This window comes from Mangifera indica, chromosome 18 (genome assembly GCF_011075055.1).
Source record: "Mangifera indica cultivar Alphonso chromosome 18, CATAS_Mindica_2.1, whole genome shotgun sequence".
NCBI lineage: Eukaryota > Viridiplantae > Streptophyta > Magnoliopsida > Sapindales > Anacardiaceae > Mangifera > Mangifera indica.
In genome coordinates this window covers 12009589-12151527 of record NC_058154.1, presented here as the reverse complement: position 1 = coordinate 12151527, position 141939 = coordinate 12009589, and the positions used below count along the sequence as shown (strand labels likewise).

The following is a 141939-nucleotide window of genomic DNA, read 5'->3' as shown; positions in this document are numbered from 1 at the left end:
ATTTTTTACTTGAGTAACTAATGGTTTTATTTGTGGGAATTAATAAAATAGAAATATCGACACTTAAATTAGATTTGGAAGTCGAATTAAAACAAAAATGGTTGTCATAAATGAGAATGACATCAAAGATTTGATTGACTCAAATAGAGAAGAAAGTGAGAAAAAAAAGAAAAAAAATTAATTAAGTTTTTACATTTATAAAATTTTTTTATTTTGTTAAATTGAGATTATACATTAAATCTTATGAGGGAAAATGTTATTCCACAGCACCTAGTATAGTATTACTCAAGAATAGAGATTAGGCCAAATGACTATTTCTCATCTATGGTTTGGTGTAAACTTAATTTTTCATCTAATAATTATTAAAGATTTAAATATCTATCATTCTATTAAATTTTATTGTTATTATTAGAGATAAAATTGTTATTTAATTAAAATATTTAAAAAAATTATAAATACATTGCATTTTACCCCCACAAGGTTTAAAACTAACATTTTACCCCATCAGATTTAAAAACTAACAATTTTACCTTACCTTCCCCATTTAAGATTTAAAAAATCAAAATTTCCTCCTAGGATTTTTGTAGTAGCTACCCAAGGCCAGAGACGACTATGGCTCAATTCTCCCTCCCTTCCAACTTCTCTCTCAATCACCGTCCATTTTCGATTATCATCGACCATTCTCTCCCTTTACTGGCTAACGAATGAAGAGACCTAAATCTTGGTCTCTTTGTCACACCAAAAAGTGGCAAAGAGACCAAGATCTCTTCGTGGTGCGACGAAGAGACCAAAATCTCTTCATTGCACAACAAAGGGACCTATATTTGAGTCTTTTCGTGCATTGACCAATGAGAGGAGAAAACGACTGATGATAGTCAGAAATGAATCCTCGCTTAGAGAGAAGCCAAAAGGGAGAGAAAGCGTTGTCGTTGTCTCTGACCATTGATAACTACTCAAAAACTCTAATAGGAAAATGTAAATTTTTCAAACTTCAGATATGAAAAAATGAGATAAATTATTATTTTTAAGCCTGGAGAATAAAATATGATGTATTTATTATTTTTTAAAATATTTTTATTAACAATTTTACCCCTAACATTAATAATATAATTTAACAGGAAAATAAATATTTAAATTTTTGTAATTATCGGATAGAAAATTAAGTTTGCACCAAATTGGGTGGGAAATATTCGTTTGGCCTAAAGATTAATATTACATTTTCAAATCATACGTCTCAGTTTGTATCAAGTTTTAAAATTGTCATATCACGAGAATTCTAAACTAATGTTACAGCTCAATATTTAATTAATATATTTTTTTAATTTTTAATTAATTTTTATTATTTTTAAAAGACCAACACACATGCCTTACCCCAAAGCGTCCAGCATGGCCTGTCCCTTGACAAGTCTATGTTCACATGATGCAGTACAGTTATCGGGGCAGGATTTTGGTCCTGGGCCACGCTGACTGGCAGCAGGACAAATTTCCAAATCCAGAACAGGCCTTGAAGGCAGCAAGAATAGATTAGAGTTGAACTACAGCCTATTAGTTTACTGCTTGAACTAAAATGGGAACTGGGGAAATATTTCTAAGCTAGAGCTGTTGGTCGCTCATAAGTTCACTCTAATTAGGAGTTTGGAAGGGCAGCAATGCACTCAATTTCAATCCTGGCATCCAAGGGGAGTGCCGCTACTTGATATGTTGAACGAGCCGGTGCAGGCGCTGGAAAGTCTGCAGCAACAAGAAAAACACTTGGTCAGCTTGAACAGAATTCTTCACCGTTGATCTTATAAATCCATTATATATGCCAAATTGATTAATCAATCAATGAACATAAAACTTACATTTAGCATAGATCTCATTTACTTTCTTGAAGTCCTTCAAGTCAGCCAACCTGCAGACAGAAGCAATTAAAAAGGCTCATCTTTGCCTAATTGTAGACCCCAAAGAATCAAGATTGCAGAGCAAAGAGACAGAAGATCATACATAATAGTAGTCTTGACCACAGAAGAATAGTCAGCACCACTAGCTTTCAGTATTTCTCCCATATTTTTTAGAACCTGCAAAATTTTCGTAAGCCCAAATCTATCAGAGCTGTAAAGAAAGTGGAAACTATCTTTGTTAAATTTATTCAAGCTATGTGCCAATCAATCGAACAATAAAATACGTGAGATTTTGATTCTTATAAAAAAAAAAAAATCTGGTACAAGCAATAGCATTTCCTAAATATGAATAAGTTGTATGAACATCTACTGGCCATAATACTCCCTCACCTCTCTAATAAAGTGGCTAATGAAACAAACGATAAATGCCAAACAAGAATGAAATGTTGCTACCATTTAGCATTTACAGTCATGCAGAAGTATTTAATTCATATAATACTCAGAATGTGAAAATGAAAAATTAAGAATGAGATAGCTAGCTCACAGGTAACTAATTTACCTGCTCAGTTTGCTCCTCTACACTCTCTGAGACAAATTTCCCAGTCTGGACGAGTACCAGGAAAATACAGTCAGCATAGTGGCACATGAAAATCAATTCAACTAGCATGAGTTGACATATATTTGTATGCAATATTGAAAGAACATTCAACTATTTCATAATGACTCATCACGTTAGAATAATGCAGGTCCATTGATAAATAAAATTTAATATCCAAGTGAATCCCTCAATAAAAGAATCACAAACCTCAGGTATAAGACCAAGAACACCAGAGACAAAAACAAGGTTATTGGCTTTGATAGCCTGAGAATAAGGTCCCAAAGCTGCCGGTGCCCTGTTAGTCACAACAGCCTCCTTCAAACCTACATTTGCGACATAGTCAGCAATGTTATGTGAAATGAATACATAACAAGAAAAAATAGAAGACAAAGAAACCTCTCACAATCTCAAAATAAAATCACTAAATGAGTTATATCTCTTTAGTTCATTGTGTATTTTCTAGCTGCATAATGCAATTCAAAAGTTCCACCATTCAGCTAATAATCATCTGTAAATCCAAAACCATGACTGATATAACACAACTAGAGTCAACACTTCAAATTCAATTCATTCACCAGTCCAAATCCCAAACTTCAATAAAAGTCTCAAAATATCCACAAAATAAGAACCAAGACCCGAACCAAAGTTCCAAAATCTAAATTTACTTGCCACACATTTCATGCTAACAAAATTGCAACCAATTAACCTCATTTCAAACTCAAGACAACAAAAACTCACAACCTTTCATCACGATCAACTTTCAAACCAACTACAATAATCTTCACCACTCATTTATATAATTAATCATAATGGGTACGAAGCAAATCAATTAAAAATGAAAAATTCAGAACAGAACAACATTTTTTTTTTCCTTAGAATAAAAGAGTATATCGACTTTTACTGGGAATAGCTGATGTTGATAAGCAAGCAAAGGGACTGGTTTGCGCTCTGGAAGAAGAACGGCACAGGGTGGAACCAGCGATGGAAGCGCAGCCAAAGCCGACGGCAGCCAAAGGGGAGCGGGTACGAAGTACGCCCATGTCGATGGTGGGGACATTGAACGACTTTAATGCCATTAGTCTCTGTCTCTCAGAGTTGCTGTCTCGGTTTCACTTCACCTGTCTTTGTGTGTTAGGGGTGACCCTAAAAGTTGTGGCTTCTCTTGTCCTGTTTGCTTTTATATTTATATTTATATATATATATATAGAGAGAGAGAGAGAGAGAGATTTGGGTTGAGCTTCGTAAAACCAATACAGGGCCTATGAGCTTAGATTTGGGCTATTTGCGCTAGGATGGGGCTCAATCCAAGCTGCTCAAGATGGAATCACAACTTAGACCAAAATAATCGTGTTTAAATCAAAGATTAAATTCATTTTTATAAAAGAGTTAAAAATTAAGATCAAATAAAAAATTATATTTTTTAAAATGAGTTCAAACTTCGATCTCAAATTGACTCTTTTATATTCGAACTCAAACTATATCTTATTCGAACTCATCATAAATCAAATCCAACTTTAATGATATTACCTAATAACATAAAGATTGTTTCATAATTAGTTTAACCATTATAATTTAGGAGTTGTTTACCATCACTTTGCATTTCTATAAATGATATACCATATTTACTTCAACATATTAGTGTATAAGATTATCTTCTAAATAATCATTTGTGGGATCATGACCTCTTGTGATGAGATGTGTATTATTGAGGTATTTCAATCATGAAAATGGATCTATGATGGGATCGACCTAATGTAATGCGGGCATGATTTATTGTGAAAATGTGACCAACGAATATACATATCAAGTATCTATCGATTAGGGTTTTCACATAAAAGTTATATTAAAGTGTATGTAAAGTGAGATTATATGTCCCCAAGATTAAGAACTTGGAAGGAGAAAAAAAATTAGTTCTTCATATTGTAATCTTATTGTGAAAATGCGGCCAACAAGTATACATGTAAAGTGTTTGTCTATAGTTTTTTCGTGTTGAATTTGTCACATAAATACTTATATTCTTATGTTAAGTATTTATATTTTTTGCTATTTTCTTCTTTAGTTTTCACGACACTTTTTACTTAATATATTTTATAATAAACTTGAGATTCATATACTTACATGGAGTCTTAAAGTAAATTTGTACAACTTAATTAAGAAGTTTATCCGTTGAGGTATGAAAAAAAAAATTTACACTTAAACATTTAGATTCAATTGATTTGATGAGTGATTTCACTTTTCTACAACTACAAATGTGCCATATCCTTACAAAAAACTTTCTCTACAGACAGGGCAACTCCCATTTCTAGTTAGCCATTTATCTATGTACTTCAAATGAAAACAGTGTCCACAATTAGGAAGTCTTCTTGCAGAATCCCCCTCCAAGAAATCCTGAAAAAGAAAACCAGTCAATTTCAACAACCCACCACTCTAAACTCTTATATAATATGCTATGTGTACCTAGTTTTTAGTATCTAATTAGTATTTAAATGATATATCATCATGTGATTGTATATTATTTTATCTTTAATTTAAAATTGGATATTTAATCATATGATAATGCATCATTAGAACATCCAATTGACTATTCAAAACTAGGTGCAATAGTTTTATTTTGTGTGTGTGTGTGTGTGTGTATTCACCTGTAAGCAAATTGAACAACACTCCTGGCAAATTTGGACCAGCAGTTTAGCATCAACTGTAAATCCAGGAAGCCTTTGAATTGAATCTTTTGATAATCCCCTAACTCCATTGACATCATATACATCAGAAATCTCTCTGTATGTAGTTTCCAATGTGCTAATCTGAGATTAACCAAGTTCATTTCTCTTCACACTTCACATTATCTGACTAAACTTTACACTAAAAGCTTCATAAAAATAGAGGTGAAAGTGATAAATAAGCCATTACTTACTTGCCACTGATAAGCTTTGAGATTGCAGGACTTACCCATCCTATGAAGACCTTGCCATTCATTAGGCTAGTTAAGATTGCTAGCTGTAAAAATAAATTATGTTAATTATCTCCCTCTGCTTGTTGATTTGAAAACTGCTCCCACCTGATGGAGAAAGTGTGTTATAACTAGTAGTAGAGAAAGTTTTAGTCATTTTACCTTCGACAATGACTCTCCATCAGCTGCTGATTCTAGTAATTGCAGAGCTGTAATGGCACCTGCCACTGCACCTATTCCAGCCCCATGAAGGAACCCAGTTTCAGTTGTTTGGCCTTGCATGGCTCCTACAATTGTTCCAACTATGGCCCCTCCTGGAAAACCAAAAGATATAAGCCCTTGAGTCACAAGTTTTAACCACAGATGATATGGGCAAACTCCAAATGTTGAAGGAAAATTAAGCTCGGAAAGCATGAATGCAAGTTTGACTTGAACAGACCTATTCAATTGATTCTTCATTGTACAAAAAACTGAGACCAAATATATATCAAGTGTATTTAAAATAGATAAATACATACCTAGTGCAAAAATGCAGGTGAATGAAGCATAGAGACCTCTCTTCAAGGCTCTAATCAAAACCCCATTTCCGGAAGTACCATACATGGCAAAAAAACACAAACAGACTACCACTTTTGACTTAAACAACAGGTTTATTAGGCCAGAAACCCACTCTTTCAACATGGAGAAACTACTAAAAGAGGGAGAAAGAAGGGATAAATGTGAAAACCAATTGCTAGCTTGGATAGTGTGCTGATATTTATGAAGAAGAAGAAGCATTAGATTAGAGTTTTCTTTGGGAATGCGCATATGAAACTCCAGCACTTTATAGAGAAGAACAGCAGCATTTATGTGGTGTTGAAGGCTAAGAAGTAAGAGTCGGAGCTACAAGACAAATGCAGCTACATGCAACATGAAATGGGAAATGAGCATTAATGCTTCTAATCAGACTATAGGAAAAATGGCAACACAATATAATATAAAATGTCACTGATTTGTGTGCCCATCCATTGCTGTTTCTATCAGAAGAAAACTCCCACTTGGAGCTTTCTATGACAGATATAGTAAAAAATGTGCTAAATAATTAAGAAAAATTTGTTAGTAACTGTTTAAAGGCTTAACCTTAAATCAAGAATGGAATGTTTAGTCAAATCCAATCTGCAATTTATCAGGCTGAAGCAAAGTGACAAAATCTCCTCTCTATTGGGTCTACTTCTAGATCCCAATCTCATTTATTATTATTGCTATTAATATATATATTGACAGATAGCATGAGTAAGATATAAAGCATTTTCAAGGACACATATATACACTAACAGTACAACACATGCATCATTTAAATCTAAAGTTGAGAACAAAACACAGATATAATCCATTTTTGTAAGTGATTCAAGAGTTGGACCAATTGGGCATTGTTCCCAGAGTAGGTGGAGCCGGACCTGTTGTTCGAATACAAAATGTCTTGGAACAGTCATCACTGGCTACCCCCAAAGCCATCTCTAGCCATTAGAATGCTATTTTGCATCATGTAATAAAGATTAACTTTTTGGATTTGTGGTGGGGTTCTGGAGCATAATAGGTCCTCTTACTATAAACAAACAATGGAGGAGACTGTGAGATAAATTTGTAATAAAGCTTGATTGGTCAAATTACCCGAAAGTTTACACCTTCCCAAATCCAATATCTCCAATTTATTTGTCACACATCCAGAAAACATGTCTAAGATTTCATATATGTCTTGACCCATGTTAACATAACTCAAAGAAATGTAAGTCAAGTTGCAAAGATTTCCAAATGATCTCGGAATTCTCCCTTCAAGTCTGTAATTGAGTGATCAAATGGAAGTCATGTTTCCAAGATCATTTGGAATCCCACCTTGCAAGTTATTAGACTTAGGGGCCGTTTGGTTCCAGTTTAGATATATTACTTTAGTAATATATTTTTTATTCATTTGTTTAGTTTGTCAATAATAAAATATTACCAATATTAACGTAACAGGTAATATAGGTGGTAATCTGATTACCATATTCATCTTAAGTATTTAAAGATTACCAAAATAATCTTGATTTTATTATAATTATATTATTATTTATTAGTTTTTTAAGACAAAATAAATTTATTTTTAATTAATATGATAAATAAAATAAAAAAATATTTAAAAATAATTATATTCAGGATATTTAAGTAAAATAATTTATTAGTAATCTTTTATTATCTTTAACCAAATATAATAATTATTTATACCTATCAAATTTTATCAAACATAGTAATCATTTATACCTAATAATCTTTTAAGTAACCTATTTTCAAGTAATCTATCTTCAAGGTAATATTTATATTTTGGTAATAAAATATTACCTAAACCAAAAAGATTAAGGTACTCAAGATTGTTAAGTCCGTATGACCAACTATTGGATAATGAACCATTGAAGGAGTTATCAGATAAATCAAGATGCCTTAGGGAAGTCAGATTTTGAAGTCCGTCTGGAGTTTGGCCTGAGAAACTAGTATGACGTAGATCAAGTACAACTAAATCACAAAGACTGAAAATCCAACTAGGAATAAAAGAGTTATTAAAATAGTCTGCGGAAAGATCGAGGCTAACAAGAAATGAAAAATTTAGGTTTGGTAGCAGATCAGGAAGGTAAGTGAGTTTACAACTTGATAATCCTAACAATAGGAAACAGGCAAGTGTGTTTATAATGGAAAACATGTTATTGGGATTTTGAATATATAAACCACTCAAATCAAGATGTTGGAGTGAAGAAAGACTAGATACCCAGTTCAAATTCTCAGCTTGTATAAGATTGTCGCCAAGATCAAGATGCTGTAGATTAGAGAGATTTCCAATTTGATGAGGAACCATCCCCACGAATCTAGAGCCAGACAGATCAAGGTATCTTAAATTCTTCATTGAACCAAGAAAATTCGGAATCTGAACTCCCTCAAATTTATAATCGCTTAAGTCCAAGAAAATCAAACGCTTTAAATCAAGAAAGACAAATTTATCTTACCACTAAACTTTCTCCTCTCATCATCAGCGTTGTTAGAATCTCCAAGGTTGAGCTCAATTACTTGACCGGTGAAGTTGTCGCAGATAACACAAGTCCATGTGCAGCAATATCCATCGGCAGCAGTCCAAGAGGCGAGGCGGTTGGAAGAATCAATGAGATCCTGCTTTAACCTTAAAAGTGCTTGTCTTTCACTTTCAATGCAATCCATGTGAGTGCTTCCATTGCAGAAGCCATGATTGATGGTCACCATAGCAAGGAAATAAAGGGCAGTGAGAACACTCAGGGTTAATTTCATTTTTGTGTGTAGAAGTTACAATGTAGGTGAGATTGAGAACATAATGAAATGGGTTGGTATCTATAGGTGCAATGACCTCATTTTTTCTGCATGTAAATTGCTGGAAATTTCCTTGATATCATTAAGATTTCAAAAGTTTTATTTGATATTAAATTTTTTAAGACTTAATTTGAGTTTCCGGCTTCATCTCTTTCCAACCATTCATACCCCTTCTAACAAAGATCTATAATAAAGTTGGTAATTTGCGGTAAAAAGTTGCCAGTCTTCTCAGAGTAAATGGTAAGTTCTAAATGACTGATTTTAGTCTTGGCATGCCTGTCGGTTTCAGAAGGTTATTTTATACGTCTAAAGTCTTTGTTAAACAGTTTCCTGCTTGACTTGCAAATCACATTGGAAGTAAAGGCATTGATTTCCAGTAAGAAGGCTTCTGGTATTAATTTATGAAACGGGTTAGAAAGAATTCTTAGGTTATCCTTTCAAAGTCCAACGGAGAGGAATATGAGACAAGAGTAGCCTAAGCCGTCCTGGTAGCATAGAAGTGCGATTAAGCACTGTAGATAGGAATAAGCGCTGTCCATGTTAAGGAGGATCCTCAAAAAGAAGAAACATAATTAGGAGTGCCACTCCGGCATAGAGAAACTGGAGTCACCATGATGCCGCGCCTAGAATTTTTAAGGTGTTAATCAGGTTGTGCAGTAGCCAAGGGGAGATCTTGCATTACAAGACTGAAATTCTTTGATGCGTCACCAAGAGACACTAGAATTATAATTTAAATTACATTATTAAAACAAGTGTTTTAAAACTCAAACCAACCGATTTGATTAGGAATCCGTTACAAATATGATTCAAGTTATGACTAAAACCCATTTTAATTATTAAACCAGATTAACTTAGAGTTGAATTAAATGAATTGTGTTGGACAATGGTTCAATCATTGGGTTAGAATAGTTTGATTGACATGATGATTAGAATTGATAATTTTCAACACAATCCGTTAATCCAACATAACATAACATGAAAAAAATTTGATTGCAATTGAGTTTCTTTTACATAAAATTTAATTTGGATCAACCCGATCTCAACAAAGATCATCACATGTCCTATGCCGACCTTGATAGAGATCACCGCTTCACAACCATATGCCAACAAGGAGCGATTTTCTCCCGTGTCTGTTCGAGCACTGGTTCGATATCGTATGCCCAAACTCCTTTTAACTCATCAAGCTTTGTCTTCAAGTTGTGCTTGATGATATTGTGGACTACTTCAACCTATCCATTGGTCTATGGTCTGAAACCGTAGAAAGTTTCTTGTGGATATTGAAGTGAACATAGAATTTTTGAAATTCATTATTGTCAAATTGTTTTTCATTAACTGAGATGATCGCATACGATATTTCAAAGTGGCAAATCATAGATTTAAAGAAAAAAATCCTTCAACCTTTTCTTTTTATTAGTTGTAGAGGCTAAAGAAGATCATGTTTGTTTGTTGAAGTCCTTGCATAAAAAAAGTTTTCATCTTTTCAAGTTTGTTTGTAAGTTTGATAGTTTTAAGAATTCTTAGGATTGAGATCATCAAAGACAAACTTAAGTAGAAAGTTATTTCTTTCACAGAAGGTTTTTGCTAAAGAAAGTATTTGAGTAGGTTTAGCACATGAAAAACGCCCATTGTCACCTCCTCTAGCAGCTCATTTCAGACTTTCGGCAAACTTGCATGTATTCTACGACAAAAATAAGCCACATGTCACGAATAACGTATGTTAATATACTCGACAGCGTTATGCATTTGATGATATGTACCAAACCTTATATTGCACAAGCTATCAGTATTGTGAGTAAGTATTTAGCAAATCCAGACAAACAACATTGAGAAGCAATTAAGTGGATCCTAAAGCAACCATATATATAAAACAAGCCAAAACAATAAGGAGAAGAGTTTTGGCTGGACAGGCACACAACAACAACTTTGCTTTGCCTCTCTCTGTTCATTCTTCTAGACTTAAGTTTTAATTTGCTCTCTAATGGAGATGACATTATTTTTCATTATTCATTTTGCTCACAAAGATCGAATTAATGGTATCATATACTTCTTTTGTTGTCTTAGAGACTGAAACTAAGGCAACCATATATATAAAACCTTAATGTATAAATGGGAAAAGAAAGGAACAGAAGATGGCTTAATTTTTATCTTTGTACATAAATAAGCAGACTATATCAGATTCAAACTTCCCCAGGTAGACTTTTTCAGGCTTACAAATTCCATTTCTTTCGAGTTCATCGACAGCGGATTGGACAAAATTGAATTGTGGAGTATTATATGGATGTTTCCAGTTCGTTGAGCCATTCAATCTAACCACATATTTCCCCGTTTGTGGACGGTCATTGTCTTTAGTGGTTGGAAAGTTGTTGAATGGCAAATTAATGGAAAGCCGCCCGAAGTGGTGCTTTTAAGTGGCAAGTTTGTGGGCATTTAAGTAGGAGTATCGATATTGTGGGTAGAGGTTTTATGTATTTAAAGTGACAATTCAATTCAAATAAATTTTTTTATTTACAAAAAATAATAATAATAATAATGAAGAAGAAAAGTTAAGCCAGCGTAAATCCTGTTGCTTTTATATTATATTTTTTTAAATATTTAAAATTAGATTCATATAATTATATAAAATGGTATATATTATATCATCACCCTATTATCCGATGACATATAGCAAAATTGATAATGGGAGAATTCGGATGAAATTAATGAAGTATATACAGGAAACCAGAGATGGAGAAAGGGAAACTTGGACAAAATTTACTCGTTTTACTCTACAATAGGACCCGGGTGTCATATCATATGTACCAACCAAATTACCTGCAGAGTCCCTCTTAACTCCAGTTTTTATTGTAAAATCCCCCCAATCAATTTCATAACCAGCCTCTCTCCGCTGGGAAAATAGAGCTGGAAAAAAGTTTATCATCATCAGTGATCAGTAATTCATTCACTGTGTAAAATTAATCAACGGAGAACTGATCTTCCTCCTGTCAATTCACTTCCGGAATGCTCTGAAGAGCCGGCCGCCATGAGCGATGATGTGTCTCGTAACTGTGGCTGACATTTATTAACTGGGCTAAAACTTGTTGCACTGACAACTCCTTTACGTCCATCTTTCCCAGCAGCTCCTCCAGCTGCTTCTTTGTAATCTTGATCTTCACCTCCGTCGTTCCCGACATTGAAGACGATGTAAAATCTGAAGAATTATGAATTGGGTTATGAATTGAATAAATATTGTTGACAAAATAATGTAAAATCTATACAACAAATCAAAATCATAATCAATCAGAATCAGACTGGAAATAGATTTTATTAACAAAACCAAGGTTGTTTGTAATTATTCCCACCTCCACCACCACCTCTGAGAAGGCTCTTTTCCTCCATTTTCAATGCCTTCTCACTCCTCTCATCAGTCGCCAATGAAGCCCAGTCGTCCCCCGCCCATTGCATAGATGAGGATTTATGCCGTAAACAATTCCCCATTTAGAGTTTGTTCTTGATTTTTTATTTCTCTTTTGTGTTGTTTTTGCGAGGATTTTGAGACGGAGATGGGGGAAGTTATTTATATAAAGAAAGAGACAGATAGTGGAGGATAAAGATGAAAGAGTCGGACCTAATACAATGCCTCGTAGGATTATGCATCTTTGATATGGCAGGTGACGAGAGTTGACCTCATCAACAACTTCAACTCAGTCCATTGTGATCAGCTTCTTCAGCCGTCCGTGGCTACAAGCATGGCTTCGTCATCATCCTCAACCATGTTGTATTGCCCACCAATTGGCTTAAGTCGTGGAATCCCAAGTTTATAGCTAAAGCATACGGCATTAATTACACATTTTTCGCAAATAGACTTGGCATGTACATTAGCGTTCCAGTATTCTCATATCAAAATAAGAGGGATTAATCCTCTTTAGTAAATATATTTATTATTTATCTTTTTATATTATTTGTATATTAAGTATGTTTAAAATAGTTTTTGAATTAAAAATATATTAAATACATATTCTACACCTTTTTCATATTAAACGTAAATTATATGTTATATTTGATGTATACCAAAGTTTTGAATTTTTGGTTAGGTTTAAAATACAAAATTATCCGATTCATTTTTAATTATTTACGAAAATATCAGTGTCATTTAAAAAAATCTAACAATGCTAATTATATTAGGTTTAATAGTTAATTAAATATTTTACATTTGAATTGTTGTATTGATTTTCAATAAAAAATTCGTAAAAAATACTAAAAATATTTTGATATTGTAGTATTTTTAGAAACATATTATTGACAATATGTCGTATTAAACCTTATATATACACGTAATATACTTTTTTTATAAACAAATTTTAAGGGTGTTTTTTTACAAATATATTTTTTATTATTCATCATATTATACTTATATAATTCATATACTTTTTTTTTTTGTTCTTATATTTACTAATTAGGGTCTTAATAATAGATTGTTAGATTAGTTTTTCTAAGATTTATAAATTTAATTGTCGAACTCTATACAGAGGAATGAGCTAGTATTGAAGTGAAAAATTCTAATAACAAATTAAAAGACTTGAACTCTCCTAAAAGTTGCTGACTAGTGATCCAACTGTGCCATTAAAATTCAAGTCTCTATTCTAATACGGATTGTCATATATATATTTCAACTAAATTTAATTGATGGAATTTGTGAAATAATGTAGAGATTTTTTTTAATTAAAGTATATCTATTATTATCTTTTCTTCTTATTTTTCCTTTTTTGTTGGAAATAAGTTATCATTCAAATAAGGGGAGCGATCTAGTAATCTATTGAACTTTATAAAGATGACTTTTCATTAGTCTTAAAGTACCAAGTACCATTCACTTAATTCAAAACTCCTAATATTATTTATATTCTTCACATGTCTTTTATTTTTAATCCATTATCAGAAATTTATATCTAAAATTATTTAAAATATTTATCAGGTGACATTGGAGGTTTGACCCTAGCTTGATGAGATTGTTTTGACAAATAACGATAAAGTTTCAATTCAATTTGATAATTTTGTCTGATTTTATAATTATTTTAAAAAATATTTATTAAAAAAATAAATTATTCTCACCTTAAAATACTGTATACATTTTTGCATTTTTACCAATAAAATCGTGTATTTGGTAACCCAAGTAATAATTTATAATAAATTGATCATCTCCTAAGCACAATTAAAAAACCTTAAAAATTACTTATTCAAAAAGCACTTCCCTGTTTCAAACGAGTCGCACGAGTCAAGGCAGGTGTACGGTGGAGCCAACCGAGCCATGAAATGATCAAAATTCTTCGAGCCAAGCCGGTAAAATTAAAGCCCGCGAACTGGAGGGCTCGGCTCTCACATGTGAAAAGGGTTGGAGATGGAATCTTTACACTTTCGAGCAGGTGTGAACGCAGATAGTTGAAAGGAATCTTTCATTCAGATGCCATTTCTCTTCCACGCGCCTCCTTTTACGATGATTTAATATGTAATTATAATTAATTAAGCACTTTAATTCATCATCATTACGCTAATTATGGTTTAGTCTTCTCTTGGAGTTGGGAACTGATATTCTTTTTTAAAAGAAATTAGGAAAAAAAAATATTAATTTGTAAGGGATTCGACAATTTTAAACGAGAAAAAAAATATTTTTTTTCATATTATTTAATTCAATACGTGAATTAAAATCAAAATATATTTAATACATTATATTTAAAATAATGTAATAAGCCTGCTTCATTGGGTCGTTTACACGTGGCACTCAAATTCAACGGTGGAAATTGCTCTTCTTCCACCTACCATGCTTGTCGTTATGGCACCTTCCACATACACAAGGAGAAACAACATAAATCGTCACCAACAAATTTGATTTTGAATTAAACAATGCTACTTATGTATATAAAATAATTGAAAGTCTAAATTGTTTAATGTATAAATTTAAAAAAAAAATTATGCTATGGCCAAACATCTTATTAAAATATATGCAATAGTTACTCAAAAAACGATTTCAAAAATTAGTTTGAATAGTGAAAGCAAAAACCTTTTATTTGAAAAGTCAATTTTCAAATAGCATAAATGAAGGGAGACACTCTCGTAAAAAAAAAATTTTAACTGATTAATTTAAAATCAAATAGCTATTATATAAAACGAATTCTTAACAGACCTGATGCGATAGTAATAGATCGTATCACTGTATTACTGTGTCTCGATAACTTCTAAACATTAATTAGTTATTTTCATGATTCTCACAATGTGACAATCCCATTCTAACCCTATCTTTTATCTAGATGTACGCATACATTTGTACGTAATTACACTAATATCCTTTCTTCTTGTCCTATTAAAATGGCAAAAGGAGGGCAATTTTGTAACTTACGTAGATACTTTGTCAAAAATTCTCCAAAATATAAGTAATATAACAAGCTTAATTGTAGATTGAGACTTCTTTAACGAAATATCAATTTTGATTCGAGCATTAAATATTTGAAAATCACTAACAAAAAATATCATATAAATTAAATTGTTTATTATATTTTAATCTAAATTTACTTTTTCAGTCACCTTATCTCAAGTCAATTAATATGGATTAATACTCTTAATTCATACTTACCTAGTTATAAATGAAGTGACATTTATAATGAAAATTCAATTTCAAAGAGTCATTGAATAATTCAAAATTTAGCACTAAAAATAGTCATAAATTGAAGGTTAAAGGACTTATTCCCAACTAAAATTTACTCTTTTGCCAATTTTCATCTATATATTTTAAAAACTTAAATATTCACCCATTAATTAAGGATAAAATGGTTATTAATATTAAAAAAACTTAAAATTTTATCATTTTTTACCTTAAAAACTAAAAAGTAATATAATTATCTTTAATTGTTGATAAATGGGTATTTAAATTTTTAAAAAATACTAAATAAAAATTCAAGGAAAGAGTAAAATTTTGGACGAGAATAAGGCCTTTGGCCTAAATTGAATAAGGTAAACTTTGGATTTTTATTTTGGTAGGTAGGGAATAACATGTAGAGGCGGCAGGAACTGTGCTTATATTCCTTTTCAAGTGTGAAATATTTTCCAATTATTTTTCCACGCTATTTTGTTGATAAGTTGTTGAAGGGAATGCCTGGAGTTATTCGATTATCTATTAAACTTAGAATTAGCAATCAAATTAAGACAACTCAGTCATGTTAAGTGTTTGACTAAATATATGGATTCAATTTTGGTGATTTGCTAAAAGCTACCTACCAAAAAATTAGGAGGGGTTTAAGCTTTGTCAAAACAAAAGTTAGTTAGTTCAAATCTATAACTATCAACTGGAATAAGTTTGGTTTACTTGACTGATGAACAATATTATTAGAGAAGAAGAAAAGAATTAATAAAAAAAAAAACTCATCAAATGATAAAATAAAAAGGAAGAATTGTCAATAAGATGAACTCTGATATGATAATATTAATGAGGCATCAATGTGAAACCAATATGAGTTTGATCTAGCCTGAATCACATTCACCCCTGTTGACAAAACTCAAAAAAATATTATGTGTGTGTTTGTATGCATTTGATTGCTTGATTTTTCATCTATTACTTTGGTGATTTATGGGCAAAATACGAACACGCGAAGTAAAACTCACATTTGACCCTTACATTGAGATACCCAACAGGAGAGACATTATCAAATTAGTCTTGGGAACACATAAAGTATTAAGAGAGATTCTTCTAGCTATCAGCTTAAGTTTTTAATTGTGATAGTATTTCGGTGAGAGACGTTAACGTACATTAAGATAACTAACAAAAGAAACTTTTTTATAAATACTAAGGAGGTGTTTGATTTAAGAAATATTTTATTATCAAAATTGAAAGATTATCCTAATGATAGATTATCTTGAAGATTACTGTGTATAAATTATTATTATGTTTGATAAAAATAAGTAGGTATAAATAATTATTGTGTTTGATTAAAAATAATAAAAAAATATTAGTATATTATTTTACTTAAATGCCCCTAGATTTAATTATTATAAAATATTTGTATATTATTTGTTGTATTAATTAAAAATAGGATTATTTTTATCCTAAAAAATTAATAAATAATAATATAGTTATAATAAAATCAAGATTACTTTGATAATCTGTTAATACATAAGATAAAAATAATAATCAAATTATATTTTATATTACTTATCATATATTATTGATAATAAAAAATTATCAAACTCTTTTATTATTTATAAATTAAATAAAATAATATAAATAATAAAAAATAAATTATTAAAAAAATTTCCTGCCTCTTAAACCAAACACTCCGTACAAAGTCTACGAAATTACACAAGAGCTGAATATGTAAAACTTAGTCCGTCGATTGAACATGAAAAATCTTTATGATAAGTTCCACGTCGCTAGGGCAATGATAAAGAGTAGAAAATCGACCACCAAAATCGTCACCAACCTCTTCTTTATTAATTTTATTTTTCTAATAATGAGTCAAAGGTCCAATATAGAATTTCCAAGAAAATTGAACGTACGAAATGTTAGGTTGAACAGAAGGCTGGTTCTTGGAGCAATCAACCTAATTGAATTGGCGTATGAGTTTCTGAAGAGACGTGATGTTCAAAGTTTGAGTGTGTATTATAATTGAGATTTGTTACAAATATTATTATATATTTTTATAGTCATCTGATTTTATCATGTACCATACATTTGTTATGATATAATATAAATTATAAATAATATATATTATAAAAAATATTAAATTAATAAATATAATAGATATATTATGTGATATGATATATACTCATGATACAAATTGATTATCATTTTAGAAAAATGATGACATGGTAGGGATACAGATAAGAAATTTTAAGTGTTAATAAAACTATATGCACAATTTTACGTATAAATAATGATGTATTATCATGTGATTAAATATTGTTTTATCTTTAATTTTTAACTATTTAATTACATGATAACACGTCATTATTTGTGCATAAAGTTATGCATATAACACTTTTTTTAAGTTTTTAGGGAGTGTTTATAATATTGTTAAGATGATGATATGACTACGACTATGACAATTTTTTTATTATATTTTATTATCCTATTTTTAAAAAAGATGTATCCTAGGGTATGATATATAATGTAAAAAATTAGATTTCTGATACACGATATAATGTATGATTCAACTACCATATATATTTCTTATAACATGACTGTTTAATTCTTATCATATGATTATATGTTATACTTTACTACAAAAATAAAGTTTTATTTTTCTCTTTCACGTGGATAAAGTTTATTTGACTTGGTTTAGTTTTTTTATTACGACGCAAATTAAATTAACAAGTCCAGATCAAATCGATTTGAATATTTAAATTCGAACTAACTCATATCAAATCCAATATTTAATATTTTTTAGTCAATTTTAAGTCTTATTTTGTCAATCTTAAGCCGATTTTGATGTAACTCCTTTAAAGTTAAATTAATCTCAAATTGAGATTTATTTGAGTTCAATTTGAATCGAATTTACCCTTAATTATGAGCTTTCTTTTTTCTTGGAGGGCAGGCCCATATATTAGATAATGAGACAGAGAAGATCACTATACCCAGCCCAATTTGTAGTGGAAGTATAAAAGGACAAGTGATAAGAATTGGTCAAACATAAAATAATGGGTGGGCACCAAATGGGTTTTGATCTTATTGAAAGGTCCAAGAAGTAGATCATGAAGTATGCTCTTTCAATGTCTCCATTAAAGGAACACTTAATATAGAGAGCATCATCTATTAATTAATAAATGTTCTCGACTGTCCTAAGTTGGTGGAATTGGATCTCTTTAAACTATTTTTTTATGAACGTCATAAGGGTAATTATCGATTAATTTTGAATATTCACAATCAATTCATCATAATCTTTATTTCCCACTAGCGTATTAAAACCCGTATAGGAGTATCAAACTGAATTGATCTGGAATTAAAATAAATGAGTTATATCAAATTATAGTTTAGTTGTTAAATCAGACTGGTTTCAACTATGATGCTAATATCATCATGACATTATGCTAATGTCAACATGACTACATAAGGGTAAATTTAATCTGAGCTAATTTTAATGTATTTGCTATTTGACTTGAACAAGTTTGAAACGAGTTTGAGCTTGAGAGATTTATATTTTTAAGCTTGAGTTTTGGGTGTTTAACTTGCTAAAGGTGTGAACTTGAGAAAGTTTAATTCAAATTGTACAAGATTACAGTACTGTTTTAAAACTTGTACAAGAGTATCAAATTGAATTGATATGAAATTAAAATGAATAAATCATATTAGATTGCAGTTCAATTGTATAATTAGACTAGTTTCAGCCATGATGTAATTGTCATCATGATATTACGCTATGTCAACATGACTAAGTAAGGGTAAGTTCAATCTGAGCTAACTTGAGCTTGTTTGCTATCCTAACTAGAACGAGTTTAAAACAAGTTCAAGCACGAGCTTAAGAGTTTTATATTTTCAAACTTGAGTTTGAATGTATTTAACTTATTGAGCTCGTGAATTTGAGAACGCTAAATTTGAATTGACTAAAATAATATTATTTTAACTAATAAGCCTCAAAGTGATGTCATTTTGATCGATTTTAGTTTAACTACAGTACTAAGCTGAACTCAACTTATGTTATATTCAAACTTACGCTTAACTCCTCTCAAACCAAATCGAGCTTGAATTTGTTTAGAGAGAGTTTGTCGAACTCAAATCTAAATTCGAGTTTAGCTTTTTTACATGAATTTTAACTTGAACTGGTTCAAATTCGAATTCAAATCTATTCTTATAACTGAACAATTTTAAAATTTTAATAATATCAATATGCTCTGCCAATCAAATCAATGAATTACCTGTAAGCAATGACTTAAATGGTAAAAAAGTGTGATTTTAAGATAAAATATTTAAATTCAAATCTCTTTAGTAACATATCAAAATAATACTCTTTAACTAATATAATCTAATAATTGAGAGAAAGAAGCGGCCGTACTCAAATAAGACTGTTGATTCAATGTACATATTTACAAAATCAATGGATTCAATAGCTGGGTCAAGGCCTAGGGTAAAAAAGCATCTGTCCCCACACAAAATTTACCAACAATAATTCAACTCTTTTACAATCAATTGATTCTGTCCTCCCTCCGACACACTACTTGAAAAGTAAGCCATCAACATTAGGATTTTCTGAGGCCCCACACTTAAATTTCCAAGGACCCACGAACTTTTGGGCCCACTGGCACGGGGACTAGAAAAAAAAATTACCAAAAAAAAAGAAAGCCCATTACAATCAGTGCATTGACCCTCTTTATGCCTAACTGGAGGGAGGCCAAAATCTAATTAGATAACTAATTGAATTTTAATTAAGATTAATAGCCGCAAAAGAAAGAGATTATATTAGAAAGGCTATAATAATTAATTAATTAATTAATTAAAATATTAAAAGCTTCGCAAACTTCAAGTTAAAAGGGCAAGTAGAAATGCCACGCCCATGTGGGTAGACTTCGTCTGCTGCAAAACGGAGGATACAACTGAGATGAAGAGTGGCTGATCAGGTGCCACGTGGAATCTCCCTTGGATGCCTTTCATTATGGAGTAAATAATGCAGTGTGGATCTCACACAATGATCGGTCGTGAAGTTGAACTAAATTAAATTGAATGCATGAGAATCTATTGAGATGGGGCTTCTGTTTTACATGTTACCTACCATCGATACTGGAATCTCCCATGAGGAAAATTAATAGAAAAAAAATACAAATAATATTAATAATTCATTTTAAGTATTTCGAATTTTCGTATTTTAAAATACATATAAAAAATTTAAAAATTTATCTTTTTATTAAAATTTTTAGTTATAATTAGAAGAAAAACCATTAAAATTTTATCTTATTTTTTTTAATTTAAAAGTATAATAATTTTTTAAATTTAAAATTTGAAAAATGATAATTCTCTCTTAAAGGGTTTTTTTTTTAACTGTTAATCAGTTTTTATATATATTTTTCTCTTTTTCGATCGATTCTCTCATTTCGCAACTTTATCGGAGATGTCAAAACTTGGTTTATTATTTGACACTTAAAAGTACATTAACTTTTGAAGTTGAAAAATCTATGATTTCGTTTACTTTGATTGCAAAAATAGTTGTGTGTCACATTAACTTCAAACCCTGATTCACTAAAGTTAAAAATTCTCCCATTTGCTTATAAGGTTAAATCACATATATAAGACCTTTGAAGTGACTACACGACACCGTTTCAGGTTGACCATACGTGTATACATACATATACACACATAAATACGCAAGCTTATACACTCAAAGAAATACACGTGAAAATTTTTCTTTTGGGTGTCTCCTTTTTCCTTTTCTCTGTATCCGACAGGCAGAAGCGCTGGCTCATTCTTTGGCCACATTCAGACACAACACAACACGCAGCACAAAAAAAGAAGACTCAGGCTCAGACTGGAACTATCTTGTTCTTGTTCCTGTTTGGTGTTTTTTCAATGGCTGAATCCAGGTTTCAACTATGAAGATTATTGAAGGCCCGCATTATCCGGCGACTAAAGCCCTGAGGCAAGCTTCATCTTCAGATCTTAAGCCCACGCGAAAGAAGACCCGGAACCCGAGTCTGACCCGGGTGAGGAAGCCCGGCGCTCCGGGTCGACGGAGCAGACCGGAGACCCCGCTATTGAAGTGGAAGGTTGAAGATAAGGAGAGGAATCGGAAGGTTGTGGTTGACGAAGAGGAGGGTAAAGAGGGTGGCCGGAGAAGTCGCGGGAAACATCGAAAGGGAGCGGTCGTTGTGTCTGCGAGGAAGCTTGCTGCTGGACTTTGGCGGTTGCAGGGGCTGGAGAATGGCGGCGGTGGTCGCGGAGAGTGTTTGGATCGGTTGGGGTTTCAGGTGAGGTTTGAGGGTCGAAACTTTCTTCTGCTTTTGTTTGCTTGAGATCTGTGTTTGTGTTCACTTTGAGGCATTTAAATGATAAATTATTGAAATTTTCTGTAATAATTTGATTGAAGGATTTTGTTGCTTTGTTTTGAAGTTTCATAGTTTGAGGAGTGAGACTGATACTGATCTTTACGGCTCTGTCATTATCATTTTTTCATGTTTTTGATTACGCTTGTTGCTTAATTTTGAAGGGTTTAGTGTGTTTGTGCTGCAAGTTTTATACTTTCTCAGTTTGATCATGATTTTGTGTTAGCAGTGTTCTTTAGCTTGGTTTTACTATTTCTGAAGTGTGTATGAAAGCATTTATTCGCATGTGTCGCATTGAATTGGTTCTATATTGGGACGTCTATTCTGTGTTAAATACTTCCGGAGATTCATGATGTTTACTCCATTTTTGGGTTTATTGTGCTTTTTAATGTGGATTTGTGCTTACTAAGGTTCAGAATACATTTAAATAATTATTTGCATCTTTGATTGCTTGATTCTGTCTGCGGATGTGTGTACACATGTTTAAATGGCTTCCAAGAAATCGTATTGTTTACCGCATTTTTGTCAGCTTGTTATTTACATCGATCTCTCTGTTTGACTTGGTAAGTATATTCTTTCCATTTTATAGATTATGAGTTGTGTTATTCTTTCCTGTAGCCTGGTGCTGGACATGTGGATGTTCCATTTCATGTTCGTCGCAGTGGCAAAGCATATGGTTCTGAACCAAAGGATCCTTTACAGAGCCCTAGCTCATCTGTCACTGGTATAAAGAATGGATTCTTGTGTGAGGTAATGTTGCTTAAGTTTCCTACTGAACATAAACTGTTAATGATTTGTTGGATTCGAAGAATATTGTGTGAGGTAATGAGTTTTTTCTGCATTATATTATCAAAGGATTTGTTGCCAATTGGCTGGGAGGGGGAATTTTTGATATGAAAATATATGAAATAGTGAGAGGGTAATAGAAACTTATATTGAGCAAAATGAAGGCTTTATAGTTGGGTTTTGCTTCTGGAAGTAAAACTTGATATAGCAGAAACAGCTTTGGTACCTGGACTTGAGTTTTGCTACATCTTACTTGATATAAGAATGAGACTAGTGGAGCTACATTTTCATCTCAGTGAAGAAATTTTGAATTGTGCTTTAATTGAAAGAACAGTACCTTACATTTTGCCCTCTTCCCTAATCAATTTGGTATTTTACTTTTCTAATTGATAGCATGTTTCTGCTTGTGTAGCTCGAGCCTTCTTTTAAGTTCTCCAATTCTGCAATGGAGGGGGCAACAAAGTGGAATCCTGTCTGCTTGAAAACATCAGATGAGGCACAGCAGATATATAGCAACATCAAGCTTCTTGACCAACAGGTAAGTGCTGTATCAGTGGTTGCTGCTCTTGAAGCTGAACTAGAGCAGCTTCGCACTCGCGTGCAGGAGCTTGAGACTGAGCGCCGGTCTTCAAAAAAGAAACTTGAGCACTTCTTGAGGAAAGTCAATGAAGAAAAAGCTGCATGGCGGAGCAGGGAGCATGAGAAAATTCGCGCATTTATTGATGACCTCAAAGCTGAGTTAAATCGAGAGAGGAAAAATCGCCAAAGAATAGAAATTGTCAATTCCAAATTAGTAAATGAGCTGGCAGAAGCAAAGTTAACAGCAAAGAGGTGTATGCAGGACTATGAAAAGGAAAGAAAGGCGAGAGAATTAATTGAGGAAGTGTGTGATGAGCTTGCTAAGGAAATTGGAGAAGATAAGGCTGAAGTTGAAGCATTAAAAAGGGATTCTATGAAACTCCGAGAGGAAGCAGAAGATGAAAGGAAAATGTTGCAGATGGCGGAGGTCTGGCGTGAAGAACGAGTTCAAATGAAGCTGGTTGATGCAAAGGTAGCACTTGAAGAGAAGTATTCTCAGATGAACAAACTTGTAGCAGAACTGGAGGCCTTTCTGAGGTCTAGAAGTGCAACCCCGGATGTTAAAGAATTGAAAGAAGCTGAAATGCTTCGACAGGCAGCTGCCTCAGTGAATATTCAGGACATCAAGGAATTTACATATGAGCTGCCCAACCCAGATGATATTTTCTCCGTTTTTGAAGATGTTAATTTTGGTGAACCAAAAGAGAGGGAGATTGAACAATGTGGTGCTTACAGTCCCGTCAGCCATTCCTCAAAAATTCACAGAGTCAGTCCTGAGGTCAACGTGGTTAACAGGGATAGCATTCATAAGCATTCTGGTGCATATGTTGAGCAGAATATTGAAATAGAAGAAGATGATAGTGGATGGGAAACTGTGAGCCATCTTGACGATCAAGGTTCAAGTTGTTCGCCTGAAGGGAGTGCATCATCTATCAAGAATCATCAATGTAGTAATGTCTCAAGGAGTGGAATGGAATGGGATGATAATGGATATGAAGGAGCCCCAATTACAGAAATCAGTGAAGTATGCTCGGGCCAAACAAAGAAGAAGGTGTCATCTATAGCAAGGCTCTGGAGATCTGCCCCGAATAATGGAGAAAAATATAAGATAATCACGGTTGAGGGAATAAAGAGTAGGCTTTCAAATGGAAGATTATCTAATGGGAGTATTGCATCACTAGATCGGGCGTCTGGTAAAGGTGGGCTCAGCCCTCCAGATTTGACAGGCCAGTGGAGTTCACCGGACTCAGGAAATCCTCACATAACTCGAGGAATGAAAGGTTGTATTGAGTGGCCTCGAGGTGCACAGAAGAATAGTTTGAAGGCGAAGCTTTTAGAGGCTAGGATTGAAAGTCAGAAGCTTCAGCTGCGACAGGTTCTTAAACAGAAGATTTAAGAGTAGCTGGTGAATTCAGATGCCCAAGCTTGCTGAAGGTTACTGGAAACAGACAGTGGCAATAATGATCTACCTTTCAACCATCCAAACAAACCGTTTCTTCTGCAAGACGAAGCTGCCTGCTGAAGAGGTTCCTGAAGAACTCGCGAGTAAATACCCAAGATAGGTCTCATAAACTTGCTCGTATCCCGGCTCCGGCTTTTCTCCTGTACCACATGCAAGAGTTTTGCTTCATATTATCCGTCTAATATTGGAAATAACTTTCCTTGGTTCAAATGTTGGACTTGGGTCCTCCCTTGTAATGAGTTGCTATAGTTTCAGTCTAGTAGTATAGCAAATTTCTTTTCCAGTGATCCAGGGAGCAATTAGTGCTATTTGTATTATGTCTTTGAATATCTGAGGACACCATCAATTAAAGTAAATTTGAGACCACAAGATGATATTCTCCTCTTCTCTTGAGTGCTTTATGTTTATGTAGCTGTATCATAGTATGAAAATTTACAGAATAAATCTTATACACATTTGACAAAATTTATGAAGCAAACTATTAGAGACTGATCAGCAATCAATTCTATATTCTGTTCCTCTAAAAGTTTCTCCGTGCATAAGACTCTCAACAGTCCACCAGCAACAACCATTCACAGTTACTCGCCCATCCTGAAAGTGACTGTTTTCATGCATTGCCATTCTTCCTAGTCCATATTGGTTGGCTGCTTTCCTCTCAATGCCTTGTACACCCTTTTTACATTAACAGATCTCAAACTGTTAACTATCATAATGTGAAATTTCTTTTGCCGTTTGAACTTTCTGTGTGCACTCAATCCACTCATTTTTTTCTAGCGATGATATCAACTTATAGTGATATTTTTTACCCTCAAAGAGATTTTGAATTGAATGACAATTTAAATAGAAAAAACTATAATATAAATCAATTACAAAACCACACACAAAATTTACGGGTTTAACATTGTGTTTACGTCCACCAATTAGTCATAAATATTATTAAACCGAAGAAAATCTCTTTGAACTGTATATAATATAAACTACCGTCTCTCAAATATAATAATGACCGTGTAACCCAAATATTACAATTGTCACCCAACTAGACATCTTCGGATCCTGAAACTTTTAAGCGAACAAGTCTTCAAATATGAATTACACTTTAACATAAGACCACTAGGTTTGACGTTATTTGATCATTGCTGTAGTGTTTCCTTGAGTGATGTGACAGAGATTGTCACATCGAAATCAAAATTTTTTTAATATTTATGAAGAGAATCAGGCTACGATATCAGGAGCCAATTTAGCAATGGAGAAGCCTCTAAACACAAAGGAGCTCAGAAAACTAAAAATGATAAAAGCTCAATCAGGGGAAGAAAAAGATCAGAAAAACCGAATACTGAGGATTTGCATGCTTCTGAAGGCTGGGTAGACCCAAAAAGCAGTGCAATACCAAAGGATGCTGACAAAAGAAGAGTTCATGCAAATGGTCAATCTGCTGGCCATTGGTATACTTCACCAGAGGGAAGGTAAGTTTAATCATTGTTTTTTAACGATTTCTTTACTCACCTGATTGAATCATATTCATGATGTAGAAGTTCTATTGCTCGATTCCCTTTGTATGGTTATTAATGACCCATATCACCGACTGAAATTATCTGAAGTATTATGTTATCAGCCCTAACAAAAGAAAGGAGCATGAGGAACATATCCAGAGCCATGTCTGGTGATAGCCATAATTATAATATATCCTGGGATAGGATGATGTCTGGTAATAGCAAGACATGTCTGTAGCTGTCAACAAGTGGTAAAAGGCATAGAAAGCGCATTAGTAGCTTTTTGTGGCAAAACTTTAGGTGCTGCAAGTTTTTGTATTGCTTCGCCTGTTCCTTTCTACTTGGCCTGCAATGTGTTCACAGTTTTGTACCATTTAGACTGCATATATTTCATTAGCACCTAATCGTTTACATCCTTATATAATTCTCTGCAGGTTTATATTTCCAGAAATGGGCAGGAGTTGACAGGTCAATCTGCTAATCGACAATACAGAAAAGTACATACCAGAAAACATTGTTATGTTGGCATTCTGGTTCTCTGTTAACTCTTGAGTCATACATATGGTTGTTGTGGGAGAGCGGCACAGGGATTAAGAAGGCGAAAAAGAAAACCAGTAGCAAGAATAAGAAGGCCAAGAGTTGACATCTGCAAATATTTTTGTAATTGATTTTGTTAATCTGCATTCAGGTTGTACAGTTGTTTTGAATCATTGATGAAGTAATAATATTGCCCTTCTTTCACTTCTTTTAATCCTTTGAGTTTGTAAGAAATAACAGATCCTTGGTGTTTTGCAGTTCTCTGTGAGAAGCTGCTGATGTTGGGATCCAAATCCATTTTTCAGTTCTTATGTTCTCTAACAGAGCAAAATCCCATAACAATTGACTATCCCAGATTGAAATCATTCAATATTTTGTAATTTGCTACTATATGACAACCAAAAACTGCACTTTTGGTTAGGTCATTGAAGCTGAGGTTAATTATCCCTCGGCCAAACATCAGTATAGATCCTTCAAAAAAATTCTGAGTAGAAAAATTATATTTCTGTTCTTCCACCACCAAGTGTTGTTTGGTTTGCACTAAGGTATCATTCAAATTGAATTTAAGTTTGAATTCAGTTTAAATAAACTTGAAATGGGCTCAATCTAAGTGAGTTCGAGTTTGAAAATTTAATATTTTAGAGTTTAAGTAAAAACTTTAAGAGTGTTCGACTCCTTATACTTGTGAGTATAAAAAATTTGATATAAAATAATATTATTTTAATTAATATGCATTAAAAATGATATTGTTTTAGTAACGAACCAAACTAAAAACTCGATTTGAATCCAACCAGGCTCGAAATTAGCTCTCCCGAATCCAACTCTAGTTTGCACTAATAAAAGATACATTATCTTGATTAACTTGTCAAGTAATTAAAGAAAGTTAATATTTTATTATAATGGGCAATTACAAGATAAACTTGATTTGAAAAACAAGTAATACAAATAATATTTTAAAATAATTATATTTAAAAATATTTAAACAAAATGAATATTTTAATAATTTTTATTAATAAAACTTTTCTGAAGCACGATAATAATTTATAATCAATAATTTTGAAAATAATTTAATTTTGTAATGATTTTTTACTTTTGCTATAAAAAATTAGTTGAAGCAATCGCACGCTAATTTTTCTAATAAATTATCGTTTGGTAGAAATATATTTTAAGAATTCAATGTGAGTCGATATGATCCTTTTAAACCTCAAATAAAAATAGTAATTTACTTATTGTTATTATAAAGTATGACAAGTCTACCATACTGTTTATAAAATATTATTTTTTAATCCATAAAAGTATGTGAATATTTTTTTATATATAATTATTATTTTTATATTAAATATTAATTTATTTTAAATTTTTAATTATTTAATTAATCACAAATCATTATTTATATGTGACATTATGTAACCCAATTCACCTTGCAAAATCAGCAATTCAATGGCAGTTCTGCAAATCAAGCTCACCTCAAATGTCTTAATCAGTTATTTAGATAAACTATAATTAACCGCCACATTTTTTCTCTCTTTGCTAATTTTCTTTGTCTAGTAAGTTTGCTGTCTTTCCTACAGCTTCACAACTTCAAACACATATTTTGCTAAGACTCCCTGAACTTTCTCTGTTAAATTCTTGGGGACAAGGTAAATTTTTAATTAATTTAGTCTTTTTTGGTGAAAAGGCTATTCGAGTATTTGTCAAAGTGGTATAAAAAAGATTATACTTTTTGTAGTTGGTTGTTTGAGTTTTGTTTGGTGACCAAGAAAACTACAAAAGAGTAAGTTTATGGATGGCCATTTATTTTTGTTTGGTGGCTTTCTTTTCTTCTGTTGATATTGGAGGACAGAACTTAAGGTTTTGCTTCTACTTTTTTCGGTTTGTATTGTTTTCTTTTGCTTCTATCTATTTTTGTCGGCTACCAAACAATTTTTAGACTTTTCTCTTATCTGCCCAGTTTTTCTCATACTTGGTTGTTATCTTTTATCGAGTAATCTTTATTTTTTATTCGAATATTCGTTATTGTTTGATGTAGTATTAGAGTTTATGATTTCCCTTCACTTTCTTAGCAGCCAATAAAGATAGCTTTTTTCTTCAAGCTATTGATTGAATTCTGTTCTTTAACAATCTGTTGCTGTTCTTGTTTTATTCAGGGCAATATTTTGATTATTGGCTTATGGAAAGTGCTGGAAGTGTTTCATTTCTAAGGAACAGAAGGTTTGATAGTTTCTTCAACACAAGTTCTGAGCCTAATGTGAAAGAACCACCAAAAATTCCAGTGAAACAAGTTGATTACAAGCCATTGCGATTGAATAAGGAATGTGTTGATGCTGATGATGATGATGGATGGTTTTGTGTATTGATATCTTGGGTAAGAATTGTCACTTGCTTTGTGACAATGATGGTCACAACATTCATTTGGGCACTGATTATGCTTCTGCTGTTACCTTGGCCTTCTGAGAGGATTAGGCAAGGCAATGTTTATGGACATGTTACTGGTAGATTAATGGTAAGTTAAAGCTTCATTTTGTTGTGAGTTATTGTATGGTGCCATCAGTTTACTAGATTTGCTTATGCTTTCCTTGTTTCCTGCATTTTCTCAGCAGCCATATAGGGCCTTGCAAACTTGCTGTATTTCTGCTCATCTAATTGGCTACTTTTTCTCCTTTGCTTTATTTTGACCACAGAAAAGAATTCCCTTTGATAGGTTGGTGTGTCTATATATCTAAAAGGTTTACCTCAAATCTAAGGCTAATCCTTTTTCCAGAATTTAATTGTTGTCCTGTAGAATTTATGTGAAGTTTTATCACAAGAGTTTATAGTAAATGAGCTCACGGATGGCCGGGAGCAGTAGCTTTTTTCTTGAAAGTTGGTACCACTTTACGTGTGAGCATGTATTCTTGCATATCATGCTAACTTACCAAAGATTGGGAAGAGTTGCAGCATATGATTTCAAGTACATTTATGAAAAATAAAGTAAAATCCTCAGGTGGGTTATTAGGAAACAGGTTACCGGAAAATATAATAAGGTACAGCAAATTCACTGTAGGGGGAAATTTTCATGGTGATTGTGCTTCAACCTGAATTGAATAACGTAAGACAGTCCTTTAGTAGTTAGGGTGGTACAATCACCTGGATAATAAGTTGGCAAATGAAATTTATCTTGGAGTTGACATCAGAGATTGCAGCATGAATGTATTTTATAGCATTTCAGCTAGTGAGATAAACTTTCCAAATTCTGATTGAAGATAATGGCAATGCGAGTATTTGCCGACACTTTTGATATGATTGTGTTTACTGTTCATGCGTGTTATAGATTCCTTGCATTTAAATTGAGGTTGATGCACTTTCTCATGGGGTGATTAAACTTCTCAGCATATTGATTGCAGATGTGGATCTTGGGGAATCCAATAAAGATTGAAGGTACAGAATTCTCTAGCGAAAGCGCAATATACATCAGTAATCATGCATCTCCGATAGACATCTTCCTTATAATGTGGTTGACTCCCACTGGGACTGTTGGCATTGCAAAGAAAGAGGTATTTTTCTTTATGCATATGTGAGTTTATGTGCTAAATTAACATTTCGAAGTCTCCTTGTATTCATAGATAAAGTTTAACTTTGCACAGATTATATGGTACCCTCTTTTTGGACAACTTTATGTTTTGGCCAAACATATCCGTATAGATCGCTCCAACCCAACCGCAGCCATTCAGACTATGAAAGAGGTATCTTTTTTCTCCCTGGCAGCATTTGTCAACCATTTTATTTTTACGTATATTTCTAACTTGTGTTTATTCTGATGTTCAGGCAGTTCGTGCAGTTGTCGAAAACAAACTCTCATTGATCATTTTTCCTGAGGGAACCAGGTCGAAAAAAGGACGACTTCTTCCCTTCAAAAAGGTAATACTATTAATTCTGTATATACATTGATAGGTATTTATAATGTTTATCAGAATGATGAAATCTCTTACTTGTTTATGCATTTTACTAGAGGCATTACCATTAAATTTGTTTAGCTGAACTCAATTTCAGGGTTTTGTTCATTTGGCGCTGCAATCCCGTCTCCCGATAGTTCCAATTGTCCTAACCGGTACCCATCAAGCATGGAGGAAGGGCAGTTTACACATTCGACCAGCACCTATTACTGTAAGGTTTCTTCCTCCAATAAGTCCCACAGATTGGACAGCTGACAAGATTGATGACTACATAACAATGCTGCATAACATATACATCGAAAACCTTCCAGAGCCTCAAAAGCCTCTTGTATAGAAGGCACCAAAACTGTTTCCAATTCATAGCTCAGGTATCCTTATTGTAAATTTTTTTTCTCTCCTGGGATAATGCTTCATGTTAAAAGCAATTATAATCATATTTGAATAGATTAGCAGCATGACTGATGTATCATACTGCCGATGCTCGTGCTGAAGAGTCTTTTTGATCAATATAAAGTATTCATATTTCCTCATCAATGAAGAAGGGTCAGTTTCAGGGTTCAATTTCTTTCATGTGAAGACAGGTCAAGCAGAAGAACAACAATAAACTTGGAAACCATTATAGGTTTTTGAGAGTTTATTTATTTATTTATTAAATTTTAGATTATTATTGTCCTCTTTAATGATACTATGAATTGTAAAATCAGGGAGTTTGGTATTTGGTGTCCTTGTCAACTAGAAATCTGCTTTCCAGAAGGGTTTAAATTAAATAAGTTTGAACAGAGGATAATGCTTAAGAATTCATTGATCAAAGTCCAATTTTACTTTCTAATTGACTTAATTGTTCTCTCTGACTTTCTTTCTACTTATTATTGTGTTTTCATCAGCCTACCTTCAAGCAATGCTTTCAGACGCTGGATCAGGCCTCGACCCGTCGAGGGCTCCCTATGGGTTTTCTATGGTTTGACCGATCGCTCCAGGATATTATGAATATATTTGCAATATATACAGTGGTACAGAGCATTCCCTCACAACTGTTGAGACTTGAATTATAAAAAAATAAAAAAAATGTATAACCAAATAAAAAAACAGTATAAATAAAAAATAATTATAAAAAAAAGAAGATTTCTAACAATTGCAAAAATAAATATATAAATAAATAAATAAAATCAAAATTCATATTGCCAATGGATTCAATGGACTTGGACATAAAAGTGGATATGAATTAAGTTGAGATCGGATAACTTTTAGTTTGACTTTGATCGAGTTTGACTAGAATTCATAATAGAAATATTATTTTTCAAAACTTAAGTGTAGGAATTTGCCATTGTTGATAAACCTGGTTGAGAAATAGTCTTTTGGTCCCAGGTTTATTCAATTTTTATTGTAGGTGGTGCTTGTTTTTTATTCCCAACAACTTCAAAGCTTAACTCATCTTCTTACTGAAGAATGCAAACAGATCTCCCTACTGCTAGTTCAAACTCTTTGCCTTTCTAAGAAATTTACCTGAAAAGAACATACCGTTCCCATCTTGCAGTAGAAGATCCCACAAACAAAACAGCTTATAATTAGGGCAATTTGCCTGCCAATCTGCCATCTTGTCCTATTTCGAATTTGAAGATACCGGTAGGGTCCACAAAGTCAAGTCTTTTTTCCCATTCTATCAATTCAACTATTCGTCCACGTGTCCACGCATGATATTCATTGTCAACACGTGGCAATCTCTCCTTTGCCAGTTTTTCAAGTTGTGTAACAGTTATACATCAGCTTCAGACTCTTGTGCAGACCACCTCGGACTCTTCGCCAGAGAAGCCGAGACAACAAATCTAGTAAAATCCCAAAAACAAAAGTCAAGACAAAAATTTTTTTTTTTGGCAATAACAAAATATCCATTGTTGTCAAAAAGCTTTTTCCATAAAACAAAAGAATTTTACATTTCCCTCTCCATGTCAACTCACCACTGAGAAAACAAACCACTACCTGGAAGCTGTAAGGAAACTCTGTTTCAAAACCCTAACTTTATCATTCTTTAAGCTTCTTTTCTTTCTGGGTTTGTGTTGTGAAAGATCATGTTACTGATTGTGAGTGGAAAATTACAAACTTTCTTGTAAAGCTTGAATTTTTAAGTCTTTTGTCTTGTGTTTCAGGTGCTTGGTTTGTTAAAATTGCTGCTTTAATGGTGTAGAAAGGTGAAGTGAAGTGCTTACTCTTCTCTTAGTTGGATGCAATTGCTTGGCTTTGTTGTAAAGTTTGGCTTTTTAGTCACTCTTTCGCTTTTTATAACTGCTTTGAGTCTTGATTTTTGTGTGTTTTATGTTATCTTTTTGGTAAAATTTGGCTGTAACTTGTATGAATTACTCTGCATGGTATGATTTTTGTGATTAGAAGTCAAAATTTTGCAATAATTAGGAATTTTAGTTTGTGAATTTTTTTTATATGGGTTATAGCTTTTGTAGCTTGGCTTTTCTTTACAAGATCTCTGTAGATGTTATCTGATAAGCATGGCTGCCAAAGGGGAATATTTGGAGGCAGAAACTTGCCTAGTGTAGTAACAAGAGCAAATGAGTTTCCTTTTGATTGAGTTGCTTATTTTTTGGTTTCACATTTGGTAGAATTTATGCACTATGTTTCAGAACTCTCTGTCTAATATTGTCTGAGAATACAGTTCACAAGATTTTCTCTATATTTTGTTTGCTTGCTTATAGTTAGCTAATTTTGATGTTTGCTAATACTTCTGGCCCAATTTGTGGCGATGGGTGCATGTTAGATGTCGAATTAAATTATTGAATTGAAAGATGTAGGAGTAAAGTTCTTACTGATCTATCAAAATTACCTTTAACTATTTAAAGTCTAATACACTAAATGCAAATCAAGGCAGGACAAACAATTCGGAATAGAGGGAGTACTTATTATTTTTTTTAGGGGGCATTAGATCATTAATTATTTTGAGCAATGCTATATGCGCCCAATTTTAGAGTACCTAATTAGGTATCTAGATTAAGTGTTATCATGTGATTGAACGTTACTTTATTTTTAATTTAAAATCACCCAATCACATGATAACACATCATTTGAATACTTAATTAGGTATTTAAAACTAGGTGTACATAGTATGATTAAATATTTTTTTTTTTTTAGGTTCAGTCTTGAAATTACTTTTGAGATCTGGACTAAATGATGTGAGGCATCCAACTTAATTTCAGAATGCTGAGTTGTGTTTTCATTAGGATGGCTCTCCCTCAGGTTCCTGCCTGAAGCTTGTAATTTAGGTTTACCGACTTTTAATTCTCATTCATCCTGCCATAGGAAAAAACTTCTATCCACTTTCTCTATTAGGAGCCAAAATCTTGTTGCTTGGCACAGCTCACAGTCTCCTTGTAATCACTTGTGTAATTCCTTTGTTATAGTTTTCTTCTAGCATTGATGCTTATTCTTTGGATCATAATGCTTTGCAAAATGTGCCCATATTTTTAATAAATGAGTTATGCGAGGATGCAAATCATGAAGTTTCCTGGGAAAAGAGGGATTCAAGATCAATAAGCAAGCTTGGTAAATTTTTTCTTTAGTCACATTTTCCAGAAGGCATTATGTTTCCTTTACACTTGAACTGTCTCTGCCGCCTGCAATCTTCTTAGAGAGTTTTAGATAGCTGTAGAACCCCCAGGAGGCATAAAGTACGGTCTTTGTTGATATTGGAGGTCGCTCCTATATCTTATCTGTGGCTGATATTAATTTGCTTTTGATAGTCCTTGACACATAACAGCATTTGTTGAATTGCAATATTGCTTTATCTCATATTGGGGTAGTTTCATCTACGTTGTTTACGCGCCCATGCACATGCACGTGGTTGTAGCCGTATAGCAGTACAGTAATTACACATAATGGTGTTTATGATTTATTTTCTTTGATGGACAAAATTAATCATTTACTTTGCTGCAGGAAGGAAACCATAGAAGATCCTGAGAAAAGGCAAGATACTATTGCTTTATTTACTGAAAATGGACCAAGATAATCGAGCAGCTAACCCTGACCCTTCAGCAAACTTTCCCATAAAGCGTAAACGTGGCCGTCCAAGAAAGTTTCCAAGACTTTATAACGGAGATAATGCTTTTAGAAGGGATCGGAATGTAAATCGGAGGGATAATGCCCATAAACCTCCTAGGTTTGAAAGTGTGAATGGTAATCATTCCCGTCAAGTAGATTCAAATAATGATATGAATGATGCCATGGTAGGTCAAGCAGTTCGTGGTGTCATTGATGCAGCTTTTGATGCTGGATATCTGCTCACTGTTAAGGTTGGCAACACTGAAACCACTTTGAGGGGCGTTGTTTTTAAGCCTGGACACTATGTTCCCGTTTCAGCAGACAATGATGTGGCTCCTGATGTACAAATGGTCCAAAGAAATCAAATTCCCTTCCCAGCAGATAGTCACAATCATGCCCATGGCGATAACCGGCAATCTAGGGAGAGGAGGGAGCTGCATGTCAATTCTTATAGAATTGGAACTACCAATTTGGGTACCTCAAAAAGCAAACAGACAACTTCAGCAGCAGGTCAAACTTCTCGATCAGTGATCCCAATGGATAAAATAGTACCTGTTGTCCTCCAGCCTGTTAATTTGTCAAATGGGGGAGGGGCTGGCCTGCCAACTTCAGTTGCAACCCAAGCTCCCTGTTCAGAAGTCTCTAAAGGCAAACAGGTGATGGAAACTGTGCATCCGTCAAATGGATTAACACCTTCCAACCAGGTGCAAACAGCTGGAAATCAGCCTGTTCAAGCTCAAAATAACAACCAGGTGCTAAATCAGCCTCTTGTAGAAGTTCTGCATGAGGTAGAAACCAAATTGATGAAAATGCCTGGCATGCCTTTTGAAAAACTGGTAGAAGTCATTCAGCAAATTCAAGCACCTTCACTGTCAGTGGAGACTCAAACTCGGAATGAGACAGATGAAACTGGTAACACAGATCAGGCTCTCTCTATTGAACCCCTACAAGCTGTACAGCCTAATCCTAATGCTCATTCAGCATTTCTATCTAAACCTTTTGAGAACTTCAGAACTGGCAAAATGACTGAGCTGTTGTGGGTAAATTATGGCTTAAAACTCGAAATCATCTACTCTTTAGTTTATCTTTATGTCAGCCTGTAAATTTAAAGCAGGTAATCATAAAACTGATATCCAACTTTCAGGCTGTGCAGGAAAACATGATGGAGAACCAAGTGCATCAAGCTGAAGAGCCTACAGCAGGTTCTGAACTGAATTTTGATAATCACAAGAGCCCTGAAGCTTAAATTGGAGAGAGAAAAATGTTCTTCCAAGAAAGATTCAGGGTCTCCAAGTGACTGATTTAGCCTGTCTTGCCTGAAGCCCTCAACTAACAACCTTGTACTGGCATTTTCTGTTTTACCTTACATATAGTTTTAGACCATGTAATCTGCTGATTCTGTATAAGATTTGCGCATCTTAAAATAGGCAGGGAATTCTCTGTAGAAAGTTTTGATTTCAGATGGTCGAAGACCTGCAGAGGTTCCATCTTTGGTTGAGCCTAACGACTATACTTTTCAGTTCATGATCTTAAGAGAAATTTTAACCTTGTGTAAAACTTTGCCCTTAATAACAAAGGGTTGTGTTTTGAATTTCAGCTTCTAGTTGTTTTAGTGCTCACCTGCCTTCCTCGCATATCACAGGTCGGTCACCATGGAAGCAAATTTAATTTTTGCCAGCTCTTATAATCTAATGGAGTCATCTCATATGTGAATATGATTAAGGATAACATGAATTTATAGCAGTTTCTACTAGGCCATACACACAGCTAGAAGATGATAAAAGAAATCAGATTACATTGTCAGCCAAAATATTTCAGCCATCTTCATTTCAAAATTGTATATGCTACTATTCTCTGTAGCCACAGTTGTTCAAGAGACAATATGTCTTTCTAGAGAAGCAATCTCAAACTTTCCCTACCAAAAAAGAAAAATGGAAAATAAAATAAAAGAGCAAGCTCCACTCCTTTGCCTCAATCAAAATCTTCAGTACAAAATAAATTAGCCACCCTTCTACATAAAGAATATGAGTAAAAATTTTTCCTATTTTGAACCCTCTTCAAACAAAGACTATAACCCAAAATTCTTATTGCCAAAAAAGGAAAAAAGAAAAAAAAAAACTGCGATAACAGAAAAAGAAAAAAGACAGTATTTTTCATGGAAACTTGGTGCTGTAGAGACCATTTGATCCTGGTACCGAAATGGGGCGGTTAGTGGGGATTGGCGGTTGCAAAACTGGAATGTGGGTGTGGGTTGGCACTGCAAAAGGTTGCGGGCCACCGGCCATAAGAGGAAAGGGAACACACAGTTGCACCGCTTGGCCTGCTGCAGTTCCTGCAATCATAAAAAAACCGCTTTAGCCTAAAGTGCACAATTCTGAACCAAGGTCATTGGAGATGTCTAATTGACTTGCTTTTATGAGTAACAGAAATATTCATCATTTTATACTTGTTTATACCCTGGTGCTTCGGAAATTGGACCTGATGCGGTGTCATCAACGCAGGTCGAGCAGGTACTTGTGAGATGGCTGCCATACCCTGAACATAATCCTTCAATACAAAATAAAAATGGTTAGCCAGTCACAGAAATTCATGGTGATATAATCATACAAAACTCAGGGAAGGACTTCTCGAAAAGAATTCAGAGATTAAAATGCGATAAATGGTTAAACAATCCACCAGCGAAAAAAGGAGACAAGAACTAAAAGAAAGCAAATCAAGTATACCGCTTCATGCAAGCTTTAGAAAAACCAAAAGGTGAAGACAAAGGAATATTATTGGAAGTTTGGAACCCCCATACTGAGAGCATCCAAATGTAATCAACGTAATTGGTACTCTCAAAGATCTGAAAAAAAAAACCATGCAGTCCTACTATTTTGCTGGCACTGTATCTTACATTGGAAACTGGCTGTACATAGAGAAGCTGTCCCCCTACTCTTCCAACCATAACCTAAAGAGAGTGAGAGAGAGAGAGGTATCAGTAAGCAGATAATATCTAAATGCCCCCCTATATGATGACAGAAACTCAAAAGTTCTAGAAATGAACTGCAACAAAGATGGCAGATGAAATTCTCCCAAATACTTACAGTTTGTGAATTTGGATGAACATATGCAGGTCCGGCCTGAACAGGAAAGTGACCTGCATACCTAACTGGTTGTGCCCAGCTTCCAACATGCCCAGCAAGCTATAGGCAGAAAGGAACTCCATTAATAAATTGCATAATCTATACATGCACATAAATATGCAAACACTGCCACCCTTGGACAGATGACATAACATATGAAGTATGATGCTGCAAGCGAATTCCATATAGATGTGCTTATGTCACTAGTTCAAATTAAGAGTCTAAGACAAAATGAAACTCTGAAGTGAAAACCAATTTGATCCATGAACAAATTTCTAGTATAGGCAAAGTAAGATAACCATTCTAAGTAAAGCACGTCCATTTCATAACCTCAATTGTAGTATGCAATAGTACTGTGTACAGTTATCATTACATTGGTTGATTACAAGAAAAATATTGAAAAAATGAGAAGATATGAGTGATTTGAGCTCCTAGAAGCAGAGATTGCATTAGTCTCACAATAAAACCTCAAGAATGTAAACACAAGTACATAACAAAGTCTGATATTACACACAGGTTGGGAAAATTGAGCAGCACTGCCACCGTTTCCAACTGCCAAGTTACCATACGGTACAAACTTAGCAGGCACAGAAGAATGAGGCACATAAGGGTTCATTCCAACTTCTGACTGCGCAGCAGTAACAGGTACAACAGGAGAGTTGCTTGGTATGTATGGTGTACTTGCAACCACTGGTACTGCAGGAGTAGAAGCTGATAATGGATTTGCAAATGATGGTGAGAAGATCTTTGCTTCTGGATTCAGCTTAAATTCCTAAAACAGAGACTTATTCAGAAAAATCAGCAAATTAAGAATCTGAAAACTGACATAACACTAATGGGTTGTCCTAAATATAAAACCTACCTTGGAGACTTTATTGGACCCTGAACTTTCTGGAGGGACCATTTCAGTTGAAGCTGCTGATGTAACATCAATAACTGGATTTGATGAAGTTGAATCATATGAACAAGCAACATCTGAAGAAGTATCAGATGAAGTTGGCCTTTCAGAACATTGATTAACTTGTTTTTCATGTACAGAAGCAGGGCCATGAGATACACCATTAAGCTGTTTGAGTATCATCTTTGAATCGTCAGCCTCAGCAGGTATGACTTGAGCATGAGCGGGATCCACTGCCCATAAAGCATAAAACAATTATCATAAAATCACTCATAAATCAGATGATGGCAAGTGCTATCTAAAATCCCATTACACAATGGTTACTTGGTCGAAGAACTTAAAAATAACGAAGTTCTTGAATGAATTCTGTAAAAGAAGCTAATATTATGTTGGTCAGAACCCTAGTACCAATGAAACACTATGGAACTTCTACTTAAAAATAATTTTGGATCATGCTAAGATAATCAACGATGTCAAACTCACAGTTTGAACTTGATCCTTGAACTTCATCAACCTGCAGAAACCAATCATAATGAACTGGTGAATATAGCATCAAATGCTATGGGACCAAACAATTTCCACTAATCTAAACCAACAAAAGGAATCAGCTGGAATTGACATACATTCTCCTCGTGAAGCTCAAGCACCTGTTTGGGAGAATCTTGAGCCTGTCTGTCAGCAAAACAAAAGACATGATACTATGGATGAGAAAGATATATAAATATAGAAATAAGGGGAAGATATATTCTAAATAATACAGCAACAATGCAGAAGCTCAGTCACAAGGGATTTAATGAGATACGGCATGATGGCCACCAATTTGTCTATTTCCAACAAAGATATGGCTACTTATTGTGTAGAATAATTGTGGAGAGAACTTGAACCATGCTGAAGACAGATATTTTAATCAAAGCTAAGACCCAAAACTGTTCAGGGAAACAAATACAGAATCCCAAGGCATTGAATTAAAATAGGCAGAAAGTTGATAAATCATACCTCCCATTAACTGTGTCACAAGAAGCTTCTTCAATCTGCATTGAAGGGGACAATAAAGAAATGAACAAGACATTAAAAGAGAAACATAATTCCCTTTCTCATTTTCCACTTTTATTTTAAAATTATAACAACTTGGTTGTGGTAAGCCACCTAGATCATAGTCTTTATAATTGGATGCTTATGATAGGATGCATAGCTTACTGTTGAAGGACTATCATGCTTGATTTACATTTGCGTATATATGTAAGGTAGGTAAGTTATTAACTCCTCTTCCAATACTAGACCCAGAAATAGTTTACCACATATCTGTTTGTGGACCTAAAAGTTTGTGCAAAATATACAGATGTTTAGCAGTTACCTTTGCCGCATTTATCCCATCTTTGATTGCCCTATCAACCTGTATGGTATTCCTTACATGATTCAATGGCAATCCTGTTCCTCCATTATCCACCTCAGCTTTTGTTGGCACATCATCAGCATGGAGAAAACCATTCTCATAGCGACCTGAGTTCCTGCTTCCATTGTAAAACATATTAGAACACAATACCTCTGAACTTCATGAATTTGATAGGCACAACCAGCTTCCTAAAATACATCAAATAACTCTATTTAGCAATTCTAACCATTGCCCTCAACTAACCATCAATTGCAGGCAATTATGCTAAAGAGCATTTGATCTCACTAGTCTAGCAGGCATGAAACAGAAGCAAAGGTTTTACTTTTTGTGATTATGCCGTTTATTCATGCCAGACCTATAAGCTTTTTTTGCCTCACTTATTTGACCCTCAGAAGAGGACACAGTGCCCGCAACAGCTTCTAGATTCTCACCAGCGAAACTACCAGCAACACCATGAGGAGGAAGCTGAACTCCCTGTGGACAAAAACCCAAATGTATGCAAGGCAGATTGTTCAAAATTTAAAAAAAAAAAAAAATGAAACATATAAAAAGAGCTCTAAATACATCTGAAAAAAGAAAGGAAGAAGAGGAAAGCGATATACCTTTGCAACAACCTGAACAAGATCACATGAGAGAATTACAAGTGTTTCTACTACAGCCCCATTTGCAACATTTGCATTACTTTTTCCCCTTCTGGTCATTCTTGCTTTCTTCAAAACAATGCCTTAACCAACCACAAACTAATTCAGTAAAACTGACTCCATATTTGACATAAGAAACAAATTAAACGCCATGAGAAAAGATTACTCCAAATTTCAAAACATTTATCTATTCTAATAATTTTTGCTTCCAAAAAAAGTAAAAAACTCAGCTGGACCATGTCATATATCATCAGGATAATTGCATATACATTCTATCTTCCCAGTTACTATTGAACGGTAAATGTTCATAATAAAAATGAAAATCAACTATTAGACGGAAATACAAATTTAAAAGACAATCATAAATACTACCGAAATAAATCAATATCAAATGAAAAAAAAAAAAATCTGATCCTCACCATTTATATAAGGATCACCCCCATAACACAACAGAACCAAAACCTGGATACAGTTTCCCACAAAAAACAAATCCCAGATATAATTTAACAAAACAAAATACTCCCAGAAAGTATTTCCAAAAACTCATTAAATAGCACAAAACTGACAAAGATACTTAAAATTTGATAAACAAGAATAAAAAAATAAAAAAACACACCGTAGTCCTTTTCAACAGAAGCAGTATAGAAGATTCCCGAGTAAACAGAACCGTCTTTGACGTGAACATCAACGGGGAGGCCAATGATACACATGGTAGCAAAAAGCAAGGCTTCACTCGACGAAGAAGAGTTATTAATTTCAAGTTCTGTTCTGTTCTTGTAACCCATTCCTGTTTTTATTTATTTATTATGTCTTCTCCCTTTGCTTTATTAGAGATTCAATACAAGAGTTTGTGTTGTTTCTGAAGCTTTTGGTTAAAAAACGTGTTGGTTTTTTCAGAAACGTTAGAGTTGTGTCGAAGGAGAGAGATCTGAGAAGGGGAGACGATACGAGGAAAAAGGAGGTACGTCCTAATACCTTTATTCAAAGCTTAGTTTCCAAGGTATTTTCCCTTGTGCCCAAATTCTTTTAAAATAACGTTACACCCATTTCTATTTTATCTTTGAGTTAAATCATTTTAGTCCCAAAGGTTTAGTATATTTCATTAGGTCTAATAGTGTTTGAAAGTAACAATTAAGTTGTTCTCATTAAGACCTGTGTCTTTGGATTGTATGGGTTGTATTTGTGTCACGTCATTTCGAGTTTCATATTACAAGAGTCTTAACTTGAGTCTGACTCGAATTTCAATTGGGTAAAAAACACTCAACCTAAACATAATATGTATTGACTTGATCAAGAAACGAGTTATATTGTATCATATCAAAAAACAATCTACTTCATCTTTTAAATCTATTTTAACTCAAAACATTTTTTTTATTTATTTATGACTCGATCTGACTTATTTTCGATACGAAATGAACACAACATGATATGACCCAAACATAACTCAACATTTATATATGAGTCATATTCAGATTATGAAAGATCAATCCTAATAAGATTTGATTTAAAAATATGATAATTTAAACATAATCTAAATTAGATTTCGTATAAAAAAGTACTTAATCTAAATATGATTTTTATATGTTACATTAGGTTAATAATCAGTGTAAAAATTTTCTAGCCCTATTTACATTTACTTTTTTTTTTGGGTTTTTATTTTTCAGAGGTTTGATGCTATATTAGAAATTAGCATAATTAAAAAGAAAAAAAAAAAAAAAGCAGATTAGTGATATTTTAGACATTTACAAAATTATTAATGGAATCAGCAAGGGCCTAGGTGATGTTTTCTGATTATTCTGGACCCTATAGATGGAAGCCAAAGAAAGAGAGGAGATTTTCTTTTAAGTCCTTAAGGTTTCGGACATCCTTTTTGTCTCCCTATTAACAGAAACTTGTAATAAATTATGAGCAATACTATGTGTACCTATTTTAGATACACAAATATATACATATTCATATGTGTCATTATATGATTGGTTATTGTTTTATTCTTAATTCAAAATCATCTAATCACATGATGATACATATAAATGTGTATACATTTGTGTACCCAAAATAGATACATATAGTTTTATTGATAAATTAAATGTTAATTAATTTCAAATTACTTGAAACCTAAAATTTAGATACAATATGCAAATTATTTCTTATTTTATGATCAGACTAACTTTCAGATGAAAACTAAGTATTATTATATTTTTATTATTTTTTAATTTATATAAAATATTTTACATACATAGATACAACTAATAAGAGTTACATAAGAAAAAAACCTCTCTGAAATCACTTTTATTGTATCATTATTCCTCTGAATAGATTTATATATATAATATTTATTATATTATATGATATAATTATCATATTAATAAATTTTAATATATTTAAAAATATATTTTTTTTTCATTTGTATTGAATTATAAATATTGGAATTGTAGGATGAATAACAAATATTTTGGGCCAAACTTGACCCGGTCCAGTGGTTCGGCCCATTAGCAACCTGTAACCCGAACCACCCAAACCAAAGACAAGCGACTCACCCTATCCCAAACCCAAGCTATAAGTTTCCTCCACGTGTCCCTGACTTTCACCTATATATAAGAGGACGGACCCCTAATCTTTTCTCTTTCACACTTAACCCTTGCTTCTAGGGTTCTCGCGTCTGCGGATCTCAAACTGAATTATATTTTAGTTTAATTCCTTTTTTTCCTCAACGATGATGCAACAACCTTCTCCAGTACCGCCGCAGATGGTGCCGCCGCCGACTGCTGATCAGAGCGGCCAGTACCAGCAGCAGTGGATGACTTATCAGCAGCCGCCACCGCAACAACCGCCGGTTCCGCCTCCTGCTGGATGGACGCCGCAGCCTGTCCCGCCGCCTACTCAGCAGACGCAGTACGCCATCGCGCCTGATACCGCCACCGATGGGATACGGTCGTTGTGGATCGGAGACTTGCAGCAATGGATGGATGAAAATTATCTCATCGGCATCTTCGCTCATACCGGAGAGGTATCTAAGTTTACGCTTACGTTTATATGTTTTAGAATTTCTATTTTATTTTTTTGTCTTGTCTCGTAAAGTAGAAAAACGTATATTTGAAGTTGTTAAATTGGTAAGGGAATATAATTGGTGGACCATAGATTAATGAAGTTGTTGAATTGATAACAAATTTTAATGCAAGAATAATAATTTATATGCTAGGCCGATTTAAAAATTAAATTAGTATTCGGTCGTGGCCCTGTCTGGGAGCCTTTTGTATATTATGATTCATGTTTGCTTTTTTCTTATAGGTGATTTCAGCAAAGGTTATCCGCAACAAGCAAACAAACTTTCCTGAGGGCTATGGATTTATTGAATTTGTGAGTCATGCTGCCGCAGAGAGGGTTTTGCAGTCTTATAATGGCGCACAAATGCCAAACACAGAGCAAAATTTCAGGCTAAATTGGGCAACTTATGGCGCTGGTGAGAGGCGGCCAGATGAGGGTCCTGATTATACCATTTTTGTTGGGGATTTGGCTGCTGATGTCACTGACTACATGTTACAAGAAACATTTAGAGCTGTCTATCCATCTGTGAAGGGTGCTAAGGTTGTCACCGATAGGTTGACTGGACGTACTAAGGGCTATGGGTTTGTCAGGTTTGGTGATGAAAGTGAACAGCTGCGTTCCATGACTGAAATGAATGGAGTGCTCTGTTCTACTAGGCCCATGCGGATTGGGCCAGCTGCTACCAAGAAACCAGTCAGTGGACAGCAATATCAGAAAGGTATGTGTTGCAGTTGATATTATAAATGATGATATGCTATAGTTGCTGCGAGAAATCTGTTTGACTTTTGCTATGATTTGCTTATCTGTTTGCTCTATCATCTTGTACAAATGAATTGGTAAGTTCAATGTTTGTTGGTTGTGTGTAAACTTTTTCAAGGTGAACTTGTTGAACAGTGTTCTAGATTCACGTTCTTTCAGTTAAGCACTTGAAGGTGTGCGGAATTTACCAAGTCATTTCCTTCCAATAATTGCCTCTGTAAACTTGGGCTCATTTAATTCAATTGAAACATGCAAAAACTTATATAAAACTCATGTTGTCTTAAAGCAGGACACCAAGAGGCTCCATTATGGGGGGCCTGGAACTGATTTCAGATGAAATGATTCCACTTTAATGCGTGGCCTCATTTTAGGTCAGTTATTTTGATTACGTCATAAGCTTCTTCAGTTTCTCGTGGCATTTTGTGCTACATTCGTAGTTACTTTTTCCAGTTCCTCTTACCAGTTATGTTCCTTTTCCGAAGTCAATATTGTTCTTTTTCTTAGTTTTTTTATTTATACCGAAGAACTGTTGTTTATTTCTCACGGAACAATTTCCTTTACAGTTACATTTTCTTTTCATTTTTAGTCCATTTGTAAAATATGCTTTATGTTATAGAAAGGACGTGAGTTTATTTTTGGGCTTTGATAGTTGACATGAAACTAGCTGGAAGACACATGGAGCAGCCGTGGATAGCGCTGCTTGCATGTTAATTTATGTTGCTCTATATTCTGTCATAGAAAGTTTTTGTATCATTTCCGGTTTAATTGTGCCTCCTGTTTCTTCTTTTATTCTCCTTTGCTAATTGGGTTGCTTCTGAGAACATTTCCAGCTACAGCTAACTACTTGGCTGCATATTTATTTCCTTAGCTTATGTATAGTTGTTTGTTTTATATCTACAAATTTAGGTTGATCTGACGTTAAGTATTAAATCACTGTTCATCCGAATCTTACTTGTGTTTCTGTAAGTTGTTTCAGTTTTTTATTTTATTTTGTTATTTTAAAGCCCTGTGCTCGTTGAAGCAGCTAAATTCTAGTTGTTTAATATTACCATGTTCTTTTGATCTTATTTCTTTTTGAAGGTATTTTACGTTGTTTATAGACTTTATGATGTACAACTTGTGTAGCACATTTTATAGACTGTATATAGAAGCCTTAATCCTAATTATTGAAGTGCATGTTGGGAAATGATCCCCCCACTTTTGTAAATTGTTTGGATTGTTTACTCATATTTCTTCATTCTCCTTATTTATGTTATTTTCTATTTGTGATTGACTTGTGCTTATGAAAACATTATGGCGTTGTTAATTTGGTCATTGGTGCGGGAGTGTAATTGTCCTTGAGTTTTCTCCACTAAATGCCATTTAAAATATTTCCATGTTTGATTGCTTTCAATGTGACAGACCAGTTATATGCCTAGGTGTGCAGGCCTGTGGGACAGAAATCTGTATGAACTTTGATCGTTTTATTGTCCTAACATGTATTTGTGATTTGCAGCTACCTATCAGAATAATCAAGGAAACCAGGGCGAGAGTGATCCAAATAATACAACAGTGCGTAGTTTGTCTTCATGTCGATAGTAATTTTTTTTTTTGGTTGATACTCAGACTGATTTGTCAACTTCTTGAATTCAGATATTTGTTGGAGGCTTGGATCCTAGTGTTTCAGATGACATTTTGAAATCAGTTTTTGGTCAATATGGGGAGTTAGTTCATGTGAAAATTCCAGCTGGAAAACGTTGTGGTTTTGTACAGTTTGCTAACAGGTAAATAGTGAACTATTTGTAATTTTGATTTCTTTCCCATTTTAGATATAGTCATCTTGATTTTGGTTTTTCATATGATGTTTTTAAGAGCTTGTGCGGAGCAAGCCTTGTCAATGTTGAATGGAACCCAATTAGGAGGACAAAACATTCGACTTTCATGGGGACGTAGTCCTTCTAACAAACAGGTTTCATATCTATCATCATGCCATTTATCACTTGTTTCTTTAGTGCATGTTGTTTCCCTATGTTTGAAAATTAATAGTGTTAATCGATACATTAACTTAGGATCAGCCCGATCAAGCTCAATGGAATGGTGGATACTATGGATATGCACAAGGATATGAGGCATATGGATATGCACCTCCACCCCAAGACCCGAACATGTATTATGGGGGTTATCCGGGATATGGAAATTACCAGCAGCCAGGGGCATACCAACAACCACAGCAGGTGTGTTTTGTCTGGCATAGCTAAGATTGCCTATTCATTGTTGAATTGTTTAGTACATTTCTTGGGAAATATTATTTTGATTTACTGATTATGCTTGTGCATTGTGCAGTGATCAGTCTATGTTGAGATGTTGAAGTTGGTGTTGCTATGATCAGTTGAATTTTAGGATTCGGATGGTTTTTTAATGTTGCTGTGTTTGGAGTTAGTGTATGATTTTCTTTTCTCTTTTTAGTTTTATATATTTGTTTGTAAGGTTGGTTGTGTGTTGAAGCACTATAGGTGGGGTTTTAACACATGAGCATAGAGGCTTTCATTTGATAAGTGGGTGTAGCTGCTGCTTTACTCTTTGATGTTATTTGTGTACAATTTGCCATTTTAATTATCTTATGTGATGTGCTTTTAACTTTTGTTATTGTGCTTTATCATTAGATCTTGCGTTTACATTTGTTTTCCCAATCTTGTTGATAACATGTTTGGTGTGTCAAATTTACCTTCACCATTCAGTCAAGCAATCTTCATTTATGCATATCAATATGGTATGCATAAATGAACCAAAAGCTGTGTAAATGTTTCAATGGAGATAGAAAATTGCGGTTCTCGGTATGAACAAAGTAATGACTAGAAACAAAGAGCGAAATCAAATGAGGGCTTTATTGAGTCACTTGGCGCCGTTCAATCTTCCTCGTCCTCTTAACTGCCTATGGCCTTTTAATAACTTTACAGGGAAGGGTTTCACAAGACTTGTGATTAGGGTTGAATTTGAAGCGATTTTATTTGAGTATGAAGCATGCTTTGTTCAAACAAGGCCAACTATGAACATGAGCCAAATAAACGTGAACCTGAATACAACTTGTAGTAAGGAAGACGAATTTGAGTTGATTAGAGGTTATGTTCAACTCATATTATTAAAAAAACATTAAAAGGAATGATGTCGTTTAGAAGAGTCAAACCTAACATCTTTTGTAAATCAAACATGAATTCTTAAATCACAAAGCAAACATGAATTCTTAAATCACAAAGCAAATGAAATGCAAAGATCAAATTTTGATATAATGTAAGAGACATATAGGGAAACCTCTTAAAAAATTTTCTAATAAAAATGAATGCAATTTCTTTTTCAAAATATTCAACCAAATTAGAATATTTAAGGTTATTTTTCAATGTGGCAAACATTAAGAATTTGTGTTCAGTATGAAATGTGAAATTTTAAGCATATAAATAGTTGAACATGAAAGGGTACACCCGCTCCATCCGATGCCATGTTAGAGAAGTGAACAAGCCACATGAAATTTTATTTGTGATATGATTAAGCTAGGATCTATAGAGAGACATAAAATATTATTTGGTTGATCCTATAATTCAATCTTCGTAATAAATTATATGATTTAACTATTTCCCCAAAAAACATTCATTGAGAAAATTCATTTTTAAAAAATTTAAAATTTTTACAAAATTACAACAAATTATCCATCCTTGTCCCTCTCTCTTCTGCTTTTTATTTTTAAATTTTATTTTAAATAATAATAAATACTTATTTAGCAAAAATAAAATTAAAAAAATAGAAAAAAATGTGGCCGTTATTTGATTTAAAAAAAAAGACCGTTGGAATAATATATTATTCTTATGAAAAAAAAAACACTGTTAAAAAAATATAATAATAAATTAATTATTATATTCCCTCTCCTGCTTCCACTTGGACTTAACAAAGCTTGCACTGGAAGCGTCTAGGCATCCCTCCCCACAAGCCGCCAGGTTTCATCTTCTTCTTTTCTTCAACCACCTCTTCTCTTTTTTATTTTTAAATTTTATTTTAAATAATAAATAATTACTAAGCAAACGAAGAAAATGTGGCCGTTATATTATTTGAAAAAAAAAAAAAAAAGGCCGTTGGTCACTATGATTTGCCCCTTTATATGTTTGATTACCGTTTCATTCTTTCTCTCTATCTCTTTTTACAATTTTTTTATTTTCAAAATTTAAGCTTTTTACAATTTCTCTCCACTCACATTGGAGTTCTAATAGTCAACCTGACTTTTATAAGTAAGGAAATCATTGTGTGCTGATTCTGACTACATCTTTTCTTATTCATGTCAGCTTGCAGTTTTGTGTGCAACGAAAATTTTGCTATTTTTTCGATAGATTTATAATGATTTGGAGAGAATCTACAGGGGGAAAATCATCGTAAAGTAGGAATTCGGGCATGCGGCTTTATTTTTTTGACAAACAACTATGGAAAGTAAAAGGATAATATCTACTCCTTCAGGGTATGCAACTTTAGTGATGATGGTGGGAGAATGCGATCTTTGCATGGGTAATTTTTTAAAAGCATCAAGTATTATTATATTTTTTTAGTCTCGACTATTATTGCATTGTGTAGTTGTTTTTTTAGACCTCTTATAACATTCTTCAGTTCAGGTTTAAGTTTTAAGCAAGTTTATTTTGGGCTTGGTTTACTCCTTTAGCTAAAGGACATGACTACTATACACATTTGGCATTTTAATCCTGACAAGTACACTAATCAGTAAGTTCTTATTATTGTAATCCTGACATTATATTAACTCTTTTATAGGAGGACTAGCGGCCCTACAAGGGGTTCCACAAAAGGTCTATGGACAGAAGAGGTGAATGTTTACTTTCTATCTATGGTTTTTTTGCCTTTCTTTAGGTTTTCAGTGTGTCCCTCCATCTTCCCTGAGATTCAAAATTGTTAATTTATGTGATTTTATGATGATATAAAATATTGGCTTTGTGTCATGTTGCCTTTTGTAACACACAATGACTATTCAATATGATGCCATCCTGAGAGATGACATAATGGCTAGCATTACGCAGAAGGTTTTGTAGCGTTCACATTAACTTTATTTTTGAGGTGTTTCATCGTGTAATTGCTAATGATATTTTTAACTTAAAGGGCTATTATATTTACCCATGTATGCAATTATTCAATTCAATTTTATTTTATCTTTTGTTAACAAGATAGTTTTTGATTACATGTTCAAGATGAGATATTGCAGAAGGCTGTTCAACGATTCAAGGGAAAGAATTGGAAGGAAATTGGTATGAATATGGAAGTTTGTGTGTTTTGCCATCTTTTGATTCTTTGATATTTTTATATATATGTACACTTGGTCTAAATGTACTTTGTGGGTTTTTCAGCGGAATGTTTCAAGGATTGGATGGATGTACAGTGCTTACATAGGTGGCAAAAAGTCTTGAATCCATAACTTGTTAAACGTCCATGGTCTAAGGAGGTAATTTTTTCTAGTTGTTTTGTTATTTCTTCATCAATTGCTTCCTTGTGGTGTTATGTGAACTTTTGAATTTGCTTGTTGGTCCCATAGTCTAGGGGGGTTATCTAAGACTTGGTGCTTTATTTTTCATGATTGGTTACACTCTTTCCATGGTTCAGCACCCTTCAAATCACCTTGTAGAAAATATTAATGATAGAAATAATTTATCTATTTGTTGTAGGTTAATGTCAAGGATGTAAATATATTGTAGAAGACATACAAAGGAAATGATATTAGAGATTGTGACTTTTGATAATTTAAGTTAGCTCCAAAGATAGAAGGGGGAAAATCTTGTAGAAACTTTAAGCATAAAATACAAGTGTGGGGAGGACACGCATAGGAAATGATGATGTGAAACGAGATTAGCTTTAAGATTGGAGAGGGACACAAACATATAGAGCCAATACGAGTTTATGGAGGCTTTTAGGACTCGAAGTATGAAAGCTTCACTAGTATCAAACAAAGATTTAAGTGCAAGGACAAGGGCGACACGAATCCAAACTGAGGTTGAGAACGTTGAATTGCCTATTAGGATTTTATAACAATGTAATGTGTATGGAAGGTGAAGGAGGATATCAAGCCTGGATAACGAGACTATATTAGCTCTAATGATGGAAAAGGAAAATCTTGCATGATTTGTAAGATGAATACAAATGTGAGGAGTACACACATATGAAGCCAAGATAAGGATGCGACATTGGCTTTAAGGTTACAAAGAGAAAAGTTCATTTAGGTCTTTAGGACTTAAAGTATGAGACTGTTAAGGACACGAAGATCGTATGTGGTGAAGATTGATAACTTAAAGTATGGAAAGGGAAAATCTTTAAGGATGGAAAGGGAAATCTTACATGATTGGTAAATAGAAATACAAGTGTGAGGAGAACACACATATACGTAGCTAAGATGAGGATGTGACATTAGCAGTAAAGTTGTGAGGAAAAGAGTTCATGGAGGCTTTTCGGAATATGAAACCTTCACTGGTATCAAAGAAAGATTTAAGTATGAGGACAAGGGCGTTGTGAATCCAAACTGAGGATGAAATTGTTGAATTGACTCGATGGTTATCGAAAGAAAAATAACCTATTAAAATATTATAATAATATAAGGAGGTGAATATCAAATTTAAGGACTAGGATAAGCAAGACAAGATGAGGAGGCTGTATGAGCTCTAATGATGGAAAAGGAATGTCTTGTATGATTGGTAAGAAGAGTACAAGTGTGAGGAGGACACACATACGAAACTGGAATGAGGATGCGACATTAGCTTTGAGGTTCTGAGAGGAGTTCGTTTAGGCTTTCAGGACTCGGAGTTTTTCTGTTCATCTGAATCTTGTTTTTCTGTAAGATATTTCAGTTTATTATTTGATTTTGTTATTTTAAAGCCTTGTGGTTGTTGAAGCAGCTGAATTCTAGTTGTTAAATATGCTTCTACCACGTTCCTTCGATCTTAGTTCTTTTTGAAAATGTTTTACATTGTTATGATGTGCAACTTGTGTGGCACAGTTTATAAGTTGTGGTTGGAAGCCTTAATCCTAATTATTGAAGTGCATAGTGTGTAATAATCCCCCCACTTTTGTAAATTGTTTTGGACTAGTTACTCACGTTTCTTCATTTTCTTTATTTATGTTATTTTCTATTTTTAATTGACTTGTGCTGTATCAATCAGTTTTTGCTTTTATGCTTGTTATGAAAACATTATGGCGTTGTCAATTTGGTCATTGGTGTGGAAATGTAATTTTCCTTGAGTTTTCTCCACTAAATATCATTAAAAGAATTTTTATGTTTGATTGTTTTCAATGTGGCAAACCAGTTTATGCCTAGGTGTGCAGGCCTGTGGGACAGAAATGCATGTAAACTTTGATCTTTTTATTGTCCTGACATATTTTTGTCATTTGCAGCTATGTATCAGAATAATCAAGGAAACCAGGGCTAGAATGATCCAAATAATACAACAGTGCATAGTTTGTCTTCATGTTGATACTAATTTTTTTTGTTGATACTCAGACTGACTTGTCAACTTCTTGAATTCAGATATTTGTTGGAGGCTTGGATCCTAGTGTTTCAGATGGCATTTTGAAATCAGTTTTTGGTCAATACGGCGAGTTAGTTCATGTGAAAATTCCAGCAGGAAAACGTTGTGGTTTTGCACAGTTTGCTGACAGGTAAATAGTGAACTATTTGTAATTTTGATTTCTTTCCCATTTTAGATATTTGTAATGAACAGCTGCATTCCATGACTGAAATAAATGGTGTCCTTTGTTCAACTAGGCCCTTATGGATTGGGCCAGCTGCTACTAGGAAACCGGTTAGTGGATAGCAATATCAGAAAGTTATGTGTTGTTGTTGATATTATAAATGATGATATGTTGTAGTTGTTGCATGAAATCTGTTTGACTTTTGCTATGATTTGCTTATCTGTCTGCCCTATCATCTTGTACATATGAATTGGTAGGTTCAATGTTTGTTGGTTGGATCCTAGTGCTTCAGATGACATTTTGAAATCAGTTTTTGGTCAATATGTTGAGTTTGTTCATGTGAAAATTCCAACGGGAAAACGTTGTGGTTTTGTATAGTTTGCCAACATGTAAATAGTGAACTATTTGTAATTTTGATTTCTTTCCCATTGTAGATATTGTTGTCTTGATTTTGGTGTTTTGTATGATGTTTTTAAGAGCTTGTGCGGAGCAAGCCTTTGTCAATGTTGAATGGGAGGACAAAACATTCTGACTTTCATGGGGATGTAGCCTAACAAACAGGCTTCATATCTATAATCATGCCTTTTATCATTTGTTTCTTTAGTGTATGTTGCTCCCCTATGTTTGGAAATTAATAGCGTTAATCGATAGATTAACTTAGGATCAACCTGATCAAGCTCAATGGAATGGCGGATACTGTGGATATGCACAAGGATAGGAGGCATATGGATATGTGCCTCCACCCCCAAGACCTGAACATGTATTATGGGGGTTATCCTGGATATGGAAATTACCAGCAGCCAGGGGCATACCAACAACCACAGCAGGTGAGTTTTGCCTGGCATGGCTAAGATTGCCTGGTACATTTCTGGGGAAATAGTATTTTGATTTACTTATTATGCTTTGTGCATTGTGCAGTGATCAGTCTATGTTGAGATGTTGAAGTTGGTGTTGCTATGATCAGTTGAATTTTAGGATTCGGATGGTTTTTGAATGTTTCTGTGTTTGGAGTTAGAGTATAATTTTAGAGTAGCTGCTGTGATACTCTCTGATGTTTTTTCTTAACTTTTGGCAAGCAAAGTATATTGAATAAAAAAGAAAGGCCAAACCGGCCAAAACAACCTAATCTCATCTTGTCTTACTATCTCTGCATTTGCAAGATAGTGGACAAGATAGAAGTAGCACCACTACATATAACAACTACACAAGCAGCAAAGTTGAGCATAACAACCAAAGACATACAAGGGCATAGCATAACCCCAAAAACATCTCTGAAATCAACCACAACAGCAACTCTCAACAGGCCTAGTAGAGAGCAAACATCCTGCAAGCAAGGTCTGGAATTCGAAACAGCAGCAGAAAGTTTGCTGATGACAGTGCAGAGAGCTGGACATTCTGCAGCAGAAACAACAAGGCAGCAAGTTTGGAGCCACATCCAGCTGGGAGGATTAATCCGAGAGCACCAGTTCTGGAAGATTTTTGCAGCCAGTTGTGACAGTTATACAGCAGGCTGAACACAGATTTTTCTGGCACAAGAATACAAGACTTTTTGGGCAGAATGTGTCCAGACTGGGCAGAGCAGCAGTTACCTAAGAACTGGGCAGCAGGAGCAGCATAAAAGGATGTCCATGGTCTAAGGAGGTAATTTATTCTAGTTGTTTTGTTATTTCTTCATCAATTGCTATCTTGTGGTGTTTTGTGAACTTTTGAATTTGCTTGTTGGTCCCATGGTCTAAGGAGGTAATCCAGAGAACTTGGTGCTTTATTTTTTGTTATTGGTTACACTCTTTCCATGGTTCAACAAGCTCACCCTTCAAATCATCTTGTAGAAATATTTGTGAAAGAAATAATTTATCTAGTTGTTGTAGGTTAATGTTAAAAAGTGTAAATATATGGTAGAAAACATATAAAGCAAATAATATTAGAGATTGTGACTTCTGATAATTTACATTAGCTGTAAAGTTACAGGGGGAAAATCTTGCACAAACTTTAAGCAAAAAATACAAGTGCAAGGAGGACATGCATACAAAATGAAGATGTGAAATGACATTAGCTCTAGGGTTGGAGAGAGAAGAGTTAATGGAGTTTGCAGGAGTCATATTAAGGGTCACATTTTACTTCATATTCAAATATAAAAATACGAGACCTTTTTTTGCAAACAAATTATGTTTCTTCAACATCACATTTTGCTCATTGCTAATTGATTCACACTATTGGGTTTATGAGGGAGAACAACTATTTTTATTTCAAAGTATGTAAGGACACAAACTATGTTAGATATCACTCTCCTACCTTAAGAAAATTGGATTCAGGGGATCTGAAGTGTGTGTTTATTGGGTACTCAGGTTCACACTGCTAGGTTATTAGTTTTCATCACATTCTGCATTTCTCCTTTAGCATTTTTGTCAAGTTAGGTAAAGGTTCGCACTATGTGGGTTATGATATATTTATAAGGGAGAACAACTATTTTATTCCGAACTATGTACGGCCACGAACATTAAGTATGTGGAGAAGGTTGATAACAAGCCGAAAAATTTTACAAGGCTGGTAAGTAGAAATACAAGTGTTAAGGAGGGACACACACATATGGAGCCAAGATGAGGATGTGATATTAAAGAGAAGAGTTTATGGAGGCTTTTAGGACTTGAAGTATGAAACCTTCACTGGTATTGAACAAAGATTTAAGTATAAGGACAAGGGTGACATGAATCCAAATTGAGGATGAGAACTTTGAATTGCCTGTTATGATTTTATAACAATGTAAAGTATATGGAAGGGGAAGGAGGATATCAAACTAGGATGAGGAGGCCATATTAGCTCTAATGATGGAAAAGGAAAATCTTGCTTGATTGGTATGAAGAATACAAATGTAGGGAGGACACACATTCGAAGCCAAGATAAGGATGTGACATTAGTTCTAAGGTTGCAGAGAGAAAAGTTCGTTTAGGTTTTTAGGACTTGAAGTATGAGACCGTTAAGGACGCGAACATCGTATGTGCGGAAGGTTGATAACTTTAAGGATGGAAAGGGAAAATCTTACATGATTGTTAAGTAGAAATACAAGTGTGAGGAGAACACACACATACGTAGTCAAGATGAGGATGCGACATTAGCTCTAAGGTTGTGAGGAAAAGAGTTCATGGAGGCATTTAGGACTCTTATGAACCTTCACTAGTATTAAAAAGAGATTCAAGTATGACGACAAGGGTGACATGAACCCAAACTAAGGATGAAAATGTTGAATTAACTCAATGGTTATTGAAAGAAAAATAACGTATAACGATATAGCTTTGAGGTTGTAAAAAGAAAAATTCATTTAGGTTTTTAGGACTTGAAGTATGAGATTGTTAAGGATGCGAATATCGCATGTGGAGAAGGTTGATAACAAGCCATCTTTAAGGATGGAAAGGGAAAATCTTACACAACTTGTAAGTGGAAATACAAGTGTGAGGAGAACAAACGCATACGTAACCAAGATGAGGATGCAATATTAGCTCTAAGGTTGTGGAGAAAAGAGTTCATGGAGGTTTTTAGGACTCAAAGTCTGAAATCTTCACTGGTGTCAAACAAAGATTCAAGTATAAGGACAAGGGCGACATGAATCTAAACTGAGGATGAGGACTTTGAATTAACTGAATGGTTATCGAAAGAAAAATAGCCTATTAAGATTTTATAATAATATAAGGAGGTGAACGTCAAATATAAGGACTAGGATAAACAAGCCAAGATGAGGAGGTCATATGAGCTCTAATGATGGAGAGGGAAAGTCTTCTACAACTAGTAAGAGAGAAGAATATAAGTGTAAGGAGGACACGCATACGAAACTAAGATGAGGATGCGACATTAGCTCTAAGGTTATAAAGAGAAGTTCATTTAGGTTTTTAGAACTCAGTGTATGAGACCTTCTCTGGTATCAAATAGAGATTCAAGTATAGAGATAAGGGGGGATATGAAGCTGAAATATAGATGAGGACGTTGAATAAACTCAAAAGGTTTCAAACTAAGAATAGCCCAGTAAGATTTTATAACAATGGAAGGATGCATGCATCATACTTAAGTAGTAGGAGGATAACCAGTCGAGATGATGTGCCTTCTTTGCTTTAACTATGGAAAGGGAAAAGTGAAATATCTTAGCTTAAAACATTTATAGAATTTTATCATAATTTTTTTTATTATACAATTTTAGCCAAAAATCCAAGTTAATACTAGTTTTACCCTTGTCTTCAATTTCATAAACCCAAAGCAACTTTTTCGGCTATTCCAAACAGATATCCATAATTTTGCATCAAACTTATTCTAATCTAACAAAGTATAGATCTAAATGATTTTATTTCATTAGAAATTTTGAAATCCTTAAACGGTGCAATATCCTTCTCTTTTTGATGTTATTTCTTAATTTTTTGATTCTTAATCAATGGTATTTTTATTTTACATAAAAAAGATCAATTAAATTTAGTCATATCTATATTTTTGTGTTCAAATATTTGAAAAAAACGAAATTGAAAGAATCTAAAAAATTTTTATAGGGTTGACCAGGAAGGTCAGCTGGTTTGGGATGCAGCTCGACCTACCACTTATTTAAAATAAGTGTTAGGTCTTAAGTTGGCTGCCTTACCAAATTTACACCAAATAAGTGATAGGTCAAGTCCTAGGTTAACTGACCTAACAATTTCAAACTAAGTGGTAGGCTGGCCGATTGGCTTACCACATGAAAAATTTTGTAAATTTTCGCAGTTTCGTTTTTATTTTTATATTTGAACACAAAAATATAGTTTCAACTTAATCTAATGTATTTTTTATATAAAGTAAACAATAGCATTTAGATCTATACTTTGATTAAAATAAGTTTGATGTATGGTTTTGATAAATTTTTTTACTTTCAAATAGTAGGCAGATGTATTTATCTTAGGTTCTTAAAGTTGTAGACAAGGGTAAAACATGTATTAAAATAAATTTTTGACTAAAATTGTATAATGTGAAAAAAAGTGGTTAAGATTGTATATACAAATTAAAAAAATGGTTAAAATAATTAATTTTCTGAGGGAAAATCTTGCACACATGGAAATACAAGTGTGAGTAGGATACACAATCGAAGCCATGATAAGGATGTAATATTAGCTCTAAGGTTGCAAAGGGAGGAGTTCATGGAGGCTTTAAGGGAAATTCATGAGCAGTTCTGAAAATCTATTTCCTTAGAAAGAACAAATTTGAGATTTATTGTATCAATGACCATTAATAACTGTATGAGAGAGGCCATCTACTATATAGTGTTTTTACTATTGGTGCTTCATTCTTCATGATTGATTATGCTCCTTTCATAGTTTGACAAACTTATCCTTTAGTCATCTTGTAGAAATTATTTGAGAGAAGAATGACTAATCTAGTTATTGTAGCTTAATGTTAAAAAGTGTAAAGATATTGTAGAAAAGATTTAAGCAAATGATGTTAGCTTTTAGGTAAGGAATGTGACTTCTAATGATTATTCAACTTCTAAAAAACAAATTATGTTTCCATCAATATCACATTTTGCCCAATGCTAGTTGATTAGTTTTAATAAATTTTTGCGATTATCTGTTCGCTTGTATCCTATTAAGTTAGGTAAAAGATCACACACAATTGGGTATATTAAGAGTTTAGGGTTTATTAAGGGTGAACTTCGATTTTTAATCTGAATTGTGTAATGATGCAAGTATTAAGTATGTTGAGAAGGAGGACAACAAGCCAAGATAAGGAATCATGTAAGACTTGTAAGTACAAATAAAAGTGCGAGAAGGACAAGTGTACGAAGCCAATGTAGGGATGCGACATTTGCTCTAAAGTTATGGAGAGAAGAGTCCATGGAGGCTTTCTGGTATTAAACAAAGATTGAAGAATAAGGAGAAGGGGGATATGAAGCTGAAATGAGGATAAAGACATTGAATGAACTCAAAAGTTACAAAAAGAAAATGCAATCTCTATAATAAAGTAAGGACATGAGCATCAAGTATATAAGGAGAAAAAGAATAGCAAGTTAAGATGAGGAGGCCATATTAGCTCTAAGTATAGAAAGTACAATCTTGCATGACTAGTAAGTAGAAATACCCAAGTGAGGACACATATGGGAAGCCAAGATAAGGATACGATATTAGCTCTAAGGTTGTACAGAAAAGAGTTTATTTAAGCTTTTAGGTCACGAAGTATGATACATCACTAGCATCAAACAATGATTCAGTAAAAGGATAAAGGGGATACTAAGCCGAAATGAGGATGAGGACATTGAATTAACTCAAAAGTTGCAAAAAAAAAAAAAAACCCATTGACATTTTATAATAATGTAAGCACACGAGCATCAAGTGCGAGGAGGCCATATTAATTTTAAGGATAGAAAGCGAAAAACTTGCACGACTAGTAAGTAGGAAATACAAAAGTGAGGACACACACAAGAAGCCAAAATAAAGATGTGATATTAGCTATAATGTTGTAGGGAGAATAGTTCATGGAGGCTTTTAGGACTCGATGTATGGAACCTTTATTGGTATCAAATAGAGGTTCAAGTACAAAGACAAAGGTGACACAAATCCAAACTACGGATAATGGTTATCAAAAGAAAAATAGCCTATTAAGATTTTAAAGTAATGTAAGGATGTGAATATCAAGTATAAGGAGAAAGAGGATAACCAAACAAGATGAGGAGGCCTTGATACTTTTAATGATGGAAAGGGAAAATCTTGCATGATTGCTAAGAAGAATACATGTGTGAGGAGGACGCGTTTATAAAGCAAAGATGAGGATGCCACATTAGCTCTAAGATTGTAGGGAGAAGACTTCATTTAGGCTTTTACGACTCGAAGTATGAGACCTTTAAGGATGTGAACATTAGGTACGTGTAGAAGGTTGATAACAAGCCAACTTTAAGGATGGAAATGGAAAATCTTACCAGACTCGTTAGTAGAAATACAAGTGTGAAGAGAACACACAGATACAAAGCCAAGATAAGGATGCAACATTAGCTCTAAGGTTGTGGAGAAAAGTGTGAGTGGAGGCTTTTAGGACTCGAATTATGAAACCTTCACTGATATCCAACAGAGATTCTGTTAGGGCTCGAGTATATGTGAAGAGAAAAAGGAGAGGCAGGAAAACAAAGCTGAAGTTACAAGCTGAAGGAGCTGAGGAACTAACAGACGGTAACCTCAATAACGACATTGGAGAGCCCACGGTGGGAGCTAAAGGCTGTAATTCCAAATTTGATGCTAGCAGTACTGATGACAACTTTGGTGGGCAGTCCACAGGACCTCTAAATGGCAGCATCCCAGTAGCAGTTAAAGCAGTAGACATGCAGCAAAAATATGGGGATGTGCTAGGAAAAGAAGGCGCTCTGGAGATGTTAGAAGCTGAGCTGGCACGCGAGGATTGGTGGAGTTACAGCAAGGAGCCAAATATTAAGAGCTTGGTGAGAGAGGAAAAGGGGGAGGAAAAAGAGAGAAAAGAATAGGGGGAGAGAACCAGCCTTTCGAATGCTGGAGTGAATTTGTTTTGGGGCCTGTTTACTTGTTTTCATTTAATCTTTTGTGTTGTTGCTTATTTGGTTTACCCCATTGCGTTGCATTATTGTAAGAGTGTTGGCTGGTATTTGATCTTCTTAGTTGACAGTGATTTGTAATATGATACAGTGGAAATGCAGTTCTTGTTGGATTACATGCAAAACTAATTCATTGCAATAGTGATAATCTTCTCTTACATGCCTCTGTTTTTCATTACACTGTTTCATTAAGAAAGCATTCGATAGAACTCGTAGTTCACTAGACCAACTTGCAAGAGACCAGACCTGCAGGATTTCTTCGGTGGGAGAAGCTCACTGAAACGCCCGGTACGTCTCTCAGGTACCTATCAGATTCACGTATGAGGACAATGACGACATGAATCCAAATTGAGGATAAGAACGTTAAATTAACTCTATGGCTATCAAAAGAAAACTAACCTATTAAGATTTTATAATAATATAAGGATGTGAATATCAAGTATAAGGAGGTGGATAAAGATGAGGAGGCCATGTGAGCTCTAATGATGGAAAGGAAAGTCTTGCACGATTAGTAAGAAGTATACAAGTGTGAGGACACGTATACGAAGCTAAGATGAGGATGCAACATTAGCTTTAAGGTTGTAGAAAGAAGAGTTCATTTAGGCTTTTAGGACTTGAAGTGTGAGACCTTTAAGGACGTGAACATCTGATATATAGAGAAGGTTGATGACAAGCCAACTTTAAGGATGGAAAGGGAAATTCTTATATGACTCGTTAGTGGAAATACAAGTGTAAGGAGAACACACGCATGCGTAGCCAAGATGATAATGCGACATTAGCTCTAAAGTTTTGGAGAAAAGAGTTTGTTGATGCTTTTAGGACTCAAAGTATGAAAACTTCACTAGTATTAAACAAAGATTAAGGTATGAGGACATGGGCAACATGAATCCAAACTGAGGATGAGGACGTCGAATTAATTAATTCGTTATTTATAATAATATAAGAACATGAATATCAAGTATAAGGAGGAGGATATGCGAGCTAAGATGAGACCATATGAGCTTTAATGATGGAAAGGGAAAGTCTAGCATGACTGGTAAGAAGAAAACAATTGTAAGGAGGGCACGCATACGATGCCAAGATGATGATGCGACATTATCTCTAAGGTTGTTGAAAAAAGAGTTCATTTAGGCTTTCGGGACTTGGAGTATGAGACTTTTACTAGTATCAAACAGAGATTAAGGTATACAAAAAAGGAGAGATATGAAGACAAAATATGGATGAAGACATTGAATTAACTTAAAGGTTGCAAATAGAAAATAGCCCAGTAAGAAAGTAGTAGGAGGATAACAAGTTGAGATGAGGCACCCTTTTTGCTCTAAGTATGGAAAGGGAAAAGTGAAATCAATTAGTTTAACTATTTTGTAAACATTTATAGAATTTTATTATAATTTTTTTCGTTTTACAGTTTTAGCCAAAAATCCAAGTTAATACCAATTTTACCTTTGCCTTTAATTTTAGGAATCCAAAGCAACTCTTTCAGCTATTCCAAGCATCTGCTTTTTGTTGCAAAATAGAAACAAAATAATAGAAATTTGGCATCAAACTTATTCTAATCTAAGAAAGTATTGATCTAAATGCGCTTATTTCATTAGATTTTTTGAAATCCTTAAACTGTGAAATATCTTTTACTTTGTGATATTCTTTCTTAATTTTTTGATTCTTGATCAATGGTATTTTTATTTTATATAGAAAATACATTAGATTAAGTCATATCTATATTTTTGTGTTCAAATCTCTGGAAAAAATGAAACTTAAAAAATTTGAAAAATTTTCATAAGGTCGACTAGGTATTTGAACACTTATTTGTGAAGTAGCCCGACCTACTTGGCCGCCCTACCAAATTTTCACTAAATAAGTGATAGGTCAGGTCCTAGGCTAACTGACCTAACAATTTCACACTAAATGGTAGCCGACCTACCACATGAAAATTTTCTAAATTTTCATAGTTTCGTTTTTTTGTAGATATTTAAACACAAAAACATTGATTCAACTTAATCTAATTTTTTTTTTATAAAATAAACAATGACATTTAGATCTGTACTTTGATTAAAATAAGTTTGATGCATGGGTTTGATAAATTTACTTACTTTTCAAAGAGTAGGCAAATGCATTAAGTATGTCGAGAAGGTGGACAATAAACCATGTATCAAGTGTTTAGGGTTTATTAAGGGAGAACTTCAATTTTTCATCTAAACTATGTAAGGACGAGAGTATTAAGTATGTCGAGAAGGTGGAGAATAAACCAAGATAAGGAATCGTGCAGGACTTGTAAGTTCGCGTACAAAGTGTGAGGAGGTTACACGTACGAAGCCAAGGTAAGGATTTGACATTTGCTCTAAAGTTGTGGAGAGAAGAGTTCATGAAGGCTTTCAGATATCAAATAGAGATTCAAGAACAAGGAGAAGGGGGTTACAAAGCCAAAATGAGGATGAGGGCTTTGAATGAACTCAAAAGTTGCAAAAAGAAAATGCATTGAGATTTTATAATAATGTACGAACACGGGCATCAAGTATGAGGAGATAGTGAGGAGACCATAGAGGAATACAAGATGAGGATGTGATTTTAGCTCTAAGGTTGTAAAGACAAGTTTATTTAGGCTTTTAGGTCACGAAGTATGAGACCATCACCAGTTTTAAACATAGATTTAAGTATAAGGACATTGAATAATCTTGAAGGTTGCATAAAGAAAACAACCCAGTGAAATTTTTTAATAATGTATGGACGTGAACATTAAGTATGAGGAGAAAGAGGATAACATGCCAAGATGAGGAGGCCACATTAGCTCTAAGGATAGAAAGCGAAAATCTTGCATAACTAGTAAGTAGAAATACAAAAGTGAGGACATAGATAAGAAGCCAAGATGCAGATGCGATATTAGCTCTAAGGTTGTAGAAAGAAGAGTTCATGGATACTTTTAAGACTTGAAGTTTGAAACTTTCACCGGTGTCAAACAGAGGTCAAGTATAAGGATAGAGGTGACACAAATCCAAACTATGGATGAGAACGTTGAATTAACTCAAAGGTTATCGAAAGAAAAATAGCCATTAAGATTTAATAATGTAAGGATGTGAATATCAAGTATATGGTAGAAGAGGATTGCAAGCCAAGTTAAGGAGGCCATGATAGTTTTAATGATGGAAAGGGAAAATCTTCCACGACTGGTAAAAAGAATACAAGTGTGGGGACATGAATACGAAATGGAGATGAGGAGGATGTGACATTAGCTCTAAGATTGTAGAGATTAAAAGTTTATTTAGGTTTTTAGGACTCGAAGTATGATAACTTTAAGGATGCACACATCAGGTATGTGGAGAAGGTTGATAACAAGCCAACTTTAAGGATAAAAAGGGAAAATCTTACATGAGTAGTAAGTAGAAATACAAGTGTGAGTAGAACACATGCATGAGGAGCCAAGTTGAGGATGCAACATTAGCTCTAAGGCTAGAGAAAAAAGTTCATGGAAGCATTTAGGACTCGATGTATGAAACCTTCATTGATATCTTACAAAGATTCAAGTATGAGGACAAGGGCGACACGAATCTAAACTAAGGATGAGGATGTTGAATTAACTCAATGGTTATAAAAAAGAAAACAACTTGTTAAGATTTTATAATAATATAGGGACGTGAATATCAAGTATAAGGGGAGGATAAACAAGCTAAGATGAGAAGGCCATATGAGCCTTAATGATGGAAAGGGAAAGTCTTGCACGATTGGTAAGAAGAACACTTATGAAGCCAAGATGGGGATGCGACATTAGCTCTAAGGTTGTAAAGGGAAGAGTTCATTTAGGCTTTTTGGACTCGAAGTATAAGGCCTTTAAGAACGTGAACATCAAGTATGTGGAGAAGTTTGATAACAAGCTAACTTTAAGGATGGAAAGGGAAAATCTTACATGACTCGTAAGTAGAAATACAATTGTGAGGAGAACACACATACGAAGCCAAGATGTGAATATGCCATTAGCTTTAAGGTTATGGAGAAAATATTTCATAGAGGCTTTTAGGACTTGAAGTATGGAACCTTCACTGGTATCAAACAGAAATTCATGTATGAGGACAAGGGCAACACAAAGCCAAACTAAGGATAGGGGCGTCGAATTAACAAAATGGTTATCGAAAGAAAAATTGCCTTTTAAGATTTTATAATAATACAAGGATGTGAATATGAAGTATAAGTAGGAGGACAAGCAAACTTAGATGAGGAGGTTATATGAGCTTTAATTATGGAAAGGGAAAGTTTTGCATGACTGATAGGAAGAATACAAGTGTGAGGCGGATACGCATACGAAGCCAAGATGAGGATGCGACATTTGCTCCAAGGTTGTAGAGAGTTCATTTAGGCTTTTAGGATTTGAAGTATAAGACCTTTAAGGACGCGAGCATCAAGTATGAGGAGGCCACATTTGCTCTAAGGATAGAAAGCAAAAATCTTGCACGACTAGAAAGTAGGAATTACAAAAGTGAAGAGACACATAGGAAGCCGAGATGAAGATGTGATATTAGCTCTAAGGTTGTAGAAAGAAGAGTTCATGGATGCTTTTAGGACTCAAAGTATGAAACCTTCACTTATATCAAACAGAGGTTCAACTATAAGGACTAAAGCGACACAAATCCAAACTAAGGATGAGCACGTTGAATTTAACTCACTGTAAGAAAAATAGCCGATTAAGCTTTTATAATAATGTAAGGATGATAATATCAACTATAAGAAGAAGTAGGACAACAAGCCAAGATGAGGATCCCATGATAGTTTTAATGATAAGAAGGGAAAATCTTGCTCGACTGGTAAGAAGAATACAAGTGTGAGGATAAGCATTCGAAGCAAAGATAAGGATGTGACATTAGCCCTTAGGTTGTGTTAAGAAGAGTTCATTTAGGCTTTTAGGCCTCGAAGTATGAAAACTTCCAAGATGCAAACATCAGGTATGCGAAGGCTGATAACAAGCCAAATTTAAGGATGGAAAGGGAAATTCTTAAATGACTTGTAAGTAGAAATACAAGTGTGAGAGGAACATACGCATACGAAGCCAGGATGCGATATTAGTTCTAAGGTTAGGGAGAAAAGAGTTTATGGAGGCTTTTCGGACTCAAATTATGAAACCTTCACTAGTATCAAACAGGGAATCAAATATGAGGACAACAACAACACGAATCCAAATTGAGGATGAAGATGTTGAATTAACTCAATGGCTATCAAAAGGAAAATAACCTATTAAAATTTTATAATATTATAAGGATGTGAATATCAAGTATAAGGAGGAGGATAAGCAAGCCAAGATGAAGATGTCATATGAACTCTAATGATGGAAAGGGAAAGTCTTGCACGACTAGTAAGAAGTATACAAGTGTGAGGAGGACACGTATACGAAGCCATGATGTGGATTTGACATTAGCTTTAGGGTTGTAGAGGGAAGAGTGCATTTGGGCTTTTAAGACTTAAAGTATGAGACCTTTAAGGACGTGTACATCAGGTATGTGGAGAAGGTTCATGACAAGCCAAGTTTAGGGATGGAAAGGGAAAATCTTATCTGACTCATAAGTAGAAATACATGTGTGAGGAGAATTCTTGCACACAAAGCCAAAATGAGGATGCGGCATTAGCTTTAAGGTTGTGGAGAAAAGAGTTCATAGAGGCTTTTAGAACTCAAAGTGTGAAACCTTCACTGGTATCAGACATAGATTCAAGAATGAGGACAAGGGCGATACGAATCCAAACTTAGGAGTAGGAGGTTGAACTAACTCAATGGTTATCAAAAGAAAAACAAGCTATTAAAATTTTATAACAATATAAGGACGTGAATATCAAGTATAAGGAGGAGGATAAGCAAGCCGAGATGAGGAGGCCATATGAGCTCTAATGATGGAAAGGGAAAGTCTTGAACAATTGGTAAAAAGAATACAAGTGTGAGGGGGACATGCATATGAAGCTAAAATGATGATGTGACATTTGCTCTAAGGTTGCAGAGAGAAGAGTTTATTTGAGCTTTTAGGACTCTTTAAGTATGAGACCTTTAAGGACGCAAACATAATGTATGTGGAGAAGGTTGATGACAATCCAACTTTAAGGATAGAAATGGAAAATCTTACACGACTCGTAAGCACAGATATATAGCGAAGATGAGGACACTTTTAAGACTAGAAATATGAAACTTTCACTGGTAACAAACAGAGATACAAGTATGAGGACAAGGGCAACATGAATCCAAACTGAGGATGAGGATGAGGATGAGGATGTTGAATAAACTCAATGGTTATCAAATGAAAAATAGTCTATTAAGATTTTGTAATAATATAAGGACGTGAATATCAAATATAAAGAGGATAAGCAAGCCAAGATAAGGAGACCATATGAGCTCAATTGACAGAAAGGGAAAGTCTTATATGATTGGTAAGAAGAATACAAGTGTGAGAAGGACATGCATACAAAGCCAAGATGAGGATGTGACATTAGCTCTAAGGTTGTAGAGAGAAGAGTTCAATTAGACTTTCAGGACTCGAAGTATAAGACCTTCATTGGTATAAAACAGAGATTAAGGAATAAGGATACAAGGGGATACAAAGCCAAAATATGGATGAAGATGTTGATTTAACTCAAAGTTTGTGAATAGAAAATAGCCCAGTAAGGAAGTAGTAACAGGATAATATGTCGAGATGAGGTGCTTTTTTTGCTCTAGGTATGGAAAGTGAAAAGTGAAATCAATTAGTTTAACTATTTTTTAAACATTTATAGAATTTTACAATAATTTTTTTCATTATACAATTTTAGCCAAAAATCCAAGTTAATACTAGTATTACCTTTGTCTTCAATTTTAGGAACCTAAAGCAACTTTTTCTGCTATTCCAAGCACATATCCATTTATTGTTTCAAAATAAAAACAAAATAATAGAAATCTTGCATTAAAATTATTCTAATTTAAGAAAGTATAAATCTAAATGCTCTTATTTCATTAGAAATTTTGAAATCCATAGACGGTTAAATATCCTACACTTTGATATTCTTTCTTAATTTTTTTATTGTTGACCAATGGTATTTTATTTAATATAAAAATACATTAGATTAGGTTCCATCTATAATTTTGTGTTTAAATCTCTGGAAAAAACGAAACTTAAAAAATCTGAAAAATTTTCATAAGGTTGACCAGGTAGCTCGGCTGGTTTTGGATGCAACTTGGCCTACCACTCCTAAGTTGGCCGCCCTACCAAATATACACCAAATTAGTGAAAGGTTAGGTCCTAGGTTAACTAACCTAAAAATTTCACACTAAGTGGTACATTGGTCGGTTAGCCTACCACATGAAAATTTTCTAAATTTTCACAATTTCTTTTTTAGATATTTGAACACAAAACATAGATTCAACTTAATCTAATGTATTTTTTTATATAAAATAAACAATAGCATTTAGATCTATACTTTGACTAAAATAAGTTTGTTGCATGGATTTGATGAATTTACTTACTTTTCAAAGAGTAGCCAAATGCATTTGCCTTAGGTTCTTAAAGTTGAAGAGAAGGGTAAAACATGTATTAAAAGTTTAGGGTTTATTAAGGGGGAAATTCAATTTTTTATCTGAATTATGTAAGGACGCAAGTATTAAGTATGTCAAGAAGGTGGACAACAAGCTAATAAAAGTGCGAGGAGGACACACGTATGAAGCCAAGGTAACAATGTGACATTTGCTCCAAAGTTGTGGAGAGAAAAGTTCATGGAGGCATTTAGGTATCAAATAGAGATTCAAGAATATGGAGAAGGGGGATTCGAAGCCAAAGTGAGGATGAGGACATTAAATGAACTCAAAAGTTGAAAAAAGAAAATGCAGTGAGATTTTATAATACTGTAAGGACTTGAACATCAAGTATGAGGAGAAAGAGAATAGCAAGTTAAGATGAGGAGGCCATATTAGCTCTAAGGATAGAAAACACAATCTTGTATGATTGGTAAGTAGAAATACAATAGTGAGGACATGTATAAGAAGCCAATCTGACAATGTGATATTAACTCTAAAGTAGTAGAGAGAAGAGTTTATTTAGGCGTTTAGGTCACAAAGTATGAGACCATCACTAGTATCAAATAGAGATTCAAGTATAAGGATAAAGGGATACGAAGCCAAAATGAGGATGAGGACATTGAATAAACTCGAGGGTTGTAAAAAGAAAGTAACCCACTAAAATTTTTTAATAATGTAAGGATGCGAGCATCAAGTATAAAGAGAAAAAGGATAGCACGCCAAGATGTGGAGACCACATTAGCTCTATGGATACAAAGTGAAAATCTTGCACAACTAATAAATAAAAATACAAAGTCAGGACACATAGGAAACCAAGATGCGAATGCAGTATTAGCTCTATAGTTATAGAGAGGAGTTCATGGAGACTTTTAAGGCTTGAAGTATGAAACCTTCACTGGTATCAAACAGAGAGGTTCAAGTATAAGGACAAAGATAACACGAATCCAAATTAAGGATGAGGATGTTGAATTAATTCAAGGGTTATTGAAAGAAAAATAGCCAATTAAGATTTTATAACAATGTAAGGATGTCAATATCAAGTATAAGGAGGAGGTTAGCAAGCCATGATAGTTTTAATGATGGAAAGGGAAAATCACAACTAGTAAAAAGAATACAAGTGTGAGGACACGAATATGAAGCAAAGATGAGGATGCGACATTAGCTCTAAGCTTGCGTTGAGAAGAATTTATTTTGGCTTTTAGGCCTTGAAGTATGAAACCTTTAAGGATGTGATCATCAAGTATGTGGAGAAGGTAAATAACAAGCCAACTTTATGGATGGAAAGGGAAAATCATACACGACTCGTAAGTTAAAATACAAGTGGGAGGAGAACACACGCATACAGAGCCAAGATACAGATGCAATATTAGGTCTAAGGTTTTGGAGAAAAGAGTTTATGAAGGCTTTTTGGACTTGAAGTATGAAACCTTCACTGGTATTAAACAAAAATTCAAGTATAAGGACAAGGGCGACATGAATCCAAACTAAGGATGGGAACATCGAATTAACTAAATGGTTATCGAAAGAAAAACAATCTATTAAGATTTTATAATAATATAAAGACGTGAATATCAAGTATATGGAGGAGGATAAGCAAGCCAAGATGAAGAGGCCATATGAGCTCTAATGATGGAAAGGGGAAGTCTTGCGTGACTGGTAAGAATAATATAAGGATGTGACATTAGCTCTAAGGTTGTAGAGAGAAGAGTTTATTTAGGCTTTTAGTACTTGAAGTATGACATCTTTAAGGACGCGAGCAGGTATGTGGAGAAGGTTTATGACAAACCAACTTTAAGGTTGGAAAGGGAAAATCTTACATGACTCGTAAGTAGAAATACAAGTGTGAGGATAACATACGCATACGGAGCCAAGATGAGGATGCGATATTAGCTCTCAGGTTGTGGAGAAAAGGATTTAATTGAGACTTTTAGGACTCAAAGTATAAAACCTTTACTGGTATCAAACAGAGATTAAGGTATGAGGTCAAGGAAGACACAAATCCAAACTGGGGATGAGGATGTCGAATTAACTCAATGGTTATCAAAAAAAAAAAAAATAGTCTATTAAGATTTTATAATAATATAAGGATGTGAATATCAAGTATAAGGAGAAGGATAAGCAAGCCAAGATGAGGAGGCCATACGAGCACAAATGATGGGAGGGGAAAGTCTTGCACAACTGGTAAGAATAATACAAGTGTGAGGAGGACATGCATACAAAGCCAGTATGAGGATGCAAGATTAACTCTAAGCTTGTAGAGAGAAGAGTTCATTTTGGCTTTCAGAACTCGGAGTATGAGACCTTCATTGGTATCTAACAGAGATTCAAGTATAAGGATAAGAAGGGATATGAAGCCAAAATATGGATGAGGACATTTAATTAATTCCAAGGTTGGAAACAAAAAATAGCCGAATAAGATTTTATAATAATGTAAGAATATGATCATCGAGTATGAGTAGTAGATGGATAGCAAGTTGAGATGAGGTGCCTTTTCTGCTCTAACTATAGAAAGGGAAAAGTGAAATCAATTAGTTTAACGATTTTTTAAACATTTTTAGAATTTTAACATAATTTTTTTCATTATACTTTTTAGACAAAAATCCAATTAAATACCAGTTTTACCCTTGTCTTAAACTTTAAGAACCCAAAACAACTCTTTCAACTATTCCAGGCAAATATTCACTTATTGTTTCAAATTAAATGCAAAATAATAGAAATCTTGTATTAAACTTATTTAAATAAAAGAAAATGTAGATTTAAATGCTCCTATTTCATTAGAAATTTTGAAATCCTTAGACGGTGAAATATCCTTGACTTTGTGATATTTATTCTTCATTTTTTTTTAATTTTTGATCAATGGTTTTTTAATTTTACACAAAAAATATATTAGAGTAAGTTGTATCTATATTTTATATTCAAACTTATGGAAAAAACGAAACTGAAAAAATCTGAAAATTTTTCATAAGGTAGGCCGGGTAGGTCGGTGGGTTTGGGATGCAACCCAACGTACCACTTATTTCAAATGAGTGGCAGGTCCTAAGTTGGTCGCCCTACTAAATTTACATCAAATAAGTGATGGGTCAGGTCCTAGGTTTATTGACCTAATGATTTCACACTAAATGGTAGGTTTAATAGTCGGCCTACCGCATGAAAATTTTCTAAATTTTCACAGTTTCATTTTTTCAGATATTTGAACACAAAAACATAGATTCAACTTAATCTGATGTATTTTTTTTATATAAAATAAACAATAGCCTTTAAGGGTCGTTTAGTTCCAATCATTAAAGATTATCTTGGTAATCTGTCTTTTATTATCTATATTATTTTATTTGGTTTGTTAGTAATAAAAGATTATATTAATATTCCATTACTATTAGTGATGTGACATGTAATATAGGTGATAATCCGATTACTATATTTATTTTAGGTATTAAAAGATTGTTATAGTTATATTATTATTTATTAATTTTTTTAGACAAAAATAAATTTATTTTTAATTAATATAATAAATAATATAAAAAATATTTAAAAATAATTATCTCAAAGGGCATTTAAGTAAAATAATTTATATTTATTCTTTTATTATCTCTAACTAAACACAATAATTATTTATACCTTACTATTTTTACCAAATTTCATCAAATATATTAATCATTTATACTTAGTAATTTTTTAAGTAATCTATCTTTAAGGTAATTTTTATATTTTGATAATAAAACATTACTCAAACCAAACGCTCCCTTAGATTTATACTTGGATTAAAATAAGTTTGATGCATCGTTTTGATAAATTTACTTAACTTTTCTAAGAGTAGCTGATGTGTTTGCCTTGGGTTCTTAAAGTTGAAAACAAAGGTAAAACATGTATTAAAACACATTTTTGGCTAAAATTGTATAAAGAAAAAAGTAGTGGCTAAGATTTTATATACAATAAAATAAATGGTTAAAATAATTAATTTCCTAAGGGAAAATCCTGCACAAGTAGAAATATAAATGTGAGGACACGCAATCGGAGCCAAGATAAGGATGTGACATTAGTTCTAATGTTGCAAAGAGAGGATTTCATGGAGGCTTTCAGGGAAGTTCATGAGCAGTCCTGAAAATCAATTTTTGTTGGGGATTTGGCTGCTGATGTCACTGACTACATGTCTATGAAGCGTGCTAAGGTTGTCATTGGTAGGTTGACTGGACTTACCAAGGGCTATGGTTTTGTGAGGTTTGGTGATGAAAATGAGCCGCTGTGTTTCATGACTGAAATGAATAGAGTGCTCTGTTCAACTAGGTCCATGCGGATTGGGCCAACTGCTACCAAAGGTATGTGTTGCAGTTGATATTATCAATGATGATATGCTATAGTTGCTGCAAGAAATCTGTTTGACTTTTGCTATGATTTGCTTATCTGTTTGCTCTACCATCTTGTACATATGAATTTGTAGGTTCAATGTTTGCTGGTTGTGTAAACTTTTTCAAGGTGAACTTGTTGAACAGTGTTCTAGATTCACGTTCTTTCAGTTAAGTCCTTGAAGATGTGCTGAATTTACCAAGTGATTTACTTCCAATAATTGCCTCTGTAAACTTGGGCTCATTTAATTCAATTGAAACATGCAAAAACTTATATAAAACTCATGTTTTCTTAAAGCAGGACACCAAGAGGCTCCATTATGGGCGGCCTGGAACTGATTTTGGATGAAATGATTCCACTTTAATGCGTGGCCTCATTTTAGGTAAATTATTTTGTTTACGTCATAAGCTTCTTCAATTTCTCATGGCATTTTGTGCTACATTTGTAGTTACTTTTTCCAGTTCCTCTTATCAATTATGTTCCTTTTCCAAAGTCAATATTTTTCTTTTTCTTAATTTTTTTTATTTATACCGAAGAACTGTTGTTTATTTCTTGCGGATCAATTTCCTCTACTGTTACATTTTCTTTTCATTTTTAGTCCATTTGTAAAATATGCTTTATGTTATGGAAAGAACCTGAGTTTATTTTTGGGCTTTGATAGTTGACATGAAACTAGCTGGAAGACTCATGGAGCAGCCGTGGATAGTTCTGCTTGCATGTTAATTTATGTTGCTATATATTCTGTCATAGAAAGTTTTTGTATCATTTCCGGTTTAATTGTGCTTCCTGTTTATTCTTTTATTCTCCTTTGCTACTTTGGTCGCTTCTGAGAGCATTTCCAGCCCCTGCGAACTATGCGGGCTGCATATTTATTTCCTTAGCTTATATATGGTTGTTTGTTTTATATCTACAAATTTAGGTTGATCTGAGGTTCAGTTAAAGTATTAAATCACTGTTCATCTGAATCTTGTGTTGCTGTAAGTTATTTCAGTTTTTTATTTGATTTTATTATTTTAAAGCCTTGTGCTTGTCGAAGCAGCTAAATTCTAGTTGTTTAATATGCCTCTACCACGTTCTTTTGATCTTATTTCTTTTTGAAATTGTTTTACTTTGTTTATAGACCTTATGATGTACAACTTGTGTAACACATTATATAAATTGTATGTGGAAGCCTTGATCCTAATTATTGAAGTGCATAGTGTGTAATAATCCCCTCACTTTTGTAAATTGTTTGGATTGTTTACCCATGCTTTTTCATTCTCCTTACTTACGTTATTTTCTATTTGTAATTGACTTTTGCTACGTCAATCAGGTTTTGTTTTTATGCTTTTTATAAAAACATTACGGCGTTGTCAATTTGGTTGTTGGTGTGGGAATGTAATTGTCCTCAAGTTTTCTCGACTAAATACCATTTAAAAATTTCCATGTTTGATTGTTTTCAATGTGACAGACCAGTTTTATGCCTAGGTGTGTAGGCCTGTGGGACAGAAATCTGTATGAACTTTGATCTTTTTATTGTCCTGACATGTATTTGTCATTTGCAGCTACCTATCAGAATAATCAAGGAAACAAGTGCGAGAATGATCCAAATAATACGACAGTGTGTAGTTGTCTTCATGTTGATACTAATTTTTTGTTGATACTCAGACTGACTTGTCAACTTCTTGAATTCAGATATTTGTTGGTGGCTTGGATCCTAGTGTTTCAGATGACATTTTGAAATCAGTTTTTGGTCAATATGGTGAGTTACTTCATGTGAAAATTCCAGCTGGAAAACGTTGTGGTTTTGTACAGTTTGCTAACAGGTAAATAGTGAACCATTTGTAATTTTGATTTATTTCCCTTTTTCGATATTGTCATCTTGATTTTGGTGTTTCATATGATATTTTTAAGAGCTTGTGAGGAGCAAGCCTTGTCAATGTTGAATGGAACCCAATTAGGAGGGCAATACATTCGACTTTCATGTGGAGGTAGTCCTTCTAACAAACAGGTTTCATATCTATAATCATGCCTTTTATCACTTGTTTCTTTAGTGCATGTTGTTCCCCTATGTTTGAAAATTAGTAGTGCTAATTGATACATTAACTTAGGATCAGCCTGACCAAGCTCAATATGGATATGCACAAGGATATGAGGCATATGGATATGCGCCTCCACCCCAAGACCTGAACATGTATTGTGGGGGTTATCCTGGATATGGAAATTACCAGCAGCCAGGGGCATACCAACAACCACAGCAGGTGAGTTTTGCCTGGCATCGCTAAGATTGCCTATTCATTGTTGAATAGTTTAGTACATTTCTGGGGAAATATTATTTTGATTTACTTATTATGCTTGTGCATTGTGTAGTGATCAGTCTATGTTGAGATGTTAGTGTTGGTATGATCACTTGAACTTTAGGGTTCGGATGGTTTTTTAATGTTGCTGTGTTTGGAGTTAAGAGTATGATTTTCTTCTCTTTTTAATTTTATATTTTTGTTTGTAAGATTGGTTGTGTGTTGAAGCACTATAGGTTGGGGTTTTAACACGAGCATAGAGGCTTTCATTTGATAAGTTGGTATAACTGCTGCTTTACTCTTTGATGTTATTTGTGTACAATTTGCTATTTTAATTATCTTATGTGATGTGCTTTTAACTTTTTATATTGTGCTCTATCATTCGGTCTTGTGTTTACATTTGTTTTCCCAATCTTGTTGATAACATGTTTGGTGTGTCAAATTTACCTTCAAAATTCAGTCAAGCAATTTCTTATGGAAAATTGGTTGGTGATGATGTGATAAATTAGGAATCTGTTAAGTCTCCAATGATGGTGAGACTCAACTCCAACTCATTGTCAATGTCCTAATCATTGATATGCGTAAATGAACCAGAAACACATTACCAATTGCCATATACATAACAGACTTGTTTATAGTTGGGTTTAATGTTGGATTGCTGAGATTTACAAATAAAAAGATATAGATATTGTTACATGTCGCTCGTTTGAGTCCAAGAGTATTTATTCCTTGATTTTTCTTTACAAAGACCCACTATTTATAAAATTGCAATTGTCTGAACTGTTACAGAGTAATGATTGAAAATAAAAAGCTAGATCAATTGGGTGCCTTATTGAATCCACGGTTGTGTCATCATGCAATTAGATGTTATTTTATTATTAATTTAAAATCATTCAATCACATGATGAAATATGTATATATGCATATATTTGTATACCAAAAGTATGTATATATAATTTTATTATTGGTTTAATCACACGACTAGTAACCATGGGGTTGGATTTGGGTTTTTCCTTTTGCGTCTGCCAGCGTGTCCCTCCCAAGCGTTTGCCTTAGCAGACAAGTCAAGGTCCTAGTTCATATCATCCCTTTACCTATAAAAAATCTATTTGTCCTCAAGATGATATAAGAGATAAGGCTTGTTCAAGGCCTCAAATTGCTCCTAAATGGGGTCTTCTGGCATGACATTAGTCCATTGCATAAGCACTAGCTGCTCTAACATGTTTACTAGATTGCCTGAGGAATGAGTAGCAACATACATTCCACACTCAAACGGTGGAAGCTAGCAGGTGGTAACCGATCATGGATACAGTTGAGCTCTACGATAGTCTGTCAATACAGTTGTAGACACATCGGTATTAAGTCGTCAAGCTGAAGCTGCAACTTATGACAGGACCTGTCATCATTGAGCTTTATTTGTTGTTGAGCAAGCTGACAATGTTTTTTCAACATCCTAAGGAGTTTATCACATAACATTAATGCCTGGTCCACTACTTCAATAGGAGAGGAACCTGAAATATATCTTGGCAATGAGGAAGTTTTCCGAAGATGACCTGATATGGGTTGCTAGACCTCCAAAAATGAGTTGCCTTTGAAAACCTGTCAAACTGGCAATGCACACACTAAGTCATTGTCAGATGCTCCCACACGTGGTCCGGAGGAGTTATGGCATGCAAGAAACCTGTGACACACGGGTAGACTGCTTTGTCTGCTGACATACCAAGCAAGTCACAATATAGGCAAAAGCGTCCTTCCTCATTTGTGGCTAATAAAAGTTCTCCCGAAGACACAACATTGTGCATAACTAGCCAACATGCCTGCCTAACGAGGAAGCATGAAATTCAATCATCGATAGTTGACACAAAGGGGAAGAGAAACTGGGTGAAGAAAACAGTTTTTGTGAAAAAAGAAAAATTCCATCCTGAGCAGTCACATCATGTTTTTTGGGAACAGGATTTTCACAATATATAACTTATGAGTGCATTGAGTTAAATAACTTGAGTGCCAGTGCTTCTTACTCTTCCAAAGTAATAGAATCAGCTTTGGAGTTTTTGCTGGTTTTGTTTCCTCTCTCACCATCTTTTCTTCGACCTTTTCTTCTTCCAACCCGGACATATATCTTCATAATCAACAACATGCATCAACAGTAGTTTAAATTATTGAAATAACCTCATCAAATAATAATCATGAAAAACAGAAACAATACTCCCAAGTGTTCACAATCATCGAACCCAATAAAACATCCATAATGTTTGTGTGCAAAATCCGAATCTAGCAAATAATCAATCAACGTAAAAATAAAATCCATCAAACAATAAACTATGAGTTTGCCCATCTCATATCACTCCATCACTGATCGACTGTCTCGTCGCTTTCACATCTACGTATCTCACTCGCAAAACTAAAAGAAATGGGTGAGTTACAAACACTTAGTAAGTAAGATTTATCTATCAAACAATATTCATTTATATTATCTTATTTCAATTTTCTATCAAACACCCTAGGAATACTGTCTTACTTCCTCTAGGGTGATCTCTACTGAATTCTGACTAACCTGGAATATTAGTATGTACACACTGTATATTGTATCTACGGTGAAAGTGAAATGAATTCTCAAATCTCTTATATCATCATTCTCTACCAAACAGACTTGCCTGAGGTATAAATTCAACACTTTGACCATGTGATTCATCTCCAAGGTTATCTAACCTGGAATATTAGTGTGTACACATTGCATATTGTATCTAAGGTGAAAGTGAAATGAATTCTCAAATCTCTCATATCATCATTTTCTACCAAACGGACTCGACTAAGGTAGAAATTCGACACCCTGACCATATGATTCATCTCTAAGGTTATCTATGTCCTAATCGGTCTACTATGATTGCCAATTGACAGATTAGTGGTTTTGGCACACAAGTTGGTTAAAAATGACACTAATATATAAATGTATAAGCATCTCTCACTTCCAACTTAGGGATGAATCCAATAAAAGTAAAGGATACAAAATTTAGCCTAAACGAATTTTAGTGTAAATTTAGATTCATATGGTAGGCTGTAGGTTACAAAAAAATAAGATATAAAGTTTTGTATAATAAGGGTTGAAGTGCATATGAACAAAAAAATGAGTATATAATTATGAAAAGATAAAGTAACATCTAATTATATGATAACAATTATCTGAGTACTCTCAAACTTAAAATTAGGTGTAGATAATATTACTCATAAGATAATAAAGTTAAATATAGTGAAGGCTGAAGTGCATATGAAATAATAGAAAAAAAAAAAAACTTACTGGGAGCTTTGAAGTAGTACCAAATAAACTCATATGAATCAAATTCCAGAGGGGTAAATCTGAAAGTCGTATTGCTCCACATCCTCAAAATCCTTCAGTCTTTGCTTTAGCTCCAACAGTGGCCACCATAATTCCAATTTGTTGAAAGTCTTAATGTGCCATAGATCTTCAGGAAGCTTTCTCAAGTAAGCACAAGGATTGATAACTAAACATTCGAGGTTTGGCATGGCTCCTGTTTCCATTGTCCACTTTTCTAGCCACAGCATTGATTTCAGATGCAAAACCTTGAGCTTTAAGAAACCACCGGAGGTGGAAGCCAACTTTCTACCAATATAAGAATTGTGATTCTGCTTGAGGATTATAAGATGTTGTAGTTTCTCCAGTGTTGGCATGGGATCATCCTTCAGTTCAGTATTTGGCATGCTCAGTTGCGTCAGTTGTGGAGGAAACTGATACTCACTCAGCTTAATTGCTGAGATCATTGAGTTCTCACTTTTATTCACCAGCATCAATGATTCAAGATTGAGTGGTTTACAGAGGCTTTCGGACAGCGTAGATTGATATGAACTCAAGTTTCCATGTATTCGAAGACTTGGAAGATTAGGCAGTCTGCTCAGTACACCTTGAGTACAACTACTGGGGTGTAAGGTTGATATGAAATTGAGATTTTCCAGAGAGTTACAATATTTCCCGGGATGTGCAGGCAATTTGATGAGCTTAAAATTCAGACGCCTCAGTTTGTGCATCTTCCAAATATCATCTGTTGTATCGTCTGTGGAGCCATTTGGCATGTCCAGAGTGTACAGGTTGAGAAGATTGTTGCATAATTCTGAAAGAACTCTGGTGAGGGAAGGAATATTCAACTTTAAGTACCTCAGAAGAAACGAAGTTTCTATTCCAGTGGGATATTGTTGGAGAACCAGAGCTCCCAAATCTAATAGCCTGAGTTTGAAGTTTTCAGAAACGTGATTATCTGGGCCAGATTGTTGCTTTTCGAGCCAAGGCAGAACAGTGAAGAGAGATATGGGGCAGAGTACTTTGAAGGTACATATATGCTGGCATCAAAATGAATAGAGAGCTGTTTAAATCTTTTTGAGTGGCGGCTCATCTTCAATTTTAAGTTGAACATGGATAAACTGCACCTTCTCAACCATGATGCTAAATAGAATATCCCGGGTATAACCATTAATGTTGTATGTTTTAATTCTACCTCCAGATGTTCTCTTTTCTACTTGAACAAAGCCCGTGGCTATCAGCTCTTTCAAGTACTCCTCAGCTGTTATGATGGATGAAACCTTCAGCAATCCAAAGCTGATACAAGTGCCATGTGAATATGTGAAAGCCTTCAGGAAAGACAGCAAAATAAAGAAAACAGGGTTTCAAGTTCAAAGGTAGATTCGGGAAAGAGTAATTATACATGTGATATTTTTTTTGTTTAACAATTTGTGAAGTGAAATGGACATGTATAATTGATATTTTCTGCATTAGAATAGGTTGTAATTCTTGTAGTGATATGCTAAAATTTATCATCTCAACAGGGCAAGGAATCATTGATATTGAATACCAACAGGGGATACTCATATTTTTGGAATGTTATATTATGTTGTATGTGTATGATTGAAGTCTTAAGTTAATGCATGCTCTATAGGCATGGTTAATGACGCTTTTCTTCAGAGGCAGTACTTCTCGAGGGAATGTTACAATTCTTAACCAAATGAACCAAAGTGCAATGCTATGTGATATTTTCCTCATTCAACACAATAACAAATGATATTCTTAATATGACATTTCATGTTCTTTCATGGTCATAATTTCAGTTTTAATCCTTACTAATAGCATTTTAACTAATAATTTTATCCATAATTTGGCTTTCACATATTTCTTAATCAACATGCAATCTCTAGCATCAAAAATCTGTTACACGTTCATCAAAGCATGAGAAAACATTAAACCCTTATTTACCTCTATTCTGACCATAAAGTTCGATGCCAGAAACTTCTTCTTGGTCATCGAAAATCCTCTTCCGATGGCCCAAAATCTTGTATGCTAAACAGTTAAAGTTTAAATATGGGATGAGAATAAAATATGATCAGAATCCATTGAGAGGGAAATCTTGAAGCATATATCCTAAACAAATCCTATAACCTTGAAGGGTTTATTCAAAATATTGTTAGATGTTAAAAATTTCTATGGCTGATACCTTAACGCCACCTATAAAAAATAACGTGGCATCATGTGTGAAATAACATAACACATGTTATGTTGCATATAAATTTATGCATGCCGAGTAAAATCTCAAGCAACCTTCTACAACTTATATAATAAAATTACACTGTGCCCTCCAAATCTCAGACAAGTTTAAAAGGATAATTGTTATATTTTATATATTTTCCGGAAAATGTGAACAACACTTTTGAATGTCAACAACTAGGAAAGAACAAAATATCCAAATCGAAACTAGCACTCGTCAAGTACACAAATTTTTATTCTAGTTCCTATCCAAAAACATTTTACTCCATGAAGGAATTTCATAACCCATAATAAGTTTCGTTTGATTCAACTTTCACTAAGATATAGGAAGTTATTAATTGAAAATAGCCTTGTTATAACCTAGAGATAAGACAACAAATGCATAAGAAAATTTTGCCGTTACATAGTCAGTCTATCAATTCAGTCACGTGAAATCAAAGTTTTCTTCTGATAGTCGCTTTATTTCAAGTTGATGGGCGTCCCAATTATAGCCAACATTAAAATCATTGGTTGTTATTAGTACTCTACTTCTGTTGTAATCATTAGGAAGGCCTGGATGAGTTGGGGTGGAGTTGAGACGGGCTATTGGTGGAAGAGAAACTGTCGGGAGGGAGAGACGGCTGGCGATGGTGCTAGAAAAAGTGAACGGATTTGAAAACTACACCCTAGGGGGGAAAATATAATCTTTTCAAACTTGGCTTAGAAAATAAAATGTTAGTTTTTAAACTTTTAAGAGGGAAAATGAGATTAAATTTTTAGGGGTTAGGGTTTCATTAAATTTAACCGGTCATAGCTGGGTAAATAGTATTTTCAAAGTTAATAGGGAAAACTTTGAGATTTCGGCATACTCTGGGTGGAAAATAGTCCTTCGGCCCACGTTAAGACTGTCCCGTTAGTTTTAATATTAAATGATTAAATGATTTTAACACGCTCATCCTTTCCATACAGACAAAGCCCGCCCAATATGCATAACGATTGATATGCGGTGGGCCCAACTGGGGATGCTGAGTTTGGGAATATCTTTGATTTGGATTTTTTTTAATTTTCATTCTTCGGTTTTTCAAATATCATGTGGTGGGCTTGATATATATAAGAAGTGAAAATATGCCCGTTCTAAGATTTTTTAGAAAAAAAATGGCCGTTGGTTAGGGTTTCCATGTGTTTAAATCAGACCAATCATACTGAATATCCTTCGCCTGCCTGCCCCTTTGAATCCGTTTCTTTCTTTCTCAGTATCTCTTTCTTTGATCTTTTTAATTTCAAAACTATACTTGCAGATCAGTTTCTTCTCTTGCTTCACTTTGGATCTGCAAAGGCGCTTCCTCTCCTTCCCACATCGACTTCTTCTAAATTAAGAATCTTGAAGCTGCGTAAGGTGAGTTCATTAGGGTTTCTGAATTTCATCACCAATGTTGCAAATTGGTTGCCATGATGATTTCTAAATGTATTGTTTAATGAAAGTTGATCCTGAGCGGTTACCCGAGCAACTGAAAAGATTCCTTTCGGGTTTTGTTGGAATCTCTTAATGATTTGTTTGTTTGCTTCTTCCTATTAAGTTTAGTCAGAGACGCCTTTCTATCTCTAGACTATTTTCTTCCACTTCGTCTGTTAATAAAATTTTCTTTTTGTCCTTTTTATGAAGTTCTTGAGTGAGGCGGTTGCATGCTCTTCTGATTTATAGACTCCTATGCAATTAAGTCGTTAATTCTGTTGAATAATGATTAAGAATGCAAACTGGTCTATCAAATCTAGGATATTATAATTGGGATTATAATTTTTGCTTTTATCTTATTGATGAATTTCTTGGACAATGAAATGTGTGTGTAAAAAGCATGTTAACCGAAGAACTTTAATGTACAACATTGTTGTGGTGCAGTTGGTATTTATGATTTGAAAAAACATGTTTTAAAGACTGCTACCTAGTTCAAATAATTTTTTTATTTTAAATTATTTATTATTATAATTTGTTAATGGCAAATGAATGACTTGTTTATATTGGTGATTTATTAAATACTTTGCAGGTTGACTCTAGAGATGCACATATTCAGTTCTTTTATATGGAAGTGGTGCATTGGTTGCTGTGTGGTTGGCATCAGCAATTGTCAATGCTGTGGATTCTATTCCTTTGGTATGTATGCATACCCATTCTATTCCAATAGCTGACAGGGTTGGGTGACATTACACCGCTGTACCTAGCAAGCCCTTCCAATACTATCTTAGTTCTTGAAAAAATTTTAGCCATGTCTAATAAATACTTGTGTGGCTGAATATATATAACGTGAAGTATTTAACAAATGTTTAAAATGGTTCCTTAAATTTATTTTTCCAGGTTAGATGTATTTGAGGAGAAAATCTCCCTTTCCTTCTGTTCTCCCTTAAAACTTCCTTTTTGGTATATTTCCTATGTTTTTGGTAATATTTTTTCAGGTGGTCTGTTGTTGCTGATGGAACTAGCGTGTCTATTAAGAGGTGTATTGGATGACACTTTAGAAACCGTCTGAAGAAGACGAGGTGATATACAGTTTGGAACATAAGATGTTGAATCAAGGGGTGCAGGTTAAAATTTAAGTATCTTAATTATGCATTTAGCATATGCACTTTGTTTAATTAATTTTTATGCTTTTTTATTATTATTACTTCTTTGATTTATTTCTAGTATTTCAGTGGTTCTTGATGCTATACATTCAAAATTACATATAACTCTGCAATCTGCCCATGTTATGCAGAAAGAGGATTATCTCTATTCTTATTATTTTTTGTTGTTGTGAATGATGTTGCTATACTATTTCATTACTATTTTTAGAGTGTGAGAAGCTCGAAAAGATTTCTAATTGAAGTAGAAAATTGATGTGGTTATTAGTTTAAGGGGTTCACACTTTTGAGAGGAAAGGGAGCTCGATACATCCTTACTTTCCACATTTATAGGCTATATAAATGAACTCTTTACTCACGAATTATGGTACCTCTATATCAATTCTGTATAGATCAACTGAATAGATCCATACCCACCTTTGGTTTAGGTTGACCAATGACAAACATTTTTAGTTGGAACAAAATGTACCATTCCTTGAAGACGATAGGAACCTCTAAAATTTTCTTGTATACTATCTTGTTGCCTTTACAAACCCCTCTAAGGCCTTATGTTCTTAATAGCTTTAGAATATTGTTTCATTTTTGTTTTAATTTGAAGATGATAGGAACCTCTAAAACAAAACAAATATCCTATTTTGAAATAATCTTGGCAACAAGAGAAGTTGGACTGCTTTAAACTCAGAGACTATTTTCTTCTTTCTTTTTACAATTCTATCTCCCTTTTATACATACTTTTCTTACTTAACACACATGTTTTAGAACTCCTCGATCCAATTTCAGTCATACCATACATGTTCCATAGCTTCCCAATACCATTTATTTCACTTAAATATTACTCTTCATCAATTATAATTATAGATAAATTTTATTCTAATTAAATAATATTAAGATAATATTCTAATAATATTATCCTAATAATGTTATCCTAATAATGTCTATAATCCTAATAAATATTATCCTAATTAAATTATATTCTATCCTAACATAATCATAATTATTATATTAATTAATTATTATTATTATCATCTAATCTTAATATTATACCACTCTTTGAAAACCACTTGTTCTCATCTATTTTGGTGAAATATATGGGAATGGAAAGTTATGAAACATGTATGGTACATACATATGGGCAGTATATATAGAAAAGAGCTAAGATTGTGCACGGAAATAAGAAAAATAGTTTGAGTTTAGGACAGTCTTTGGCTAATTGTAAGGCTTACCTTGGGAGGAGCCGATCCTAGTGTTGTTTCATATAAAGTGTTTGTTATGTTTTATTTTGGAGTTCAAGCTAAACAATTGATGTCGTTGGTTCTATTTTGTCGATTCCCCTATTTTGGAGTTCGATAATATTTGGTGCTCTTGGTTTTTAGGTGGATGATCGGTAGTTGGGTGGTTTAAGATAAGGTTGGTTGGGCTGGTTTGTGAGAAATGACTTGAATTATTTAGGCTAAAGGCATGTAGGTTTGGGCTTGTATTATTGGGTGTTCTATGGCCAGTAATTTTGTTTTTCTCAACTGATTCTTCTTCTCCAGTAATTCTTTTTCAATATTACTATTCATCAATTAATCAAACGTGAACTGATCATTTTAGTTCTGAGCTAAACTTGAATTGGTTGTTCTAGATTTGAGCCAAACTATGTCTACAAAGGAGTTATTAATCCTTATAGCTGAAACTTTTGTGGACTAATGAGTAGTAAATTACTAGGGCTGGTTAACATTAGATGAGAGTAGCTGGTTTATATATTTGTTGCAATTATTTGTGCTATAAATCCTTTGGTTGGTTAATTTACGCCCAAGGTTTTGAGAAAGCCTAGGTATATGGAATGCCATTTGTGATATTAGTTGTTATGGTATGATTTATCTTTCATTTTGATGGTGATTTATGTTATTGATTACTATCTTTCTATGTTGAATTGCAAATTAGTGCTGATTTATGTTAAGCTTTTTAGATTATGTTCTCCAAGAAGTACTTTTCTCTTTACTCACATCGGAGTTCTAATAGTCAGCCTGACTTTTATAAGGAAATCATTGTTTGTTGATTCTGATTACATCTTTTCTTATTCATGTCAGCCTGCAGTTTTGTGTGCAACCAAAATTTTACTATTTTTTGGGTTGATTTATAATGATTTGGAGAGAATATACAGGGGAAAATCATCACAAAGTAGGAATTGGGGTATGCAGCTTTATCTTTTTGACAAGCAACCATGGAAAATGAAGGATAATATCTACTCCTTTAGAGTATGCAACTTTTGTTATGGTGGTCAGAGAATGCAATCTTGGCATGGGTAATTTTTTAAAAGCGTCATGTATTAGTATTCGTTTTTCAGTCTTGACTATTATTGCATTGTGTATTTGTTTTTTTAAACCTCTTATAACATTCTTTAGTTCAGGTTTAAGTTTTAAGCTGTTTTAAGTTTGTTTTGGGCTTGCTTTACTCTTTAGTGAAAAGAGACATGACTACTAATCAGCATTTACAATCTGTACTCTCTTCCACATTTAGTGTATAAATGAATGATTTTAATCTTGATATTATAATTTCGTAAGTAAACTAATCAGTAAGTTGTTATTATTGTAATCCTGACATTATATTAATTCTTTTATAGGAGGACTACTGGCCCCACAGGGCATTCCACAAAAGGGCAATGGACTTTGGAAGAGGTGAATATGTACTTTCTATCTATAGCTTTTTTTGCCATTCTTTAGGTTTTCAATGTCCTTCCATCTTCCTTGAGATTCAAAAATTTTATTTTATGTGATCTTATGATGATATAAAATATTGGCTTCATTGCATGTTACCTTTTTGTAACACATAATGACTATTCAATCTGATTCCATCAGAGAGAGACCATGAAACTATACTGGCGTTCATATTTTATAGTGCATAAGGATTTTGTACCATTCATATATTAGCTTTATTTTTGAGATGATTTACACGTGCACAGATTGTTCAATTCTATTTTATTTTATTTTTTATTAGCAAGATGGTTTTTCATTTTATGTTCAGGATGAGATATTGCGGAAGACTCTTCAATGATTCAAGGGAAAGAACCGGAAGAAAATTGGTATGACTGTGGAAGTTTTTGTGTTTTGCCATCTCTTGATTCTTTGATATTCTTTTTATATACACACATGGTCTAATTGCAGTTTGTGTGTTTTTCAGCGGAATGTTTCAGGGACTGGACAATTGTGCAGTGCTTACACATGGTGTGTTTTGCTATCTCTTGGTATGAATATGGGAGCTTTTGTGTTTTGCCATCTCTTGATTCTTTGATATACACACATGATCTAATTGTAGTTTGTGTGTTTTTCAGCAAAATGTTTCAGGGACTCGAAAAATGTACAGTGCTTACGCATGGTGTGTTTTGCTATCTCTTGATTCTTTGATATTCTTTCATATATAAACACATGGTCTAATTGTAGTTTGTATGTTTTTCAGCGGAATGTTTCAAGGACCGGTCTGTACTGTACACACATGGTCTATATACGCATGGTGTGAAAATCAAAGTTTGTGTGTTTTTCTATCGCTTGGTATGAATATTGAAGTTTGTGTGTTTTGCTCTTGATTCTTTGTTATTCTTTTATATATAAACACATGGTCTTATTGTAGTTTGTCTGTTTTTCAGGGGAATGTTTCAAGGACTGGTCTGTACGGTACACACATGGTCTATATACGCATGGTGTGAAAATGAAAGTTTGTGTGTTTTGCTATCTCCTGGTATGAATATTGAAGTTTGTGTGTTTTGCTCTTGATTCTTTGGTATTCTTTTATATATATACACATGGTTTAATTGTAGTTTGTGTTTTCTAGCAGAATGTTTCAAGGACTGGACAGATGTACAGTGCATACATAGGTGGCAGAAAGTCTTGAATCCAGAACTAAGATTTCATAATAATTTACTTGAATGTCAAATATAAGGAGGAGGGTAAACAACCAAGATGAGGAGACTACTTTAGCTCTAAGGATGGAAAAGGGAAAATCTTACTCGATTGGTAAGTAGAATACAAGTGTGAGGAGGACACTCATAGGAAGCCAAAATTTGGATGCGACATTAGCTCTAAGATTGTAGAGAGAAAAGGTCATTTAGGCTTTCTAGACACAAAATATGAAACGTTTATTAGTATTAAATATAGATTCAAGTGTAAGGGCAAGGGAAAATCTTACTCGATTGGTAAGTAGAATACAAGTGTGAGGAGGACACTCATAGGAAGCCAAAATTTGGATGCGACATTAGCTCTAAGATTGTAGAGAGAAAAGTTCATTTAGACTTTCTAGACACAAAATATGAAACCTTTATTAGTATTAAATATAAATTCAGGTGTAAGGACAAGGGGATATGAGCATCAAGTATGAGCAGTAGGAGGACAAGAAGTCGAGATGAGGTGCGATATTTGCTCTAAGTATAGATAGGGGAAGGGAAAAAATTAGTTTAAACAATTTTTTAAAGATTGATAAAATTTTATCATAATTTTTTTTTTATTATACAATTTTAGCCAAAAATCTAAGTTAATAGTAGTCTTGGATTCTAAGAAAGTATAGATCTAAATGCTCTTATTTCATTGGAAATTTGAAAATGCTTTAACAGTGAAATATCTTTCACTTTGTGCTCTTTTAATTTGTTGATTCTTGATGAATTGTATTTTTATTTAATATAAAAAATACTTTAGTGTATGTTGTATTTATATTTTTGTGTTCAAATCTCTGGAAAAAAAATGAAACTGTAGAAATCTGTAAAATTTTTGTGGGGTATGTCAGGTAGGTCGGTCGGTTTGAGACCTGGCCCGACCTGCCACATTTTAAGTGGTAGGCCAGGTGCTAAGTTGATCGCCCTACCAAAAGTTCATACCAAATAAGTGATAGGTCAGGTCCTAGGTAAACTGACCTAACAATTTCACAATAAGATGGTAGGTTGGCCAGCCTACCATCTGGCCTACCCCACGAAAATTTTCTAAATTTTTACAGTTTCGTTTTTTCCAGCAATTTGAACAAAAAAAATATAGATTCAATTTAATTTGATGGATTTTTCTTTTTGTAAAATAAATTGTAGCATTTAGATCTAAACTCGGATTAAAATTTTTTTAAAGAGTAGACAAATGTATTTTCCTTAGGCTCTTAGAGTCGAAGACAGGGGTAAATATGCATTAAAATAAATTTTTGGCTAAAATTGTATAATGAAAAAATAGTGATAAAGATTGTACAGACAATTAAAAAAAATACACGAAGTATGTGACCATCACTAGTATCAAACTATGATTTACGAATAAGGATAAGAGGGATACGAAAAGCCAAAATGATGATGAAGTGATTCAATTAACTCAAAGTTTGTAAAAATAAAATAACCCACTTAGTTTTATAAAAATGTAAGGACGCGAGCATCAAGTATGAGGAGAAAAGGGATTGAAAGCCAAAATGAGGAGGTCGCATTAGCTCTTAGGATAGAAAGCGAAAATCTTGCATAACTAGTAAGTAGAAATAAAAAAGTGAGGACACATACGAAGCCAAGATGAAGTTGTGATATGAGCTCTAAGGTTGCAAAGAGAAGAGTTCATTTAGGCTTTCAGGATTCGAAGTATGAGACCATCACTAGTATCATACAAATATTCAACTAAAAGGACGAAGGGGATGTAAAGCCAAATTGAGGATGAGGACGTTGAATTAATTCAAAGGTTGTAAACAGAGAATAGCCCGTTTAGATTTTATAATAACTTAAGGATGAGAGCATCAGATATATGGAAAAGGAGGATTGCAAGTCAAGATATGAAGACACATTTGCTCTAATGAAGGAAAAGGAAAATCTTGCATTAGTGGACAAAGGGGCTGGTTTGTGAGAAATGACTTGAATTATTTAGGTTGAAGGCATGAAGGTTTAGGCTTGTATTGTTGGGTGTTCTATGGCTAGTAATTTTGTTTTTCTCAATTGATTCTTCTTCTTCAATAATTCTTTTTCAATATTACTATTCATCAATTAATCAAACTTGAATCGATCATTTTAGTTCTGAGCTAAACTTGATAATTTGTTTGGCTGTGTCTACAAAGGAGTTATTAATCCTTATAGCTGAAACTTTTGTGGACTAATGAGTAGTAAATTACTAGGGCTGGTTAATATTAGATGAGAGTAGCTGGTTTATATATTTGTTGCAATTATTTGTGCTATTAATCCTTTGGTTGGTTAATTTGCGCCCAAGGTATATGGAATGCCATTTGTGATATTAGTTGTTATGGTATGATTTATCTTTCATTTTGATGGTGATTTATGTTATTGATTACTATCTTTCTATGTTGAATTGCAAATTACTGCTGATTTATGTTAAGCTTTTTAGATTATGTTCTCCAAGAAGTACTTTTCTCTCTACTCACATTGGAGTTCTAATAGTCAGCCTGACTTTTAAAACGAAATCATTGTTTGTTGATTCTGATTACATCTTTTCTTATTCATGTCAGCCTGCAGTTTTGTGTGCAACCAAAATTTTACTATTTTTTGGGTTGATTTATAATGATTTGGAGAGAATATACAGGGGAAAATCATCACAAAGTAGGAATTGGGGTATGCAGCTTTATCTTTTTGACAAGCAACCATGGAAAATGAAGGATAATATCTACTCCTTTAGAGTATGCAACTTTTGTTATGGTGGTCAGAGAATGCAATCTTGGCATAGGTAATTTTTTAAAAGCGTCATGTATTAGTATTCTTTTTTCAGTCTTGACTATTATTGCATTGTGTATTTGTTTTTTTAAACCTCTTATAACATTCTTTAGTTCAGGTTTAAGTTTTAAGTTGTTTTAAGTTTGTTTTGGGCTTGCTTTACTCTTTAGTGAAAATAGACATGACTACTAATCAACATTTACAATCTGTACTCTCTTCCACATTTAGTGTATAAATGAATGATTTTAATCTTGATATTATAATTTCGTAAGTAAACTAATCAGTAAGTTGTTATTATTGTAATCCTGACATTATATTAATTCTTTTATAGGAGGACTACTGGCCCCACAGGGCATTCCACAAAAGGGCAATGGACTTTGGAAGAGGTGAATATGTACTTTCTATCTATAGCTTTTTTTGCCATTCTTTAGGTTTTCAATGTCCTTCCATCTTCCTTGAGATTCAAAAATTTTATTTTATGTGATCTTATGATGATATAAAATATTGGCTTCATTGCATGTTACCTTTTTGTAACACATAATGACTATTCAATCTGATTCCATCAGAGAGAGACCATGAAACTATACTGGCGTTCATATTTTATAGTGCATAAGGATTTTGTACCATTCATATATTAGCTTTATTTTTGAGATGATTTACACATGTGCACAAACTGTTCAATTCTATTTTATTTTATTTTTTATTAGCAAGATGGTTTTTCATTTTATGTTCAGGATGAGATATTGCGGAAGACTCTTCAATGATTCAAGGGAAAGAACCGGAAGAAAATTGGTATGACTGTGGAAGTTTTTGTGTTTTGCCATCTCTTGATTCTTTGATATTCTTTTTATATACACACATGGTCTAATTGCAGTTTGTGTGTTTTTCAGCGGAATGTTTCAGGGACTGGACAATTGTGCAGTGCTTACACATGGTGTGTTTTGCTATCTCTTGGTATGAATATGGGAGCTTTTGTGTTTTGCCATCTCTTGATTCTTTGATATACACACATGGTCTAATTGTAGTTTGTGTGTTTTTCAGCAAAATGTTTCAGGGACGCGAAAAATGTACAGTGCTTACGCATGGTGTGTTTTGCTATCTCTTGGTATATGGAAGTTTTTGTGTTTTGCTATCTCTTGATTCTTTGATATTCTTTCATATATAAACACATGGTCTAATTGTAGTTTGTCTGTTTTTCAGCGGAATGTTTCAAGGACCGGTCTGTACTGTACACACATGGTCTATATACGCATGGTGTGAAAATGAAAGTTTGTGTGTTTTGCTATCTCTTGGTATGAATATTGAAGTTTGTGTGTTTTGCTCTTGATTCTTTGTTATTCTTTTATATATAAACACATGGTCTAATTGTAGTTTGTCTGTATTTCAGCGGAATGTTTCAAGGACTGGTCTGTACGGTACACACATGGTCTATATACGCATGGTGTGAATATGAAAGTTTGTGTGTTTTGCTATCTCCTGGTATGAATATTGAAGTTTGTGTGTTTTGCTCTTGATCCTTTGTTATTCTTTTATATATATACACATGGTTTAATTGTAGTTTGTGTTTTCCAGCAGAATGTTTCAAGGACTGGACAGATGTACAGTGCTTACATAGGTGGCAGAAAGTCTTGAATCCAGAACTGAGATTTCATAATAATTTACTTGAATGTCAAATATAAGGAGGAGGGTAAACAACCAAGATGAGGAGACTACATTAGCTCTAAGGATGGAAAAGGGAAAATCTTACTCGATTGGTGAGTAGAATAGAAGTGTGAGGAGGACACTCATAGGAAGCCAAAATTTGGATGCGACATTAGCTCTAAGATTGTAGAGAGAAAAGTTCATTTAGGCTTTCTAGACACAAAATATGAAACCTTTATTAGTATTAAAAATAGATTCAAGTGTAAGGGCAAGGGAAAATCTTACTCGATTGGTAAGTAGAATACAAGTGTGAGTGTGAGTGTGAGGAGGACACTCATAGGAAGCCAAAATTTGGATGCGACATTAGCTCTAAGATTGTAGAGAGAAAAGTTCATTTAGGCTTTCTAGATACAATATATGAAACCTTTATTAGTATTAAATATAAATTCAAGTGTAAGGACAAGGGGATATGAGCATCAAGTATGAGCAGTAGGAGGACAAGAAGTCGAGATGAGGTGCGATATTTGCTCTAAGTATAGATAGGGAAAGGGAAAAAATTAGTTTAAACAATTTTTTAAAGATTGATAAAATTTTATCATAATTTTTTTTTATTATACAATTTTAGCCAAAAATCTAAGTTAATAGTAGTCTTGGATTCTAAGAAAGTATAGATCTAAATGCTCTTATTTCATTAGAAATTTGAAAATCCTTTAGCAGTGAAATATCTTTCACTTTGTGCTCTTTTAATTTGTTGATTCTTGATGAATTGTATTTTTATTTAATATAAAAAATACTTTAGTTTATGTTGTATTTATATTTTTGTGTTCAAATCTCTGGAAAAAAATGAAACTATAGAAACCTGTAAAATTTTTGTGGGGTATGTCAGGTAGGTCGGTCGGTTTGAGACTTGGCCCGACCTGCCACATTTTAAGTGGTAGGCCAGGTGCTAAGTTGACCGCCCTACCAAAAGTTCATACGAAATAAGTGATAGGTCGGGTCCTAGGTAAACTGACCTAACAATTTCACAATAAGATGGTAGGTTGGCCAGCCTACCATCTGGCCTACCTCACGAAAATTTTCTAAATTTTTACAGTTTCGTTTTTTCCAGTAATTTGAACAAAAAAAATATAGATTCAATGTAATTTGATGGATTTTTCTTTTTGTAAAATAAATAGTAGCATGTAGATCTAAACTCGGATTAAAATTTTTTTAAAGAGTAGACAAATGTATTTTCCTTAGGCTCTTAGAGTCGAAGACAGGGGTAAATATGTATTAAAATAAATTTTTGGCTAAAATTGTATAATGAAAAAATAGTGATAAAGATTGTACAGACAGTTAAGAAAAATACACGAAGTATGTGACCATCACTAGTATCAAACTATGATTTACGAATAAGGATAAGAGGGATACGAAAAGCCAAAATGATGACGAAGTGATTCAATTAACTCAAAGTTTGTAACAATAAAATAACCCACTTAGTTTTATAAAAATGTAAGGACGCGAGCATCAAGTATGAGGAGAAAGGGGATTGAAAGCCAAAATGAGGAGGTCGCATTAGCTCTTAGGATAGAAAGCGAAAATCTTGCATAACTAGTAAGTAGAAATAAAAAAGTGAGGACACATACGAAGCCAAGATGAAGATATGATATGAGGTCTAAGGTTGCAAAGAGAAGAGTTCATTTAGGCTTTCAGGATTCGAAGTATGAGACCATCACTAGTATCATACAAATATTCAACTAAAAGGACAAAGGGGATGTAAAGCGAAATTGAGGATGAGGACGTTGAATTAATTCAAAGGTTGTAAACAGAGAATAGCCCGTTTAGATTTTATAATAACTTAATGACGCGAGCATCAAATATATGGAAAAGGAGGATTGCAAGTCAAGATATGAAGACACATTAGCTCTAATGAAGGAAAAGGAAAATCTTGCACTAGTGGACAAAGGGGCTGGTTTGTGAGAAATGGCTTGAATTATTTAGGCTGAAGGCATTAAGGTTTGGGCTTGTATTGTTGGGTGTTCTATAGCTAGTAATTTTGTTTTTCTCAATTGATTCTTCTTCTTCAATAATTCTTTTTCAAAATTACTATTCATCAATTAATCAAACTTGAATCGATCATTTTAGTTCTGAGCTAAACTTGATAATTTGTTTGACTGTGTCTACAAAGGAGTTATTAATCCTTATAGCTGAAACTTTTGTGGACTAATGAGTAGTAAATTACTAGGGCTGGTTAATATTAGATGAGAGTAGCTGGTTTATATATTTGTTGCAATTATTTGTGCTATAAATCCTTTGGTTGGTTAATTTACGCCCAAGGTATATGGAATGCCATTTGTGATATTAGTTGTTATGGTATGATTTATCTTTCATTTTGATGGTGATTTATGTTATTGATTACTATCTTTCTATGTTGAATTGCAAATTAGTGCTGATTTATGTTAAGCTTTTTAGATTATGTTCTCCAAGAAGTACTTTTCTCTTTACTCACATTGGAGTTCTAATAGTCAGCCTGACTTTTATAAGGAAATCATTGTTTGTTGATTCTGATTACATCTTTTCTTATTCATGTCAGCCTGCAGTTTTGTGTGTAACGAAAATTTTACTATTTTTTGGGTTGATTTATAATGATTTGGAGAGAATATACAGGGGAAAATCATCACAAAGTAGGAATTGGGGTATGCAGCTTTATCTTTTTGACAAGCAACCATGGAAAATGAAGGATAATATCTACTCCTTTAGAGTATGCAACTTTTGTTATGGTGGTCAGAGAATGCAATCTTGGCATAGGTAATTTTTTAAAAGCGTCATGTATTAGTATTCTTTTTTCAGTCTTGACTATTATTGCATTGTGTATTTGTTTTTTTAAACCTCTTATAACATTCTTTAGTTCTGGTTTAAGTTTTAAGCTGTTTTAAGTTTGTTTTGGGCTTGCTTTACTCTTTAGTGAAAAGAGACATGCCTACTAATCAACATTTACAATCTGTACTCTCTTCCACATTTAGTGTATAAAGGAATGATTTTAATCTTGATATTATAATTTTGTAAGTAAACTAATCAGTAAGTTGTTATTACTGTAATCCTGACATTATATTAATTCTTTTATAGGAGGACTACTGGCCCTACAGGGCATTCCACAAAAGGGCCATCGACTTTGGAAGAGGTGAATATGTACTTACTATCTATAGCTTTTTTTGCCATTCTTTAGGTTTTCAATGTCCTTCCATCTTCCTTGAGATTCAAAAATTTTATTTTATGCGATCTTATGATGATATAAAATATTGGCTTCATTGCATGTTACCTTTTTGTAACACATAATGACTATTCAATCTGATTCCATCAGAGAGAGACCATGAAACTATACTGGCGTTCATATTTTATAGTGCATAAGGATTTTGTACCATTCATATTAGCTTTATTTTTGAGATGATTTACACGTGCACAAACTGTTCAATTCTATTTTATTTTATCTTTTATTAACAAGATGGTTTTTCATTAGCTCTTAGGATAGAGGCGAAAATCTTGCATAACTAGTAAGTAGAAATAAAAAAGTGAGGACACATACGAAGCCAAGATGAAGATGTGATATGAGGTCTAAGGTTGCAAAGAGAAGAGTTCATTTGGGCTTTCAGGATTCGAAGTATGAGACCATCACTAGTATCATACAAAGTATGACGATGAGGACGTTGAATTAATTCAAAGGTTGTAAACAGAGAATAGCCCGTTTAGATTTTATAATAACTTAAGGACGTGAGCATCAAATATATGGAAAAGGAGGATTCCAAGTCATGATATGAAGAGAGATTAACTCTAATGAAGGAAAAGGAAAATCTTGCACTAGTGGACAAAGGGGCTGGTTTGTGAGAAATGACTTGAATTATTTAGGCTGAAGGCATGAAGGTTTGGGCTTGTATTGTTGGGTGTTCTATGGCTAGTAATTTTGTTTTTCTCAATTGATTCTTCTTCTTCAATAATTCTTTTTCACGATTACTATTCATCAATTAATCAAACGTGATCTGATCATTTTAGTTCTGAGCTAAACTTGTATTGGTTGTTCTAGATTTGAGCCAAACTATGTCTACAAAGGAGTTATTAATCCTGATAGCTGAAACTTTTGTGGACTAATGAGTAGTAAATTACTAGGGCTGGTTAATATTAGATGAGAGTAGCTAGTTTATATATTTGTTGCAATTATTTGTGCTATAAATCCTTTGGTTGGTTAATTTAAGCCCAAGGTTTTGAGAAAGCCTAGGTATATGGAATGCCATTTGTGATATTAGCGGTTCTGGTATGATTTATCTTTCATTTTGATGGTGATTTATGTTTTTGATTACTATCTTTCTGTGTTGAATTGCAAATTACTGCTGATTTATGTTAAGCTTTTTAGATTATGTTCTCCAAGAAGTACTTTTCTCTTTACTCACATTGGAGTTCTAATATTCAACCTGACTTTTATAAGGAAATCATTGTTTGTTGATTCTGATTACATCTTTTCTTATTCATGTCAGCCTGCAGTTTTGTTTGCAACCAAAATTTTACTATTTTTTGGGTTGATTTATAATGATTTGGAGAGAATATACAGGGGAAAATCATCACAAAGTACGAATTGGGGTATGCAGCTTTATCTTTTTGACAAGCAACCATGGAAAATGAAGGATAATATCTACTCCTTTAGAGTATGCAACTTTTGTTATGGTGGTCAGAGAATTCAATCTTGGCATAGGTAATTTTTTAAAAGCGTCATGTATTAGTATTCTTTTTTCAGTCTTGACTATTATTGCATTGTGTATTTGTTTTTTTAAACCTCTTATAACATTCTTTAGTTCAGGTTTAAGTTTTAAGCTGTTTTAAGTTTGTTTTGGGCTTGCTTTACTCCTTTAGTGAAAAGACATGACTACTAATCAACATTTACAATCTGTACTCTCTTCCACATTTAGTGTATAAATGAATGATTTTAATCTTGATATTATAATTTCGTAAGTAAACTAATCAGTAAGTTGTTATTACTGTAAGCCTGACATTATATTAATTCTTTTATAGGAGGACTACTGGCCCTACAGGGCATTGCACAGAAGGGCTATGGACTTTGGAAGAGGTGAATATGTACTTTCTATCTGTAGCTTTTTTTGCCATTCTTTAGGTTTTCAATGTCCTTCCATCTTCCTTGAGATTCAAAAATTTTATTTTATGTGATCTTATGATGATATAAAATATTGGCTTCATGGCATGTTACCTTTTTGTAACACATAATGACTATTCAATCTGGTTCCATCAGAGAGAGACCATGAAACTATACTGGCGTTCATATTTTATAGTGCATAAGGATTTTGTACCATTCATATTAGCTTTATTTTTGAGATGATTTACACGTGCACAAACTGTTCAATTCTATTTTATTTTATCATTTATTAACAAGATGGTTTTTCATTTTATGTTCAGGATGAGATATTGCGGAAGACTCTTCAATGATTCAAGGGAAAGAACCGGAAGAAAATTGGTATGACTGTGGAAGTTTTTGTGTTTTGCCATCTCTTCATTCTTTGATATTCTTTTTATATACACACATGTTCTAATTGCAGTTTGTGTGTTTTTCAGCGGAATGTTTCAGGGACTGGACAATTGTGCAGTGCTTACACATGGTGTGTTTTGCTATCTCTTGGTATGAATATGGGAGCTTTTGTGTTTTGCCATCTCTTGAATCTTTGATATACACACATGGTCTAATTGTAGTTTGTGTGTTTTTCAGCAAAATGTTTCAGGGACTCGAAAAATGTACAGTGCTTACGCATGGTGTGTTTTGCTATCTCTTGGTATATGGAAGTTTTTGTGTTTGCTATCTCTTGATTCTTTGATATTCTTTCATATATAAACACATGGTCTAATTGTAGTTTGTTTTTTTTTCTGCGGAATGTTTCAAGGACCGGTTTGTACTGTACACACATGGTCTATATACGTATGGTGTGAAAATGAAAGTTTGCGTGTTTTTCTGTCTCTTGGTATGAATATTGAAGTTTGTGTGTTTTGCTCTTGATTCTTTTTTATTCTTTTATATATAAACACATGGTCTAATTGTAGTTTGTCTGTATTTCAGCGGAATGTTTCAAGGACTGGTCTGTACGGCACACACATGGTCTATACACGCATGGTGTGAATTTGAAAGTTTGTGTGTTTTGCTATCTCCTGGTATGAATATTGAAGTTTGTGTGTTTTGCTCTTGATTCTTTGTTATTCTTTTATATATATGCACATGGTTTAATTGTAGTTTGTGTTTTCCAGCAGAATGTTTCAAGGACTGGACAGATGTACAGTGCTTACATAGGTGGCAGAAAGTCTTGAATCCAGAACTGAGATTTCATAATAATTTACTTGAATGTCAAATATAAGGAGGAGGGTAAACAACCAAGATGAGGAGACTACATTAGCTCTAAGGATGGAAAAGGGAAAATCCTACTCGATTGGTGAGTAGAATACAAGTGTGAGGAGGACACTCATAGGAAGCCAAAATTTGGATGCGACATTAGCTCTAAGATTGTAGAGAGAAAAGTTCATTTAGGCTTTCTAGACACAAAATATGAAACCTTTATTAGTATTAAAAATAGATTCAAGTGTAAGGGCAAGGGAAAATCTTACTCGATTGGTAAGTAGAATACAAGTGTGAGGAGGACACTCATAGGAAGCCAAAATTTGGATGCGACATTAGCTCTAAGATTGTAGAGAGAAAAGTTCATTTAGGCTTTCTAGACACAAAATATGAAACCTTTATTAGTATTAAATATAAATTCAGGTGTAAGGATAAGGGGATATGAGCATCAAGTATGAGCAGTAGGAGGACAAGAAGTCGAGATGAGGTGTGATATTTGCTCTAAGTATAGATAGGGAAAGGGAAAAAATTAGTTTGAACAATTTTTTAAAGATTGATAAAATTTTATCATAATTTTTTTTTATTATACAATTTTAGCCAAAAATCTAAGTTAATAGTAGTCTTGGATTCTAAGAAAGTATAGATCTAAATGCTCTTATTTCATTAGAAATTTGAAAATCCTTTAACAGTGAAATATCTTTCACTTTGTGCTCTTTTAATTTGTTGATTCTTGATGAATTGTATTTTTATTTAATATAAAAAGTGCTTTGGTTTATGTTGTATTTATATTTTTGTGTTCAAATCTCTGGAAAAAAATGAAACTGTAGAAAGCTGTAAAATTTTTGTGGGGTATGTCAGGTAGGTCGGTCGGTTTGAGACCTGGCCCGACCTGCCACATTTTAAGTGGTAGGCCAGGTGCTAAGTTGACTGCCCTACCAAAAGTTCATACCAAATAAGTGATAGGTCGGGTCCTAGGTAAACTGACCTAACAATTTCACAATAAGATGGTAGGCTGGCCAACCTACCATCTGTCCTACCCCACGTAAATTTTCTAAATTTTTACAGTTTTGTTTTTTCCAGCAATTTGAACAAGAAAAATATATATTCAATTTAATTTGATGGATTTTTCTTTTTGTAAAATAAATAGTAGCATTTAGATCTAAACTCGGAATAAAATTTTTTTAAAGAGTAGACAAATGTATTTTCCTTAGGCTCTTAGAGTCGAAGACAGGGGTAATATGTATTAAAATAAATTTTTGGCTAAAATTGTATAATGAAAACATAGTGATAAAGAAGTTCATTATACAATTTTAGTCAAAAATCTAAGTTAATACTAGTTTTACCCTTGTCTTCAACTTTAAGAACCTAAGCAACTCTTTTGGCTATTCCAAACAAATATTTGATTATTATTTCAAAATCAAAGCAATATAATAGAAATCTTGGGAGAACTTTTTCTATTCTAATAAAGTATAGATTTAAATGCCCTTATTTCATTAGAAATTTTGAAATCCTTTAAAAGTAAAATATCTTTCACTTTGTGCTCTTCTTTCTTAATTTGTTAATTTTTGATCAATTGTAATAAAATTACATTAGTTTTATGTCGTATCTATATTTTTGTGTTCAAATCTCTGTAAAAATCTAATACTAGTTTTACTATTGTTTGAACTTTAAGAACCCTAAGCAACTCTTTTGGCCATTCGAAGCAAATATTCGATTACTATTTCAAAACCAAAGCAAAATAATATAAATCTTGGATAAAACTTTTTTTGTTCTAAGAAAGTATAGATCTAAATGTTCTTATTTCATTAGAAATTTGAAAATCCTTTAACAGTGAAATATCTTTCGCTTTGTGGTCTCTTAATTTGTTGATTCTTGATCAATTATCTTATATCGTATCTATATTTTTGTGTTCAAATCTCTCAAAAAAATGAAACTGTAGAAATCTGGAAAATTTTCGTAGGGTAGGTTAGGTAGGTCGGTCGATTTGGGACTTGGCCCGGCCTGCCACATTTTAAGTGGTAGGCTAGGTGCTAAGTTGGCCGCCCTACCAAAAATTTATACTAAATAATTGATAGGTCGGGTCCTAGGCAAACTGATCTAACAATTTCACAATTAGTGGTAGCCTACCCTATGAAAATTTTCTAAATTTTTGTAGCTTTGTTTTTTCCAACAATTTGAACAAAAAAATATAGATTCAATTTTATCGGATGGATTTTTTCTAAATATAGATCTAAATAGCGTTTAGATCTATGGTTGGATTAAAATGTTTTTAGTGCATAGTTTTAAAGAGTAGACAGGTGTATTTGCCTTAGGTTCTTAGAGTCGAAGACAAGGGTAAAATGTGTATTAAAATAATTTTTTTCTAAAATTGTATAGTGAAAAAATAGTGATAAAGATGAAAAAATGGTTAAAATAATTAGAAATACATGACTGTATAGCTCTTAGGGTAGAAAGCGAAAATTTTGCACGACTAGTACACAGAAATACAAAAGTGAGGACACACATAGGAAGCAAAGATGAAGATGTGATATGAGCTCTAAGGTTGCAGAGAGAAGTATGAGACTATTACTAGTATTATACAAATATTCAACTAAAAAGGACAAGGGGGATGCAAAGTCGGCGGGTTTGGGATGCAACCCGACCTTCCACTTATTTAAAATAAGTGGCAGGTCCTAAGTTGGTCGCCCTACTAAATTTACACCAAATAAGTGATGGGTCGGGTCCTAGGTTTACTAAGCTATTGATTTCACACTAAATGGTAGGTTTACCAATCGGTCTACTGCATGAAAATTTTTTTAATTTTCACAGTTTCATTTTTTCAAATATTTGAACGCAAAAGTATAGATTCAACTTGATCTGATATATATTTTTTATATAAAATAAACAATAGCCTTTAAGGGTCGTTTAGTTCCAATCATTAAGGATTATCCTGATAATCTATCTTTTATTATTTACATGATTTTATTTGGTTTATTAATAATAAAAGATAATGGTAATCTTCTATTACTATTGGTGATGCGACAGGTAATTTAGGTGATAATCTGATTACCACATTAATCTTAGGTATTAAAAGATTGTCAAGGTAATATTAATTTTATTATAATTATAGTATTATTTATTAATTTTTTTAGACCAATAAATTTATTTTTAATTGATATAACAAATAATATAAAAAAATATTTAAAAATAATTATACCTAAGGGCATTTAAGTAAAATAATTTACTTTTATTGCCTCTAACCAAACACAATAATTATTTACACCTTACCATTTTTACCAAATTTCATCAAACATATTAATAATTTATATCTAGTAATCTATCTTTAAGATAATTTTTATACTTAGGTAACAAAACATTAGTCAAACCAAACGCTCTCTTAGATTTATACTTGGATTAAAATAAGTTTGATGCATGGTTTTGATAAATTTACTTCGACTTTTCTGAGAGTAGGTTGATGTGTTTGCCTTGGGTTCTTAAAGTTGAAAACAAAGGTAAAACATGTATTAAAATACAATTTTGGCAAAAATTGTGTAAAGAAAAAAGTAGTGGCTAAGATTTTATATACAATAAAATAAATGGTTAAAATAATTAATTTCCTAAGGGAAAATCTTGCACAAGTAGAAATATAAATGTGAGGACAGGCAATTGAAGCCAAGATAAGGATGTGACATTAGTTCTAATGTTGCAAAGAGGGGAGTTCATGGAGGCTTTCAGGGAAATTCATGAGCAGTCCTGAAAATCAATTTTTGTTGGGGATTTGGCTGCTGATTCACTGACTACATGTCTATGAAGGGTGCTAAGGTTGTCATTGGTAGGTTCACTGGACTTACTAAGGGCTATGGTTTTGTGAGGTTTGGTGATGAAAATGAACAGCTGTGTTTCATGACTGAAATGAATGGAGTGCTCTGTTCAACTAGGTCCATGCTGATTGGGCCAACTGCTACCAAAGGTATGTGTTGCAGTTGATATTATCAATGATGATATGCTATAGTTGCTGCAAGAAATCTGTTTGACTTTTGCTATGATTTGCTTATCTGTTTGCTCTACCATCTTGTACATATGAATTGGTAGCTTCAATGTTTGCTGGTTGTGTAAACTTTTGCAAGGTGAACTTGTTGAACAGTGTTCTAGATTCACGTTCTTTCAGTTAAGTCCTTGAAGATGTGCTGAATTTACCAAGTGATTTCCTTCCAATAATTGCCTCTGTAAACTTGGGCTCATTTAATTCAATTGAAACATGCAAAAACTTATACAAAACTCATGTTTTCTTAAAGCAGGACGCCAAGAGGCTCCATTATGGGCGGCCTGGAACTGATTTCGGATGAAATGATTCCACTTTAATGCGTGGCCTCATTTTAGGTAAGTTATTTTGTTTACGTCATAAGCTTCTTCAATTTCTCATGGCATTTTGTGCTACATTTGTAGTTACTTTTTCCAGTTCCTCTTACCAATTATGGTCCTTTTCCAAAGTCAATATTTTTCTTTTTCTTAGTTTTTTTAATTTATACCGAAAAACTGTTGTTTATTTCTTGCGGATCAATTTCCTCTGCTGTTACATTTTCTTTTCATTTTTAGTCCATTTGTAAAATATGCTTTATGTTATTGAAAGAACCTAAGTTTATTTTTGGGCTTTGATAGTTGACATGAAACTAGCTGGAAGACTCACGGAGCAGCCGTGGATAGTGCTGCTTGCATGTTAATTTATGTTGCTGTATATTCTGTCATAGAAAGTTTTTGTATCATTTCCTGTTTAATTGTGCTTCCTGTTTATTCTTTTATTCTCCTTTGCTACTTTGGTTGCTTCTGAGAACATTTCAGCCCCAGCGAACCACACAGGCTGCATATTTATTTCCTTAGCTTATATATAGTTGTTTGTTTTATATCTACAAATTTAGGTTCAGTTAAAGTATTAAATCACTGTTCATCTTAATCTTGTGTTTCTGTAAGTTATTTCAGTTTTTTATTTGATTTTATTATTTTAAAGCCTTGTGCTTGTTGAAGCAGCTAAATTCTAGTTGTTTAATATGCCTCTACCACATTCTTTTGATCTTATTTCTTTTTGAAAGTGTTTACTTTGTTTATGGGCCTTATGATGTACAACTTGTGTAACACATTATATAAATTGTATGTGGAAGCCTTAATCCTAATTATTGAAGAGCATAGTGTGTAATAATCCCCTCACTTTTGTAAATTGTTTGGATTGTTTACCCATGCTTTTTCATTCTCCTTACTTACGTTATTTTCTATTTGTAATTGACTTTTGCTACGTCAATCAGGTTTTGTAAACATTACAGTGTTGTCAATTTGGTTGTTGGTGTGGGAATGTAATTGTCCTCGAGTTTTCTCGACTAAATACCATTTAAAAATTTCCATGTTTGATTGTTTTCAATGTGACAGACCAGTGTTATGCCTAGGTGTGCAGGCCTGTGGGACAGAAATCCATATGAACTTTGATCTTTTTATTTTCCTGACATGTATTTGTCATTTGCAGCTACCTATCAGAATAATCGAGGAAACCAGTGTGAGAATGATCCAAATAATACGACAGTGCTTAGTTGTGTTCATGTTGATACTAATTTTTTTGCTTATACTCAGACTGACTTGTCAACTTCTTGAATTCAGATATTTGTTGGTGGCTTGGATCCTAGTGTTTCAGATGACATTTTGAAATCAGTTTTTGGTCAATATGGTGAGTTAGTTCATGTGAAAATTCCGGCAGGAAAACATTGTGGTTTTGTATAGTTTGCTAACAGGTAAATAGTGAACCATTTGTAATTTTGATTTATTTCCCTTTTTCAATATTGTCATCTTGATTTTGGTGTTTCATATTATGTTTTTAAGAGCTTGTGAGGAGCAAGCCTTGTCAATGTTGAATGGAACCCAATTAGGAGGGCAATACATTCGACTTTCATGTGGAGGTAGTCCTTCTTACAAACAGGTTTCATATCTATAATCATGCCTTCTATCACTTGTTTCCTTAGTGCATGTTGTTCCCCTATGTTTGAAAATTAGTAGTGCTAATCGATACATTAACTTAGGATCAGCCTGATCAAGCTCAGTATGGATATGCACAAGGATATGAGGCATATGGATATGCGCCTCCACCCCAAGACCTGAACATGTATTATGGGGTTTATCCTGGATATGGAAAGTACCAGCAGCCAGGGGCATACCAACAACCACAGCAGGTGAGTTTTGTCTGGCATAGCTAAGATTGCCTATTCATTGTTGAATAGTTTAGTACATTTCTGGGGAAATATTATTTTGATTTACTTATTATGCTTGTGCATTGTGTAGTGATCAGTCAATGTCGGGATGTTAAAGTTAGTGTTGGTATGATCAGTTGAATTTTAAGGTTCGGATGGCTTTTTAATGTTGCTGTGTTTGGAGTTAAGAGTATGATTTTCTTCTCTTTTTAATTCTATGTTTTTGTTTGTAAGGTTGGTTGTATGTTGAAGCACTATAGGTTGGGGCTTTAACACGAGCATAGAGGCTTTCATTTGATAAGTTGGTGTAGCTGCCGCATTACTCTTTGATGTTATTTGTGTACAATTTGCTATTTTAATTATCTTATGTGATGTGCTTTCAACTTTTTATATTGCTATTTTAATTATCTTATGTGATGTGCTTTCAATAAAGTTAAATATAGTGAAGGGTGGAGTGATTATGAAATAATAGAAAAAAAAGAAAAACTTACCGAGAGCTTTGAAGTAATACCAAATAAACTCATATGAATCAAATTCCAGAGGGGTAAATCTGAAAGTCGTATTGCTCCACATCCTCAAAATCCTTCAGTCTTTGCTTTTGCTCCGACAGTGGCCACCATAATTCCAATTTGTTGAAAGTCTTAATGTGCCATAGATCTTCAGGAAGCTTTCTCAAGTAAGCACAAGGATTGATAACTAAACATTCGAGGTTTGGCATGGCTCCTGTTTCCATTGTCCCACTTTTCTAGCCACAGCATTGATTTCAGATGCAAAGCCCTGAGCTTTAAGAAACCACCGGAAGTGGAAGCCAACTTTCTACCAATATAAGAATTGTGATTCTGCTTGAGGATTATAAGATGTTGTAGTTTCTCCAGTGTTGGCACGGGATCATCCTTCAGTTCAGTATTTGGCATGCTCAGTTGCGTCAGTTGTGGAGGAAACTGATACTCACTCAGCTTAATTGCTGAGATCATTGAGTTCTCACTTTTATTCACCAGCATCAATGATTCAAGATTGAGTGGTTTACAGAGGCTTTCGGACAGCGTAGATTGATATGAACTCAAGTTTCCATGTATTCGAAGACTTGGAAGATTAGGCAGTCTGCTCAGTACACCTTGAGTACAACTACTGGGGTGTAAGGTTGATATGAAATTGAGATTTTCCAGAGAGTTACAATATTTCCCGGGATGTGCAGGCAATTTGATGAGCTTAAAATTCAGACGCCTCAGTTTGTGCATCTTCCAAATATCATCTGTTGTATCGTCTGTGGAGCCATTTGGCATGTCCAGAGTGTACAGGTTGAGAAGATTGTTGCATAATTCTGAAAGAACTCTGGTGAGGGAAGGAATATTCAACTTTAAGTACCTCAGAAGAAACGAAGTTTCTATTCCAGTGGGATATTGTTGGAGAACCAGAGCTCCCAAATCTAATAGCCTGAGTTTGAAGTTTTCAGAAACGTGATTATCTGGGCCAGATTGTTGCTTTTCGAGCCAAGGCAGAACAGTGAAGAGAGATATGGGGCAGAGTACTTTGAAGGTACAAATATGCTGGCATCAAAATGAATAGAGAGCTGTTTAAATCTTTTGAGTGGCGGCTCATCTTCAATTTTAAGTTGAACATGGATAAACTGCACCTTCTCAACCATGATGCTAAATAGAATATCCCGGGTATAACCATTAATGTTGTATGTTTTAATTCTACCTCCAGATGTTCTCTTTTCTACTTGAACAAAGCCCGGGGCTATCAGCTCTTTCAAGTACTCCTCAGCTGTTGCCTCACTGTTATGATGGATGAAACCTTCAGCAATCCAAAGCTGATACAAGTGCCATGTGAATATGTGAAAGCCTTCAGGAAAGACAGCAAAATAAAGAAAACAGGGTTTCAAGTTCAAAGGTAGATTCGGGAAAGAGTAATTATACATGTGATATTTTTTTTGTTTAACAATTTGTGAAGTGAAATGGACATGTATAATTGATATTTTCTGCATTAGAATAGGTTGTAATTCTTGTAGTGATATGCTAAAATTTATCATCTCAACAGGGCAAGGAATCATTGATATTGAATACCAACAGGGGATACTCATATTTTTGGAATGTTATATTATGTTGTATGTGTATGATTGAAGTCTTAAGTTAATGCATGCTCTATAGGCATGGTTAATGACGCTTTTCTTCAGAGGCAGTACTTCTCGAGGGAATGTTACAATTCTTAACCAAATGAACCAAAGTGCAATGCTATGTGATATTTTCCTCATTCAACACAATAACAAATGATATTCTTAATATGACATTTCATGTTCTTTCATGGTCATAATTTCAGTTTTAATCCTTACTAATAGCATTTTAACTAATAATTTTATCCATAATTTGGCTTTCACATATTTCTTAATCAACATGCAATCTCTAGCATCAAAAATCTGTTACACGTTCATCAAAGCATGAGAAAACATTAAACCCTTATTTACCTCTATTCTGACCATAAAGTTCGATGCCAGAAACTTCTTCTTGGTCATCGAAAATCCTCTTCCGATGGCCCAAAATCTTGTATGCTAAACAGTTAAAGTTTAAATATGGGATGAGAATAAAATATGATCAGAATCCATTGAGAGGGAAATCTTGAAGCATATATCCTAAACAAATCCTATAACCTTGAAGGGTTTATTCAAAATATTGTTAGATGTTAAAAATTTCTATGGCTGATACCTTAACGCCACCTATAAAAAATAACGTGGCATCATGTGTGAAATAACATAACACATGTTATGTTGCATATAAATTTATGCATGCCGAGTAAAATCTCAAGCAACCTTCTACAACTTATATAATAAAATTACACTGTGCCCTCCAAATCTCAGACAAGTTTAAAAGGATAATTGTTATATTTTATATATTTTCCGGAAAATGTGAACAACACTTTTGAATGTCAACAACTAGGAAAGAACAAAATATCCAAATCGAAACTAGCACTCGTCAAGTACACAAATTTTTATTCTAGTTCCTATCCAAAAACATTTTACTCCATGAAGGAATTTCATAACCCATAATAAGTTTCGTTTGATTCAACTTTCACTAAGATATAGGAAGTTATTAATTGAAAATAGCCTTGTTATAACCTAGAGATAAGACAACAAATGCATAAGAAAATTTTGCCGTTACATAATCAGTCTATCAATTCAGTCACGTGAAATCAAAGTTTTCTTCTGATAGTCGCTTTATTTCAAGTTGATGGGCGTCCCAATTATAGCCAACATTAAAATCATTGGTTGTTATTAGTACTCTACTTCTGTTGTAATCATTAGGAAGGCCTGGATGAGTTGGGGTGGAGTTGAGACGGGCTATTGGTGGAAGAGAAACTGTCGGGAGGGAGAGACGGCTGGCGATGGTGCTAGAAAAAGTGAACGGATTTGAAAACTACACCTAGGGGGGAAAATATAATCTTTTCAAACTTGGCTTAGAAAATAAAATGTTAGTTTTTAAACTTTTAAGAGGGAAAATGAGATTAAATTTTTAGGGGTTAGGGTTTCATTAAATTTAACCGGTCATAGCTGGGTAAATAGTATTTTCAAAGTTAATAGGGAAACTTTGAGATTTCGCATACTCTGGGTGGAAAATAGTCCTTCGGCCCACGTTAAGACTGTCCCGTTAGTTTTAATATTAAATGATTAAATGATTTTAACACGCTCATCCTTTCCATACAGACAAAGCCCGCCCAATATGCATAACGATTGATATGCGGTGGGCCCAACTGGGGATGCTGAGTTTGGGAATATCTTTGATTTGGATTTTTTTTAATTTTCATTCTTCGGTTTTTCAAATATCATGTGGTGGGCTTGATATATATAAGAAGTGAAAATATGCCCGTTCTAAGATTTTTTAGAAAAAAAATGGCCGTTGGTTAGGGTTTCCATGTGTTTAAATCAGACCAATCATACTGAATATCCTTCGCCTGCCTGCCCCTTTGAATCCGTTTCTTTCTTTCTCAGTATCTCTTTCTTTGATCTTTTTAATTTCAAAACTATACTTGCAGATCAGTTTCTTCTCTTGCTTCACTTTGGATCTGCAAAGGCGCTTCCTCTCCTTCCCACATCGACTTCTTCTAAATTAAGAATCTTGAAGCTGCGTAAGGTGAGTTCATTAGGGTTTCTGAATTTCATCACCAATGTTGCAAATTGGTTGCCATGATGATTTCTAAATGTATTGTTTAATGAAAGTTGATCCTGAGCGGTTACCCGAGCAACTGAAAAGATTCCTTTCGGGTTTTGTTGGAATCTCTTAATGATTTGTTTGTTTGCTTCTTCCTATTAAGTTTAGTCAGAGACGCCTTTCTATCTCTAGACTATTTTCTTCCACTTCGTCTGTTAATAAAATTTTCTTTTTGTCCTTTTATGAAGTTCTTGAGTGAGGCGGTTGCATGCTCTTCTGATTTATAGACTCCTATGCAATTAAGTCGTTAATTCTGTTGAATAATGATTAAGAATGCAAACTGGTCTATCAAATCTAGGATATTATAATTGGGATTATAATTTTTGCTTTTATCTTATTGATGAATTTCTTGGACAATGAAATGTGTGTGTAAAAAGCATGTTAACCGAAGAACTTTAATGTACAACATTGTTGTGGTGCAGTTGGTATTTATGATTTGAAAAAACATGTTTTAAAGACTGCTACCTAGTTCAAATAATTTTTTTATTTTAAATTATTTATTATTATAATTTGTTAATGGCAAATGAATGACTTGTTTATATTGGTGATTTATTAAATACTTTGCAGGTTGACTCTAGAGATGCACATATTCAGTTCTTTTATATGGAAGTGGTGCATTGGTTGCTGTGTGGTTGGCATCAGCAATTGTCAATGCTGTGGATTCTATTCCTTTGGTATGTATGCATACCCATTCTATTCCAATAGCTGACAGGGTTGGGTGACATTACACCGCTGTACCTAGCAAGCCCTTCCAATACTATCTTAGTTCTTGAAAAAATTTTAGCCATGTCTAATAAATACTTGTGTGGCTGAATATATATAACGTGAAGTATTTAACAAATGTTTAAAATGGTTCCTTAAATTTATTTTTCCAGGTTAGATGTATTTGAGGAGAAAATCTCCCTTTCCTTCTGTTCTCCCTTAAAACTTCCTTTTTGGTATATTTCCTATGTTTTTGGTAATATTTTTTCAGGTGGTCTGTTGTTGCTGATGGAACTAGCGTGTCTATTAAGAGGTGTATTGGATGACACTTTAGAAACCGTCTGAAGAAGACGAGGTGATATACAGTTTGGAACATAAGATGTTGAATCAAGGGGTGCAGGTTAAAATTTAAGTATCTTAATTATGCATTTAGCATATGCACTTTGTTTAATTAATTTTTATGCTTTTTTATTATTATTACTTCTTTGATTTATTTCTAGTATTTCAGTGGTTCTTGATGCTATACATTCAAAATTACATATAACTCTGCAATCTGCCCATGTTATGCAGAAAGAGGATTATCTCTATTCTTATTATTTTTTGTTGTTGTGAATGATGTTGCTATACTATTTCATTACTATTTTTAGAGTGTGAGAAGCTCGAAAAGATTTCTAATTGAAGTAGAAAATTGATGTGGTTATTAGTTTAAGGGGTTCACACTTTTGAGAGGAAAGGGAGCTCGATACATCCTTACTTTCCACATTTATAGGCTATATAAATGAACTCTTTACTCACGAATTATGGTACCTCTATATCAATTCTGTATAGATCACTGAATAGATCCATACCCACCTTTGGTTTAGGTTGACCAATGACAAACATTTTTAGTTGGAACAAAATGTACCATTCCTTGAAGACGATAGGAACCTCTAAAATTTTCTTGTATACTATCTTGTTGCCTTTACAAACCCCTCTAAGGCCTTATGTTCTTAATAGCTTTAGAATATTGTTTCATTTTTGTTTTAATTTGAAGATGATAGGAACCTCTAAAACAAAACAAATATCCTATTTTGAAATAATCTTGGCAACAAGAGAAGTTGGACTGCTTTAAACTCAGAGACTATTTTCTTCTTTCTTTTTACAATTCTATCTCCCTTTTATACATACTTTTCTTACTTAACACACATGTTTTAGAACTCCTCGATCCAATTTCAGTCATACCATACATGTTCCATAGCTTCCCAATACCATTTATTTCACTTAAATATTACTCTTCATCAATTATAATTATAGATAAATTTTATTCTAATTAAATAATATTAAGATAATATTCTAATAATATTATCCTAATAATGTTATCCTAATAATGTCTATAATCCTAATAAATATTATCCTAATTAAATTATATTCTATCCTAACATAATCATAATTATTATATTAATTAATTATTATTATTATCATCTAATCTTAATATTATACCACTCTTTGAAAACCACTTGTTCTCATCTATTTTGGTGAAATATATGGGAATGGAAAGTTATGAAACATGTATGGTACATACATATGGGCAGTATATATAGAAAAGAGCTAAGATTGTGCACGGAAATAAGAAAAATAGTTTGAGTTTAGGACAGTCTTTGGCTAATTGTAAGGCTTACCTTGGGAGGAGCCGATCCTAGTGTTGTTTCATATAAAGTGTTTGTTATGTTTTATTTTGGAGTTCAAGCTAAACAATTGATGTCGTTGGTTCTATTTTGTCGATTCCCCTATTTTGGAGTTCGATAATATTTGGTGCTCTTGGTTTTTAGGTGGATGATCGGTAGTTGGGTGGTTTAAGATAAGGTTGGTTGGGCTGGTTTGTGAGAAATGACTTGAATTATTTAGGCTAAAGGCATGTAGGTTTGGGCTTGTATTATTGGGTGTTCTATGGCCAGTAATTTTGTTTTTCTCAACTGATTTTTCTTCTCCAGTAATTCTTTTTCAATATTACTATTCATCAATTAATCAAACGTGAACTGATCATTTTAGTTCTGAGCTAAACTTGAATTGGTTGTTCTAGATTTGAGCCAAACTATGTCTACAAAGGAGTTATTAATCCTTATAGCTGAAACTTTTGTGGACTAATGAGTAGTAAATTACTAGGGCTGGTTAACATTAGATGAGAGTAGCTGGTTTATATATTTGTTGCAATTATTTGTGCTATAAATCCTTTGGTTGGTTAATTTACGCCCAAGGTTTTGAGAAAGCCTAGGTATATGGAATGCCATTTGTGATATTAGTTGTTATGGTATGATTTATCTTTCATTTTGATGGTGATTTATGTTATTGATTACTATCTTTCTATGTTGAATTGCAAATTAGTGCTGATTTATGTTAAGCTTTTTAGATTATGTTCTCCAAGAAGTACTTTTCTCTTTACTCACATCGGAGTTCTAATAGTCAGCCTGACTTTTATAAGGAAATCATTGTTTGTTGATTCTGATTACATCTTTTCTTATTCATGTCAGCCTGCAGTTTTGTGTGCAACCAAAATTTTACTATTTTTTGGGTTGATTTATAATGATTTGGAGAGAATATACAGGGGAAAATCATCACAAAGTAGGAATTGGGGTATGCAGCTTTATCTTTTTGACAAGCAACCATGGAAAATGAAGGATAATATCTACTCCTTTAGAGTATGCAACTTTTGTTATGGTGGTCAGAGAATGCAATCTTGGCATGGGTAATTTTTAAAAGCGTCATGTATTAGTATTCGTTTTTCAGTCTTGACTATTATTGCATTGTGTATTTGTTTTTTTAAAACCTCTTATAACATTCTTTAGTTCAGGTTTAAGTTTTAAGCTGTTTTAAGTTTGTTTTGGGCTTGCTTTACTCTTTAGTGAAAAGAGACATGACTACTAATCAGCATTTACAATCTGTACTCTCTTCCACATTTAGTGTATAAATGAATGATTTTAATCTTGATATTATAATTTCGTAAGTAAACTAATCAGTAAGTTGTTATTATTGTAATCCTGACATTATATTAATTCTTTTATAGGAGGACTACTGGCCCCACAGGGCATTCCACAAAAGGGCAATGGACTTTGGAAGAGGTGAATATGTACTTTCTATCTATAGCTTTTTTTGCCATTCTTTAGGTTTTCAATGTCCTTCCATCTTCCTTGAGATTCAAAAATTTTATTTTATGTGATCTTATGATGATATAAAATATTGGCTTCATTGCATGTTACCTTTTTGTAACACATAATGACTATTCAATCTGATTCCATCAGAGAGAGACCATGAAACTATACTGGCGTTCATATTTTATAGTGCATAAGGATTTTGTACCATTCATATATTAGCTTTATTTTTGAGATGATTTACACGTGCACAGATTGTTCAATTCTATTTTATTTTATTTTTTATTAGCAAGATGGTTTTTCATTTTATGTTCAGGATGAGATATTGCGGAAGACTCTTCAATGATTCAAGGGAAAGAACCGGAAGAAAATTGGTATGACTGTGGAAGTTTTTGTGTTTTGCCATCTCTTGATTCTTTGATATTCTTTTTATATACACACATGGTCTAATTGCAGTTTGTGTGTTTTTCAGCGGAATGTTTCAGGGACTGGACAATTGTGCAGTGCTTACACATGGTGTGTTTTGCTATCTCTTGGTATGAATATGGAGCTTTTGTGTTTTGCCATCTCTTGATTCTTTGATATACACACATGATCTAATTGTAGTTTGTGTGTTTTTCAGCAAAATGTTTCAGGGACTCGAAAAATGTACAGTGCTTACGCATGGTGTGTTTTGCTATCTCTTGATTCTTTGATATTCTTTCATATATAAACACATGGTCTAATTGTAGTTTGTATGTTTTTCAGCGGAATGTTTCAAGGACCGGTCTGTACTGTACACACATGGTCTATATACGCATGGTGTGAAAATCAAAGTTTGTGTGTTTTTCTATCGCTTGGTATGAATATTGAAGTTTGTGTGTTTTGCTCTTGATTCTTTGTTATTCTTTTATATATAAACACATGGTCTTATTGTAGTTTGTCTGTTTTTCAGGGGAATGTTTCAAGGACTGGTCTGTACGGTACACACATGGTCTATATACGCATGGTGTGAAAATGAAAGTTTGTGTGTTTTTGCTATCTCCTGGTATGAATATTGAAGTTTGTGTGTTTTGCTCTTGATTCTTTGGTATTCTTTTATATATATACACATGGTTTAATTGTAGTTTGTGTTTTCTAGCAGAATGTTTCAAGGACTGGACAGATGTACAGTGCATACATAGGTGGCAGAAAGTCTTGAATCCAGAACTAAGATTTCATAATAATTTACTTGAATGTCAAATATAAGGAGGAGGTAAACAACCAAGATGAGGAGACTACATTAGCTCTAAGGATGGAAAAGGGAAAATCTTACTCGATTGGTAAGTAGAATACAAGTGTGAGGAGGACACTCATAGGAAGCCAAAATTGGATGCGACATTAGCTCTAAGATTGTAGAGAGAAAAGGTCATTTAGGCTTTCTAGACACAAAATATGAAACGTTTATTAGTATTAAATATAGATTCAAGTGTAAGGGCAAGGGAAAATCTTACTCGATTGGTAAGTAGAATACAAGTGTGAGGAGGACACTCATAGGAAGCCAAAATTTGGATGCGACATTAGCTCTAAGATTGTAGAGAGAAAAGTTCATTTAGACTTTCTAGACACAAAATATGAACCTTTATTAGTATTAAATATAAATTCAGGTGTAAGGACAAGGGGATATGAGCATCAAGTATGAGCAGTAGGAGGACAAGAAGTCGAGATGAGGTGCGATATTTGCTCTAAGTATAGATAGGGAAGGGAAAAAATTAGTTTAAACAATTTTTTAAAGATTGATAAAATTTTATCATAATTTTTTTTTATTATACAATTTTAGCCAAAAATCTAAGTTAATAGTAGTCTTGGATTCTAAGAAAGTATAGATCTAAATGCTCTTATTTCATTGGAAATTTGAAAATGCTTTAACAGTGAAATATCTTTCACTTTGTGCTCTTTTAATTTGTTGATTCTTGATGAATTGTATTTTTATTTAATATAAAAAATACTTTAGTGTATGTTGTATTTATATTTTTGTGTTCAAATCTCTGGAAAAAAAATGAAACTGTAGAAATCTGTAAAATTTTTTGTGGGGTATGTCAGGTAGGTCGGTCGGTTTGAGACCTGGCCCGACCTGCCACATTTTAAGTGGTAGGCCAGGTGCTAAGTTGATCGCCCTACCAAAAGTTCATACCAAATAAGTGATAGGTCAGGTCCTAGGTAAACTGACCTAACAATTTCACAATAAGATGGTAGGTTGGCCAGCCTACCATCTGGCCTACCCCACGAAAATTTTCTAAATTTTTACAGTTTCGTTTTTTTCCAGCAATTTGAACAAAAAAAATATAGATTCAATTTAATTTGATGGATTTTTCTTTTTGTAAAATAAATTGTAGCATTTAGATCTAAACTCGGATTAAAATTTTTTAAAGAGTAGACAAATGTATTTTCCTTAGGCTCTTAGAGTCGAAGACAGGGGTAAATATGCATTAAAATAAATTTTTGGCTAAAATTGTATAATGAAAAAATAGTGATAAAGATTGTACAGACAATTAAAAAAAATACACGAAGTATGTGACCATCACTAGTATCAAACTATGATTTACGAATAAGGATAAGAGGGATACGAAAAGCCAAAATGATGATGAAGTGATTCAATTAACTCAAAGTTTGTAAAAATAAAATAACCCACTTAGTTTTATAAAAATGTAAGGACGCGAGCATCAAGTATGAGGAGAAAAGGGATTGAAAGCCAAAATGAGGAGGTCGCATTAGCTCTTAGGATAGAAAGCGAAAATCTTGCATAACTAGTAAGTAGAAATAAAAAAGTGAGGACACATACGAAGCCAAGATGAAGTTGTGATATGAGCTCTAAGGTTGCAAAGAGAAGAGTTCATTTAGGCTTTCAGGATTCGAAGTATGAGACCATCACTAGTATCATACAAATATTCAACTAAAAGGACGAAGGGGATGTAAAGCCAAATTGAGGATGAGGACGTTGAATTAATTCAAAGGTTGTAAACAGAGAATAGCCCGTTTAGATTTTATAATAACTTAAGGATGAGAGCATCAGATATATGGAAAAGGAGGATTGCAAGTCAAGATATGAAGACACATTTGCTCTAATGAAGGAAAAGGAAAATCTTGCATTAGTGGACAAAGGGGCTGGTTTGTGAGAAATGACTTGAATTATTTAGGTTGAAGGCATGAAGGTTTAGGCTTGTATTGTTGGGTGTTCTATGGCTAGTAATTTTGTTTTTCTCAATTGATTCTTCTTCTTCAATAATTCTTTTTCAATATTACTATTCATCAATTAATCAAACTTGAATCGATCATTTTAGTTCTGAGCTAAACTTGATAATTTGTTTGGCTGTGTCTACAAAGGAGTTATTAATCCTTATAGCTGAAACTTTTGTGGACTAATGAGTAGTAAATTACTAGGGCTGGTTAATATTAGATGAGAGTAGCTGGTTTATATATTTGTTGCAATTATTTGTGCTATTAATCCTTTGGTTGGTTAATTTTGCGCCAAGGTATATGGAATGCCATTTGTGATATTAGTTGTTATGGTATGATTTATCTTTCATTTTGATGGTGATTTATGTTATTGATTACTATCTTTCTATGTTGAATTGCAAAATTACTGCTGATTTATGTTAAGCTTTTTAGATTATGTTCTCCAAGAAGTACTTTTCTCTCTACTCACATTGGAGTTCTAATAGTCAGCCTGACTTTTAAAACGAAATCATTGTTTGTTGATTCTGATTACATCTTTTCTTATTCATGTCAGCCTGCAGTTTTGTGTGCAACCAAAATTTTACTATTTTTTGGTTGATTTATAATGATTTGGAGAGAATATACAGGGGAAAATCATCACAAAGTAGGAATTGGGGTATGCAGCTTTATCTTTTTGACAAGCAACCATGGAAAATGAAGGATAATATCTACTCCTTTAGAGTATGCAACTTTGTTATGGTGGTCAGAGAATGCAATCTTGGCATAGGTAATTTTTTAAAAGCGTCATGTATTAGTATTCTTTTTTCAGTCTTGACTATTATTGCATTGTGTATTTGTTTTTTAAACCTCTTATAACATTCTTTAGTTCAGGTTTAAGTTTTAAGCTGTTTTAAGTTTGTTTTGGGCTTGCTTTACTCTTTTAGTGAAAATAGACATGACTACTAATCAACATTTACAATCTGTACTCTCTTCCACATTTAGTGTATAAATGAATGATTTTAATCTTGATATTATAATTTCGTAAGTAAACTAATCAGTAAGTTGTTATTATTGTAATCCTGACATTATATTAATTCTTTTATAGGAGGACTACTGGCCTCACAGGGCATTCCACAAAAGGGCAATGGACTTTGGAAGAGGTGAATATGTACTTTCTATCTATAGCTTTTTTTGCCATTCTTTAGGTTTTCAATGTCCTTCCATCTTCCTTGAGATTCAAAAATTTTATTTTATGTGATCTTATGATGATATAAAATATTGGCTTCATTGCATGTTACCTTTTTGTTACACATAATGACTATTCAATCTGATTCCATCAGAGAGAGACCATGAAACTATACTGGCGTTCATATTTTATAGTGCATAAGGATTTTGTACCATTCATTATTAGCTTTATTTTTGAGATGATTTACACATGTGCACAAACTGTTCAATTCTATTTTATTTTATTTTTTATTAGCAAGATGGTTTTTCATTTTATGTTCAGGATGAGATATTGAGCGAAGACTCTTCAATGATTCAAGAGAAAGAACCGGAAGAAAATTGGTATGACTGTGGAAGTTTTTGTGTTTTGCCATCTCTTGATTCTTTGATATTCTTTTTATATACACACATGGTCTAATTGCAGTTTGTGTGTTTTTAGTTAGCGAATGTTTCAGGGACTGGACAATTGTGCAGTGCTTACACATGGTGTGTTTTGCTATCTCTTGGTATGAATATGGGAGCTTTTGTTTTTGCCATCTCTTGATTCTTTGATATACACACATGGTCTAATTGTAGTTTGTGTGTTTTTCAGCAAAATGTTTCAGGGACGCGAAAAATGTACAGTGCTTACGCATGGTGTGTTTTGCTATCTCTTGGTATATGGAAGTTTTGTGTTTTGCTATCTCTTGATTCTTTTGATATTCTTTCATATATAAACACATGGTCTAATTGTAGTTTGTCTGTTTTTCAGCGGAATGTTTCAAGGACCGGTCTGTACTGTACACACATGGTCTATATACGCATGGTGTGAAAATGAAAGTTTGTGTGTTTTGCTATCTCTTGGTATGAATATTGAAGTTTGTGTGTTTTGCTCTTGATTCTTTGTTATTCTTTTATATATAAACACATGTCTAATTGTAGTTTGTCTGTATTTCAGCGGAATGTTTCAAGGACTGGTCTGTACGTACACACATGGTCTATATACGCATGGTGTGAATATGAAAGTTTGTGTGTTTTGCTATCTCCTGGTATGAATATTGAAGTTTGTGTGTTTTGCTCTTGATCCTTTGTTATTCTTTTATATATATACACATGGTTTAATTGTAGTTTGTGTTTTCCAGCAGAATGTTTCAAGGACTGGACAGATGTACAGTGCTACATAGGTGGCAGAAAGTCTTGAATCCAGAACTGAGATTTCATAATAATTTACTTGAATGTCAAATATAAGGAGGAGGGTAAACAACCAAGATGAGGAACTACATTAGCTCTAAGGATGGAAAAGGGAAAATCTTAACTCGATTGGTGAGTAGAATAGAAGTGTGAGGAGGACACTCATAGGAAGCCAAAATTTGGATGCGACATTAGCTCTAAGATTGTAGAGAGAAAAGTTCATTTAGGCTTTCTAGACACAAAATATGAAACCTTATTAGTATTAAAAATAGATTCAAGTGTAAGGGCAAGGGAAAATCTTACTCGATTGGTAAGTAGAATACAAGTGTGAGGATGTGAGAGGACACTCATAGGAAGCCAAATTTGGATGCGACATTAGCTCTAAGATTGTAGAGAGAAAAGTTCATTTAGGCTTTCTAGATACAATATATGAAACCTTTAATTAGTATTAAATATAAATTCAAGTGTAAGGACAAGGGATATGAGCATCAAGTATGAGCGTAGGAGGACAAGAAGTCGAGATGAGGTGCGATATTTGCTCTAAGTATAGATAGGAAAGGGAAAAAATTAGTTTAAACAATTTTTTAAAGATTGATAAAATTTTATTCATAATTTTTTTTTATTATACAATTTTAGCCAAAATCTAAGTTAATAGTAGTCTTGGATTCTAAGAAAGTATAGATCTAAATGCTCTTATTTCATTAGAAATTTGAAAATCCTTTAGCAGTGAAATATCTTTCACTTTGTGCTCTTTTAATTTGTTGATTCTTGATGAATTGTATTTTTATTTAATATAAAAAATACTTTAGTTTATGTTGTATTTAATATTTTTGTGTTCAAATCTCTGGAAAAAAATAAAACTATAGAAACCTGCAAAATTTTTGTGGGGTATGTCAGGTAGGTCGGTCGGTTTGAGACTTGGCCCGACCTGCCACATTTTAAGTGGTAGCCAGGTGCTAAGTTGACCGCCCTACCAAAAGTTCATACGAAATAAGTGATAGGTCGGGTCCTAGGAAAAACTGACCTAACAATTTCACAATAAGATGGTAGGTTGGCCAGCCTACCATCTGGCCTACCTCACGAAAATTTTCTAAATTTTTACAGTTTCGTTTTTTCCAGTAATTTGAACAAAAAAAATATAGATTCAATGTAATTTGATGGATTTTTCTTTTTGTAAAATAAATATAGCATGTAGATCTAAACTCGGATTAAATTTTTTTAAAGAGTAGACAAATGTATTTTCCTTAGGCTCTTAGAGTCGAAGACAGGGGTAAATATGTATTAAAATAAATTTTTGGCTAAAATTGTATAATGAAAAAATAGTGAAAAAGATTGTACAGACAGTTAAGAAAAATACACGAAGTATGTGACCATCACTAGTATCAAACTATGATTTACGAATAAGATAAGAGGGATACGAAAAGCCAAAATGATGACGAGTGATTCAATTAACTCAAAGTTTGTAACAATAATATAACCCATTAGTTTTATAAAAATGAAGGACGCGAGCATCAAGTAAGGAGAAAGGGAATTGAAAGCCAAAATGAGGAGGTCGCATTAGCTCTTAGGATAGAAAGCGAAAATCTTGCATAACTAGTAAGGAGAAATAAAAAAGTGAGGACACATACGAAGCCAAATGAAGATTTGATATGAGGTCTAAGGTTTCAAAGAGAAGAGTTCATTTAGGCTTTCAGGATTCGAAGTATGAGACCATCACTAGTATCATACAAATATTCAACTAAAAGGACAAAGGGGATGTAAAGCGAAATTGAGGATGAGGACGTTGAATTAATTCAAAGGTTGTAAACAGAGAATAGCCCGTTTAGATTTTAAATACCTTAATGACGCGAAGCTCAAAATATGGAAAAGGAGATTGCAAGTCAAGATATGAAAGACACATTAGCTCTAATGAAGGAAAAGGAAAAATCTTGCCTATGGACAAAGGGTCTGGTTTGTGAAAATGGCTTGAATTATTTAGCTGAAGGCATTAAGTTTTGGCTTGTATTGTTGGGTGTTCTTATAGCTAGTAAATTTTGTTTTTCTCAATTGATTCTTCTCTTCAATAATTCTTTTTCAAAATTACTATGCATCAATTAATCAAACTTGAATCGATCATTTTAGTTTCTGAGCTAAACTTGATAATTTTTAGGACTGTGTCTACAAAGGAGTTATTAATCCTTATAGCTGAAACTTTTGTGACTAATGAGTATAAATTACTAGGGCTGGTTAATATTAGATGAGAGTAGCTGGTTTATATATTTGTTGCAATTATTTGTTGCATAACACCTTTGGTTGGTTATTTACGCCCCAGGGTTAAATGGAATGCCATTTGTGATATTAGTTGTTTATGGTATGATTTATCTTTCATATTTGATGGTGATTTATGTTATTGAATACTATCTTTCTATGTTGAATTGCAAATTAGTGCTGATTTATGTAACTTTTTAGATTATGTTCTCCAAGAAAGTACTTTTCTCTTTACTCACATTGGAGTTCTAATAGTCAGCCTGACTTTTATAAGGAAAATCATTGTTGTTGATTCTGATTACATCTTTTTCTTATTCATGTCAGCCTGCAGTTTTGTGTGTAACGAAAATTTTACTATTTTTTGGGTTGATTTATAATGATTTGGAGAGAATAAACAGGGAAAATCATCACAAAGTAGGAATTGGGGTATGCAGCTTTATCTTTTTGACAAGCAACCATGGAAAATGAAGGATAATATCTACTCCTTTAGAGTATGCAACTTTTGTTTATGGTGGTCAGAGAATGCAATCTTGGCATAGGTAAATTTTTTAAAGCGTCATGTATTAGTATTCTTTTTTCAGTCTTGACTATTATTGCATTGTGTATTTGTTTTTTTAAAACCTCTTATAACATTCTTTAGTTCTGGTTTAAGTTTTAAGCTGTTTTAAGTTTGTTTTGGGCTTGCTTTACTCTTTAGTGAAAAGAGACATGCCTACTAATCCACATTTACAATCTGTACTCTCTCCCACATTTAGTGTATAAAGGAATGAATTTAATCTTGATATTATAATTTTGTAAGTAAACTAATCAGTAAGTTGTTATTACTGTAATCCTGACATTATTTAATTCTTTTATAGGAGGACTACTGGCCCTACAGGGCATTCCACAAAAGGCCCATCGACTTTGGAAGAGGTGAATATGTACTTACTATCTATAGCTTTTTTTGCCATTTTTTAGGTTTTCAATGTCCTTCCATTTTCCTTGAGATTCAAAAATTTTATTTTATGCGATCTTATGATGATATAAAATATTGGCTTCATTGCATGTTACCTTTTTGTAACACATAATGACTATTCAATCTGATTCCATCAGAGAGAGACCATGAAACTATACTGGCGTTCATATTTTATAGTGCATAAGGATTTTGTACCATTCATATTAGCTTTATTTTTGAGATGATTTTACACGTGCACAAACTGTTCAATTCTATTTTATTTTTATCTTTTATTAACAAGATGGTTTTTCATTAGCTCTTAGGATAGAGGCGAAAATCTTGCATAACTAGTAAGTAGAAATAAAAAAGTGAGGACACATACGAAGCCAAGATGAAGATGTGATATGAGGTCTAAGGTTGCAAAGAGAAGAGTTCATTTGGGCTTTCAGATTCGAAGTATAGACCATCACTAGTATCATACAAAGTATGACGATGAGGACGTTGAATTAATTCAAAGGTTGTAAACAGAGAATAGCCCGTTTAGATTTTATAATAACTTAAGGACGTGAGCATCAAATTATATGGAAAAGGAGGATTCCACGTCATGATATGAAGAGAGATTAAACTCTAATGAAGAAAAGGAATATCGTCACTAGTGGACAAAGGGGCTGGTTTGTGAGAAATGACTTGAATTATTTAGGCTTGAAGGCATGAAGGTTTGGGCTTGTATTGTTGGGTGTTCTATGGCTAGTAATTTTGTTTTTCTCAATTGATTCTTCTTCTTCAATAATTCTTTTTTCACGATTACTATCATCAATTAATCAAACGTGATCTGATCATTTAGTTCTGAGCTAAACTTGTATGGGTTGTTCTAAATTTGAGCCAAACTATGTCTACAAAGGAGTTATTAATCTGATAGCTGAAACTTTTGTGGTCTAATGAGTAGTAAATTACTAGGGCTGGTTAATATTAGATGAGAGTAGCTAGTTAATAATATTTGTTGCAATTATTTGTGCTATAAATCCTTTGGTTGGTTAATTTAAGCCCAAGGTTTTGAGAAAGCCTAGGTATAAGGAATGCCATTTGTGATATTAGCGGTTCTGGTATGATTTATCTTTCAATTTATGGTGATTTATGTTTTTGATTACTATCTTTCTGTTTGAATTGCAAATTTACTGCTGATTTATGTTAAGCTTTTTAGATATATGTTCTCCAAGAAGTACTTTTCTCTTTACTCCACATTGGAGTTCTAATATATTCGACCTGACTTTTATAACAAATCATTGTTTGTTGATTCTGATTACATCTTTTCCTTATTCATGTCAGCCTGCAGTTTTGTTTGCAACCAAAATTTTACTATTTTCAGGTTGATTTTATAATGATTTGGAGAGAATAACAGGGGAAAATCATCACAAAGTACGAATTGGGGTATGCAGCTTTATCTTTTATGACAAGCAACCATGGAAAATGAAGGATAATATCTACTCCTTTAGAGTATGCAACTTTTGTTATGGTGGTCAAGAATTCAATCTTGGCATAGGTAATTTTTTCAAAGCGTCATGTATTAGTATTCTTTTTTCAGGTCTTGACTATTATTGCATTGTGTATTTGTTTTTTTAAACCTCTTATAACATTCTTTAGTTCAGGTTTAAGTTTTAAGCTGTTTTATGTTTGTAAGGTTGGTTGTATGTTGAAGCACTATAGGTTGGGGCTTTAACACGAGCATAGAGGCTTTCATTTGATAGTTGGTGTAGCTGCCGCATTACTCTTTGATGTTATTTGTGTACAATTTGCTATTTTAATTATCTTATGTGATGTGCTTTCAACTTTTTATATTGCTATTTTAATTATCTTATGTGATGTGCTTTCAATAAAGTTAATATAGTGAAGGGTGGAGTGATTATGAAATAATAGAAAAAAAAGAAAAACTTACCGAGAGCTTTGAAGTAATACCAAATAAACTCATATGAATCAAATTCCAGAGGGGTAAATCTGAAAGTCGTATTGCTCCACATCCTCAAAATCCTTCAGTCTTTGCTTTTGCTCCGACAGTGGCCACCATAATTCCATTTTGTTGAAAGTCTTAATGTGCCATAGATCTTCAGGAAGCTTTCTCAAGTAAGCACAAGGATTGATAACTAAACATTCGAGGTTTGGCATGGCTCCTGTTTCCATTGTCCCACTTTTCTAGCCACAGCATTGATTTCAGATGCAAAGCCCTGAGCTTTAGAAACCACCGGAAGTGGAAGCCAACTTTCTACCAATATAAGAATTGTGATTCTGCTTGAGGATTATAAGATGTTGTAGTTTCTCCAGTGTTGGCACGGGATCATCCTTCAGTTCAGTATTTGGCATGCTCAGTTGCGTCAGTTGTGGAGGAAACTGATACTCACTCAGCTTAATTGCTGAGATCATTGAGTTCTCACTTTTATTCACCAGCATCAATGATTCAAGATTGAGTGGTTTACAGAGGCTTTCGGACAGCGTAGATTGATATGAACTCAAGTTTCCATGTATTCGAAGACTTGGAAGATTAGGCAGTCTGCTCAGTACACCTTGAGTACAACTACTGGGGTGTAAGGTTGATATGAAATTGAGATTTTCCAGAGAGTTACAATATTTCCCGGGATGTGCAGGCAATTTGATGAGCTTAAAATTCAGACGCCTCAGTTTGTGCATCTTCCAAATATCATCTGTTGTATCGTCTGTGGAGCCATTTGGCATGTCCAGAGTGTACAGGTTGAGAAGATTGTTGCATAATTCTGAAAGAACTCTGGTGAGGGAAGGAATATTCAACTTTAAGTACCTCAGAAGAAACGAAGTTTCTATTCCAGTGGGATATTGTTGGAGAACCAGAGCTCCCAAATCTAATAGCCTGAGTTTGAAGTTTTCAGAAACGTGATTATCTGGGCCAGATTGTTGCTTTTCGAGCCAAGGCAGAACAGTGAAGAGAGATATGGGGCAGAGTACTTTGAAGGTACAAATATGCTGGCATCAAAATGAATAGAGAGCTGTTTAAATCTTTTGAGTGGCGGCTCATCTTCAATTTTAAGTTGAACATGGATAAACTGCACCTTCTCAACCATGATGCTAAATAGAATATCCCGGGTATAACCATTAATGTTGTATGTTTTAATTCTACCTCCAGATGTTCTCTTTTCTACTTGAACAAAGCCCGGGGCTATCAGCTCTTTCAAGTACTCCTCAGCTGTTGCCTCACTGTTATGATGGATGAAACCTTCAGCAATCCAAAGCTGATACAAGTGCCATGTGAATATGTGAAAGCCTTCAGGAAAGACAGCAAAATAAAGAAAACAGGGTTTCAAGTTCAAAGGTAGATTCGGGAAAGAGTAATTATACATGTGATATTTTTTTTGTTTAACAATTTGTGAAGTGAAATGGACATGTATAATTGATATTTTCTGCATTAGAATAGGTTGTAATTCTTGTAGTGATATGCTAAAATTTATCATCTCAACAGGGCAAGGAATCATTGATATTGAATACCAACAGGGGATACTCATATTTTTGGAATGTTATATTATGTTGTATGTGTATGATTGAAGTCTTAAGTTAATGCATGCTCTATAGGCATGGTTAATGACGCTTTTCTTCAGAGGCAGTACTTCTCGAGGGAATGTTACAATTCTTAACCAAATGAACCAAAGTGCAATGCTATGTGATATTTTCCTCATTCAACACAATAACAAATGATATTCTTAATATGACATTTCATGTTCTTTCATGGTCATAATTTCAGTTTTAATCCTTACTAATAGCATTTTAACTAATAATTTTATCCATAATTTGGCTTTCACATATTTCTTAATCAACATGCAATCTCTAGCATCAAAATCTGTTACACGTTCATCAAAGCATGAGAAAACATTAAACCCTTATTTACCTCTATTCTGACCATAAAGTTCGATGCCAGAAACTTCTTCTTGGTCATCGAAAATCCTCTTCCGATGGCCCAAAATCTTGTATGCTAAACAGTTAAAGTTTAAATATGGGATGAGAATAAAATATGATCAGAATCCATTGAGAGGGAAATCTTGAAGCATATATCCTAAACAAATCCTATAACCTTGAAGAGTTTATTCAAAATATTGTTAGATGTTAAAAATTTCTATGGCTGATACCTTAACGCCACCTATAAAAAATAACGTGGCATCATGTGTGAAATAACATAACACATGTTATGTTGCATATAAATTTATGCATGCCGAGTAAAATCTCAAGCAACCTTCTACAACTTATATAATAAAATTACACTGTGCTCCAAATCTCAGACAAGTTTAAAAGGATAATTGTTATATTTTATATATTTTCCGGAAAATGTGAACAACACTTTTGAATGTAAACAACTAGGAAAGAACAAAATATCCAAATCGAAACTAGCACTCGTCAAGTACACAAATTTTTATTCTAGTTCCTATCCAAAAACATTTTACTCTATGAAGGAATTTCATAACTCATAATAAGTTTCGTTTGATTCAACTTTCACTAAGATATAGGAAGTTATTAATTGAAAATAGCCTTGTTATAACCTAGAGATAAGACAACAAATGCATAAGAAAATTTTGCCGTTACATAGTCAGTCTATCAATTCAGTCACGTGAAATCAAAGTTTTCTTCTGATAGTCGCTTTATTTCAAGTTGATGGGCGTCCCAATTATAGCCAACATTAAAATCATTGGTTGTTATTAGTACTCTATTTCTGTTGTAATCATTAGGAAGGCCTGGATGAGTTGGGGTGGAGTTGAGGCGGGCTATTGGTGGAAGAGAAACTGTCAGGAGGGAGAGACGGCTGGCGATGGTGCTAGAAAAAGTGAACGGATTTGAAAACTAAACCTTAGGGGGGAAAATATAATCTTTTCAAACTTGACTTAGAAAATAAAATGTTAGTTTTTAAACTTTTAAGAGGGAAAATGAGATTAAATTTTTAGGGGTTAGGGTTTCATTAAATTTAACCGGTCATAGCTGGGTAAATAGTATTTTCAAAATTAATAGGGAGAACTTTGAGATTTCAGCATACTCTGGGTGGAAAATAGTCCTTCGGCCCACGTTAAGACTGTCCCGTTAGTTTTAATATTAAATGATTAAATGATTTTAATGCGCTCATCCTTTCCATACAGACAAAGCCCGCCCAATATGCATAACGATTGATATGCGGTGGGCCCAACTGGGGATGCTGAGTTTGGGAATATCTTTGATTTGGATTTTTTTTAATGTTCATTCTTCGGTTTTTCAAATATTATGTGGTGGGCTTGATATATATAAGAAGTGAAAATATGCCCGTTCTAAGATTTTTTAGAAAAAAAATGGCCGTTGGTGAGGGTTTCCATGTGTTTAAATCAGACCAATCATACTGAATATCCTTCGCCTGCCTGCCCCTTTGTATCTTTGAATCCGTTTCTTTCTTTCTCAGTATCTCTTTCTTTGATCTTTTTAATTTCAAAACTATACTTGCAGATCAGTTTCTTCTCTTGCTTCACTTTGGATCTGCAAAGGCGCTTCCTCTCCTTCCCACATCGCCTTCTTCTAAATTAAGAATCTTGAAGCTGCGTAAGGTGAGTTCATTAGGGTTTCTGAATTTCATCACCAATGTTGCAAATTGGTTGCCATGATGATTTCTAAATGTATGAAAGCTCCTATCCTATGTATTGTTTAATGAAAGTTGATCCTGAGCGGTTACCCGAGCAACTGAAAAGATTCCTTTCGGGTTTTGTTGGAATCTCTTAATGATTTGTTTGTTTGCTTCTTCCTATTAAGTTTAGTCAGAGACGCCTGTCTATCTCTAGACTATTTTCTTCCACTTCGTCTGTTAATAAATTTTTGTTTCGCCTTTCATTTTTGTTTTAATTTGAAGATGATAGGAACCTCTAAAACAAAACAAATATCCCATTTTGAAATAATCTTGGCAACAAGAGAAGTTGGACTGCTTTAAACTCAGAGACTATTTTCTTCTTTCCTTTTACAATTCTATCTCCCTTTTATACATACTTTTCTTACTTAACACACATGTTTCAGAACTCCTCGATCCAATTTCAGTCATACCATACATGTTCCATAGCTTCCCAATACCATTTATTTCACTTAAATATTACTCTTCATCAATTATAATTATAGATAAATTTTATTCTAATTAAATAATATTAAGATAATATTCTAATAATATTATCCTAATAATGTTATCCTAATAATGTCTATAATCCTAATAAATATTATCCTAATTAAATTATATTCTATCCTAACATAATCATAATTATTATATTAATTAATTATTATTATTATCATCTAATCTTAATATTATACCACTCTTTGAAAACCACTTGTTCTCATCTATTTTGGTGAAATATATGGGAATGGAAAGTTATGAAACATGTATGGTACATACATATGGGCAGTATATATAGAAAGAGCTAAGATTGTGCACGGAAATAAGAAAAATAGTTTGAGTTTAGGACAGTCTTTGGCTAATTGTAAGGCTTACCTTGGGAGGAGCCGATCCTAGTGTTGTTTCATATAAAGTGTTTGTTATGTTTTATTTTGGAGTTCAAGCTAAACAATTGATGTCGTTGGTTCTATTTTGTCGATTCCCCTATTTTGGAGTTCGATAATATTTGGTGCTCTTGGTTTTTAGGTGGATGATCGGTAGTTGGGTGGTTTAAGATAAGGTTGGTTGGGCTGGTTTGTGAGAAATGACTTGAATTATTTAGGCTAAAGGCATGTAGGTTTGGGCTTGTATTATTGGGTGTTCTATGGCCAGTAATTTTGTTTTTCTCAACTGATTCTTCTTCTCCAGTAATTCTTTTTCAATATTACTATTCATCAATTAATCAAACGTGAACTGATCATTTTAGTTCTGAGCTAAACTTGAATTGGTTGTTCTAGATTTGAGCCAAACTATGTCTACAAAGGAGTTATTAATCCTGATAGCTGAAACTTTTGTGGACTAATGAGTAGTAAATTACTAGGGTTGGTTAATATTAGATGAGAGTAGCTAGTTTATATATTTGTTGCAATTATTTGTGCTATAAATCCTTTGGTTGGTTAATTTACGCCCAAGGTTTTGAGAAAGCCCAGGTATATGGAATGCCATTTGTGATATTAGTTGTTGTGGTATGATTTATCTTTCATTTTGATGGTGATTTATGTTATTGATTACTATCTTTCTATGTTGAATTGCAAATTACTGCTGATTTATGTTAAGCTTTTTAGATTATGTGCTCCAAGAAGTACTTTTCTCTTTACTCACATTGGAGTTCTAATAGTCAGCCTGACTTTTATATGGAAATCATTGTTTGTTGATTCTGATTATATCTTTTCTTATTCATGTGAGCCTGCAGTTTTGTGTGCAACCAAAATTTTACTATGTTTTGGGTTGATTTATAATGATTTGGAGAGAATATACAGGGGAAAATCATCACAAAGTAGGAATTGGGGTATGCAGCTTTATCTTTTTGACAAGCAACCATGGAAAATGAAGGATAATATCTACTCCTTTAGAGTATGCAACTTTTGTTATGGTGGTCAGAGAATGCATTCTTGGCATGGGTAATTTTTTAAAAGCGTCATGTATTAGTATTCGTTTTTCAGTCTTGACTATTATTGCATTGTGTATTTGTTTTTTGAAACCTCTTATAACATTCTTTAGTTCAGGTTTAAGTTTTAAGTTGTTTTAAGTTTGTTTTGGGCTTGCTTTACTCCTTTAGTGAAAAGACATGATGATTGCTAATCAACATTTACAATCTGTACTCTCTTCCACATTTAGTGTATAAATGAATGATTTTAATCTTGATATTATAATTTCGTAAGTAAACTAATCAGTAAGTTGTTATTGCTGTAATCCTGACATTATATTAATTCTTTTATAGGAGGACTACTGGCCCTACAGGGCATTCCACAAAAGGGCAATGGACTTTGGAAGAGGTGAATATGTACTTACTATCTATAGCTTTTTTTGCCATTCTTTAGGTTTTCAATGTCCTTCCATCTTCCTTGAGGTTCAAAAATTTTATTTTATGCGATCTTATGATGATATAAAATATTGGCTTCATGGCATGTTACCTTTTTGTAACACATAGTGACTATTCAATCTGATTCCATCAGAGAGAGACCATGAAACTATACTGGCGTTCATATTTTATAGTGCATAAGGATTTTGTACCATTCATATTAGCTTTATTTTTGAGATGATTTACACATGTGCACAAACTCTTCAATTCTATTTCATTTTATCTTTTATTAACAAGATGGTTTTTCATTTTATGTTCAGGATGAGATATTGCGGAAGACTCTTCAATGATTCAAGGGAAAGAACCGGAAGAAAATTGGTATGACTGTGGAAGTTTTTGTGTTTTGCCATCTCTTGATTCTTTGATATTCTTTTTATATACAGACATGGTCTAATTGCAGTTTGTGTGTTTTTCAGCGGAATGTTTCAGGGACTGGACAATTGTGCAGTGCTCACACATGGTGTGTTTTGCTATCTCTTGGTATGAATATGAGAGCTTTTGTGTTTTGCCATCTCTTGATTCTTTGATATACACACATGGTCTAATTGTAGTTTGTGTGTTTTTCAGCAAAATGTTTCAGGGACTCGAAAAATGTACAGTGCTTACGCATGGTGTGTTTTGCTATCTCTTGATTCTTTGATATTCTTTCATATATAAACACATGGTCTAATTGTAGTTTGTCTGTTTTTCAGCAGAATGTTTCAAGGACCGGTCTGTACTGTAGACACATGGTCTATATACGCATGGTGTGAAAATGAAAGTTTGTGTGTTTTTCTATCCCTTGGTATGAATATTGAAGTTTGTGTGTTTTGCTCTTGATTCTTTGTTATTCTTTTATATATAAACACATGGTCTAATTGTAGTTTGTCTGTTTTTCAGGGGAATATTTCAAGGACTGGTCTGTCCGGTACACACATGGTCTATATACGCATGGTGTGAAAATGAAAGTTTGTGTGTTTTGCTATCTCTTGGTATGAATATTGAAGTTTGTGTGTTTTGCTCTTGATTCTTTGTTATTCTTTTATATATATATACATGGTTTAATTGTAGTTTGTGTTTTCCAGCAGAATATTTCAAGGACTGGACAGATGTACAGTGCATACATAGGTGGCAGAAAGTCTTGAATCCAGAACTAAGATTTCATAATAATTTACTTGAATGTCAAATATAAGGAGGGTAAACAACCAAGATGAGGAGACTACATTAGCTCTAAGGATGGAAAAGGGAAAATCTTACTCGATTGGTAAGTACAATACAAGTGCGAGGAGGACACTCTTAGGAAGCCAAAATTTGGATGCGATATTAGCTCTAAGATTGTAGAGAGTAAAGTTCATTTAGGCTTTCTAGACACGAAATATGAAACCTTTATTGGTATTAAATATAGATTCAAGTGTAAGGGCAAGGGAAAATCTTACTCGATTGGTAAGTAGAATACAAGTGTGAGGAGGACACTCATAGGAAGCCAAAATTTGGATGCGACATTAGCTCTAAGATTGTAGAGAGAAAAGTTCATTTAGGCTTTCTAGACACAAAATATGAAACCTTTATTAGTATTAAATATAAATTCAGGTGTATGGATAAGGGGATATGAGCATCAAGTATGAGCAGTAGGAGGACAAGAAGTCGAGATGAGGTGCCATATTTGCTCTAAGAATAGATAGGGAAAGGGAAAAAATTAGTTTAAACAATTTTTTAAAGATTGATAAAATTTTATCATAATTTTTTTTTATTATACAATTTTAGCCAAAAATCTAAGTTAATAGTAGTCTTGGATTCTAAGAAAGTATAGATCTATATTCTCTTATTTCATTAGAAATTTGAAAATCCTTTAACAGTGAAATATCTTTCACTTTGTGCTCTTTTAATTTGTTGATTCTTGATGAATTGTATTTTTATTTAATATAAAAAATACTTTAGTGTATGTTGTATTTATATTTTTGTGTTCAAATCTCTGGAAAAAAAATGAAACTGTAGAAATCTGTAAAATTTTTGTGGGGTATGTCAGGTAGGTCGGTCGGTTTGAGACCTGGCCCGACCTGCCACATTTTAAGTGGTAGGCCAGGTGCTAAGTTGACCGCCCTACCAAAAGTTCATACCAAATAAGTGATAGGTCGGGTCCTAGGTAAACTGACCTAACAATTTCACATTAAGATGGTAGGTTGGCCAGCCTACCATCTAGCCTACCCCACGAAAATTTTCTAAATTTTTACAGTTTCGTTTTTTCCAGCAATTTGAACAAAAAAAAATATAGATTCAATTTAATTTGATGGATTTTTCTTTTTGTAAAATAAATAGTAGCATTTAGATCTAAACTCGGATTAAAATTTTTTTAAAGAGTAGACAAATGTATTTTCCTTAGGCTCTTAGAGTCGAAGACAGGGGTAAATATGTATTAAAATAAATTTTTGGCTAAAATTGTATAATGAAAAAATAGTGATAAAGATTGTACAGATAGTTAAAAAAAATACACGAAGTATGTGACCATCACTAGTATCAAACTATGATTTACGAATAAGGATAAGAGGGATACGAAAAGCCAAAATGAGGACGAAGTGATTCAATTAACTCAAAGTTTGTAAAACTAAAATAACCCACTTAGTTTTATAAAATTGTAAGGACGCGAGCATCAAGTATGAGGAGAAAAGGGATTGAAAGCCAAAATGAGGAGGTCGCATTAGCTCTTAGGATAGAAAGCGAAAATCTTGCATAACTAGTAAGTAGAAATAAAAAAGTGAGGACACATACGAAGCCAAGATGAAGTTGTGATATGAGCTCTAAGGTTGCAAAGAGAAGAGTTCATTTAGGCTTTCAGGATTCGAAGTATGAGACCATCACTAGTATCATACAAATATTCAACTAAAAGGACGAAGGGGATGTAAAGCCAAATTGAGGATGAGGACGTTGAATTAATTCAAAGGTTGTAAACAGAGAATAGCCCGTTTAGATTTTATAATAACTTAAGGATGAGAGCATCAGATATATGGAAAAGGAGGATTGCAAGTCAAGATATGAAGACACATTAGCTCTAATGAAGGAAAAGGAAAATCTTGCACTAGTGGACAAAGGGGCTGGTTTGTGAGAAATGACTTGAATTATTTAGGTTGAAGGCATGAAGGTTTAGGCTTGTATTGTTGGGTGTTCTATGGCTAGTAATTTTGTTTTTCTCAATTGATTCTTCTTCTTCAATAATTCTTTTTCAATATTACTATTCATCAATTAATCAAACTTGAATCGATCATTTTAGTTCTGAGCTAAACTTGATAATTTGTTTGGCTGTGTCTACAAAGGAGTTATTAATCCTTATAGCTGAAACTTTTGTGGACTATTGAGTAGTAAATTACTAGGGCTGGCTAATATTAGATGAGAGTAGCTGGTTTATATATTTGTTGCAATTATTTGTGCTATAAATCCTTTGGTTGGTTAATTTACGACCAAGGTATATGGAATGCCATTTGTGATATTAGTTGTTATGGTATGATTTATCTTTCATTTTGATGGTGATTTATGTTATTGATTACTATCTTTCTATGTTGAATTGCAAATTACTGCTGATTTATGTTAAGCTTTTTAGATTATGTTCTAAAAAGGAGTTATTAATCCTTATAGCTGAAACTTTTGTGGACTAATGAGTAGTAAATTACTAGGGCTGGTTAATATTAGATGAGAGTAGCTGGTTTATATATTTGTTGCAATTATTTGTGCTATAAATCCTTTGGTTGGTTAATTTACGCCCAAGGTATATGGAATGCCATTTGTGATATTAGTTGTTATGGTATGATTTATCTTTCATTTTGATGGTGATTTATGTTATTGATTACTATCTTTCTATGTTGAATTGCAAATTAGTGCTGATTTATGTTAAGCTTTTTAGATTATGTTCTCCAAGAAGTACTTTTCTCTTTACTCACATTGGAGTTCTAATAGTCAGCCTGACTTTTATAAGGAAATCATTGATTGTTGATTCTGATTACATCTTTTCTTATTCATGTCAGCCTGCAGTTTTGTGTGCAACCAAAATTTTACTATTTTTTGGGTTGATTTATAATGATTTGGAGAGAATATACAGGGGAAAATCATCACAAAGTAGGAATTGGGGTATGCAGCTTTATCTTTTTGACAAGCAACCTTGGAAAATGAAGGATAATATCTACTCCTTTAGAGTATGCAACTTTTGTTATGGTGGTCAGAGAATGCAATCTTGGCATGGGTAATTTTTTAAAAGCGTCATGTATTAGTATTCGTTTTTCAGTCTTGACTATTATTGCATTGTGTTTTATTTTATTTAAACCTCTTATAACATTCTTTAGTTCAGGTTTAAGTTTTAAGCTGTTTTAAGTTTGTTTTGGGATTGCTTTACTCCTTTAGTGAACAGACATGACTACTAATCAACATTTACAATCTGTACTCTCTTCCACATTTAGTGTATAAATGAATGATTTTAATCTTGATATTATAATTTCGTAAGTAAACTAATCAGTAAGTTGTTATTGTTGTAATCCTGACATTATATTAATTCTTTTATAGGAGGACTACTGGCCCTACAGGGCATTCCACAAAAGGGCAATGGACTTTGGAAGAGGTGAATATGTACTTACTATCTATAGCTTTTTTTGCCATTCTTTAGGTTTTCAATGTCCTTCCATCTTCCTTGAGATTCAAAAATTTTATTTTATGTGATCTTATGATGATATAAAATATTGGCCTCATGGTATATTACCTTTTTGTAACACATAATGACTATTCAATTTGATTCCATCAGAGAGAGACCATGAAACTATACTGGCGTTCATATTTTATAGTGCATAAGGATTTTGTACCATTCATATTAGCTTTATTTTTTAGATGATTTACACGTGCACAAACTGTTCAGTTCTATTTTATTTTATCTTTTATTAACAAGATGGTTTTTCATTTTATGTTCAGGATGAGATATTGCGGAAGACTCTTCAATGATTCAAGGGAAAGAACCGGAAGAAAATTGGTATGACTGTGGAAGTTTTTGTGTTTTGCCATCTCTTGATTCTTTGATATTCTTTTTATATACACACATGGTCTAATTGCCTTTTGTGTGTTTTCCAGCGGAATGTTTCAGGGACTGGACAATTGTGCAGTGCTTACACATGGTGTGTTTTGCTATCTCTTGGTATGAATTTGGGAGCTTTTGTGTTTTGCCATCTCTTGATTCTTTGATATACACACATGGTCTAATTGTAGTTTGTGTGTTTTTCAGCAAAATGTTTCAGGGACTCGAAAAATGTACAGTGCTTACGCATGGTGTGTTTTGCTATCTCTTGATTCTTTGATATTCTTTCATATATAAACACATGGTCTAATTGTAGTTTGTCTGTTTTTCAGCGGAATGTTTCAAGGACCGGTCTGTACTGTACACACATGGTCTATATACGCATGGTGTGAAAATGAGAGTTTGTGTGTTTTGCTATCTCTTGGTATGAATATTGAAGTTTGTGTGTTTTGCTCTTGATTCTTTGTTATTCTTTTATATATAAATACATGGTCTAATTGTAGTTTGTCTGTTTTTCAGCGGAATGTTTCAAGGACCGGTCTGTACTGTGCACACATGGTCTATATACGCATGGTGTGAAAATGAAAGTTTGTGTGTTTTGCTATCTCCTGGTATGAATATTGAAGTTTGTGTGTTTTGCTCTTGATTCTTTGTTATTCTTTTATATAGAAACACATGGTCTAATTGTAGTTTGTCTGTTTTTCAGCGGAATGTTTCAAGGACTGGTCTGTATGGCACACACAAGGTCTATATACGCATGGTGTGAATATGAAAGTTTGTGTGTTTTGCTATCTCTTGGTATGAATATTGAAGTTTGTGTGTTTTGCCCTTGATTCTTTGTTATTCTTTTATATATATACACATGGTTTAATTGTAGTTTGTGTTTTCCAGCAGAATGTTTCAAGGACTGGACAGATGTACAGTGCATACATAGGTGGCAGAAAGTCTTTAATCCAGAACTAAGATTTCATAATAATTTACTTGAATGTCAAATATAAGGAGGAGGGTAAAGAACCTAGATGAGGAGACTACATTAGCTCTAAGGATGGAAAAGGGAAAATCTTACTCGATTGGTGAGTAGAATACAAGTGTGAGGAGGACACTCATAGGAAGCCAAAATTTGGATGCGACATTAGCTCTAAGATTGTGGAGAGAAAAGTTCATTTAGGCTTTCTAGACACAAAATATGAAACCTTTATTAGTATTAAATATAGATTCAAGTGTAAGGGCAAGGGAAAATCTTACTCGATTGGTAAGTAGAATACAAGTGTGAGGAGGACACTCATAGGAAGCCAAAATTTGGATGCGACATTAGCTCTAAGATTGTAGAGAGAAAAGTTCATTTAGGCTTTCTAGACACAAAATATGAGACCTTTATTAGTATTAAATATAAATTCAAGTGTAAGGACAAGGGGATATGAGCATCAAGTATGAGCAGTAGGAGGACAAGAAGTCGAGATGAGGTGCCATATTTGCTCTAAGTATAGATAGGGAAAGGGAAAAAATTAGTTTAAACAATTTTTTAAAGATTGATAAAATTTTATCATAATTTTTTTTTATTATACAATTTTAGCCAAAAATCTAAGTTAATAGTAGTCTTGGATTCTAAGAAAGTATAGATCTAAATGCTCTTATTTCATTAGAAATTTGAAAATCCTTTAACAGTGAAATATCTTTCACTTTGTGCTCTTTTAATTTGTTGATTCTTGATGAATTGTATTTTTATTTAATATAAAAAATACTTTAGTTTGTGTTGTATTAATATTTTGTGTTCAAATCTCTGAAAAAAAATGAAACTGTAAAAACCTGTAAAATTTTTGTGGGGTATGTCAGGTAGGTCGGTCGGTTTGAGACCTTGCCCGACCTGCCACATTTTAAGTGGTAGGCCAGGTGCTAAGTTGACCGCCCTACCAAAAGTTCATACCAAATAAGTGATAGGTCGGGTCCTAGGTAAACTGACCTAACAATTTCACAATAAGATAGTAGGCTGGCCAGCCTACCATCTGGCCTACCCCACGAAAATTTTCTAAATTTTTACAGTTTCGTTTTTTCCAGCAATTTGAACAAAAAAAATATAGATTCAATTTAATTTGATGGATTTTTCTTTTTGTAAAATAAATAGTAGCATTTAGATCTAAACTCGGATTAAAATTTTTTTAAAGTGTAGACAAATGTATTTTCCTTAGGCTCTTAGAGTTGAAGACAGGGGTAAATATGTATTAAAATAAATTTTTCCTTATAAAATAAATGGTAGGTTTACCAATCGGCCTACTGCATGAAATTTTTTTTAATTTTCACAGTTTCATTTTTTCAAATATTTGAACTCAAAAGTATAGATTCAACTTAATCTGATATATATTTTTTATATAAAATAAACAATAGCCTTTAAGGGTCGTTTAGTTCCAATCATTAAGGATTACCCTGGTAATCTATCTTTTATTATTTACATGATTTTATTTGGTTTATTAATAATAAAAGATAATGGTAATCTTCTATTACTATTGGTGATGCGACAGGTAATATAGGTGATAATCCAATTACCACATTCATCTTAGGTATTAAAAGATTGTCAAGGTAATATTAATTTTATTATAATTATAGTATTATTTATTAATTTTTTTAGACCAATAAATTTTTTTTTTACTTGATATAATAAATAATATAAAAAATATTTAAAAATAATTATACCTAAGGGCATTTAAGTAAAATAATTTACTTTTATTACCTCTAACCAAACACAATAATTATTTATACCTTGCCATTTTTACCAAATTTCATCAAATATATTAATAATTTATATCTAGTAATTTATCTTCAAGATAATTTTTATACTTTGGTAACAAAACATTAGTCAAACCAAACGCTCCCTTAGATTTATACTTGGATTAAAATAAGTTTGATGCATGGTTTTGATAAATTTACTTCGACTTTTCTGAGAGTAGGTTGATGTGCTTGCCTTGGGTTCTTAAAGTTGAAAACAAAGGTAAAACATGTATTAAAATACGATTTTGGCTAAAATTGTGTAAAGAAAAAAGTAGTGGCTAAGATTTTATATACAATAAAATAAATGGTTAAAATAATTAATTTCCTAAGGGAAAATCTTGCACAAGTAGAAATATAAATGTGAGGACAGGCAATTGAAGCCAAGATAAGGATGTGACATTAGTTCTAATGTTGCAAAGAGAGGAGTTCATGGAGGCTTTCAGGGAAATTCATGAGCAGTCCTGAAAATCAATTTTTGTTGGGGATTTGGCTGCTGATGTCACTGACTACATGTCTATGAAGGGTGCTAAGGTTGTCATTGGTAGGTTCACTGGACTTACTAAGGGCTATGGTTTTGTGAGGTTTGGTGATGAAAATGAACAGCTGTGTTTCATGACTGAAATGAATGGAGTGCTCTGTTCAACTAGGTCCATGCTGATTGGGCCAACTGCTACCAAAGGTATGTGTTGCAGTTGATATTATCAATGATGATATGCTATAGTTGCTGCAAGAAATCTGTTTGACTTTTGCTATGATTTGCTTATCTGTTTGCTCTACCATCTTGTACATATGAATTGGTAGGTTCAATGTTTGCTGGTTGTGTAAACTTTTGCAAGGTGAACTTGTTGAACAGTGTTCTAGATTCACGTTCTTTCAGTTAAGTCCTTGAAGATGTGCTGAATTTACCAAGTGATTTCCTTCCAATAATTGCCTCTGTAAACTTGGGCTCATTTAATTCAATTGAAACATGCAAAAACTTATACAAAACTCATGTTTTCTTAAAGCAGGACGCCAAGAGGCTCCATTATGGGCGGCCTGGAACTGATTTCGGATGAAATGATTCCACTTTAATGCGTGGCCTCATTTTAGGTAAGTTATTTTGTTTACGTCATAAGCTTCTTCAATTTCTCATGGCATTTTGTGCTACATTTGTAGTTACTTTTTCCAGTTCCTCTTACCAATTATGTTCCTTTTCCAAAGTCAATATTTTTCTTTTTCTTAGTTTTTTTAATTTATACCGAAAAACTGTTGTTTATTTCTTGCGGATCAATTTCCTTTGCTGTTACATTTTCTTTTCATTTTTTGTCCATTTGTAAAATATGCTTTATGTTATTGAAAGAACCTTAGTTTATTTTTGGGCTTTGATAGTTGACATGAAACTAGCTGGAAGACTCACGGAGCAGCCATGGATAGTGCTGCTTGCATGTTAATTTATGTTGCTGTATATTCTGTCATAGAAAGTTTTTGTATCATTTCCTGTTTAATTGTGCTTCCTGTTTATTCTTTTATTCTCCTTCGCTGCTTTGGTTGCTTCTGAGAACATTTCAGCCCCAGCGAACCACACTGGCTGCATATTTATTTCCTTAGCTTATATATAGTTGTTTGTTTTATATCTACAAATTTAGGTTCAGTTAAAGTATTAAATCACTGTTCATCTGAATCTTGTGTTTCTGTAAGTTATTTCAGTTTTTTATTTGATTTTATTATTTTAAAGCCTTGTGCTTGTTGAAGCAGCTAAATTCTAGTTGTTTAATATGCCTCTACCACGTTCTTTTGATCTTATTTCTTTTTGAAAGTGTTTACTTTGTTTATGGGCCTTATGATGTACAGCTTGTGTAACACATTATATAAATTGTATGTGGAAGCCTTAATCCTAATTATTGAAGTGCATGGTGTGTAATAATCCCCTCACTTTTGTAAATTGTTTGGATTGTTTACCCATGCTTTTTCATTCTCCTTACTTACTTTATTTTCTATTTGTGATTGACTTTTGCTACGTCAATCAGGTTTTGTTTTTATGCTTTTTATAAAAACATTACGGCGTTGTCAATTTGGTTGTTGGTGTGGGAATGTAATTGTCCTCGAGTTTTCTCGACTAAATACCATTTAAAAATTTCCATGTTTGATTGTTTTCAATGTGACAGACCAGTGTTATGCCTAGGTGTGCTGGCCTGTGGGACAGAAATCCATATGAACTTTGATCTTTTTATTTTCCTGACATGTATTTGTCATTTGCAGCTACCTATCAGAATAATCGAGGAAACCAGTGCGAGAATTATCCAAATAATACGACAGTGCGTAGTTGTCTTCATGTTGATACTAATTTTTTTGTTTATACTCAGACTGACTTGTCAACTTCTTGAATTCAGATATTTGTTGGTGGCTTGGATCCTAGTGTTTCAGATGACATTTTGAAATCAGTTTTTGGTCAATATGGTGAGTTAGTTCATGTGAAAATTCCAGCGGGAAAACATTGTGGTTTTGTATAGTTTGCTAACAGGTAAATAGTGAACCATTTGTAATTTTGATTTATTTCCCTTTTTCAATATTGTCATCTTGATTTTGGTGTTTCATATTATGTTTTTAAGAGCTTGTGAGGAGCAAGCCTTGTCAATGTTGAATGGAACCCAATTAGGAGGGCAATACATTCGACTTTCATGTGGAGGTAGTCCTTCTTACAAACAGGTTTCATATCTATAATCATGCCTTTTATCACTTGTTTCTTTAGTGCATGTTGTTCCCCTATGTTTGAAAATTAGTAGTGCTAATCGATACATTAACTTAGGATCAGCCTGATCAAGCTCAGTATGGATATGCACAAGGATATGAGGCATATGGATATGCGCCTCCACCCCAAGACCTGAACATGTATTATGGGGTTTATCCTGGATATGGAAATTACCAGCAGCCAGGGGCATACCAACAACCACAGCAGGTGAGTTTTGTCTGGCATAGCTAAGATTGCCTATTCATTGTTGAATAGTTTAGTACATTTCTGGGGAAATATTATTTTGATTTACTTATTATGCTTGTGCATTGTGTAGTGATCAGTCTATGTCGGGATGTTAAAGTTAGTGTTGGTATGATCAGTTGAATTTTAAGGTTCGGATGGCTTTTTAATGTTGCTGTGTTTGGAGTTAAGAGTATGATTTTCTTCTCTTTTTAATTCTATGTTTTTGTTCGTAAGGTTGGTTGTATGTTGAAGCACTATAGGTTGGGGTTTTAACACGAGCATAGAGGCTTTCATTTGATAAGTTGGTGTAGCTGCCGCTTTACTCTTTGATGTTATTTGTGTACAATTTGCTATTTTAATTATCTTATGTGATGTGCTTTCAACTTTTTATATTGCTATTTTAATTATCTTATGTGATGTGATTTCAATAAAGTTAAATGTAGCGAAGGCTGAAGTGATTATGAAATAATAGAAAAAAAAGAAAAACTTACTGAGAGCTTTGAAGTAATACCAAATAAACTCATATGAATCAAATTCCAGAGGGGTAAATCTGAAAGTCGTATTGCTCCACATCCTCAAAATCCTTCAGTCTCTGCTTTAGCTCGGACAGTGGCCACCATAATTCCAATTTGTTGAAAGTCTTAATGTGCCATAGATCTTCAGGAAGCTTTCTCAAGTAAGCACAAGGATTGATAACTAAACATTCGAGGTTTGGCATGGCTCCTGTTTCCATTGTCCCACTTTTCTAGCCACAGCATTGATTTCAGATGCAAAACCCTGAGCTTTAAGAAACCACCGGAAGTGGAAGCCAACTTTCTACCAATATAAGAATTGTGATTCTGCTTGAGGATTATAAGATGTTGTAGTTTCTCCAGTGTTGGCACGGGATCATCCTTCAGTTCAGTATTTGGCATGCTCAGTTGGGTCAGTTGTGGAGGAAACTGATACTCACTCAGCTTAATTGCTGAGATCATTGAGTTCTCACTTTTATTCACCAGCATCAATGATTCAAGATTGAGTGGTTTACAGAGGCTTTCGGACAGCGTAGATTGATATGAACTCAAGTTTCCATGTATTCGAAGACTTGGAAGATTAGGCAGTCTGCTCAGTACACCTTGAGTACAACTACTGGGGTGTAAGGTTGATATGAAATTGAGATTTTCCAGAGAGTTACAATATTTCCCAGGATGTGCAGGCAATTTGATGAGCTTAAAATTCAGACGCCTCAGTTTGTGCATCTTCCAAATATCATGTGTTGTATCGTCTGTGGAGCCATTTGGCATGTCCAGAGTGTACAGATTGAGAAGATTGTTGCATAATTCTGAAAGAACTCTGGTGAGGGAAGGAATATTCAACTTTAAGTACCTCAGAAGAAACGAAGTTTCTATTCCAGTGGGATGTTGTTGGAGAACCAGAGCTCCCAAATCTAATAGCCTGAGTTTGAAGTTTTCAGAAACGTGATTATCTGGGCCAGATTGTTGCTTTTCGAGCCAAGGCAGAAGAGTGAAGAGAGATATGGGGCAGAGTACTTTGAAGGTACAAATATGCTGGCATCAAAATGAATAGAGAGCTGCTTAAATCTTTTGAGTGGCGGCTCATCTTCAATTTTAAGTTGAACATGGATAAACTGCACCTTCTCAACCATGATGCTAAATAGAATATCCCGGGTATAACCATTAATGTTGTATGTTTTAATTCTACCTCCAGATGTTCTCTTTTCTACTTGAACAAAGCCGGTGGCTATCAGCTCTTTCAAGTACTCCTCAGCTGTTGCCTCACTGTTATGATGGATGAAACCTTCAGCAATCCAAAGCTGATACAAGTGCCATGTGAATATGTCAAAGCCTTCAGGAAAGACAGCAAAATAAAGAAAACAGGGTTTCAAGTTCAAAGGTAGATTCGGGAAAGAGTAAGATGTAATCCAGCAGAGCGATGGCAAGTGTATTTTTTTTGCTTCAACACAGTGAAGATACAGCTTCGAGAAAAGATCTTGAATATCCATCTCTGACAACAAACCTGAAATGCATAAGATGTCTAAAGGCCACCCTCGACAAAAATTTCTCAGTGAATTTATGACAGGCTCGATCTCAAGCTGACTGCCCTCTTTGATAAAAACCCTATCAAGTAACATCTCCTGACTGTCTTCTTCAGATAGTCGCCCTATATCAAGATGACAGGCGTCCCAGTTTGTACCAACGTTAAAATCTTTGGATGTTATGAGTACTCTACTTCCATTATGATCAGTTGCTTTTTGATATCCCAGATTTGTGGATTTAATTCATCTGTTTTTATGAAATTGCCAATAAGGTTGTGTCGATGTTCCCTTATGAAAGAAGTCATACGTTCAAAATCAGTTTGAATCTTCCGAAGCACTTCCTTAAATTCATCCGGCGAAAAACCTTCATCTCCTGCTGATAGCGTTTTCAGCCTCTGTGAAAATACTACAACGTCCATGTCTCTAGAATCATATAATTTTAAGTTTCAGAAGTTTAATGTCGATCTGTTGTGCCCGGATGGACTCAGAAGGCATCCCTTCAATTCAAAGGCATGACATTGATCATTAGAAATGACTATTGTATTTCAGTTATGTTTGGTAGGGCACTTGACCAGCTTCACCTGCTGCGTTTGTTGTATTTCTTCCAGTTTTTTCCTAATAAAACTACTGAAATTATTTTAAAATTGAAGACTGAACAATAATGATGTATATTCTAATGTATGTATCTTTGTCATCACCATACTTTAAGGGGGTTTTTGGTATGGGGAATGTTTTATTACTAAAATAAAAAAATTATTTTGAAGATTATTAGATATAAATTATTAGTATATTTGATAAAATTTAATAAAAATAGGTAGATATAAATAATTATTGCATTTCATTAAAAGTAATAAAAGAATTCTAATATATTATTTTACTTAAATACCCTTATGCTTAATTATTTTAAAATATTTTTATATTATTTGTTATATTAATGAAAAATAAAATTATTTTTACCCTTAAAAAAATTAATAAATAAGGATATAGTTATATTAAAATCAAGATGACCTCTTTTAATACCTAAAGTGGAGGTGGTAATCAAATTACCTCTTATATTATCTATCGCATTATCATTAGTAATATAAGATTGCTGTAATTTTTTTTAATTTATAAACCAAACAAAATAAAATGACTAATAAAAGATAAATTATGAGAGTAATTTTTATAATCCTTTAGCCAAATGTCTCCTAAAAGGGCATTTTATCTACCTGACCAAACATGTAGAATGCCGGTTGTATTTGGAATCCAACCTTAGCAATGGTACAAATAAGAACAACAAAGTCACGATTTAAGAAAGAATTAAAGATTATCAACATTACTTTTTTTTTTTTTGTTTAGCAATTGTGAAGTGAAATGGACATGTATAATTGATATTTTCTGCATTAGAATAGGTTGTAATTCTTGTAGTGATATGCTAAAATTTATCATCTCAACAGGGCAAGGAATCATGGATATTGAATACTGACAAGGGATACTCATATTTTTGGAATGTTGTATTATGTTGTATGTGTATGATTGAAGTCTTAAGTTAATGCATGCTCTAATAGTCATGG

At 33.5% G+C, this 141939-nt stretch overlaps 10 protein-coding genes, 2 long non-coding RNA genes and 5 pseudogenes across 38 annotated transcripts; 12 read left to right on the top strand and 5 right to left on the bottom strand.

Moving 5' to 3' along the window:
• Positions 1-1300: 1300 nt before the first annotated feature.
• On the bottom strand, positions 1301-3658 carry LOC123201506 (reactive Intermediate Deaminase A, chloroplastic-like). 2 transcript variants are annotated; one of them, XM_044617037.1, is made up of 6 exons: positions 3377-3658; positions 2689-2804; positions 2443-2487; positions 1987-2060; positions 1845-1894; positions 1301-1731 (listed from the first exon to the last, which is right to left on the bottom strand). In XM_044617037.1, exons 1-6 carry the CDS (start codon positions 3555-3557, stop codon positions 1628-1630), a joined length of 570 nt encoding a protein of 189 aa, XP_044472972.1. In that variant the 5' UTR covers positions 3558-3658; the 3' UTR covers positions 1301-1627. The 2 variants fall into 2 exon arrangements, with proteins under 2 accessions (XP_044472972.1, XP_044472974.1); XM_044617039.1 differs by having other exon boundaries at positions 3383-3658.
• A 1009-nt stretch (positions 3659-4667) lies between these two features.
• On the bottom strand, positions 4668-8845 carry LOC123202457 (annotated as a pseudogene).
• A 2598-nt stretch (positions 8846-11443) lies between these two features.
• LOC123202375 lies at positions 11444-12339 on the bottom strand. The gene is made up of 2 exons (XM_044618283.1): positions 12112-12339; positions 11444-11960 (listed from the first exon to the last, which is right to left on the bottom strand). The coding sequence occupies exons 1-2, from the start codon at positions 12245-12247 to the stop codon at positions 11755-11757; spliced, it is 342 nt and encodes a 113-aa protein (XP_044474218.1). The 5' UTR covers positions 12248-12339; the 3' UTR covers positions 11444-11754.
• An 8771-nt stretch (positions 12340-21110) lies between these two features.
• On the top strand, positions 21111-24972 carry LOC123202118. Its single transcript, XM_044617870.1, has 3 exons — positions 21111-21685; positions 22379-22510; positions 22959-24972. Exons 1-3 carry the CDS (start codon positions 21311-21313, stop codon positions 24519-24521), a joined length of 2070 nt encoding a protein of 689 aa, XP_044473805.1. The 5' UTR covers positions 21111-21310; the 3' UTR covers positions 24522-24972.
• A 3183-nt stretch (positions 24973-28155) lies between these two features.
• On the top strand, positions 28156-31569 carry LOC123201634 (1-acyl-sn-glycerol-3-phosphate acyltransferase-like). Of its 9 annotated transcripts, none has more exons than XM_044617215.1 (6): positions 28156-28254; positions 28762-29117; positions 29998-30147; positions 30238-30336; positions 30419-30511; positions 30644-31384. In XM_044617215.1, the coding sequence occupies exons 2-6, from the start codon at positions 28785-28787 to the stop codon at positions 30878-30880; spliced, it is 912 nt and encodes a 303-aa protein (XP_044473150.1). In that variant the 5' UTR covers positions 28156-28254; positions 28762-28784; the 3' UTR covers positions 30881-31384. The 9 variants fall into 9 exon arrangements, with proteins under 9 accessions (XP_044473150.1, XP_044473153.1, XP_044473154.1 ...); XM_044617218.1 differs by lacking the exon at positions 28156-28254 and adding an exon at positions 28369-28465; XM_044617219.1 differs by lacking the exon at positions 28156-28254 and adding an exon at positions 28372-28388.
• Positions 31570-32331: 762 nt separating this feature from the next.
• LOC123201633 lies at positions 32332-36199 on the top strand. 2 transcript variants are annotated; one of them, XM_044617212.1, is made up of 4 exons: positions 32332-32532; positions 32691-32732; positions 34483-35623; positions 35732-36199. In XM_044617212.1, the coding sequence occupies exons 3-4, from the start codon at positions 34542-34544 to the stop codon at positions 35748-35750; spliced, it is 1101 nt and encodes a 366-aa protein (XP_044473147.1). In that variant the 5' UTR covers positions 32332-32532; positions 32691-32732; positions 34483-34541; the 3' UTR covers positions 35751-36199. The 2 variants fall into 2 exon arrangements, with proteins under 2 accessions (XP_044473147.1, XP_044473146.1); XM_044617211.1 differs by having other exon boundaries at positions 32335-32532; positions 34483-35627.
• Positions 36200-36384: 185 nt separating this feature from the next.
• On the bottom strand, positions 36385-41647 carry LOC123201630 (polyadenylate-binding protein-interacting protein 4-like). 3 transcript variants are annotated; one of them, XM_044617210.1, is made up of 13 exons: positions 41258-41647; positions 40603-40724; positions 40323-40474; positions 39962-40115; positions 39604-39638; positions 39231-39279; positions 39091-39121; positions 38572-38840; positions 38224-38481; positions 37671-37769; positions 37481-37534; positions 37034-37134; positions 36385-36919 (listed from the first exon to the last, which is right to left on the bottom strand). In XM_044617210.1, exons 1-13 carry the CDS (start codon positions 41424-41426, stop codon positions 36796-36798), a joined length of 1617 nt encoding a protein of 538 aa, XP_044473145.1. In that variant the 5' UTR covers positions 41427-41647; the 3' UTR covers positions 36385-36795. The 3 variants fall into 3 exon arrangements, with proteins under 3 accessions (XP_044473145.1, XP_044473143.1, XP_044473144.1); XM_044617208.1 differs by having other exon boundaries at positions 37044-37134; positions 41258-41646; XM_044617209.1 differs by having other exon boundaries at positions 37044-37134; positions 40356-40474; positions 41258-41645.
• A 1606-nt stretch (positions 41648-43253) lies between these two features.
• LOC123202168 (polyadenylate-binding protein RBP45C-like) lies at positions 43254-47070 on the top strand. Of its 2 annotated transcripts, none has more exons than XM_044617984.1 (7): positions 43254-43648; positions 43930-44404; positions 45941-45996; positions 46078-46208; positions 46297-46393; positions 46500-46658; positions 46768-47070. In XM_044617984.1, exons 1-7 carry the CDS (start codon positions 43355-43357, stop codon positions 46768-46770), a joined length of 1215 nt encoding a protein of 404 aa, XP_044473919.1. In that variant the 5' UTR covers positions 43254-43354; the 3' UTR covers positions 46771-47070. The 2 variants fall into 2 exon arrangements, with proteins under 2 accessions (XP_044473919.1, XP_044473918.1); XM_044617983.1 differs by having other exon boundaries at positions 46494-46658.
• Positions 47071-48783: 1713 nt separating this feature from the next.
• Positions 48784-49913, top strand: LOC123202171. Its single transcript, XR_006498934.1, has 4 exons — positions 48784-48969; positions 49228-49279; positions 49659-49715; positions 49815-49913. It is a non-coding gene; the product is annotated as an uncharacterized LOC123202171 (long non-coding RNA).
• A 21305-nt stretch (positions 49914-71218) lies between these two features.
• On the top strand, positions 71219-84111 carry LOC123202169 (polyadenylate-binding protein RBP45C-like). 3 transcript variants are annotated; one of them, XM_044617985.1, is made up of 10 exons: positions 71222-71524; positions 71647-71721; positions 71853-71934; positions 73097-73152; positions 73227-73357; positions 73446-73522; positions 73680-73792; positions 81395-81501; positions 81801-81929; positions 84038-84111. In XM_044617985.1, exons 3-9 carry the CDS (start codon positions 71916-71918, stop codon positions 81853-81855), a joined length of 558 nt encoding a protein of 185 aa, XP_044473920.1. In that variant the 5' UTR covers positions 71222-71524; positions 71647-71721; positions 71853-71915; the 3' UTR covers positions 81856-81929; positions 84038-84111. The 3 variants fall into 3 exon arrangements, with proteins under 3 accessions (XP_044473921.1, XP_044473920.1, XP_044473922.1); XM_044617986.1 differs by lacking the exon at positions 71647-71721 and having other exon boundaries at positions 71219-71524; XM_044617987.1 differs by lacking the exons at positions 81395-81501; positions 81801-81929; positions 84038-84111 and adding exons at positions 77173-78167; positions 78340-78719.
• LOC123202519 lies at positions 80797-80860 on the top strand (annotated as a pseudogene).
• On the top strand, positions 84112-133932 carry LOC123202167. 12 transcript variants are annotated; one of them, XM_044617971.1, is made up of 26 exons: positions 84112-84252; positions 84571-84625; positions 84972-85029; positions 85128-85171; positions 85279-85322; positions 85575-85682; positions 89809-89900; positions 95993-96036; positions 96338-96429; positions 96523-96565; positions 110299-110439; positions 127472-127534; positions 127873-127930; positions 128013-128072; positions 128180-128223; positions 128305-128396; positions 128492-128583; positions 131605-131819; positions 132137-132199; positions 132536-132593; positions 132705-132755; positions 132843-132886; positions 132968-133059; positions 133155-133246; positions 133342-133380; positions 133530-133932. In XM_044617971.1, exons 1-26 carry the CDS (start codon positions 84222-84224, stop codon positions 133596-133598), a joined length of 1884 nt encoding a protein of 627 aa, XP_044473906.1. In that variant the 5' UTR covers positions 84112-84221; the 3' UTR covers positions 133599-133932. The 12 variants fall into 12 exon arrangements, with proteins under 12 accessions (XP_044473906.1, XP_044473914.1, XP_044473907.1 ...); XM_044617982.1 differs by lacking the exons at positions 84112-84252; positions 84571-84625; positions 84972-85029; ... (6 more) ...; positions 96523-96565; positions 110299-110439 and adding exons at positions 90224-90362; positions 92822-93036; positions 110758-110812; ... (4 more) ...; positions 111777-111804; positions 114664-114803 and having other exon boundaries at positions 127472-127526; positions 132692-132755; positions 132843-132906; XM_044617978.1 differs by lacking the exons at positions 84112-84252; positions 84571-84625; positions 84972-85029; ... (6 more) ...; positions 96523-96565; positions 110299-110439 and adding exons at positions 90224-90362; positions 92822-93036; positions 110758-110812; ... (4 more) ...; positions 111777-111804; positions 114664-114803 and having other exon boundaries at positions 127472-127526; positions 132692-132755; positions 132843-132906.
• LOC123202518 lies at positions 106986-107049 on the top strand (annotated as a pseudogene).
• Positions 115832-116197, top strand: LOC123202172. The gene is made up of 3 exons (XR_006498935.1): positions 115832-115876; positions 115976-116059; positions 116178-116197. It is a non-coding gene; the product is annotated as an uncharacterized LOC123202172 (long non-coding RNA).
• On the top strand, positions 125213-125297 carry LOC123202517 (annotated as a pseudogene).
• A 1449-nt stretch (positions 133933-135381) lies between the features above and the next one.
• LOC123202170 lies at positions 135382-140608 on the top strand (annotated as a pseudogene).
• On the bottom strand, positions 139011-140805 carry LOC123201767 (probable disease resistance protein At1g58390). Its single transcript, XM_044617322.1, has 4 exons — positions 140694-140805; positions 140368-140598; positions 139985-140196; positions 139011-139898 (listed from the first exon to the last, which is right to left on the bottom strand). The coding sequence occupies exons 1-4, from the start codon at positions 140803-140805 to the stop codon at positions 139011-139013; spliced, it is 1443 nt and encodes a 480-aa protein (XP_044473257.1).
• Between the last annotated feature and the right edge of the window lie 1134 nt (positions 140806-141939).

Excerpts from the sequence above, each read along its gene's own strand:
- LOC123202168 (XM_044617983.1), top strand. The coding sequence starts at position 43,355 with ATGATGCAACAACCTTCTCCAGTACCGCCGCAGATGGTGCCGCCGCCG. Across the intron at positions 44,405-45,940 it reads TGGACAGCAATATCAGAAAG|CTACCTATCAGAATAATCAA; the intron begins GTATGTGTTGCA and ends TGTGATTTGCAG. Across the intron at positions 46,209-46,296 it reads TTTGTACAGTTTGCTAACAG|AGCTTGTGCGGAGCAAGCCT; the intron begins GTAAATAGTGAA and ends GATGTTTTTAAG.
- LOC123201633 (XM_044617211.1), top strand. The coding sequence starts at position 34,542 with ATGGACCAAGATAATCGAGCAGCTAACCCTGACCCTTCAGCAAACTTT. Across the intron at positions 35,628-35,731 it reads AAATGACTGAGCTGTTGTGG|GCTGTGCAGGAAAACATGAT; the intron begins GTAAATTATGGC and ends TCCAACTTTCAG.
- LOC123202169 (XM_044617986.1), top strand. Across the intron at positions 73,153-73,226 it reads ATGATCCAAATAATACGACA|ATATTTGTTGGTGGCTTGGA; the intron begins GTGTGTAGTTGT and ends TCTTGAATTCAG. Across the intron at positions 81,502-81,800 it reads CTGTGGATTCTATTCCTTTG|GTGGTCTGTTGTTGCTGATG; the intron begins GTATGTATGCAT and ends ATATTTTTTCAG.
- LOC123201634 (XM_044617222.1), top strand. The coding sequence starts at position 28,785 with ATGGAAAGTGCTGGAAGTGTTTCATTTCTAAGGAACAGAAGGTTTGAT. Across the intron at positions 29,118-29,997 it reads ATGTTACTGGTAGATTAATG|ATGTGGATCTTGGGGAATCC; the intron begins GTAAGTTAAAGC and ends TATTGATTGCAG. Across the intron at positions 30,337-30,418 it reads CCATTCAGACTATGAAAGAG|GCAGTTCGTGCAGTTGTCGA; the intron begins GTATCTTTTTTC and ends TCTGATGTTCAG.
- LOC123201767 (XM_044617322.1), bottom strand. The coding sequence starts at position 140,805 with ATGGACGTTGTAGTATTTTCACAGAGGCTGAAAACGCTATCAGCAGGA. Across the intron at positions 140,197-140,367 it reads AGACATCTTATGCATTTCAG|GCTTTGACATATTCACATGG; the intron begins GTTTGTTGTCAG and ends TCTTTCCTGAAG. Across the intron at positions 139,899-139,984 it reads TTAGCATCATGGTTGAGAAG|CATATTTGTACCTTCAAAGT; the intron begins GTGCAGTTTATC and ends TTTTGATGCCAG.
- LOC123202375 (XM_044618283.1), bottom strand. The coding sequence starts at position 12,247 with ATGGGGAATTGTTTACGGCATAAATCCTCATCTATGCAATGGGCGGGG. Across the intron at positions 11,961-12,111 it reads TCTCAGAGGTGGTGGTGGAG|ATTTTACATCGTCTTCAATG; the intron begins GTGGGAATAATT and ends ATAATTCTTCAG.
- LOC123202167 (XM_044617971.1), top strand. The coding sequence starts at position 84,222 with ATGGTGGTCAGAGAATGCAATCTTGGCATGG. Across the intron at positions 89,901-95,992 it reads GTGTGTTTTGCTATCTCTTG|CAAAATGTTTCAGGGACTCG; the intron begins GTATGAATATTG and ends TGTGTTTTTCAG. Across the intron at positions 96,566-110,298 it reads GATGTACAGTGCTTACATAG|GGGAAAATCATCACAAAGTA; the intron begins GTGGCAGAAAGT and ends GAGAATATACAG.
- LOC123201506 (XM_044617037.1), bottom strand. The coding sequence starts at position 3,557 with ATGGCATTAAAGTCGTTCAATGTCCCCACCATCGACATGGGCGTACTT. Across the intron at positions 2,061-2,442 it reads TAGAGGAGCAAACTGAGCAG|GTTCTAAAAAATATGGGAGA; the intron begins GTAAATTAGTTA and ends AAAATTTTGCAG. Across the intron at positions 1,732-1,844 it reads AAATGAGATCTATGCTAAAT|ACTTTCCAGCGCCTGCACCG; the intron begins GTAAGTTTTATG and ends TTGTTGCTGCAG.
- LOC123202118 (XM_044617870.1), top strand. The coding sequence starts at position 21,311 with ATGAAGATTATTGAAGGCCCGCATTATCCGGCGACTAAAGCCCTGAGG. Across the intron at positions 21,686-22,378 it reads TGGATCGGTTGGGGTTTCAG|CCTGGTGCTGGACATGTGGA; the intron begins GTGAGGTTTGAG and ends TCTTTCCTGTAG. Across the intron at positions 22,511-22,958 it reads AGAATGGATTCTTGTGTGAG|CTCGAGCCTTCTTTTAAGTT; the intron begins GTAATGTTGCTT and ends CTGCTTGTGTAG.
- LOC123201630 (XM_044617208.1), bottom strand. The coding sequence starts at position 41,426 with ATGGGTTACAAGAACAGAACAGAACTTGAAATTAATAACTCTTCTTCG. Across the intron at positions 40,475-40,602 it reads TTGTTCAGGTTGTTGCAAAG|GGAGTTCAGCTTCCTCCTCA; the intron begins GTATATCGCTTT and ends TTTTGTCCACAG. Across the intron at positions 38,841-39,090 it reads TCAAGGATCAAGTTCAAACT|TGGATCCCGCTCATGCTCAA; the intron begins GTGAGTTTGACA and ends CTTTATGGGCAG.